Genomic DNA, 133,179 nt, shown 5'->3' with positions numbered 1-133,179 from the left:
AACAAACAATCCCCAAATTTCCGATAAAAAGAATGGACACAAATGTAAATTCTTAAATTATTATTTTGCAAGTAAATTAAATAAGAGAAATATAATTATGAAAAAAAAGATTCAATTTTTTTTGAGGATGTAATAAAATTTTCGGTAAAAAGAATGAATACAAATGTAAATTATTATTTTAAAATAAATTAAATAAGTGAAATATAAAAACTAAAATAAATAGGTTTTCTTTTTTATTTATTTTTGTTTTAGTTTTGAGGATGAAAATTTATTTGATCACTATTCACAATATCCGGTAAAAAGAAAGTAAATACAAATGTAACATCTGAAATTATTATTTTTCAAATAAATTAATCAAATAAATAAAATAAAATATATTAAAATTGGGTTTCCATTTTATTTTACTTTTTATTTTTAATTTTGAGAAAGAACATTTTTTATCAATATTCATAATTTTTAAAACTACAGTGAAACCTCTCAAACTAGGACACTCTGAAAACCGGATACCTCTCAAATGTGAACAGTTGTCTGGGGATCAAAACTAGCCACTCATAACTGGACACCTCCCAAATGTAGACAAGATTTGGGTGTCCACCTTTCGTGGGTGTCCCCCTTTCAGAGTTTTCATTATACTCACAAAAAAAAAATATTTCCCAAAACTAAAATTTACAAGTACAAAAACAGCATCCGGAAGAAAAATTTGAAACTATGCGAAATAATTTGAAAATTTAAATCACTCTTTTCACATCTTCATCAATATTTGATATAAAGCACTGGCATTAAAAGTCAAATCACTTGTAAATTGTCCCAAAAAATATGCCCAAAGATAATTTAATCGTAAAAACAAACTAAGTAATAGAATAACTTTGTGTTGGAGTAAAAGAAATATAATTTAATATTCGGTTTCGTGTTAGCCAAATTTATTTTTATATATCATATAAAATCTTTATGGATAATTGTCATACTAAAAAATAAACCGTTCATATATAAATTTTTAATTGACATTCATATTAATTTTTTATATGATTAATAACAACACGTATTATTAGTCACATAAACAAATTAATATGACAGTGTAAAAAAATTATAATTTGTTTTAGTTTGACAATTATTTATTTATTTATTTTCACTTTACGATCTACACACAAAAAAATTTCAAAGAAAATTTTTCCAATTAAAATTTTAATTGAGTTTTAAAAAATATTCAATTAAAAATTTAATTGATTCAACAAATTTTTTAATTGAAACAAAAATCAATCACAAAAATAATAGTATCAATTAATTTTTTAATTGGATCAATTAACTTTTGAATTGACCTTCAATTAATTTTTTAATTCATATTATCATTTCTGTGATTGAAGACATTTCAATTAAAAATTAATTGGATCAATTAATTTCGTGATTGAATCAGAAAAAACTTTTTTTGTGTGTATTCAAAATTCTATTTCAATTATCACAAAAGAAAATGATTTTTGCAAATTATTGCAAAAAATAATAACGACGATACGATTATAAATAAAAGTATACATACATAAATATAAATTATATTTATAATAGTAATAAAAATCAATGGACACAGACTAATAAATATTAAATTTACAATAGCATATACATACATAATAATTTCGTATATCTTATGTTTAGCATTTCTTGTAAAATATTAATTAAATATTTGGCATATAAGTATTTAAGTTATACCATACCGTCATAACATATATTTAATATCATTATTATTATATACATACATACATAATATAAAAATAATTATAATAATAAATGCATAATTATATACATATGAAAATAAAATTTACCAAAAATAATTAAAATCAATGAAAAAGGTGTGTGTGTGTGTTTTTTTTTTAATTCAGAGAAACTTTCAATTAATTTTCATATAAATCTTATGGTTGGACATATATGGTTCCGACCAGGTGTAATGTGGGTTTCTCGTCAACTGAGGTAAAATTAGTCGCCTCGAGGGTCCTCATCAAGGGAGCCACCGTGGTGCAATAGTTAGCATGCCCGCCGTGCATACACAAGGTCGTGGGTTCGATTCCTTCTTCGACCGAACACCAAAAAGTGGATCAGCGGTGGATTATCCCACCTCAGTAATGCTGGTGACATTTCTGAGGGTTTCAAAGCTTCACTAAGTGGTTTCACTGCAATGTGGAACGCCGTTTGGACTCGGCTATAAAAAGGAGGTCCCTTGTCATTGAGCTTAACATGGAATCGGGCAGCACTCAGTGATAAGAGAGAAGTTCACCAATGTGGTATCACAATGGACTGAATAGTCTAAGTGAGTCCGAAATATCGGGCTGCCACCTAACCTAACCTAAAGGGCTCATCTTTTGGAATAAAAACATAATTTCACTTTATTGATTGAAACTCGATGTGCAATTCGTAGAGATTCGGCAATTGATGAAAAATTGTATGAGCTTCGAATTCGGTAGTTGTGCAAAGTCGGCCGGGATCGGTAACAGCTTGGGGTAGGTAATCAGTTAGGAAGGTTTTAGTATTACTGACCACTATCATGCAAGTTACTCTACTATGTCTCTGTGGGGAACTGTAGCCCGCAGGTCTCTGTGGTAGAACAGTAAACGCCAAGGACTCTGCGGGGAACAGTAGGCTGGAAGGCCTCTGTGGTGGAACAGTACACCCAGAGAAGGAATATGATCACCTCAAACATGTTTTAAGAGCAAAATGTTATTTTTGGATGGTGACCATGTAACATGGTTTTCGCAACCATGTTATTTTCTCGGAAATCATGTATCTGATTTCGGCAAGCAGGTTATATTTGACGAGAAAATAAAATTTTAGTGACAAACATGTTACATGGTCACCATACAAAAATAACATTTTGCTCTTGAAACATGTTTGAGGTGATCATATTCCTTCTCTGCGTGTAGGCCCGAAGGTGTCAGTAGTGGAACAGTAGGCTCGGAGGTTTTAGGCATGAAGGTCTCTGTGGTGGAACAGTAGGCACGAAGGTTTCTGTGGTGGAACAGTAGGTCCGAATGTCTCTGTGGTGGAACAGTAGGTTCGAATGTCTCTGTGGTGGAACATTAGGCGTGAAGGTCTCTATAGGGAACAGTAGGTCCGAACGTCTCTGTGGTGGAACATTAACCGTGAAGTTCTCTGTGGTGGAACATCAGGTCCAAAGGTCTCAATGATCAAACAGTAGTCTTGAAGATCTCTGTAGTGGCACAATATGCGTGAAGGTCTCTGTGGTGGAACAGCAGCCCCGAAGGTCTCTGTAGTGGAACAGTCTCGGTGGTGGAACAGTAGGCGCGAATAAATTCCTCAGACGACGCCAAAAATTTATACGAATTATATATTTTTGGCGTCGGTAGTGGCACAGTATGCGTGAAGGTCTCTATGGGGAACAGCAGCCCGAAGGTCTGTGTACACTCAAAAAAACGTTTACTTTTATCCAAAGATTTTGACCTTCTCTTAAGGATTTTGGTATTGATTCCGAGCCAAAGATGCGGCTTCTTTAAAATAAAGAAATTTTTTAGCGACCTATCTGGCTTTAAATCTAGGACCAATAAAATTAAATTTCGGATACAGAGCTCATTTATCAAATTTTCATTCTCTTTTCGCGGTTTATTAATAAAAGTACTCACGTACAAACAAATGCCAGTTTAAAAATCCAAAATGTAACGGATACTTCAAAGTAAAAAATGTTTTCTTAATTCCAAAAAAAAACTTTAAACCAAAGACGATAAATCCTCAAAGTCATAGCCTGTATTTGAAGCGTTTTTATCTAAACTCTAAAGTTTCAATGTTTCAGTTAATTTAAGAACAATTTCTTTAAATCAAAAATGTGTTTGTGTCCTAAATTTAATGAAAAAATTGTTGAAGCAAAGATTATAAACTTTATTTTAATTAAAATTTTGTTATTTTAAAGAAATTTTTCCTTTTTATTTTGTAAATTTCGTAAATATTTGTTTCAGTGTAGTGGAACAGTCTCGGTGGTGGAACAGTCTCTGTGGTAGTAGGCGCGGATAAATTAATACATTCTGAAGCTTGTCTGGAACGTTTGACCTCAAATTCTTTCGAAAATTCGCAATTTTTCTAGAAAGGATTTGGCAGTTGTGCATTTGTCACTGCGCATATCGAAATATCTGTTTCAGCTCATACAATGTTTATTGGTCTGAGTGGTCCTTGGCCTGTAATGCGCTACAATTTTTTAATAACAGAGATTTGTTTATTCGAGACATTTTTTATAAGTTTATGGTCTGCGGTTCGATTCTCCGTCTGGACGAATGGTAAAATTTAACAAGTATATACGGCCGTAAGTTCGGCCAGGCCGAAGCTTATGTACCCTCCATCATGGATTGCGTAGAAACTTCTTCTAAACACTGCCATCCAGAATCGAATAACATAAGTTGCGGTAACGCTTGCCGATGGCAAGGTATCTTAAAACCTCCTAACACCATCTTCTAAATTGTATTTAAGTCCATACGTGGTATATATTAAATCAAAAAGGATCGATCCAATACGTATATAGTTCAGTTTGACAAAGTAGACATACAATTTTTACAAAATTTTCTACAGAAATAAAATTTTAACAAAATTTTCTATAGAAATAAACTTTTGACAAAATTTTCTATAGAAATAAAATCTTGGTAGATTATTTTTGGCTCGAGTGGCAACCATGATTATGAACCGAATAAAATTTGAACAAAATTTTCTATAGAAATAAAATTTTGACAAAATTTTCTATAGAAATAAAATTTTGACAAAATTTTCTATAGAAATAAAATTTTTACAATGATGAAAATTTTATTATGAACCGAATAAAATTTTAACAAAATTTTCTCTAGAAATAAAATTTTGGTAGATTATTTTTGGCTCTAGTGGCAACCATGATTATGAACCGATATGGACCAATTTTTGTGTGATTGGACCAATTTTGGTATGGTTGTTAGCGACCATATACTAACACCACGTTCCTAATTTTAACTGGATCGGATGAATTTTGCTCCTCCAAGAGGCTCCGGAGGTCAAATCTGGAGAACGTTTTATATGGGGGCTATATATAATTATGGACCGATATGGACCAATTCTGCCACGGTTGCTAAAGATCATATACTAACACCATGTTCCAAATTACAACCGGATTGGATGAAATTTGCTTCTCTTGGAGACTTCGCAAGCCAAATCTGGGTATAGGTTTATATGGGGGCTATATATAATTATGAACCGATGTGGACCAATTTTTGCATGGTTATTAGAGACCATATACCAATATCATGTACCAAATTTCAGGCGGATCGGATGAAATTTGCTTCTCTTTGAGGCTCCGCAAGCCAAATCTGGGGATCGGTTTATATGGGGGCTATATATAATTATGGACCGATGTGGAACAATTTTTGCGTGGTTGTTAGAGACCATATACCAACCTCATGTACCAAATTTCAGCCGGATCGGATGAAATTTGCTTCTCTTTGAGGCTCCGCAAGCCAAATCTGGGGATCGGTTTATATGGGGGCTATATATAATTATGGACCGATGTGGACCAATTTATGCATGGTTGTTAGAGACCATATAATAACACCATGTACCAAATTTCAGCCGGGTCGAATGAAATATGCTTCTCTTAGAGGCTCCACAAGCCAAATCTGGGGATCGGTTTATATGGGGGCTATACGTAAAAGTGGACCGATATGGCCCACTTTCAATACCATCCGACCTACATCGATAACAACTACTTGTGCCATGTTTCAAGTCGATAGCTTGTTTGTAATGGATGTCCATAGGGATAGACCAATCAATCATTAAATTGCTTAATACCCTTAAAAAATTTCCTTATAGATCTTGTTTCTTGGGTGTAATTTATATAATAATAATATTATAATTATTAAAGAATTAAAGAATTAAAACATTTAATTAAAATTAAATGACTTAATTAAAGAGGAAAACGATATCCTAAATGAGAAGTAAATCCTAAAAATTTCAAAATTTAAATTTAAAGTTTTCCTCTTAATTGCTTTATTTTCCGAAATATATAAAGGCTTATATAAAACAATAATCTACTGCGTGTGTATACGCCCCTAACATCTCTTGGCTCAATTGTGATGTTGCTTTTAGGCTCTAGTTTGCGGATCTGGCAGCTTTGCATAATAAATCCGAAATTTTGACAAAGCATACTTGTTTGGCAAAGTTGAATTTTCTTGGCTACACGAGTTTGATTGTACTTCCTTTTTTCACAATCCATCAAAGTGATAGCATCGGTTTTTCAAAGCGCAATTAAAAATAAAAGTAGCAAAATTTTGATCACGTTTTTGTGACTTAGTTAAAGATTAAATTACATTTCTTCGACGTACATTAAGAAGTCTAAATAAAGCCAGCTATTTTTAAAGAATTTCGTGAGAAATTAAATCCTTCGAGTTACACCACTGTCTTGCGCAATTATATCGCAAAATATCTATTTGACTTCGTTCAGGTAAATAACTTTTCTAAAAATTATTCCTGTTTTACATGGAACGATAACTAAGTGAAATTACTTCGACAGACTCATCAATTTCATCTGACTTCGAATAAACTTCTGTGTGAGGCGGGGGGCCCAGAAAACCACGCTCCTATTTACCACGTGTCCCGAGGCAATTCAGTTTGAGGCACGCTTATCTGGAAACTAGGGGAGCGTGGATAAGCTACAAGACTCCAATCGGTCGCCGGATTTCCATAAGTTTTATGAAAAGTGCGAGTCCAGCCCAAAGAAAAATTAGGGGAAATATTCAACCGACCATTTCCAGTTAGACGGTCTATATATTGAATGATGACCATGTGGATGAATAATTAATCCAAAATGTTTGCAAGAACCAATTAGTTTTCATAAACTAAGTCGTATTACGAGAAATATCATAAAAAGTTCACTGGGTGTAACTTAAAAAAATTTCTCCATATCTAAAATTTCACCATTTTTATAATTTCTCCATATTTAAGAATCCTAGAACCCTCCTACTTTCTCATATATTTTATTCACATCGTATATAAGTAATTCGAAGAATCCATCAAAGTAGGGGAAAAAGTAAAGAAAACAAAAAATTGTCGAAATAATGAGAGAATTAAGAAGAAGAACAATATTACAATAAATGAAGATCAACACTCGCTTTTGGTTGTAAATTCAGTCTTCGATTTTCTATACATAAGACAGTGTCATTCGCGCAAAAAAAAAAAATATGAAAAAGTAAAAACAATCAGAATTTGCGTAATAAATCTCGTATTGAATCTCAATTGAAAAAAAAGTAAAAATGTTAACAAAAGTGAGTGGTGATTTTCCTAGTAGTATTAAAATTTTATACAAAAGTTAAAAATTAAAGAAAAAATATGTAAAATTTAACTTTTCTAAGATATGTAACATGCATACAAACACAGAAAAAGAATTAAAAGTAGAAAAAAAATTAGAATAGTGTAAAATTGTTTAAAAATTGAAACCAAAACCAAATAGTTATTCAGGTTACATTAGTTGTATCACTAATGAGAAATCTTAAAAAGTAGAATAGGTGAACAAAAGTGGTAAATGAATTACAGCTATTGAAAAAAAAATTGTCATTATACTAATAACTCCACAGAAAAGAATCCAGCATCAACTTAACACCCCCGAACGGTTCCCGCTGTTGCAGAGGCCTCTTCATCAAAGTGGAATGCTTCGGTAAATCGAGTGATTTTTTTTTATTCTCCTTTTCTTTGTTGATAAATGACTGTGATAAGAGATCCACCTACGCATTAGTATAAAGAGCGGAGAAATTAAGAGTACTAAATTTGCTCACTCTCTGTCTCTCATCAATTTCTTAGAGTAAGGGGAAATATAATTTCGATTTTTATTTATCGATTTTGTTCACTGTTCTATATTCGACTTTAATTTCTTTCTTTGTTATGAATATGCATGTAAACGGCATAGTGCATTTTTTTCTACAGCATAGGCTCTTTGAATTAAAACCACTGTTAAAAAGTTATAGGATAGTTAAAGAGAATTATCCAAATTACAAATTCCTATTTTTCTTAATTTGATCATTTTAATTTTATCTGCAATAACTAATTTTGAAACTTTATATGATAACTTATATATAAGGATTTTTTATATATTCTTTTTTTTAATGTCTTGAATAAATTAAATTAACAATGAATTACTAAATTCTAATTAAGAGTTTTCCTAAGGGTAGATGATAATGCGGAAGTAGTCTAGCGTGTTTTGGTTAGATTTGGGGTTCTTTGAAACAATGTAGCCACAGGAACCATGGTAGGGAGGGCACGGAGGCAAGGCACTCCAAATAACATCAAGGAGTCGCCGATCTACTAGGTTACCCGATTTTTCAAATAGCTTTTCCTAAATTTCACCTTTTTTAATTCATTTTTTGGGGCATTTCGATAATTCTTTTCCTGGTAACAATTACTACTCTAATTCATTAATTTTTTTATTTTATCCCGTTTTCTGTTTTTTTTTTATAAAAAGGGAGTCTTTATATTTATTATTGAAACGTCGAACTGACAATTTTGAGAATAGGACGCGAATCCCGCAACCGACTGCCCAAGCTAGCCTTCTGATGACTCCCGTAGTCCTATTCCCATTATTGATTTTGAAGGATAACTTGGTTTCCTAGAAGTGATATTTCTTTGGGAAATATTCAGAAATGCTGTATGGTGTTCGTTACAATAATTGGCGCCCAACGTGGGGCCTGGAAAGTTCACATATTACTTTTCAGGTCTTAATATTTTTGTTAGTTTTGAGCTTGGTAAGACGTGACCGATTTTATGACCAAAATATTGTAATAGTCTCTTAGATTTCTTCGGATTTTTAGCTGCTTGAGGTCGTTAAAAGTCGAGTAGGCTAACCATTTAATTTAATGGACTCTTTGCAATCATATTGGATATATTATTTGGTTAAGTTTTAACCATCTTATGTTTTACATAGGTTAGAATGTTGGCTATGTTATTAATTCCTCATAGATTTTCCTGGATTACAGAGTTTTTGCAGCTAGTAATTCTCTGTCCGTTAGATTTTTGACGAATTCAAAAATAACGATTAAACTGCTATAAAAATCAATTAAAAATATATTTTTGCCCATGCAAAATTCCATAACCCATTTTTTGTATACATATTGGCTATTTTGTGAGGGTAATTACTACTTCCAAATTTCATCGTATTTTAGGAAACTCTAAAATTTAATGTGTTATTAAAAAAAATTTCATACATTTGAAAATTTTGCCTTTCTGTATTTTCAGGAGAGGTAAAGATTTTTGGTCTCAGTTTTTTTTTCGTTTCTGATATTCGATTTATCATTTAAACTTTACTTATTTTGGTTATTGTTGTAAGTCAAATATTTATAATGTCACTTAGTAGAACACCACCTCCAGCCAATATGGATGCGAGGACTGGTCCCGACTCTGATGTATCTAATTGTTTGATTTGCAATGAATCCTTGAATGGACAGCAAGAGTGTTTGATTATACAGGAGTGTTCTCATATTTTCCATAGAAAATGTATTGAGGCCTCCTTAGCTACTTCTTCTGAGTCCCCCAAATGCAAGAGGGCTTGTCAACTTTCTGATTTGCGTAAATACTTATTTTTGACCGATTCTAACACTAATGAGGCTATTGCTGGAGCTTCTTCCTTTCAAGTGAGTTCAAACGTAGGGGTTCACCGACAATCTGGTCGAGGTAAACCCAGAGGAGTCAAGGGGTATCACTATAATACTCGAAGTAGAGGTAATAATTTTGATCATAATATGTCATTGATGAGCCCAAATCGTGACAATCCCAATACCCCGTTGAGAAATGTTTCGCAGGAACATGGTCAGGATGATGGTTTCGCTCGTGATCCTGTGGATTATGCTCAAATCAATCGCATGATAGAAAATAGTATGACTCGATTTCTTGCCGCTTTAAATATAGCCCCTTCGGCTAATCAGAATATACGATCTGAAGTTGCAGGAAACACTAATTCAATTCCAAATATTGGGAATGATGTACAAGGAAGGAGTTCGCCTTGTCGAGCGATGCCATCGCGAAACTCTAATGACTTTTCTAACATATCGGCTATGTCATTTAGTACTGATAAAGTGAGTTCAATTATACATAGTTGGCACCTTACTTTTGATGGTTCTCCAAATGGGCTACATGTTGAGGAATTTTTATATAGACTGCAGGCTCTCACTATCGATAATTTTAATGGGGATTTCGGTCTTATCTGCAAACATATGCAAATCTTACTTTCGGGAAAAGCGAGAAACTGGTACTGGCGGTATAGGAAACAGGTACCTTCGGTGGAATGGGATGCTTTCTGTTCTGCTATTCGGTCGCAATACCGAGATTTTAAGACCTCGTTTGACATTAAGGAGGAGCTAAGAAGTAGGAAGCAGAAACAGGGAGAGACATTTGATGTTTTCTATGAAGCCGTATCATCGATAGTTGACCGCTTAAGTACACCAATACCGGAACAGGAATTGGTGGAAATATTAATAAGAAATCTTCGTCCTGAGATTCGTCAGGAGCTTCTTTATCTTCCCATTGAATCTATTTCAGAATTGCGTAGGTTGGTTCAAAAAAGGGAAAGCTTCCTCAGTGATGAACACGTCAGACGAAATCTTATTGTAAGGGGTACGAACTCAACTGGGCCTCGAAGGCAATTGGCAGAAATTGAAGTTGAGGAAGGTCAACCCGAAAATGACACACCTTCTGATCCTTTTATTGATGCGATTGTGACCGCTTCTAAGAATTTTCATTGTTGGAATTGTGGTGAAATTAATCACCACTGGGAAGACTGCCTGAAGGAGCGCAAAGTCTTTTGCTATGGCTGCGGAGCAAAAGATATTTATAAACCTAACTGCAGCTATTGTCTTTCAAGGAAATTTGTATCAAAAAACTCCAAAGCGAGTGTTCCAAAACCGGAACATCTATAAAAATGTTTGACCCCAATTGCAAATCCATACCGAGGGATGAATCTGTAGATTCTGGCGAGAAAACTGCAGATTTTACAAAGTATCATGATTTGCCAATGAAAATACTTACCCGGACGCGACTAGACACGGATGTGCGAAGTACCAGAAATTCACCCAATGATAAGACACTTTATCCAATATTACCATACCATGTGCGATGGGAGCGGTATATTAAGAGAAGAAATGAGATTTTTAATTTGGCATCAATTTCAGTGACCTCTAAAGTGAAGCGATCAACTTTAAGGCTTCGAAAATATTGGAAAGCTCGTAGGCTTTGTAAACGATTTTTAATTTCGGCTATCATAACTAATCCTAGTGATCGAAGGTACTACGCTCGCGTGTCATTTTTGGAATTCGAAGAATTTGGCTTGCTAGATACCGGTGCTAGCATAAGCTGCATTGGTTCGGATCTAGCCAAATACGATTTTGGAAAATTTCCAAACTATACAAAGTGTAAAGGGGTTGCTAAGACCGCCGATGGTAGTCCTTTGCAGGTCAATGGGTGGATTGATGTACACATGAATTTCAAAGGGGAAACATTACCCATTAAACTATTTATTATTCCCTCAATTTCCCAGAAGCTAATTTTAGGAATTGATTTCTTTCAAAAATTTAATTTGCTGGGAGATGTGGTTGGAACTATTGATATGATTGCCACTAGTGATATAAATCAACTGTCGGAATTTTCACAGTTGAGTCCTAACCCTACATCTCCTATACCTAACGAACAGAATAGTGACGATGACGTAGATTCATTTTATCCACTTACTAAGGACCAGAAGGATAAATTGCAGGCTATTATAAATCTATTTCCAAGCTTCGAAAAGCAGGGTTTGGGACGGACCCCATTGATTAAACATAAAATTGATGTGGGCGATTCATTACCTGTTAAACAACGTTTTTATCCTGTGTCTCCGGCGGTGGAGAAAGTCATGTTTACGGAAATAGATAGAATGTTGGCTCTTGGGGTCATAGAACCGTCGTCATCAGCTTGGAGCTCTCCAATGAGGCTGGTCATTAAGCCTGGCAAAGCGCGATTGTGCCTTGATGCGAGGAAATTGAATCAGGCAACCAAAAAGGATGCCTATCCACTTCCCTCAATCGAAGGTATCTTCGCGAGACTCCCTAGGGCAAATCTAATATCAAAATTAGATTTGAAAGATGCATACTGGCAGGTGGCTCTCGAGGATGATTCAAAACCCCTCACGGCTTTCACTGTTCCCGGACGCCCGCTATACCAATTCGTCGTAATGCCTTTCGGACTATTCAATGCCCCACAAACAATGTGTAGGCTTGTCGACGAAATAATACCATCTGATTTAAGGCATTGTGTATTCGGGTATTTAGACGATTTGGTTATAGTATCCGAGAACTTTGAAAGCCATGTGGACGTTTTGATCAGAATCGCATCGGAATTTCGTAGAGCCAACCTAACACTTAATATAGGTAAAAGTAAGTTTGCGGTCACTAGGGTGAATTACCTGGGATATGTGATTGGGGATGGGGGTATCACCACAGACCCCGAGAAAATTAGTTCAATTCTCAACTGGCCAGTCCCAAAAAATTTGAAGCAAGTTAGAGGATTTCTCGGGCTGGCCGGATGGTATCGACGATTTATTGGGAATTTTTCATCGGAGGTGTTCCCAATCACTGAGGTACTATCCACTAAAAAGAAATTCGTTTGGACTGCCGAGGCCCAAGCTGCATTTGACAGGATTAAAAGTTTATTGACAACGGCTCCAATTTTAATAAACCCTGACTTTTCAAAGAAATTTTTTGTTCACTGCGATGCCAGTGATTACGGAATAGGCGCTGTTCTGGTACAACTGGACAGTGACAACCAAGAACGTCCGATCGCATTCATGAGCAAAAAGCTGAATTCCGCTCAGCGGAATTACAGCGTAACTGAGCGTGAATGCTTGGCGGCGATAGAAGCCATTAAACGCTTCAGGTGCTACATCGAAATGCAGGAGTTCGAGGTTGTCACTGACCACTCCAGCTTGGTTTGGCTGATGAAACAGTCAAATCTAAGTGGGCGATTGGCCAGATGGGTTTTCCAGCTGCAATCATATAAATTCACAGTGAGCCACAGAAAAGGGAAGGACAATGTGGTACCAGACGCCCTATCCCGTATTCCTGAGCAGCAGTTCGATAGTGTAGAGTTAGTGGAACCCGAAGTTGATCTCGATTCTTCACATTTTGGAGATCCTGACTATGAGGAATTAAAGAAGAGCGTGGAGGAAAATTCTGAGAAATTTCCTGACATACGGGTTATCGACAAATACGTTTATATAAGGACAGACCACTATTCTGGGGACCCTTGTCAAGAAACGGTGGCGTGGAAACTTTGGATACCCGAAAAACTTCGAAATTCTGTAATATCCAGAGCGCATTGTTCACCTACATCCGCACACGGTGGCACCGCTAAAACTTTAGAAATTATTAGGAGAAATTTCTATTGGCCCGGTATAGTGCGAGTTATGTAACTATAATTTACTTTCCGAAATAAAACAATTATAGATTCTGTTCATAAACTTTATTTTTATATTCAACAACTGAACAGTTCTATGTATGACAATTGATTGACTGAAATATTTAACATAGGTTACATTTATATAAATTGTTCTGATGAAATCAACATTTACCGTTATTTCGAATACTTAAAATTAAAGAGATAGTTAAAGAGATTAAGAGAGTGATTAAGTAGAGAGAATTAGTTCGAAAGAGAGTATCGATTAAATAGAATTTACAAAGATTAAAACTAAAGGAGAAATGAATGAATAAAAGAAAAGGAGAAGGAGAGAATGTAAATATAAAATAATTTAGTTAACATTGATGTTAAGATAATATGTTATATTATCGTTACTTCTCCCCCGTTAAATTTAAGCAGTGGGGTTGTCATTTTTATTCATTTTGTTTTATTAAATTAAAACCAAAAGAGAGAAAAACAAAGAAATTCAAAAATTTTTTTTCTGTCCTATTCATTCTCTCGATCTTTACAATATGTATATACAAGACATATTTGTAATTCTTAAAATTAATAGTACATTAAATAATGATATATAATTGTAACATAATTCAATTTATTTCGGAAATATTTACATGGCCATTATATTTTGTGTTCCTTTTTATATTAACACCGTGAATATTATGTAATTTGCTAAATCTAAATTTGGGTTCTTCCTTATGCCTAACTGATTTATAATTCTTTATATAGCCTTCTTCCCTACTTTCGGAATACGATTCCCTACACAAATTTAGTTTTGTAATGTTTTTTTCCTTATTTTCTTGGATTCTTCTATGAATTTCCTTCTTATCGCAATTCCCAAATTCAACATTAAATGGTTTCTCCCTGGTAACTGAATGGAAGCTGTTATTGTAATACTCTATAGCCTTACTCATTTTTTCCTTTATTGTAAGAGATTTCTGTTCTATATATAATATTCTTATTTTCTCAGTTAAAGTGTTATGGAGCCTCTCAATATCAGCATTACCAGTGTGAGTATTTGACTTTACTAAGTGTAATTCAATACCTTCTTCCCTAAGGTAATCCTTTATATTAACACTTTTAAATTCATTGTCAGTTATCAGTTTTTCAAAAGTCCCTTTCTGAGATTTATAAAGTCTTAATTTCTCTATAATAGTTTGGTTATTTCTATCCTCCAAATAGAATGCCGTAGCAAATTTTGAAAATCGGTCAATAAAGGTCAAAAAGTTCGATTTAGAATTTGTGTATATATCCATGTGGATTATTTGTCGTATATCGGTTGGAGTTTCTGTTAAAATGAATTTAACTTTTATTGGTCTACGATCAAATTTAGATCTTTGGCAAACATCACAATTATTAATATATTTTTGAATCAAAGTCTTTAAATTTGGGAAGTGTATCAATCGCTTAAGCCCTTCGTAGTTCTCACTTATCCCTGTATGCCCGGTCTCATTACGATGATACTGGTGGATATACCTGTACACTTCATCCTCAGAAGACATGTCTTGAGCCCAATAAGAGCAGCGGAAAAATTTAATTTGTGAATGATCCTCAAATATATCTCTTATCTTTTCCTGAAGGATGAAGTAACGGCTATCCTCTACCTCCGAGTATATACCTACCTTTCCCTTTTTCACATTATCAGTAAGGATTTTTTCCAGCCCATTTCCTAAGTCATCCGAAGAAATATAAATTCTCGTGTTTCCATTTACAATCTCAATATCCTTCGTCTTTACCTCTGTCAAAATTATCTGTACCTTAAAACGATTCACCACTGTATCCAAGATACCAATGAAATCCTTTGGCCCTTCGGTCTGAGAATGTACTATAGCCAATTCGTCAACACTATTATTATATAGTGAGCTATTGGATCGGTGTAGAAGATTAATTTCTCCTGTTTCGCAATTTATTCTACTTAAAAAATCGGCAACATTATTCCGGCTACCCTTTATATAGTCTACAGTAAGGTTAAATTCGCTAAGTTTTATTAACCATCTATATAATCGAGGATTCAGTTCTCTGCCCTGTGATTTGATAAATAACCACTTAAGTGGCTGATGATCCGAAAGGACATCAAATTTAAATCCGTATAAGTACGGCCGAAAATAACTTGTAGCCCACACAATTGCCAAAAGTTCTTTTTCAGTAGCCGAGTAGTTTCTTTCGTGGCTGTTCAAAGTCCTACTGGCATAGCAAATAGGATGACCATTCTGCTGTAGAACAGCACCGATTGCCTCGGAGCTCGCATCTGTTGCCAATTGAAAAGGTTTCCCAAAATCCGGATACTTAAGTACCGGAGCTTGAGTAAGAATATTCTTGAGCTTTTCAAAAGCATTTATATAATTTGAATTATTAATGTCCAAACGAGCACCCTTTCTAAGATATATTATCATAGGATAAGCAATTCTAGAAAAATCCTTTATAAACTTCCTATAAAATCCTGCCATGCTCAAAAATGATTTTATACCCTTTACGGTAGAAGGAAGTTTCAACTGCAATATGGTGTTAATCTTAGACGGATTCGGCTTTACACCCTCTGTTGTTAAAAGGTGGCCTAGATATAGCGTCTCCTTTGCAAAAAATGTACATTTGTTAATTTGAATTTTAAGATTTGCCTCTCTAAGTTTTACAAAAATTTTCTTTATATTAACTACATGTTCCTGAAAACTAGTCGAAAATATCAAAATATCGTCCAAGTAAACTACGCAAATCTTATTTATAAATTCTCGAAGCACATAATTAATTAATCGTTGGAATGTTGCCGGGGCGTTCTTTAAGCCGAAAGGCATTCTAACAAATTCATAATGACCATATGGCGTAGAAAAAGCCGTTTTACATCTATCCCCTGGCCTCACTAAGATCTGGTGGAAACCCTTCGCTAGGTCGATTGTTGAGAAATATTGAGCACGTCCAAGTCTGTCAAGGATAGCCTCAATATTAGGAATAGGAAATTTATCATCCACTGTGATTTCATTTAATTTCCGATAATCTACCACAATCCGAAATTTCTTTTCCCCGGAGAAGTCGGTCTTTTTCGGAACGATCCACAACGGACTATTATATGGAGAATTGCTTTCCGTTATGATGCCGTGTTTAAGCATATCCTCTATCTGGTCATAAACCTCCTGTTCGTAAATATGTGGGTATCTATACATCTTGCAGTATATTGGCCTATCACTGACAGTCTTTATCTCGTGTTGTATAATATCTGTATTTCCTAAGGTCTGTCCCTCAATATATATCAAGTCCTTAAACGAATTTAGTAGTCGTTCCAATGCCGAGGATTCCTCCTTATTCAAACTCGAAAATAAATGTCTCATAATCTTCTCATCTATATTTAAATGTTCCAGCTGGTATACTTCATCCCCGGTGAAAGGACAAAATTGTATAAATGGTATACTTCTTCCATTAATTGTCAGAGTTTCATTTTCCATATTAATAACAGCACCCAAAGGTCGTAAAATATTCTGTCCTAGAATAGCATCAAAATTCCTTCCTGCAAAATTTGTCAACTTCCAGGACATTGTTGCATCCTCCCCAAACTCTATAGGTAACTCCGTTATAATCTCATGTGTAATTTTGGTCCTTCCATTTAAAGAGGAAAAATATATATGGTCCTTGAGAGGTATTCTTTCGTATGTTCCTAGCTTACCATCGTTTAACACTGAAGTCGTCGACCCAGTATCTATTAAAGATCTGATGTGATTATTGCCAATGGTGAGGTTAACTATTGGAAGTGTCTTTTTGAGGCTATTGTATGAAAATTTACATTTTCTTCTACCCCCTCTGGACAATGAACCATTGCATCAATATGGTCAATCTCCATCGCAGTACTGCTAGTCTGCCTAAAATTACCATGATTATTCCGAAATTGTTCTGAATTTCTAGGGCCCTGAAATTTATCAAATGAGACTCCTGTCTGGCCGAGTTCATTGGCATTAAAAATACGATTTTGTCCCGATGCCATGCCTAGATTTGTGTATGAATGATTATGGGGAATTCCGTTTCCCGGAAAATTTCCGCGAACATTTCCATTGTCACGGCTAATATTATTATTCTGAGCCCCAATCGAATGTCGAACATTACCTACAGGTTTGTTGCCATTATATTTTCTGTTAAAACCCAAATCTTTCCTTTGCGTATGGTTACCATATGTTTTGTCATTGTCTCTTATCAATCCCTGCTGTTCAAGCAAACTAAAAGCATCCCGTAATTTATTAATATTTTTATTAATGACTACGGAAGCTAAATTAACGTCAATATTATTTATAAAAGTTCTCAAAATTATCTTTTCTGCATTTTCTGGACTAAATTCAATTGGCCGTTCGAAATCATATTCATATTTCTCATTAATTTTACATAGTATTGATAATAAGTGAGTATAATAGCTTACAATATCGTAATTTTTTGCTCCAAAAGCTTCCTGGTATAGATGATGATATGATTCTTTCACGCCAAAATTACTTATTAACGCCTTTTTCGTTTCATTCCAATCTGGGTTTGGCCCAAGTGTTCTCAAAACATGTAGCGCATCGCCTTGAATTTTGTTTAATATGACTCGATTATATATGTAATTACAAAATCCTTGATCTGTTTTCACTAAATCCAGCACTGTATCGACTTCACGCAGAAATGAAGTTAGGGCAAACGAATCGTCCCCTTTAAATTCATGTATTCTTTGTGCATCCTTAAGTACCTCATTGAGGGAGATCGCAAATGAAGACTCCATTGTTCTTTTTCTCTCTTCTTTCAATTTTCTTTTTTTTTTAATTTGTATAAGAGATGTATTAGAACAAAGTTTCAGAAGAGTATATGATAGATAAATTTTTTAACTCTATTTCATCCTTTTATTTTTCTCTTTTTTGTTTGTTCACTTTGCCATTTTTATCGGCATATATTTATCTCCGCTATTTTTTTTAATTTTTTTATTGCGTCTATATTCTTTATGACCAAGTTTCAAAAATAATGATGTAATAAGGGAACGATACTTCACAACCAATTCATAGTTTCTTGTTTTTACTTCAATTTTAATTAGAACTTTGTAGGTAAGAAAAATTCAAATTTGGATTTTTTAACGTTTTAATTTGTCAATTTAAGTTCCACTTTTCTTTCTTGATCGTATTTCACATTGAACTTTTTTACAATAAAATTCTTTGCAGCCAAAAAGTGATTTGTTTACTTTTTTTAACACTAAAAAACGATTTTTCATAAACTTAAGTTTACTTTTTCTAGGTTCGATGTGTAGACTGCGCCAGTTATGTAACTATAATTTACTTTCCGAAATAAAACAATTATAGATTCTGTTCATAAACTTTATTTTTATATTCAACAACTGAACAGTTCTATGTATGACAATTGATTGACTGAAATATTTAACATAGGTTACATTTATATAAATTGTTCTGATGAAATCAACATTTACCGTTATTTCGAATACTTAAAATTAAAGAGATAGTTAAAGAGATTAAGAGAGTGATTAAGTAGAGAGAATTAGTTCGAAAGAGAGTATCGATTAAATAGAATTTACAAAGATTAAAACTAAAGGAGAAATGAATGAATAAAAGAAAAGGAGAAGGAGAGAATGTAAATATAAAATAATTTAGTTAACATTGATGTTAAGATAATATGTTATATTATCGTTACTTGCGCGATGTCAGGGATTTTATTCGTTTATGTGACACATGCAAGTTAATTAAAGCTCCCAACTTTATCATGAGACCACCAATGGGACGTCATGTGGCTTCTACACGCCCATTCCAAAGACTGTTTATCGATCTTCTTGGACCTTATCCGCGAAGTAAAAGCGGATATATAGGTCTTTTAATTGTGTTGGATCATTTAACAAAGTTCCATTGGCTTTGCCCATTACGGAAATTCACGTCCATTGCTATTCAGGAGTTTTTGGAGAAGCAAATATTTCACATTTATGGTGTGCCAGAAGTGATATTAAGTGATAATGGCAGTCAGTTTAAGGCACAGGAATTCAATGCTTTTCTCACAACGTATGGAGTGACACATATGTATACCGCTTACTATTCGCCTCAATCGAACGCCTCAGAGAGGGTAAATCGATCTTTGATATCCGGAATACGGGCATATTTAAAGAAAGATCACACTCTCTGGGACAAACATTTGAGTGCTATCAGCTGTGCATTACGAAATTCCCTACACCAGGCTATAGAGATGTCCCCATATAAGGCGGTGTTTGGATTTAACATGATAACACACGGGTCATCGTATAAATTATTAAATTCATTAGGGCTGCTAAATGAGCCAGCAATACAACTGTCAAGAGAAGATCATCTTCAAACATTGAGGCAAGATTTAAAACGACACATTAAGGATGCCTACGAAAAGAATAGAGACCAATATAATCTTCGTACAAGACTTGTTTCATTTCGGGTTGGCCAAGAGGTGTTTAGACGGAATTTCGCTCAAAGTTCCGCAGAGAAGAAATTTAATGCTAAATTGGCCCCCGCTTTTCTTAAAGCGAAAGTTCGAGAAAAAGTTGGCAACCATTATTATATCTTGGAGGAACCAGATGGTCGTATTATTGGCACCTTTCATGCCAAGGATATGAGGCCATGAACATCCTTTCTCCAACTAATTCTAGTACGCAACGCTATAGAATTATTTGGTTTTGTAATGGATGTCCATAGGGATAGACCAATCAATCATTAAATTGCTTAATACCCTTAAAAAATTTCCTTATAGATCTTGTTTCTTGGGTGTAATTTATATAATAATAATATTATAATTATTAAAGAATTAAAGAATTAAAACATTTAATTAAAATTAAATGACTTAATTAAAGAGGAAAACGATATCCTAAATGAGAAGTAAATCCTAAAAATTTCAAAATTTAAATTTAAAGTTTTCCTCTTAATTGCTTTATTTTCCGAAATATATAAAGGCTTATATAAAACAATAATCTACTGCGTGTGTATACGCCCCTAACATCTCTTGGCTCAATTGTGATGTTGCTTTTAGGCTCTAGTTTGCGGATCTGGCAGCTTTGCATAATAAATCCGAAATTTTGACAAAGCATACTTGTTTGGCAAAGTTGAATTTTCTTGGCTACACGAGTTTGATTGTACTTCCTTTTTTCACAATCCATCAAAGTGATAGCATCGGTTTTTCAAAGCGCAATTAAAAATAAAAGTAGCAAAATTTTGATCACGTTTTTGTGACTTAGTTAAAGATTAAATTACATTTCTTCGACGTACATTAAGAAGTCTAAATAAAGCCAGCTATTTTTAAAGAATTTCGTGAGAAATTAAATCCTTCGAGTTACACCACTGTCTTGCGCAATTATATCGCAAAATATCTATTTGACTTCGTTCAGGTAAATAACTTTTCTAAAAATTATTCCTGTTTTACATGGAACGATAACTAAGTGAAATTACTTCGACAGACTCATCAATTTCATCTGACTTCGAATAAACTTCTGTGTGAGGCGGGGGGCCCAGAAAACCACGCTCCTATTTACCACGTGTCCCGAGGCAATTCAGTTTGAGGCACGCTTATCTGGAAACTAGGGGAGCGTGGATAAGCTACAAGACTCCAATCGGTCGCCGGATTTCCATAAGTTTTATGAAAAGTGCGAGTCCAGCCCAAAGAAAAATTAGGGGAAATATTCAACCGACCATTTCCAGTTAGACGGTCTATATATTGAATGATGACCATGTGGATGAATAATTAATCCAAAATGTTTGCAAGAACCAATTAGTTTTCATAAACTAAGTCGTATTACGAGAAATATCATAAAAAGTTCACTGGGTGTAACTTAAAAAAATTTCTCCATATCTAAAATTTCACCATTTTTATAATTTCTCCATATTTAAGAATCCTAGAACCCTCCTACTTTCTCATATATTTTATTCACATCGTATATAAGTAATTCGAAGAATCCATCAAAGTAGGGGAAAAAGTAAAGAAAACAAAAAATTGTCGAAATAATGAGAGAATTAAGAAGAAGAACAATATTACAATAAATGAAGATCAACACTCGCTTTTGGTTGTAAATTCAGTCTTCGATTTTCTATACATAAGACAGTGTCATTCGCGCAAAAAAAAAAAATATGAAAAAGTAAAAACAATCAGAATTTGCGTAATAAATCTCGTATTGAATCTCAATTGAAAAAAAAAGTAAAAATGTTAACAAAAGTGAGTGGTGATTTTCCTAGTAGTATTAAAATTTTATACAAAAGTTAAAAATTAAAGAAAAAATATGTAAAATTTAACTTTTCTAAGATATGTAACATGCATACAAACACAGAAAAAGAATTAAAAGTAGAAAAAAATTAGAATAGTGTAAAATTGTTTAAAAATTGAAACCAAAACCAAATAGTTATTCAGGTTACATTAGTTGTATCACTAATGAGAAATCTTAAAAAGTAGAATAGGTGAACAAAAGTGGTAAATGAATTACAGCTATTGAAAAAAAAATTGTCATTATACTAATAACTCCACAGAAAAGAATCCAGCATCAACTTAACACCCCCGAACGGTTCCCGCTGTTGCAGAGGCCTCTTCATCAAAGTGGAATGCTTCGGTAAGTCGAGTGATTTTTTTTTATTCTCCTTTTCTTTGTTGATAAATGACTGTGATAAGAGATCCACCTACGCATTAGTATAAAGAGCGGAGAAATTAAGAGTACTAAATTTGCTCACTCTCTGTCTCTCATCAATTTCTTAGAGTAAGGGGAAATATAATTTCGATTTTTATTTATCGATTTTGTTCACTGTTCTATATTCGACTTTAATTTCTTTCTTTGTTATGAATATGCATGTAAACGGCATAGTGCATTTTTTTCTACAGCATAGGCTCTTTGAATTAAAACCACTGTTAAAAAGTTATAGGATAGTTAAAGAGAATTATCCAAATTACAAATTCCTATTTTTCTTAATTTGATCATTTTAATTTTATCTGCAATAACTAATTTTGAAACTTTATATGATAACTTATATATAAGGATTTTTTATATATTCTTTTTTTTAATGTCTTGAATAAATTAAATTAACAATGAATTACTAAATTCTAATTAAGAGTTTTCCTAAGGGTAGATGATAATGCGGAAGTAGTCTAGCGTGTTTTGGTTAGATTTGGGGTTCTTTGAAACAATGTAGCCACAGGAACCATGGTAGGGAGGGCACGGAGGCAAGGCACTCCAAATAACATCAAGGAGTCGCCGATCTACTAGGTTACCCGATTTTTCAAATAGCTTTTCCTAAATTTCACCTTTTTTAATTCATTTTTTGGGGCATTTCGATAATTCTTTTCCTGGTAACAATTACTACTCTAATTCATTAATTTTTTATTTTATCCCGTTTTCTGTTTTTTTTTTTTTATAAAAAGGGAGTCTTTATATTTATTATTGAAACGTCGAACTGACAATTTTGAGAATAGGACGCGAATCCCGCAACCGACTGCCCAAGCTAGCCTTCTGATGACTCCCGTAGTCCTATTCCCATTATTGATTTTGAAGGATAACTTGGTTTCCTAGAAGTGATATTTCTTTGGGAAATATTCAGAAATGCTGTATGGTGTTCGTTACATGTTTCGTTCGGAAATTAGCGTGATTTCAACAGACGGACGGACGGACATGCTTAGATCGACTCAGAATTTCACCACGACCCAGAATATATATACTTTATGGGGTCTTAGAGCAATATTTCGATGTGTTACAAACGGAATGACAAAGTTAATATACCCCCATCCTATGATGGAGGGCATAAAAAATAACGAAAAGATAATAAACAACATGGACCTGGACAAATAGCCAGAAAATTTTTGAGTTACTCTTTATTAAAGTATTTTTACATACTGTAAAATAGTCCTAAAAACCAACAAAAAAATGGTATGCGATGGTAAATGATAGTTGTTTTTCAAAATGTTAATTTGGAAAGAATTATTTTTTGTTTGCATGCATTTCATTGGAAATTTAATTTAATATAAATTTTTATACCCTGCTCCACACTGTGGAACAGGGTATTATAAGTTAGTGCATATGTTTGCAACAGCCAGAAGGAGACGAGATAGACACATGGTGTCTTTGGCAAAAATGCTCAGGGTGGGCTCTTGAGTCGATATAGCGATGTCCGTCTGTCCATCTGTCCGTGAACACATTTTTGTAATCAAAGTCTAGGTCGCAGTTTTAGTCCAATCGACTTCAAATTTGGCACAAGTATGTGTTTTGGCTCAGAATAGATCCCTATTGATTTTGGAAGAAATCGGTTCAGATTTAGATATAGCTCCCATATATATATTTCGCCCGATATGGACTTATATGGTCCCAGAAGCCAGAGTTTTACACTAATTTGCTTAAAATTTTGCACAAGAAGAACAATTAGTACTATAGTCAAGTGTGCCAAATTTTATTGAAATCGGTTCAGATTTAGATATAGCTCCCATATATATCTTTCGCCCGATATGGACTAATACGGTCCCAGAAGCCAGAGTTGAAATTTTGCACAGGGAGTAGAATTAGTATTGTAGCTATGCGTGCCAAATTTGGTTGAAATCAGTTCAGATTTAGATATAGCTCCCATATATAGCTTTCGGCAGATTTACACTCATATGACCACAGAGGCCAATTTTTTGCTCCGATTTAGTTGAAATTTTGCACAGGGAGTAGAATTAGCATTATAGCTATGCGTGCCAAATTTGGTTGAAATCGGTTCAGATTTAGATATATCTCCCATATATAGCTTTTGCCCGATTTACACTCATTTGACCACAGAGGCCAATTTTTAACTTCGATTTAGTTGAAATTTTGCACAGGGAGTATAATTAGCATTGTTGCTATGCGTGCCAAATTTGGTTGAAATCGGTTCAGATTTAGATATAGCTCCCATATGTATGTTTTTCTGATTGGTCTGAAGGGTCAAAATGACAACATTTTCCTTGTAAAATCGCCACTGCTTTGTCGAAAAGTTGTAAAAATGACTCTAATTTTCCTAAACTTCTAATACATATATATCGAGCGATAAATCATAAATAAACTTTTGCGAAGTTTCCACAAAACTGCTTCAGATTTAAAAGTTTCCCATATTTTTTTTTTTACTAACATTGTGTTCCACCCTAGTGCATTAGCCGACTTAAATTATGAGTCTATAGATTTTGTAAAAGTCTATCAAATTCTGTCCAGATCGAGAGATATTAAAATGTATGTATTTGGGACAAACCTTTTATATATAGCACCCAACACAATTGACGGATGTGGTGGTATTGTATCGAAAATTTAGATCTACAAAATGGTGCAGGGTATAATATAGTCGGCCCCGCCCGACTTTAGACTTTCCTTACTTGTTTACCACTGGGTATCTTCACAGTGAGCACACATTGTAGCTTTTACCCCTTACGAAAATGTTGCTAGCTAGGCCAATGTTTAATTGACAATTGTGACAAATAAAAATTCAAAATAAAATTATTTTATACCAAAAATTTTGAAATTTTCAATTTGCTTTCAATTTATGACACAAAAGTATCGAAATAAATAGTCCTCATAATTGATGGTAAGAATTACTTCAATTATTCTTACGAACCGTAACACATTTCCTCATATTTCGAAGCATAAATCGATACGTTTTTCCAGATTTTCTCTATTTTAAATTCAATTTGATTGACAATCAAAGTTTCAACATGCCGACTGACATGTTTTTGTAATACTAAAACTACCTTACTAAATCTGTCTTGATACAAACTAAAATATAAAAATTGACATATGTCAATTTCCCAATAAAAATAAATCAAACTATTATGGGAGCTTGCAGTGCAAAATATGTAGGAAATATTGTCGATACAATGGTGGAGGACTTTGTTTGGATCGAATCCGATTTTACCATTACAAAGATAGAGCACGATTCTATAAAACATCGCCTCATAGGTATGGAGTCATTCGTAAGCATAATCCATAATATTACAGTCATATTTTTGTCCTACTTTTTAGCCGGATTCGCTCAAGTCTATGCCACACAACCTTTTGACACTGTTAAAGTTAAGTTGCAAACATTTCCGAATACTTACAGATGTATGTGGGAATGTATGACCATAACCTATGGGAATTATGGTCTACGTCATGGACTCTATGCTGGATCTTTGCCAGCTGTGGCTACAGTTATTCTCGAAAATTCTATACTTTTTGGGACATTTAGCCATTGCCGATCAATTATAGTGGATATCAAGGGATACACAGATGTTAGAGAACTATCGGTATTGGATAATGCCTATGCTGGTAGTATGTCTGCGGTTTTATCATCACTGGTCTTATGTCCCACCGAAGTTCTAAAATGCAAATTTCAAGCTATTCAGGATGTAGGTGAGCGTAAATGTGGACCATATTCTATTAAAATTAAATTTTTTCGTCTTGTAATTTCAAGATGAAGCGATATGTGGAGAAGGGAAGTACAACGTCTGTGCTAACACCATTACAGTTGACGACGAGGATTTTAAAAAATGAAGGCAAGTATGGAATTATCGAAGGATATGCTATGATAATTGTGTCATTGCTATGTAGTCCTTCGAAATATTTGCTTTATACTGTACAAAGAGGCATTTTTGTTAACGGCGCGCAGTGGTTCCAAATATAATTCTGCATCTTTTGAATGGATAAAAACATTTTATGTGTAATTTTCTCTTAAGTTTACAAGTTTGTGGGTCCCTGATTTGCTTCAAATTGTCCACGAAGAGCCCATTTGATAGTATCGTCAAGTGTGCCAAACTTAGTTGAAATCGGTTCAGATTTAGGTATATCCCCCATAGGTTAGGTTAGGTTAGGTTAAAGTGGCAGCCCGATTAAGATTCAGGCTCACTTAGACTATTCAGTCCATTGTGATACCACATTAACTAAAAGTACCTATTACATATGGGCACTTCTAGTTTTAACCGATGAACTTCTCGATTATTTTCTTCTGTTGAACCAACCACATTGTTCCAAAAACATTAGCAGACTGCTTAAGTTAACGTTTTCCAGGTCCGCCAGTAATCTGAAGCTATATGCCCCTAAAATTTGCTTACGCCTTACACAAAATGCAGGACACTCACACAAGAGGTGTTTTATTGATTCCTTTTCCTCCGCATCATGACAGCTCATACAATAGTCATTATACTTCGCACCAATAGTTTTTGCAAAATCGCCTATCAGGCAGCGACCCGTTATAGCAGATATCAGGAGTGATATCTGGCGTCTCGAGAACACTAGCATATCTAGTATGCGGTTTAAGTTTAAATGGGACCATATTTGCTTGGTGTCGTTACAACCCTTACAATTCTCCCATCGAACATTAGCCATCATGACAGCCTTCTCACGCAGTAAGAGCTTGCAGGTAGCCAGAGGTACACCAACAGATTCTAGTTACCCTGGAATATGTAAGGTAGTTCCTAGCCTTGGTAGCTCATCTGCTTCGCAGTTCCCCGGTATGTTCTTGTGGCCAGGCACCCATATTAGGTGAATATTGTGCTGCTCAGCCATTTCATTGAGAGATTTGCGGCAGTCGATGGCCGTTTTCGAGTTGAGGAACACAGAGTCCAAGGATTTTATTGCAGGTTGACTGTCTGAGTATATATTAATGCCAATATTGCTTGGAGCATTACTTCTCAGCCAATTCACCACTTCTCTTATTGCTAATATTTCAGCCTGAAAAACAATACAGTGATCAGGTAATCTTTTCCACTACGTTAGGCACATCTGGCATTATTTTGAGGACCGAACTGTGACCGTAACTTTTTTCCGACCACAGCGATAGCTCGCGCAACCGCACAGCCGTTGTTGCAGCTGACTGTTTGGCCAAAATGTAGTATGACATTAAGGGAGTTTGTTCCTGTCTTGCTGAATGCACCGGAGATACACAAGCACGCCATACGCTGAACTTTCTCTAAACTGTTTGGCTGGTGAAGTGCCGGCCACCTTTTTGCCTTTTTGCACGAGTATAAAGCTACCGTTGCTTTCCTCACACTTTCTTCAATATTACGCTTAAAGTTCAGCTTCCTGTCCAAAATAAGGCCAAGGTATTTTGCACACTCCCTAAAGGGAATTTCAATACCCCCTAAGGAAATGGGCCTAATCGTGGGAGTTTTGCGATCTTTGCAGTACATGACTAGTTCTGTCTTTGCAGGATTTACCCCAAGACCATTATCTTTCGCCCATTTCTCAGTCATCCGGATCAGTCATCTCTGTATAATATCTCTAACTGTTGATGGGAATTTTCCCCTGACTGCTAGCGCCACATCATCTGCGTATGCCACCACTTGTATCCTTTCCTTTTCTATGGAAACCAGAAGGTCGTTTATAGCAACATTCCAAAGAAGAGGTGATAGAGCTCCTCCTTGAGGAGTGCCTCTGTTCACATACCTTTGTATGGTTGCTTGTCCTAGTGTGGCTGAAATGCGTCTCTTCCTTAGAAGTTCGTCTAACAGCCTAAGTATACCTGGATCAACATTCAGAGTTGTCAGTTCATTTAATATCGAGCTCGGATGGACGTTATTGAACGCCCCTTCGATGTCTATAAATGCCACGATTGTGTATTCTTTGACAGATAGTGAGCTTTCAATAAAGCTGACTAGTTCATGTAATGCGGTCTCAGTAGACCTGCCTTTCGAGTATGAATGTTGTCGTTTCGAGAGCAAACTTGAATCGACGCTAGTTCTAAGATAAATATCTATCATCCTCTCCAGAGTCTTAAGTAGGAATGATGATAAGCTGATTGGTCGGAAATCCTTCGCATTCGAGTGAGAGGCTTTTCCCGCTTTAGGTATGAAAACGACTTTTAATTCTCTCCACTTTCGTGGAATATACGCTAAGTTGATACATCCTATATATATCGCCGCCGACCAGGGGATAATTCTGTCAGCCACCGCTTGTAACTCCGCCGGAGTAATTCCATCAGGTCCGGGGGATTTGAATGATCCAAAGCTATTTAACGCCCATTTTATTCTAGATGCTGATACAATTTCCTCGATAGGAAACGACCGCTGAGCCACTTTGGCACCGCCAGTGCATGGTTCAACCGTCTGATTTCCGGGAAAATGTGTGTCCAATAGTATCTCCAGCGTCTGCTCACTGGACGTTGTCCAATTGCCCTCCGATGTTTTAATGAAACCTGGAGCGGAGCTAGTGGATGCTAGCACCTTCCGTAGTCTGGAAGCCTCGGACGTATTCTCAATGCTGCTGCAGTAATCATTCCAAGAGTTATGCTGAGCCTCTTGTAAGCGTCCCAATCCACAGGAGCTCTGGTTGATTTTGCTTTCCTGCACGATTTCCTCATATTACCTAACTCCGTAGACCACCATGGTGGTCGATTTTCCCCCTTGGCTTCCCTTTAGGGCATGCAGCTTTCAATGAAATGTTGAAGGCCTTAGTAATCCTCTCCACTGCGTGTTCGATAACTTGCACAGTGCTCATATTTGTCTCTGGTATTTCCGGTATCATCATATTGAACGATTCCCTATACCTATTCCAGTCAGCTTTCCTAACATTTGGCGGAAATATGGTCTTGGTGGTATGAACATCAAATTTGAAACTGATGTAGCGATGATCTGAGAAGCTGTGTTCACTTAAAACATGCCACTCAGATATCATTTCATTCAGTTCTTGCGAGGCCAAGGTGATGTCCAAAACCTCTTGCCTGTTTTTAGTGACAAAGGTTGGGACATCTCCCTTGTTGCAAACTACCAGATTAGTACGCAAAATAAACTCTATTAGCGACTCTCCCCTTGCATTAGTATCACTACTTCCCCATATACTATGATGCGCATTCGCATCCCATAATGAGTTTCGTCTTTGTTTTCAGTGACTCCTCAACTAAGGTCTTAATGGCACATGGAGGCATCTCCCTGTCATGTCCCATATACACGCAAAGAAAAAAACGTTTGGAAAACGTGTACCGAAAACGTTTTTCTTTTGTTAGAGTTTTTTGAATTGCTTCGAAAATTTTAAACTTTTATCACCAAAAAAATTTGTTTATTACAAAATTTTTATTTTTTCAATAAAAAAGGTTATTTTTGAAACAACAACACAGTCCATTTCGTTTATATCAAACACTGTTCTTTTCTGACTTTAGGTCTTTAATACGACACATTTTACAGTTCAAACTTTAATATACTACAATGTAATGTTGAACATTTTTTCGGAATCTTCCCAACATATCTGGAATATATGTAAAAAAAAAACACAAAAAAAAACGTTGGTCGAAGCAGGGATCGAACCCACGACGCTTGGCATGCTAGTCGGACATATATCTGGAATATATGTAAAAAAAAAACACAAAAAAAACGTTGGTCGAAGCAGGGATCGAACCCACGACGCTTGGCATGCTAGTCGGACGTAGCAACCACTGCACCACGGTGCCAAACTAAATGTTTGTTTCTGTTAAATAAACTTTGTTTATTCGGTTCGTGGGCGCCGCAAGCTATGCTATATAAATATAACTTATATGGATATTTATCTATTGATGACCATAACAGGTACATAGCTCAGTGGTTAGTGTGTTGGCTTACAAAGTGCATGGTCCGCGGTTCGATTCTCCGTCCAGGCGAAAGGTAAAAAAAATTTAAAAATTTATAAAATCGTATAATTTCTTCTACATTGTTGGTATTACAGGAAAAGGTGTTAAGAACTAAAAAACATCGTGTATGTGAGAAAGATGTGAGGGAAAATGCAATTAGCACGAAAACAATGTTTTTTTTTTGAATTTGTCCTTATGAAATTGTTTTTACATCCTGGAAAAGAATAAACTTTTATCAGAAAAAGTATATACTTTTCTCCCAAATACACTTCCTTACAGCAAAAAGCAAATGAGAAACGAACTTTGTTTGTCTAAAATTTCGATTGGGAGGAAAGAATTATTTTTTTGCGTGTAGACCGAAGATACCCAATATTTGAATTTGGCTATTTCTAAATTGGCAACGACGGTGTCTGCATTGCACATTGAAGGAAGCAGAAACAAGTTAAGCTCGTTTTTAGCAATTATACAGGCTCGAATTACATCATTACCAGTATACTGCAATAGTTTGAACCTCGGAGTACTTAATTCACATATTTTGTTTCTATAAACATATGGTTCTTGAATAAGAACTATGTCTTTCATCAGGAGAACTTTTAAGGCAGCACATGCAGCCTTACAATAATGAAGATTTATCTGGAGGATCCCCCATATAAGCGTACTTTTGCAGAAATATACTATTTCACCACAGTTAGTGAGGTTTCGTTGATAGGTATGGATATAAAGTCGATAAGGTATGTGCAAGGACATACTACTAATGTAATCGGAAACACGAATATTTAAAGTTTTTGGGTCAATTGTTTTTGCGAATTGCAGATATGAATTTAAACTTTTATCACGTTTGAAATAATTACGATTTTTATGATTTTTATTTTTAATGAGTTCTACAGGAAATATTGCTTTAAGAAATACTGTAGTTAGTTAGTGGACATACAAGGCTTTCTGGCAAAAAGAAAAAAGTGTCTTCGAAACTAAAGGAAAAAATGTTCATCAATTTAATTTAGCCATTTTATTTCCATTCAGTTAAATTTTTGTGTGAAATAATAAAATTTACTTGTTTCAGTAAAAAAACTCCTAAACTGAAAGCAGTTAGGAATAGTTCATTAACTAGAATAGGGTATGGAATTTTAATACTGTTTTTTCGCTGGGTATAAGAATTTACTACTGAACAAGAAAATTTTATTCACTGATAACAAAGCATTCGTAAAAATAAACAAAAACCGAACTAAAACCAAGTTTCCTCAAATTTAGTAAGATTTCTTATAAAATTATATTCTGACTTCCTTTATTATAGAAAATTTATCATACATACGAATAACACTTGGCATAGAAAAATATTTTAGTTCATTCGTACTAAGAAGTATTCAATCCTTTCAAAACTTAAGGAAACACATTTGTTAGAATATAGGAAAATTTCCTACATTTCTTTTATCTACCTGTAATCGATACCTGTGTTTCATGTAATCGATTATGTTAGCGCGTGGGTTGTTTTTTTAGTTGGAATCGCGTTGTTATGGTATACGGAGAGATTGTTAAAAAATAATATAGTAAAATAATATTATAAAAAACAAATAAAATATATAAAATATTTGTTATTTTAAATTAGTGAGAAAAATGTTTGTTTTTTGAAAATTGGTTTATAAAAAAGAAAACACCAGCAGAATAACAACCCCTTCATTCGACTTCATTTTGGAATCTTCAATTATCAGGTAATATTCAGTGACGCTAACCCTTTGTGAAAAAAATGGTTTCGGATTTTTTGTTTATATTTGTAGGTATTGAAATTGTAAAAGGTGGACAAAATTGCTAGGCAGCAAATTATTCAAAGTGAAAGGTACTACAAGAAGAAAAAATGTGTTTTAATATTTCATGGCCAGTCGATGATGTTGATTCTAAATAAATATATTTAATATATTAATAAAACATGTCTTTTATTGAAGAAAAATTGCTTATATAAATACATAAAATTGTATTTAAAAACGAAGGTAAACAGATCTAAATTTGAAAGGTTTACCACAAATATGTAAGATTTGTCCAAATGAATGAAAAAAGTTCAATAAAATCATTCCATATATGAATTCAATTCAGTTAAATTTTTTCATTCTGTAGTATAGTGGTACATAAATATAGGAAAATGTTAACTAATATACGGAATGCATTCTACCTAATTTCTACGAAAATCACATCATTCAAACAAATAAAAATGTCTTTGGCGCTATACGAAGTTCAACTTTCTTCGCAATGAGTTCATATTAACTTAAAGAAGGGGTCACTTTTTTCTGGGTGTAGAAACAAAATTTTGACAAAATTTTCTACAGAAATAAAATTTTGACAAAATTGTCTATAGAAATAAAATCTTGACAATATTTTGTATAGTAATAAAATTTTGACAAAATTTTCTATAGAAATAAAATTTTGACAAAATGTTCTATAGTAATAAAATTTTGAGAAAATTTTCTATTGAAATAAAATTTTGGTACATTATTTTTGGGGATCGGCTATGTATAACTATAGACCGATATGGACCAATTTTGGCGTGGTTGTTAGTGGCCATATACTAGCGCAATGTACCAAATTTCACCACGTACCAAATGTCAACCGGATCGGATGAGCTTCGGAGGTCAAATCTGGGGATCGCTTTAAATTGTGGTTATATATAATTAAGACCGGTATGGACCGATATTTCTGCATGGTTGTTAGAGACCATATACTAACACCACGTACCAAATTTCAACCGGATCGGGTGAATTTTGCTCTTCTAAGGGTCTCCGGAGGTCAAATCTGGGGATCGGTTTATATGGGGGCTACATATAATTATGGACCGATATGGACCAATTCCTGCATGGTTGTTAGAGACCATATACTAACACCACGTACCAAATTTCAACCGAATCGGACGAATTTTGCTCCTCCATGACACTCCGGTCAAATCTGGGGATCGGTTTATATGATGGCTATATATAATTATGGACCGATGTGGACAAATTTTTGCGTAGTTGTTAGAGACTATATAATTACACTATGTACTAAATTTCAGCCGGATCGGATGAAATTTGCTTCTCTTAGGGACTCTGCAAGATAAATCTGGGGATCGGTTTATATGGGGGCTATATAATTAATTATGGATCGATTTTGACCAATTTTGACTTGTTCAAGTCGATAGCTTGTTTCGTTCGGAAGTTAGCGCGATATCAACAGACGGACGGACGGACATGCTTAGATCGACTCAGAATTTCACCACGACCCAGAATATAACATATACACTTTATGGGGTCTTAGAGCAATATTTCGATGTGTTACAAACGGAATGACAAAGTTAATATAGCCCCCATCCTATGGTGGAGGGTATAAAAAATAAAGACAGAAACAATTCAGTTACCTTTTTCGAAAACTAAAAAAATGGACAAAATTCGGTATTTTTAAAATTCCAAATTCCGGAGTCTACAACGTTTAATCTCAAGCACTCAGGTACACAAGTTCGAAGACTATATCGGTCTAGGTTTTGATATAGCCCCCATATAAACCAACCTCACGATTTGGGGTCTTGGGCTTCTATAATCCGTAGTTTTTATCAAATTTGCCTGAAATTTGAAATCTTCAAGACCATAAAAATGTTTGCCGAAAATGGCGAGTATAGGTCCATGGTTTGATATAGCTCTCATATAGACCGATCTCCAGATTTTACTTCTTGGGCTTCTAGAAACCGTAGTTTTTATCTAATTTGTCTGAAATTAGAAATCTAGAAGTATTTTAGTACCATAAAGAGGTGCATCGAAAATGGTGATTATCGGTCCAATTCTTGATATAGCCCCCACACAGAAAAAAATATCACCAAAATATTTCCAATTAAAAAGTTAATTGAAGTTGAATATTTTTTCAATTAATAAATTAATTGATACAATTAACTTTTTAATCAAGATAGAACATAAAGTTAATTAAGTCAATGATTGAAAATTTTAAAATCTTTAATTAAAAAATTAATTGATACAATTAACTTTTTAATCAAATTCGGAAGACTAAGTCAGTTAAAAAAAGTGATGAACATTTCTTAATCCAAATAAAAACTCGAAGCCAATTCAGAAAGTAATTGAAAATAGTTACCTTTTTAAATAAAAAATTAATTAGGGTTTGCATTCAAAATCAATTAAATTTTTAATTGAATCAATTAAAAAATTAATTGAAAATTGCCAATGACATCAATTAATATTTTAATCAAGAATTTTTTCTATGCCCAATTAAAACTGTGATTGATACTATCATTTTCGTGATTGAAGACATTTCAATAAAAAAATTAATTGGATCAATTAATTTCGTGATTGAATCAGAAAATTTTTTTTTGTGTGCATATAGACCGATCTCCTGATTTTACTTCTTGGGCTTCTAGTTTTTATCTAATTTGCCTGAAATTAAAAATCTGGAGGTTTTTTTTGGACTATAAATATGTGTGCCGAAAATGGCGTGTATCTGTCCATGTTTTCATATAGCCCACTTATAAACAGGCCCTCAGATTTGGGGTCTAGATTCTAGAACCTCCATATAAACCCATTTCACTTATTGAGGGCATCATTTAAATAATACGGAGTAAAAATCTACAGATTTCAGATCATACTTGTTCTTTTTCTGTTTGGCATTTTATTTCATTGGAATATTATTTTGTGGATCATTGTATACGCTCGTCTGAGGCCTTATTTCATTTATTGTCTGGCACTTTTTTCATTAGCAGGTTGTTATTTTTATCTATTTTATTTTACAGGTATCCGGGGGTTCTATCGAGGTTTACTCTCCACATACTTTCGTGATATTCCGGGATATTTTTTGTATTTTGGTAGTTATGAAATTGCTCAAAAATACTTAGCAAAGTAATTTTTTTATTTCATTGAGTATGTTCTGCGTCTGATGTAGTAAAGTCTCACCGACATTTCGAGTGCTCACGAAGATGATAAAGAATTTTCCAAAAAGAAACATTATTTTGGTTTTCAAATAAAATTATTAATTTTTAAAATGCTTATTTCTCAATAAAGAGGAAGATATGGCATTAATAATGGAAAGCAATATCAGCCAAACGGCCACCACGACCACGCTTTAAAAGGATATGGACCCTTTTTTTGAAGTTTAAGATAACCTAATCCGAAAAGGGTCGGCGTGTGTCATATATAGCCTCATGTATTCTAACTTTGTGCTCTTGAATCTATAGGCGTAGATCTTATCTTTAACATGGCACCAAAGGAAGAAATCGTAAGGTGATACATTAAAGGGTGATACGGTCAAAATTTGGTCAATATAAACTTGGCGTATTTCTTTCAATTTTGCATTTAAAAAACCTGAACACCCCTCATTTTGAAGGTGTGTGTGTAGAATGTTGCTCCTATTTTGATTTTGGAATTCACTCTTCAGTTGTCAAAATGCCGTCGAAGCAAGAAGAGCAGCGTATCAAAATTTTGCTCGAGCATCGCGAAAATCCGAGCTACTCGCACGCAAAGCTGGCAAAATCGCTAAAAGTTGCCAAATCAACCGTTACAAATGTAATTAAAGTGTTTGGGAAACGTTTGTCGACAGCCAGGAAGTCTGGATCGGGGGGGAAATCGAAAACCGGAAGCCGCTGAGACGACAAAGGGAGTTGCCGGTAGTTTCAAGCGAAACCCTAACCTCTCTCTCCGAGATGCCTCAAATAAGCTGGGTGTATCGTCTACAACCGTGCATCGAGCCAAAAAACGAGCCGGACTATCGACTTACAAGAAGGTAGTGACTCCAAATCGCGATGATAAACAAAATACGACGGCCAAAGCGCGATCCCGGAGGCTGTACACGACGATGCTGACGAAGTTTGACTGCGTGGTAATGGACGACGAAACCTACGTCAAAGCCGACTACAAGCAGCTTCCGGGACAGGAGTTTTATACGGCAAAATGAAGGGGAAAGGTGGCAGATATTTTCAAGCACATAAAACTGTCAAAGTTCGCAAAGAAATATCTGGTTTGGCAAGCCATCTGTGCCTGTGGCTTGAAAAGCAGCATTTTCATAGCTTCCAGGACGGTCAACCAAGAAATTTACGTGAAAGAGTGTTTGAATAAACGTCTGCTGCCTTTCCTGAAGAAACACGGTTGTTCCGTACTGTTTTGGCCGGATTTGGCATCTTGCCATTACGGTAAAAAGGCCATGGAGTGGTACGCCGCCAACAATGTGCTGGTGGTTCCCAAGGACAAGAACCCTCCCAACACGCCAGAGCTCCGCCCAATTGAGAAATCCTGGGCTATTGTCAAGCGGAACCTAAAGAAGACCAAAAAAACTGCTAAGGACGAGCAGCAGTTCAAGGCAAACTGGCTTTCTGCGGCGAAGAAGGTGGACAAGGTGGCTGTACAAAATCTGATGGCAGGTGTCAAGCGTGAGGCCCGGCAATTCGGATTTGAAAAAGCGAAAGCCTAACTGAATATTTTTCCTGAATTTTATACTAATTGAACTTGAAAAACAAATTTAATTTGATTTTTTAAAAACGATTTCACCGATTTACACGCGTTTTCCCTTGACCGTATCACCCTTTATTCCGGACGGAATGTCAGTATTTGTAAAGAATCTTACAGTGTGTCGGATCGACACGACTTGTCGGCGATGACTAAATAATCGGTAAATGTGTATCGATTATGCCTTCGGACTTAACTTGTAATGTGCACAATATATGGGATATGTTCGACACGAGCACTGTCGTCCGGAATAACTGATAGTCTGTAAAGCGCATAATGGTTTCTGCTTGTCACTTGATAAAGAATGACAGCTTCAAAAGTGGCACGTGCCAAATTACCGGGTGATTCAAAATAACACCTCTTGTTGGAAAATCCTTTATCAACCATCGATGTGAAAACAAAAACATTTGGAATTTACAATAAAATTTTTGTGCATTTTTACATGAGGCACGGAACATAGTCCATGTTTAGATTTTTTTGTTTAATAACTCTTTAGAAAAATATTCCAAATTTCAGAAATTATACTTCTACGAGCTATTTGGATTCTTGGAAAACTCTTCTATCCGGTTCTATTGCTGGTGTTGTGCAATGTATTGTAACGTTTCCTGCTGATGTTATCAAATCACGTGTTCAAATCCTAAATCTAAAAGAAAGCCTGAGAGTTATTGCCTTTGAAATTTTGAAAAAGGATGGTATTGGAGCTTTCTACAGTGGTCTATTGCCATCCATACTGCGAACCATTCCAGCAACCGGGACTTTATTTTTAGTATATGAAAATGTTTTCAGATCCTTATAAGATGTAAAACGTTTAATTAAATTAAGATGTAGTTTAAATAAATTAAATATTTTTTATTAAACTAATGTAACTTTCGTCGATGATTGTGAAATTATATAAGAAATTCGTCAGCATTGTCGACCCCTGATTTTTGGATGTGCCCAGGTACCAAACTGTGATATTTACACTCAAAAAAAAAACAAAAGTTAACCCTCTAGGGCACTAAAGACAATTTATATATATTTTACTTGATTATTATGTTTTGAGAAAGTTGCCATGACTTTAAGAATTGCAATTTTGAACTTAAATTTTTTTCTGCAAACTACAAAATTGAAAAAGTTAAAGTTTTGTGTTTGTCTCATGTTATATGTTAGCGAATAAGAAAACTTTAAAAGTGCAATAGAAAATAACCTGACTAAAGATTAAATGTAAGTGCATTTCCCTTTACTAACCAGTTGATATAATGATGTAAAATTAAAATTAATAATTGTTATATTATAAAAATTGCCAGATTCATTAAAGATACCATCCCTGAAGAAGCTGGAATCACCCAGCAACTAATCTATTCGCATAAAAATACCTGACCTTAAAAGCCCAAAAGCAAAAACAGATGTGAAAATAATTAATTATTCCTAATAAATTTTCTTGAATTTATAAAAAAATACTTATGTTTGCGATATCGGCGTGAAGTAAGCGTTTTTAATACTGTTTAGTTACAATTTTCTAAAAATTATTTAAATTTTCTAAAATTAACCAACATTTTTTCAGTGTAACTTTTTGAGCATCATGAAGGAGAGTATTAAGGTATTATCGTGCTAAAATGACCATTTTTTCACGGTTACTTTTCTTAATAATTCATTTAAAACAAGTATATACGGCCGTAAGTTCGGCCAGGCCGAAGCTTATGTACCCTCCATCATGGATTGCGTAGAAACTTCATCTAAATACTGCCATCCACAATCGAATTACTTAAGTTGCGGTAACGCTTGCCGATGGCAAGGTATCTTAAAACCTCCTAACACCATCTTCTAAATTGTATGTAAGTCCATACGTGGTATATATTAAATCAAAAAAGATCGATCCAATACGTATATAATTCAATTTGACAAAGTAGACATAAAATTTTGACAAAATTTTTTACAGAAATAAAATTTTAACAAAATTTTCTATAGAAATAAAATTTTCACAAAATTTTCTATAGAAATAAAAATGTTGACAAAATTTTCTATAGAAAGAAAATGTTGACAAAAATTTCTACAGAAATAAAATTTTAACAAAATTTTCTATAGAAATAAACTTTTGACAAAATATTCTGTAGAAATAAAATCTTGGTAGATTATTTTTGGCTCGAGTGGCAACCATGATTATGAACCGAATAAAATTTGAACAAAATTTTCTATAGAAATAAAATTTTGACAAAATTTTCTATAGAAATAAAATTTTGACTATGATGAAAATTTTATTATGAACCGAATAAAATTTTAACAAAATTTTCTCTAGAAATAAAATTTTGACAAAATTTTCTATAGAAATAAAATTTTGACACAATTTTCTATAGAAATATAATTTTGACAAAATTTTCTATAGAAATAAAATTTTGGTAGATTATTTTTGGCTCTAGTGGCAACCATGATTATGAATCGATATGGACCAATTTTTGTGTGATTGGACCAATTTCTGCATGGTTGTTAGAGATCATATACTAACACCACGTTCCAAATTTCAACCGGATCGGGTGAATTTTGCTCTTCCAAGGGGCTCCGGAGGTCAAATCTGGGGATCGGTTTATATGGGGACTACATATAATTATGGACCGATGTGGACCAATTTTTGCGTAGTTATTTGGGACAATATACTTACACCATGTACCAAATTTCAGCCGGATCGGATGAAATTTGTTTCTCTTAGAGACTCTGCAAGCCAAATCTGGGGATCGGTTTATATGGGGGCTATATATAATTATGGACCGATTTGGACCAATTTTTGCATGATTGTTAGAGACCATATACTAACACCATGTACCAAATTTTAACCGGATCGGATGAATTTTGCTCCTCCAAGAGGACTCCGCAAGCCAAATCTGAGCGTCGGTTTCTATGGGGGCTATACGTAAAAGTGATCCGATATGGCCCATTTACAATACCAAAGGTCAAATCTGGGGATCGGTTTATATGGGGGCTACATATAATTATAGACCGATATGGACCAATTCCTGCATGGTTGTTAGAGACCATATACTAACACCACGTACCAAATTTCAACCGAATCGGATGAATTTTGCTCATCCATGAGGCTCCGGAGGTCAAATCTGGGGATCGGTTTATATGGGGGCTATATATAATTATGGACCGATGTGGACCAATTTTTGCGTAGTTGTTAGAGACCATATACTTACACCATGTACCAAATTTCAGCCGAATCGGATGAATTTGCTTCTCTTAGAGACTCTGCAAGCCAAATCTGGGGATCAGTTTATATGGGGGCTATACGTAAACGTGGTCCGATAAGGCCCATTTGCAATACTATACGACCTACATCAATAACAACTACTTGTGCCAAGTTTCAAGTCGATAGCTTGTTTCGTTCGGAAGTTAGTGTGATTTCAACAGACGGACGAACGGACATGCTTAGATCGACTCAGAATTTCACCACGACCCAGAATATATATACTTTATGGGGTCTTAGAACAATATTTCGATGTGTTACAAACGGAATGACAAAGTTAATATACCCCCATCCTATGATGGAGGGTATAAAAAGTAGTATGTATCTTTCAATCGTTGCTTTGGACCATTACCCAACAATTTATAATAAAATTTGCAAAAAAATTTTTATAATTTCGTTCTGCTTTTACAGATTTGATTTCGATTTTAGCAGCTAAACTCGAACTTAATACTAACCTTCAGTCGAAAAGTATTTACATTTTTTGTGATATCCACGTTTGTAATACAGTTAAATTAATATTTTCTAAAATTAACCAAAATAATCCTACCTGGTGGGTTTACAGCTTTTTAGTGTAAGCATCCTAATCATTGGATCACTTTGGATTTGGGGCTTAATGCTTAATTTTTTTATATTTCTTGTGTTCTATATTTAAAATATAAATGTCTATTCTAAGTATATCTTTAAAAATATTTTTCACAGTGTGGGTCGTTTTCCAATTTCTCATTTCCCCCATTATATTCTTATAAACAAATACTAATATATCAAGCCTTTTTTAAGATATAGATTTTTAAGTAATTATGTTAGAAAAATGAAAAAATTTCAAATTTGGAATTTGGAATTTCAACAACCGCATACATTGGCATAACATTCCGATATATCGGCGAAAGGTCAAACTCCCTAATCTCTAACCAACTCCCTAACGAACAACGATGTCTTTTATAATAGTAGCACCTAAAATTATGCTTCAAAAAGTGTAGCAACACACAAACGTAATTTAATTCAAATGCCGCCTGCACACCTAGAAAATATTAATGAAAATCTTGTGCTGGACTATACACTATGTATTAACCTTTAGTAGAAAATGGATGTATTTCTATAATATATTCAATAATATCCCAGCAAAAAAAGCGTCGCCAAAAAGGTATTGAAAATGTTCTTTTTGGATCCGGAAGTGGTGCAAAATTGCAGAAGTGATGCATTTAACATGGGCTTCCCATTAGAGGTGTGCACGTGACACGAAATCGTCGTGACTCACGAAAATTTTCGTGACTCATGCGTGAGTCGTGAGTCACGCTGATAGAAACGGCGTGAGTGTGCGTGAGCGTGATTAACAAAAAAAAGGTCGTGCGTGAGCGTGAGTCACGAAAATAATTTCTTCGTGAGTGTGCGTGAATAATGAATTTCGGAAAAATTCGCTCACGAAAATAATCCCGCCCAGGGACATAAAACGCTTACGAGTTGAATTTATTTACAATTTTAATGACACCTGAGATGGTAAAAGTTAAATAACGCACTCGATTTTAATCATGCTCATGTTTTCAAACATGTCCCTAAGGTAAATTACTCATAAAATTATTCGTGAGTCACGACATTTTTCGTGATTACGATATTTTTCGTGAGTCACGGTACTTTTCGTAAGTCACGACATTTTCGTGCGTGAGTGTGCGTGAGTACATCTCTACTTGCCATAGGACGGAAGTCCTCCATTTCAACAGCCGGTGCACTGAATTTGCATCACTTCTTTAGGTGTGATCCGAATTCAATGTTTTGGATGTAAATTAAAAAATTCTGTGATATTTTGTCAAATAAATAATTTTTATATTTTTTATAATTTTTAATGTATTCTAACGCTTGTCTGAAACGTTTGGCCTCAAATATTTTCAAAAATGCAAAATTTTTTCAGATTAGATTTAACATTTTTTTCGACAAAATTTAAATAATTTGTACCATTTTATGAAATCTTAAACTATTTTTAACCAAATTGAAACAAAAAACTTAAAATTACCCATTAAAAATATGAAGAAAACATGTTATAATAAATTGAATGAAAAGAACTTCCTGTGTAGTTAAAATAAAGAACATCATTTGGAGTACATCTTCTGGAAGTGCTTTTAAAGTTGTGGCGTTGCAAGAACTTCCAAATTTTTTGCTGGGATGGATCTCAAACGGTTTATATGAACCGTTTTAATTATATATCGGTTTATATAGGGGCAATATTTAACTATGGATTGATAGGGATCTTCTTTTGTGTTGTTGTAAGAATATGAATGCTAATGTCAGGTACAGGTTAGGGTGTTCAAAACTTACACAAGTTAGTGAGAAATTTAATTAAAAAAACGAAAGTCGAAGTTTGTTTAGAGACGTACTGAAGAATTGAAACAGCATGTTTTTACTAATTAGTATAAAAGTTATTCATTATATACATTATATATTATAAACATTATATCGATGCCTTCATTCCAAAGTACGCTAAGTCTAAAAAGTGAATTTTACAGGAAACAAGTTCAAAGTTTTTTTTTTTTTTTTTTGAATTTCTCAAAAACCGTATAAGATAGAAATTCCCTTTTTTGGTCTTAAAATCATATTTATTACAGATATTTTTTTAGTATGTACGAACTCAAACTAGTGATAACAGAACATGGCTAAAAATGACTAACACCACTTTAGACCAAACAAAGTTTTTGTATTTAGCCTGTGACTAAAGTTTTAAAAAATGTCCAATCCAAAAAGGGCGAAAAACTTTGTTTGGTCTAAAGTGGTGTTAGTCATTTTTAGCCATGTTCTGTTATCACTAGTTTGAGTTCGTACATACTAAAAAATATCTGTAATAAATATGATTTTAAGACCAAAAAAGGGAATTTCTATCTTATACGGTTTTTGAGAAATTCAAAAAAAAAAAAAAAAACTTTGGACTTGTTTCCTGTAAAATTCACTTTTTAGACTTAGCGTACTTTGGAATGAAGGCATCGATATAATGTTTATAATATATAATGTATATATAATGAATAACTTTTATACTAATTAGTAAAAACATGCTGTTTCAATTCTTCAGTACGTCTCTAAACAAACTTCGACTTTCGTTTTTATACCCACCACCATAGAATGGTGACGGGGTATAATAAGTTTGTCATTCCGTTTGTAACGCATCGAAATATCGATTTCCGACTATATAAAGTATATATATTCTTGATCAGGGAGAAATTCTAAGACGATATAAGCATGTCCGTCTGTCCGTCTGTCTGTCTGTCTGTCTGGCTGTCTGTTGTAATCACGCTACAGCATTCAATAATGGAGCTATCGTCCTGAAATTTGGCACAGAATCGTCTTTTGTCTGCGCGCAGGTCAAGTTCGAAGATGGGCTATATCGGGCCATGTTTTGGTATAGCCCCCATATAAACCGACCTCCCGATTTGGGGTCTTGGGCTTATAGAAATCGTAGTTTTTATCCAATTTGCCTGAAATTTGAAATCTGGAGGTATTTTATGACCATAAAGAGGTGTGCCAAAAATGTTGAGTATCGGTCCACGTTTTGGTATAGCCCCCATATAGACCGATCTCCCGATTTTACTTCCTGGGGCTTATAGAAACCGCAGTTTTTATTCAATTTACCTGAACTTGGAAATCTAGAAGTATTGTAGAACCACAAATACGTGTGCCAAAAATTGTGAGTATCGGTCCATATTTTGGTATAGCCCCCCATATAGACCGATCTCCCGATTTTACTTCTTGGGCTTATAGAAACCGCAGTTCTTATTCAATTTATCTGAAATTGGAAATCTAGAGGTATTGTAGGACCACAAATATGTGTGCCAAAAATTGTGAGTATCGGTCCATATTTTGGTATAGCCCCCATATAGACCGATCTCCCGATTTTACTTCTTGGGCTTATAGAAACCGCAGTTTTTATTCAATTTACCTGAAATTGGAAATCTAGAGGTATTGTAGGACCACAAATACGTGTGCCAAAAATTGTGAGTATCGGTCCATATTTTGGTATAGCCCATATATAGACCGATCTCCCGATTTGGGGTCTTGGGCTTATAGAAACCGTAGTTTTTATCCAATTTGTCTGAAATTGGAAATCTAGAGGTATTTTAGGACCATAAAGAGGTGTGCCGAAAATGGTGAGTATCGGTCCATATTTTGGTATAGCCCCCATATAGACCGATTTCCCAATTTTACTTATTGGGCTTCTAGAATCCGAAGTTTTTATCCTATTTGCCTGAAATTGGAAATCTAGAGGTATTTTCGGGTCACAAAGAGGTGTGCCGAAAATGGTGAGTATCGGTCCATATTTTAGTATAGCGCCCATAAGAACGATCTCCCTATTTAACTCCTTGGGTTTCTAGAAACCGTAGTTTTTATCTAATATGCCTGAAATTGTAAATATTCTGGTATTTTAGGCTCACAAAAACGTGTATCGGATTAAGTTTTTATCGGTCCATTTGGTAATGCCTCCATATAGACCGACTTCACTTTTTGAGGGTGTAGAAGGCGCACTGATCATGAAAATTGCTTGAAACTCAATGTAAAATTTCCAGATTTTACTTCTACAGATTTAAGATTTCAAATCAAGACGTTATTTTATAATTTTCTTGCACACTTACAAGAGATGTTAATGATTCCTCTAAACCTCAAACAAAAATGGTTCTTATAAATCCAGAATCTGATATAGTCCTCATAGGTGAAATCTTTAAATTTATCTTCGGGAAGTGTCCTCAAGTCCTCAAGCCCTCCTGGAATTTCAAAGGAAACCCTAATATTTGGTTCATGGTGGTGGGTATTTAAGATTCGGCCCGGCCGAACTTACTGCTGTATATACTTGTTTTAATTTACTCTTCTGTTCTGTTGTTACGTTTTTTGCTAATAAAATTAAATTAAACCAAATTTGCTTGATGTACTACAATTTTTTAATGCTGTAGATTGTTATTGCTCAGAATATTTAAAGAATTTCGACAAAAAATTCCGGGATTCAATATTGTGAAATCCCGAATCCCGGGATTTGAAAATATCAATCCCGAATGACAGCCCTAGTTTCAAGTAGTGAAAAAACCAGCCTAATCTTTTTTGGCGGTATACAAATTCTGCATTTATTTGTTAACATCGGATAATTTTAGGAACACCCTCGTCTGCATTGAAAATTTTCCATTTGATATGTTTGCTCCAAACAATGATAAGCGATCTGCAGTTTATCGCCTCATCCCGAACAAAGAAATATTTGAATTCAACACACATACATATTCATTACTGGGGCATTTTGGTTTCGTAGATAGACGATAAGCATTTTCAGAACAATTCAATTTTAATAATGAAATCGATGGACGACTTAAAAAGCGTAGACGTCAAATGGATATTTCTAATAAACTTATTTCAAGTGCAAATCTTATTCACTAATTGTGCTCAGGCTCTTCTTTGTGTCAACGCTCTTGTATTTAGCCCAAGCACATCTGTTTGACGATAACGCTCAGAAGCAAAGAAAAAACTACAAAAAAAAAAACGTGCTCTCATGACGCAATTTTACTGATAACACACGAAACTAATGCCGTAGCAGCTATCAACTAAAGAGCGATAGAGAGAGAGAGAGACTATCCTAAACAGTGAGCACTCTCTTTTGACAACAAAAGAATATATGAAATATATGAAGAACTCTTTTGAGGTTGCGGGTCTCTTGTCATGCATTTCGTTGATTAGTTGTTTGCAAAAAGTGTTCTGAGGGGGTACTGTGCTGGCTAAAGTGCTCCTAATGTAATTGATGAAGTTTTTGTTATAAACGCTTTTGTTGTTGTTCTTATTTTTGTTGATATATCTGGTTACGGTGTCGTAGCTTAAGTAGAGTAGACAATTTTTTATTTCTTGTGAAAATTATATTTTGAAAGAGGAACAAATCAAACCATGATAGGTAAATTTTGAATATTTCATATCCATGACTCTTTTTGTAGATCTTAATTTTGTATTTTTTGTTTATCGATTTTACAGATCAAAATGGTCCCGTTTCCCCCGATAGGAAATTGCTGCAAGGAGTTATAGATTTTACTGCTGGTTCATTGGGTAAGTCCATTGAATTTCTATAGTTTCCTGACATTGACATTCGAAACTATCTCGGTCATAGTCGGCGTTGTCAACTATGTTGTAATCAATCACAAGTGCTTCAAATAGTCACTTCCTATCAGGCAATACATTGGAATAGTATTAATATTAATAGTTTCTAATGACGCAGTGTATAGAAAATCACATGCGTTTCTGTCTATATAAATAAAAAACGTCCAGAACGAGGGAAAAATAATAGCATAATTCATATCATCATGTAATGAGCTATAGATTCGGTTATATCTGTATAAACGACTCCTGTGCACCCTATAATGATTGGGCGTGAAGATATGTCTAGAAGATATATTGGTTGTAAACACCATTGGTTATCATAGCTGTCCGTCCGTGGTCCAATCCAATCTTCATGAAATTGGCATAGAAAAGATTTGTTAGAAGAAAGATTTTCATGTTATTTTTTGGCATATTGAAAGAAGAATGAGTGTAAAAATTACACTACTCGAAATTGTTTAGAGGTTCAAACTTATATAGTGGTTAAGACCAAAACATTTGTAGGTCGAAAACCTATGTTGTTATCACATATCTTATTCTCATAATTTATTATTATATATAAATAAATAAATTGTTTACAGTATGTTATACTCTAACGAACTCTAAATAAATTGGGGGAAAATTTCTTTAAAAGAACAACTTTTTCAAACTTTTCATTGTGTCGCAAATCCGATTTAAACACGAAATAAACTGATACAATTAAATTTTTAAATGAAATTGCTACAATCCCATAAATGATAGTATCAATTGTAGATTTTATTAAACATGAACAATATAATCAATTGTAGACAATAGTATCAATTGTAGATTTTATTAAACATGAACAATATAAAAAATTACTGATTTTTTAAGCATTTCATTTAAGTCGATATAACCATGTTTCATGGTTTCAAAGCTTCTCTAAGTGGTTTCACTGCAATGTGGAACGCCGTTCGGACTCGGCTATAAAAAGGAGGTCCCTTGTCATTGAGCTTAACATGGAATCGGGCAGCACTCAGGGATAAGAGAGAAGTTTACCAATGTGGTATCACAATGGACTGAATAGTCTAAGTGAGCCTGATACATCGGGCTGCCACCTAACCTAACCTAACCATGTCCGTCTGTTGTAATCACGCTATTCTTCCAATAATGGCGTTATCGTACTGCAATTTGGCACAGATTCGTTTTTTTTTTTTTGCAGGCAGGTCAAGTTCGAACAGAGAGAATAAAAATTGGTTGTGATAACCGAATTAATAGCCAACCTCCTTTTGGCAGTTGCAGCAACTATCTGCTGGCAATTGTGATACCCGACAAATTCGTTCGACTCAATCGAATTGTGGGAAATCCAACTAATACTATATATGGAGTTGGTTGTATTAGACGAGGGCTTCTTAAACTTTTTTGTTACGTGACCCATTTTCGTAATACGAAATTTTTAGTGACCCCCAACAAAGCATAATTTAATTTTGAAAATTCACGTTCTAATGATTTTATATATATGCAGATGAACATATTTACTATAAATTTCTTATTACAAAAAATTAATATTAAAATTCAGAAACCAAACGAAAAATGCGTAGGAATGTCCATGTAAAAATTAATATTTATTCAAAATTCAGAAGCAAAAACAAAAAAAGTATATAATTAATGAGATGGGTGTGCTTGCATTAATTTACAGAGTATATCCAATCACGGGATTATTTCAGATAGCGCAGGTCTCAGGGCTGTTTCGACATTAGTAAGGCAAGAACGATTTTTTGATTTAATTGCAACAAGCGTTGAAAACGCTGATTCGCACAAGTATGTGGTAGCAAATGGCAGTAGCATTTCGATCGCTAAGTCGGAGAGTATTGGAAATTCGCCTTTAACCTTGATGCAAAAAGTATTTAAATTTGTTTGAGCAAATTCTAGCTTTAAATTTGTATCGCTCGCGAATTCCTCTTGAGCTTTTAATGGAATATGTGTGATGTTTTAAATTGATTCATTGGGTGGTTTTTGCACCCAATCAAAATCTGGCTAAAAATATTTCTTGAATTGTTCTTCCAAAGATTCCAAATGATCAATTATAATCGTCTTGATAAAATTGCAATCCAAATAATTTTCAGTAACAAAATCATTCGTGTATGAAAACATTTCAAATCTGTCATTTGTGATTAAACTTTTCCATATTTTTTTTTTCACACGTGCTTGGATTTTATTGCCCAAATTAAAAATATTTGTATACGTCCCCTGAAGAGACAAATTTAGTTCGTTCAGTTGCTCGAATATATCTGACAAATAATAAAGTTGATGATCCTAACTGCATCTTGTAAAACCGAGTTTAGATCCAAAGATACCTTCTTGGCCACCAATGCTTCGCGATGAGTCATGCAATGTCTAAAAGTAATAAAATCCTGTTTCTTGCGACCCCTCATAATTTTTTCACGACCCTTTGGGGGTCGCGACCCCTAGTTTAAGAAACATTTTATTAGACAATGAAATTGGTCGTTGCCTCTTGTTCATTTAGTTGTAGCACCTTAACCGATTTGAAAATTAATTTTTCCTCAAAATATTGTACTTTATTTATATGTTTAAGTTATAGAAAGGTACATAAAATCACTTTATACCTAAATACAATGTATTGGATAACAATTCAAAACACTGATCACCTTTAAACGTATACCCGCCAGCATGGATGGCAGAATTGACAGGCAATCCTTAGTAGGCAATGTTAGTACAGTAGTATTTATAATTGGAATACGAAAAATGGACCAACACAGTCCATCTAAAAATACAACAAATTAAATCAGAAAATTAAAATGGAGTTTTAAAAAATAAATAAGAATCTAGATAGAAGACAGACGTGGAGATGGATTTTTCCATTGGAGCTCTTTAAAGTCGTTACATCGTTTAAGCTTTTGCCTTTAACACGATAAAATTGTTCCACATCTAAAACACAATCTGCATTTGATCCTAAACAAGTAAAGATGCGCACTGTTTATCTGACTGGTAGCATTGAGTATCCTGAAGCCTGAGCGAGTTGTTCGTGAAAATATTTGACGATTTGCCTAATATTTGAAATCTAGATGTATTTTAGGACTACAAATAGGTGTGCCGAAAATGGTGTCTATCGGTCCATATTTTCAATCCAATTTTCCTGAAATTAAAAATCTAAAGGTATTTTAGAACCATAAATAGGTGTGGCGAAAATGGTGAGTATCGGTACATGTTTTGATATAGCCCCCATATAAGCCGATCCCCGATATGGGGTCTTGGGCTTCTAAAAATCTTATTTTCTGTCCGATTTGCCTAAAATTTGAAATCTAAATGTATTTTAGGACTACAAATAGGTATGCCAAAAATGGTGCCTATCAGTCGATGTTTTGGTATAGCCCATATATAGATTTTACTTCTTGGGTTTCTAGAAGCAGTATATTCATTCCAGTTTCCCTGAAATTTGAAATCTAGACGTATTTTAGCACCACAAAAAGGTGTGCCGAATATGGTGTGTATCGGTCTATGATTTGCTATAGCCCCCATATAGCCCGATCTCTCGATTTTACTTCTTGAGCGTCTAGAAACCGTAGTTTTTATCCAATTTGGCTGAAATTTGAATCCTAGAGGGTTTTAGAGCCACAAATAGGTTTTCAGAAAATGCTTCACATCGGTCAATGTTTTGGTATGGCCTCCATATAGACCGATCTTCCGATTTTACTTCTTGAGCTTCTAGAAACCGTAGTTTTTATCCAATTTACATGAAATTTGAAATCTAGAGGTTTAAATAGGTGTTCCGAATAAATGTGTATCGGTATAAATTTTGATATATCGCCCTTAAAAACCCGTCGTCCGATTTATGGTCTAGATTTTGTAGGTTTTTCAAAACCACAATTAGGTGTGCTGAATTTTGTGTATTGGTACATGTGTTTGACATAGCACGCATATAGACTGATTTCCCAATTGAACTCCTTGGGTTTATATAAACTGTAGTTTTTATCCGATTTGCCTGAAATTATAACGGATTTAGTTGTTATCGCTCCATTTGGTAAGGCTTCCATATAGACCAATTTCACTTTCACTGAGGGTATAGAAGGCGCACTGATCATGAAAATTGCTTGAAACTGAAAGTAAAATTTCCGGATTTTACTTCTTTCATTTTAATAATGGGGGTAAAAATCTATAGATTTTAGATTTCAAATCAGGACGTTATTTAATCATTTCTATATAGTTGCGAAGAGTTTTCAAAGGTAACTAATTATATTTGATTCATGGTGGTGGGTATTTAAGATTCGGCCTGGCCGAACTTACTGCTTGTTTTAATTTTCCCATAGCTCTTAAAAAATCATCCTTTATTTTGATATAGATATGTGATGCAGTGGGTTAGGGAGGACATAAGGAGAGATCGTGAACTTAATTTCGAAGAATTCAGCTATCGGCATGTCCATTGAAAGAGGCCATTTTGATAGAATTTGTTATAAAGTAGCCCTAATAATAGACCATAGCAACACTGTCACCTTACCTAACTAAAAACTAAAAAAATGCAAAATAACATTGAATTGTAATAATTTGCACTATTTGTAAAAGGCGCATTGATTACAAATATTTCCAATTCGAATTTCTAATATGAATACAAACGAATGCTAAAGACATAAAATCGACTATAAAAATAGTCTTAAAATAAAATGGGTCATTTTAGTCCAAACACGACAATACATATACATAGTATATTTTTATATATATTGGTTGAAACTTATGTGAAACATGTATAGGATTTTCTGGTTTTATGTCCTAAATAAGAAATACTTTGAGGTTTCGTAGTAAAAATTTAATATAGTAGTGCAGGCAGCAAGGTCCTAGAAATTTTTCTCGACTCCGGCGAAAGCAAAATTTGAGAAACACCTCATATTTGTTTAAATAAAGAAAATAAATATTTGCACAAATTAGATTCCATTAAAATCTTACATCGAACAAGAAAAACGAAGTCGTGGAATATGAGCCAGATACATCGGGCTGCCACCTAACCTAACCTACTCCCCATATACACTCAAAAAAATATTTACGTGATATTAAAGATTATGCAACCTAAATTTACAAAATATTAAGGGAAAACTTCTTTAAAATAAAGACATTTTAATTTAAACAAAGTTTATAATCTTTACTTCAAACATGGTTTCATTAAATTTAGGGCACAAAGTTTGTAAATTTGCGTCCCTCTATTAAAGTCGCATGTCTTTGACCTAAGGAAAATTTTCCTTAAAATAAAGAAACACATGTTTGATTTAAAGAAATTGTCCTTAAATTAACTGAAATATTGAAACCTTAAATTTAAGATAAAGACGCTTCAAATATAGGCTAAGATTTGTTTTGAGGATTTAGCATCTTTGGTTTAAAGTTTTTTTTTTTTTTTTGGAATTAAGAAACATTTTTTACTTTGAGGTGTCCGCTATAATTTTGATTTTTAAACTGGCATTTGTTTGTACGTGAATAGCTTTATTAATATATCGTAAATGAAAATTCGATAAATGAGATCTGAATCCTAATTTAAATTTTATTGATTCTAGATTTAAAGCCAGATAGGTCGCTAAAAATGTCTTTATTTTAAAGAAGCCGCATCTTTGGCTCGGAATCAATACCAAAATCCTTAAGAGAAGGTCAAAATCTTTGGATCCAAGTAAACTTTTTTATAGTGTAGGTAGTCTCGCGGCTAACTAATAAAAACTATTAATTTCAATGGGATGTAAAAATATTTAATTTCAAACACATGTTGTATTTATTTTATAAATAATTTGATTTATAATTTGATTTAATACTATGTTCCCACCGACTCGTTTTCCTCATTCGTTTTTCCAAAACATTTCACCGTTCACACCGGGTTGAGATATTTTAGTTTGACAGTTACCATGGAAACTAGAAATTCACATTTACTCGAAATTCACATATATGCAACGTATGTCCAAATAATTACCGCGAGCGCAAAGGGAAACAAATTTATGTTATTTTCACATGTCCATGTTCTTAAAAGCCTTTGTTTATTCCTTTTTTTCTATGAAACTTATTTTAATATTTTTACATACATATATTTTAAATAGGGTATGTTATTCGGGTTATATTCCATTCACATTCTTTCACATTCACATTCTAAAATTGACGTGTTTTGGAGAAAAACTTGTGTTTTGAACTTGTTTTTTAGTATGGCGAAAACGACTCGTTTTGAAGTGCTTATAAAGGGAAAACATGCGTGGTGAGAACGCCGTATAAGATCGATAGTTCAAACTTTCATATAAGATTCTTATTATACCCTGCGCCAAACTGGGGAACAGGGTATTATAAGTTAGTGCATATGTTTGCAACACCCAGAAGGAGACGAGATAGACACATGGTGTCTTTGGCAAAAATGCTCAGGATGGGCTCCTGAGTCGATATAGCCATGTCCGTCTGTCCGTGAACACATTTTTGTAATCAAAGTCTTTTTCGGTAAACGTTTTCCAAACGTTTTTTTTTGCGTGTATATATAACAGGTTGGCTGATAAGTCCCCGGTCTAACAAAGAAAAACACATTTTATTGTCAAAACTCGTTTTTATTATTCAACATAGTTCCCTTCAAGAGCGATACAACGACTATAACGACCTTCCAATTTGTTGATACCATTTTGGTAGTACTCTTTCGGTTTTGCCTCAAAATAGGCCTCAGTACGGCTATCACCGGCCAAAATTTTTTCCTGCGAGCATCCTTTTGAGGTCTGAGAACAAGAAAAAGTCGCTGGGGGCCTGGGGGCCTCAATGGCTTGTGGAACGGTGCGTTGTCTTGGTGGAACAACACTTTTTTCTTCTTCATATGGGGCAGTTTTGCCGCGATTTCAACCTTCAAACGACACATAATAGTCACTGTTGATGGTTTTTCCCTTCTCAAGATAATGGATAAAAATTATTCCATGCGCATCCCAAAAAACAGAGGCCATTACTTTGCCAGCGGACTTTTGAGTCCGTTCACGTTTCGGAGACGGTTCACCGGTCGCTGTCCACTCAGCCGACTGTCGATTGGACTCAGGAGTATAGTGATGGAGCCATGTTTCATCCATTGTCATATATCGACGGAAAAACTCGGGTGTATTACGAGTTAACAGCTGCAAACACCGTTCAGAATCATCAACACGTTGTTGTTTTTGGTCAAATGTGAGCTCGCGCGGCACCATTTTGCACAGAGCTTCCGCATATCCAAATATTGATGAATGATATGACCAACACGTTCCTTTGATATCTTTAAGGCCTCTGCTATCTCGATCAACTTCATTTCACGGTCATTCAAAATCATTTTGTGTTTTTTCGTCGGTAACCACCTCTTTCGGGCGTCCACTGCGTTCAGCGTCCTCCGTGCTCATTTCACCACGCTTGAATTTTGCATACCAATCAATTATTGTTGATTTCCCTGGGGCAGAGTCCGGAAACTCATTATCAAGCCAAGTTTTTGCTTCCACCGTATTTTTTCCCTTCAGAAAACAGTATTTTATCAAAACACGAAATTCCTTTTTTCCATTTTTTTCACAATAACAAAAGTTGCTTCACAAAAGACGCTCTATCTCACAAACTAATTGACTTACAGACGTCAAATTTTGACACGAATCATTTGAAGGTTGGTACTATAAAAAAATAATATGCATTTAATACTAGCGACGCCATCTCCGATTTAATTGAAATTTTGCACAGGGAGTAGAATTAGCATTGTAGGTATGCGTGCCAAATTTGGTTGAAATCGGTTCAGATTTAGATATAGCTCCCATGTATATGTTTTTCTGATTTCGATTTCGTTTAAATCGGCCTTTTAAAAGCTTCGAATTGCTTAAATAAATTTAAATAAAATTTTCAAGCTATCATTCCAAATGACATTGAAATTGTCTTCCGTATTGTAAACGTGTGTATTTGTGTCCATGTTAATTTGTGCATTTTTCTAGATATAGAAAAATAAAAATCCTTATCACTATAACTACTTGAATATTTACAATAATCATTATATTGTTGACATTATCTCTATTTAATTGCATATACAGGTGGTGCTGCGCAAGTTTACGTCTCCCAGCCCTTGGACACGGTAAAAGTGAAGCAACAATCATTTCCGCAATTATACAAAAATATGATCGATTGTTTTGTGAAAACCTATCGTACAGATGGCATTTTCCGTGGCCTATACGCAGGATCAATACCAGCCGTTATTGCCAATGTTGCTGAGAATTCAGTACTATTTGCTGCCTATGGTGGTTGCCAAAAGGTTGTAGCCTATGGCATGAACATTGAGGAAGTTAAAGATATGCCCGTTGTGGGACATGCTTTCGCTGGTTTCCTGGCAGCCTTCTTTTCAACATTTACCCTATGTCCTACAGAATTGGTTAAATGCAAACTTCAGGCTCTGAGAGAGGTAAGGACAACATGACAAGTCAATAACTGATAAAACATTTGCATTAAAGTAATTTGTTTTCCAAATTTACTCGAATTGTAGATGCAGCAACACAATCCCACAAATGCTAAGAATAATTTACCCATAACACCATGGAAATTAACAAAACATATTATGGCAACTGAAGGTAAGTAATGCGAATGTTTTCACTTACTATGATAACACTAGATTAGAAAAGATTTATAAAAAAAGTAATAATTACTTAGTATATTTTAGTAAAGTACTAAAAAAATCTAAAGATTAGATAGGAAAATGTGAGTGCTAGAGAAACGCAAAAATTGGATTAATTTTTGATTTTGTAGGTGTGTCTTGACCATTAGCTGAACAATGCTGATAAGTGTTTGCACTAAATTCTACATATGACTATGACCATTTCGATCGATTCTTTATGATGAGCTTATATGTGTTCAACAATCTGTGATTATTTGTTGAAGGAATATTTTATTTACAAGTTTAGGTCATATCGGACTATTGATCTCGCGTATGCTTCTATACACAGAAATATATATGAATGTGGTTTGTGCAAAGAGAGTTACCAGTATGAGTGGTCTAATATGACCAATGTGGCTATCATATAGCAAACCTTAGGACTAAAGGGTTATTTCATTTAGCAAGCTAAAACTCGATAAGTAGTTGAATGTCCAATGGGGGTTTTAATGCAAATACGCCGACGTAAATGCCGAATGGCAGAAAAAGAAGAAAATAGCATGATAGGCCGAAACCCTTTGTTTTTAGTACATATCTCAGGAGTTGTCGATAAGTTCTCTACACAAATGGAAGTGAACCATGAAGACTACGCGAGTCGTAGCCGTAGGGCAGTGACTACCTGAGTCATTGCCCTACATTCACTAACCTAACCTACACAGAAAAATATCACCAAAATATTCCCAATTAAAATGTTGATTGAAGTTGAAAACTTTTTCAATTAAAAAATTGACACTATTAATCTTTTAATCAAACTAGAAACATTAAGTCAATGATTGAAAATTTTTTAAATTCGTTTTGTTTCGTTATTGTTGGTTTATTCTTCAATCATTTTGTTGTTTTTGATTTCAGCTTAAAGTCATGCATTGACTAAACTACAAGAGTAGCTTAACCAACAGAGGAAAAGAATGTTTGTTAAATTTATTGGGACAAAGGCCTATAGACTGCAAGATGGTTGGATGGACGCACGTTGCGGAATTACCACATTCCTCATAAGCATCCTCTATTCCAATTATCAGAATAAATTCAGGCAGTTCACTAAACCGAAAGTGAACGACACTTGAACCTTCCGAAAAAAGGTTTATGATAGCCGGCTTTTGCCGAAATAAATTTGTACAAACATATCTCTCTTCCTTTGCCACTGTCAAATCATCGAGATTTGAGTGCAGTTGGCTGGGTTTATTTTGATTTCAAATTGTCAATTAAATTAATCACACTCGGAAGCATAAGACAGTTAAAAAATTATGGATATATATTTTAAATTCTTAATTTAAAATTTTTTGAAACTATAAATTTTTGGAATCAAACTAAAAAGGATTAAAAATAGTTATAGAAAGTAATTGAAATATTCTATAGCGATTAGGAATAGTTTCGTTTTTAATTAAAAAATTAATTGAATTTTCTAATCAACATAAATTAAAAATTTAATTGAATCAATTGAAATTTGCTAAATCAATTAATTTTTTAATCGTTTTTTAATCTTTTTTTTTTTTTTTGTTTTGATGCTCAATTAAAACTGTGATTGATACTATCATTTTCGTCATTGAAGACATTTCAATTAAAAAATTAATTGGATCAATTAATTTTGGCATTGAATCTGAAGAAAAATTGTTTGTGTATATTGAGTGATCGAACAATCACTAGACAAGAATCAGTGGGCTACCTTATACAAATATTCCGAACGTAAATCCAATAAGTGGGTGAGAGTTATCCTGTTTTCATCTAGCGATAAAAAATATGACTATTAAATTGTTATATATCATGAAAATAGATGTAGACAAAGCGAATCCACCATAGTGCAATGTTCTAAGTTTTGTTTAATTCCCGAAAACGAAAATGTTTGGTGAACTTTCTGAGTTTATTAAGGCGTTTCATACATAGTGTGAAATGCTGTTTGGACTTGGACATAAAAAGGAAGTCTCTTATCATTGACACTAACATAGAGTCGGTCCTTACTCATTCATAAGTGAGAAAGAGGGAAAAAGCTTAATTTGAGAACCATCCATTACACTTTTCTTCCCTAAGAATCTGAAGAGACTTATAAGTTTTCTCCCAAAACAACAACATACGCGGCAAGAACTCTCATTACCCGGTAATCTTGTAGGTAAGCCTATTTAAAAAGTAATAACCACTTATTTATTGACACCGCTACGAATTACGTTTACATACACATGCCCTAGGAGGAGGAAAGTACTTCTCCCCAGGCATACCTTCGGCCATTAAATAAGTACTGCATTGAAAGCATATAATCGCCTAATGTGTAATCACTTATTTGTAGATATACCAAATCTTGCGAAAATATTGACTTCTCTCTCCGATTACAATTGATCAAAATATGGAGAGTAATGCTGTAATATTAACGCTTCTTGAATAAGAACGAATATTGTAGAAATAAACAAAACATGTAACATATTCATCTAAATAAGATTAAATTAATTTCACACTTAAAATAGAAATAAATGTGTGATAAAGGATATACTTAAAACATAATAGATAATGTCATAAATAGGGTTTTTTCGAGAACGGGATCGCGGGAATTCCCGGGAATTCGCTATTTTTTGCTCACGCTTTCCCGGGAATGAAGTGCTGGAATTCCCGGGAAATTTTCTTTACTACATTTTATATATAATAGAGGGTTTTATATGGCACATGACAGTTGAAATGTAGGTAAAGTGAATTTTGGAAGTGTAATGTGAATGACTACGGTACCAAGCAGTAGTAGTTGCCTTATGGTTCTAGCCCACATTCTAACGGGATCCCAATTGTTAAAAAGAAGATTGCGCTTCCCAATTTATGATTGTCATATTTCTGTAAACCGACATTCTGATAGACTGAGTTAACCTTTATAAAAAAAGAGACATTTTAACTTATGTGACACACGTTTGCAATTGCATAATTTCATAATTATTACAAGGATGTTTTTATGAAATATGAAAATTCCAACCTTTATTAAGGTAGTTTCTTTAATTATACCTCATTCACATTAGGCGCGAAATCTATTAAAAGTGAATTTTAAATTCCTTATTTATAAGGCAAATGACAGCTGAAATCTAGTGAAAGTGGATTGAAGTATTACGTGATAGCGAATCTGAAATAATTTTCTTTCATTTCCAAACAGTGGTGGTATTCCGAAAACTATACCGAAAGAAAGCATAGTAAAAATTTTGTGTATTACAAAATATTTTATATTTTAGTATGATTTATGGCCAGAGATTGAAGCCGCCAAGTCGCACCGCCGACCATTTTTGGCCAGTCGACGCCACCGCCGAATATGCCCACAATCAATCAATTTCACGCTGCTATAATAACTTTGCAAAAAATTAGCTCAGAAAATTTGAATGCAATGTCAATTTGATTTTAAGATTGGTTGTAAAACTAATCTCATTACCATTCGAATAACTTCAAATTGATTTTATAATGGATTATTGTCTGCCGCCGAATGGACAAATTTATATCGACTTAGCCGTCAAGCCGACGCCGGGACGACGACGGGACGACGGGATCCCGGGAAATTCGAAAAAATTCCCGCTTTCACGAGAATGGAAAAAGTCTGGGAAAAAGAAAAGAAAACTTATGGCGATTTCGATTGGGAAAAAAGGTGCAACATTCTCGAAATTGATTGCCAAATATAAAGGACACTGTCATAGATTTTGGATCCTGTATCCCTCACAATATTGTGAATTAACAATAACTTTGGAATGACACTATTATTTGAGCGAAAATACAATGAGGGAAAAAGTAGTGTAACACCAGAGCAACATATTTTTTGCTAAACGAAAACGCCCTTAAACTCAATTATTATGAAATATTTGTGTAGAATATTCCTAAATGGAAAAATCTTCAGAATTAGATATTCTTTTTGAGTTTTTTTAAGCAAATGCCCAATTATGTCAATAATTATACCTAATGATACCATAATTTATTCTATTTTATTAAATCATTAACAGCCAACTGCATTACATATTGAGATTAACAAATCAAAAATTACCGATATATATTTATTATTGTCATTATAACTCAACACAATGTAATGCAACGTGTAATGATAGTAATGCAAATTGTGATGAGATATGGTTACCTAGTTTTTGCTGGGTACTTATAACAACGACAGGTTCCTGAAACTGCATAACATGTACTTGTTGGCTGGGATGAAGGGTCACTCACAGATAGTGAATTAACTGCTTGTTCATGAAAACCAATATCGTCCCCAGGCGAATCATTCGTCTAGAATGAAACTACAATAACTTTAGATATATTTGCTATAAAACCTCAAATTTGCCATGAACTCATCCTTTATGATTTACTATCGAATACCGAAACAATTGCGATTCTACAGACACTACTTCTAGAGATATCAACGAGTGATTTTTGACGTTTCATTCGTCTCGAGGCGAACGAAAATTCCACGAACGGGCAATAAGTTTGCTTTAGTACACAATGGACGAGCGTTTAATAATAGTAGGAATTGTAACTTCAAGTGTTTATAAAGGGATACATGAGATTACATAGCGATCTTCTAACTAAAATTGAATTAAATTAAGGACCTGGAGGCCCAACAAACATTTAAAGGTTTGTTACTAAAGAAAATTTATATCACTTCATCTTTGGATTGTTGCTATAATCAGGATTTTTGATATAGCTAACATCATATACAGATTACATATTCCAAGAGACAGAATAATTTGTTGGTATGGCTTGAGAACTTGCGAATTTCTGCGGTATGCCAGTATTACGACAAGCCAATTGAAATTCAGCAAAAGTAGCGAATGTGGGAGTGGGACATGAAACAAAATTTCTTGTAAAATTGTTTTGTAGCAAAGACTAGTGGTAATTTATTTCTGTTATAATATTGAAATGTAAGCAAATGGGGTACTTACCAATGGGTGGTTGGTATTTTTTTCTGTTAGTAGATTTTTTTTTTCATAAATCTCTTATCAAACACTGTTTTCTTTTATAGGTGTCCCTGGATTCTTTCGTGGTCTCACATCGACTTTCGTGCGAGAAATGCCAGGATATTTCTTTTTCTTTGGCGGCTACGAGGGTACAAGAGAATTACTAAAGAAGTAAGTATTTTTTCTTTTTATTTCTTTTTCGCCCAAACTAAAAGCTTTTGTCCTCCTCCCTCCCATAGACCTGGCCAGACCAAAGAAGAGATAGGTGCTTTGAAAACTATGTTTGCTGGGGCGGTCGGTGGTGTTACTTTATGGGTTAGTATATTCCCGGCTGACGTAATAAAATCTCGTATACAAGTCAACAATCTAAAACGATCAATGACATCTGTGGGCTTGGAAATTGCACGAAAGGAAGGAGTTTTGGCCCTCTACAATGGCTTACTGCCCTCGGTGTTGCGTACCATACCAGCTACTGCCACACTATTCTTAGTTTACGAATATACCAAAAAGACGCTAAATGAACTTCTGTGATCTTAAATGAAACAAAGCATTTCTATATAGTCACTAGGTTTATTTGTAATATTTTATACTTACTATAAATTTATAGCGGAAGATAAACGTCTTTTAACAAAATGAATACGATCCTTATGTGTTTCTAATTCACGCCATTCGTGCCAATATATCTGTGTAAATTTGTGGAAAATAAAACTGTGTTCGTTGCAACGTCGTAGATTTGAAAACTTACCACAACTGGTTTGTAACCAAGAATTTTTAATTGTTTCAATTTCATATCAAAAAGTCCTGTATGACGTTCCTTGTCCCTTACAACATTATTCCAGCCAGCTATAATAAAGGCCACAGTATCGATATCATTACTCAATTTGTCACCCAACAGAAGCTCCCTGGTCAGGACAATGCCTTGAAATTAAAAAAAAATAAAAATAAAATGCTTCTTCAGGAAGATATCTATCTATTCTCCATACTCACCACTATAGTCCGCAGGGCAGCTATCAGAAATAGGTACTGAGCTATGTGTTAAACGATTATAGCAAATAACCACATCTGCCCTTTCATAATTTGGTAAAATATGCTTCAACTGACAATGGGGTAAGAAGCTAGCAGTAATCTCCTTCATCTGCACCAAAATATTATCAGTGGCATTTAGTTTGTACTTTGGATTGCGATCGGGAATATAATGTGTCAACATTTTGCCCATACTTTTCCTATATTTATCCGCCAATTGAGATCCCCCATATGCCTCATTTTGTAAGTTCACTTTGACAAATGTATCCAAATTAAATATTTCACGGCAAACTGCTAAATTTGATCCCACAGCATGTTTGAGGAACCTCCTATCTAAGGCAGATGATAGCATTTCCTTATCGTAATATCCTCGTAGAGTTAAAAAATGCAAACAATTGGTAAAACATTTTGGATGTCTCATTATTTCGTCGATGCGACCATGTAAAGTTTCGACTATTTTCTGACATAGAGCCTCTTCGATTTTAGTGGGTGTGCTAATGTTAAACAAGGCCATGACTAATGAGATACGTTCCAAATCTTTAAGTCTAGTTGTGTCTATTTCATGGTAGAATTTATTTATAATTTTCTCAATAAGTTCATCGTGACAACATTGAAGTTCACATCCGAGTAGAGCAACATGTAGGCAGGTAAGTAAATTCATTTCGTTAAATTTTTCAGAGTTAATTTTATCCAAGAGTTTCATCATTATATCAACTTGAGGTAGCTTGGAACTGTAACGTAATACCTAGAATGGAGGAAAGTAATTTTCATTTTATTATAAATTCAATATTAAAATTTATCAATCGATTAATGAATAAAATGTCTTGCTATACTGAATTTATTTGTTTGTTGAATGTATTAGTCAGAATTAAAATTCTACGCCGATATGAAAATGATGGGTATTTTGGGCCTCGAAGATATATGGCGAAATACGGTTCATATTGGTGCATATTTTGCTATATCATCCATATACACAGAAAAAATATCACCAATATATTTCCAATTAAAAGGTTAATAGAAGTTGAATTTGTTTTTCAATTAATAAATTAATTGATACAATTAACTTTTTAATCAAGATAGTTAATTAAGTCAATGATTGACAATTTTAAAATTTTTAATTAAAAAATTAATTTATACAATTAACTTTTTAATCGAATAAAAGTGATGAACATTTGTTAAAATTTTTAATTAAAAATTTATTTCAAACAATCAATTGTAAATCAAACTAAAAACACTAAGTCAATTCCAAAAGCAATTGAAAATAGTTACCTTTTTTAATTAAAAAATTAATTGAGTTTCAACATCAATTAAATTTTTAATTGAATCAATTAAACAATTAATTGAAATTTGCTAATGAAATCAATTAATTTTTTAATCAAATATTTTTTATGCCCAATTAAAACTGTGATTAATATTATCATTTTCGTGATTCAAGACATTTCAATTAAAAAATTAATTGAATTAATTAAATTCTTGATTGAATCAGAAAAAATTGTTTGTGTGTGTTTAGCAATCTCCCTAATTAATTCTTGAGCGCAAAAGGTTTGCTGAAGATTCGTTTGGTATTTGTGATTATTATAAGTTCTAATAGGTATCTGATTTACCTGGGTTCTTTTATATAATCCGATCTCTTAATTTTACTTCCCAAAACTAGAAAATGTCACCCGAGCTGCATCAAGCATTTGGCAAACAAAGGGACATCAAAGGCTATATAAAGTGATGTGGTATTGATGGCGATGTAATCAAAAGTGTATGCTCCTAAAACACTATTACACCTTACACAAAATGCAAGACTCTCACACAAGAGTTGTTTGATTCACTTTCCTCGGCACAGAAAAATGTTTCCAAAGTCTTAGTTTAGTTTAAAAAAATATTTAATTAAAAATTTAATTGGTTCAATAAATTCTTTAATTGAAACAAAAATCAATCACATATATTAATAGTATCAATTAAATTTTTAATTGGATCAATTAATTTTTTAATTGATACTATCATTTCTGTGATTGAAGTCATTTCAATTAAAAAATTAATTGCATCAATTTCGTGATTGCATCTGATTTGTTGTGTGTGCATCATGACAGCTCATGCAGTTGTCATTATACTTCACGCCAATAGTTTTTGCAAGCTCGCCTATAAGGCAGAGACCCGTTATATCAGATATCAAGAGTAATATTTGACAACACTAGTGTGCGGTCTAAGTTTAAATGGGGCCGTATTTGCTTGGTGTCGTTAAAAACCTTACAATTCTCCCACCAAACATTCGTCTTCATATGTTAACAGCCTTCTCACGCAGTATGAGCTTACAGGTAGCCAGAGACATACTAACAGATTCCAGTTCCCCTGGAATATGTAAGGTAGTTCCTAAACTTGCTAACTCATCCTATGGGAAGCCTTCCATATTAGGTGAATATTATACTACCCAGCCATCTCGGTGAGAGATTTGCGGCAGTCGATGGCCGTTTTCGAAGTAAGGAACACAGAGTCCAAGGATTTTATTGCAGGTTGATTGCCTGAGTATATTTTATTTCAACATTTCAATAATACCTCTCAACACCTCTTTTATTCCTGCTAGAGCCACATCATCTGGAGTTTTCGGACCCTTATGTTACAAAGAAGATTATTCCTATACGGAAGAATGATGCTGTAGTTAGTTATAGGCCTATTTCTATTATGCCCATTTTATCGAAAATGGTGGAATATCTCATGAAGTCTCAGATGATGGACACTATTATCGAGAACTCCTTGCTCCATGATTCACAGACTGGCTTTAGAAGGAATCGCGGCGCAGCATCTCTTTTGATCGGGCTTACTGATAATATTAGAAAAGTAGTGAGTGACCGTGGTAATTGTGTTCTAGTGTCGTTAGATCTTGAAAAAGCGTTTGATAGGGTAGATCACGCAATTCTTTTATGTAAACTTATGACTTTCTTTGGATTTTCATCTTCTGCGTGTTTGTTAGTTAAGTCTTACCTTGGAAATATATTTCAATATGTTTGTAGTGGTGGTCGTTGCTCGAGTATGTTGCGTGTAGTTAGTGGTGTTACACAGGGGTCTGTGCTTGGGCCGCTTTTATTCATTATGTTCATTAATGATCTGTTTGATTTAGTAGCTAGTCCGAATTGTTTACCATTTGCGTTTGCTGATGATATACAACTTCTTTTTAAAAGTCAGTCTGATTTCCCTGATGTCCTGCAAAGTGTTATTGACGATACGTCAAGAATTTTATGTGACTGGATGTGTACAAATGGTCTTTCTGTTAATATTGACAAAACTAAGGCGATTCGGTTCACTAATCATGGGAATGTGCCAATCGCCTTTGTTGATCGCGTTAAGTGTCTTGGTGTTGTCTTGGATTCTGACTTATCATTTCAACCTCATATCAGTGCAATATGTTCTAGGGTTAATTTTCTTTTAAGTAAGTTGTACAATGTTGAATTACATATGCCGTTTGTGATTAGGAAGAGAGTAGCTCATTCCCTGTTGATGCCTGTCATTTTGTATTGTTTAGAGGTGTTTTCTGGGACGTTAGGATTTGTCTTCAAGAGAATTCAGCTGATTTTTAATGGAATAATTAGATTTGTTTATGCTCGCAATGTTCGTCAGCATGTGACACCATATGTCATTGACTTTTTGGGATGTGAATTTTGCAAATTTGTAGATATTCGTGTTTTGTTGCATTTCCATACGGTATATAGGACACAGACGCCTAAGTACGTTGTGGAATTGTTTACCTTCTGCAGGTCGGTTCGTAACCCACAAATATTTATACCTAGGTTAACGACTTCATTAGAAAAGTCTTATTTTGCCCGCGTTGCTCGCATTTTCAATGCATTACCTATTTCCCTCAAGATATTTAATTGTTCCTCAACTACATTTCGTAAAAGACTACATGTTCATTTTTCTAATTCATGAGTCAAATGTGTGATAAGCACTAAGTCTTATATAATATATGTCAGATAATAATTTTAATTTTATTTTTATTATTTTTTTTTCTTTTTTTTTGTTATGTTAAATGTTAATTTAATTTTTATGCTGCATGTATTATATCATCCCTAACGTTGTGTTAGCAGATGTTGACTAGTTACTGAGTAGCTGTAAATTCTTTAATTAATTTGTTTAATTTTTATTTATTTATTTATATATATATTTTTTTTATTTAGTTTTTAGTTTTTTTTTATTTAGTTTGTATTATGTTATATCATTTTTTTTATTTATTTTATTGAGTCTCTTTACTAGCTTTTTATGTTAGTATTGCTGTCTTACTCACATATTCATGTTTTTTTTTTACTTTTTTATTTTTTTATTGTTCTTATTTTTTAATTTTTTAAATTGATAATTTAATTTATATTTTTTAATAGTTTTTTTCTTAATTTTCATAATTTTGTTTGTTAGTTGTTTTAATTATTGTGTATTTGTTTGTTTCAAATTCTGTTTAGTCACTTATTGATACTATTTTTGTTATGCATTTCTAGTTTTTAAGCGCATAATTTTTATAATTTGTAATTATAGCTATGTTTGTGTAGTTTTGGAATCCGTATATGGCTTTGCGGCTTGGATTCGCCAAGAAAATAAATAAATAAATAAAGAGGCTTTTTACTGCCCTTGTTAGACCCATTCTAGAGTATGGTTCTATCGTGTGGGATCCTCAGTATGAAGTTTACATTGATAGGATAGAATCGGTTCAGAAGCAGTTCTTGTTGTTCGCTTTGAGACATCTTCATTGGAACAGTGATTTTGTTCTTCCTTGATACACTTCTACATTGAGGCTGATTAATTTGCCAACTCTTAGGAGCCGACGGACGATGTTGAGCTCCATGACGATATATAGGTTAGTTAGTGGGGATATTCCATGCTCGGAATTGATATCTAGGATTAGGATAAATGTTTCTTTTAGGGCATCTAGAAATTACCGGTTTCTTTACATTGATTTTCAACGTTCGATTTATGCTTCTGTGGAGCCTATTCGTAGGATGTGCACTATATTTAATTCAATCTATCATCTTGTTGACACTAACCTTAGTATTGATATGATGAATTAGTTTTATTGAATAACCTAATATTTGATCTTGTGTTTTAATATATCCGGCTGATGAGTTCTCTGTAGCTGGTCAAATCCCTCTGCCTCCACCCCGCCATGGTCCGGATCATGGTGTGTACGTTGTCCCTACGTCATGGGGACGAGGCCCTCACGGTCGGAAGGGGCGGGAAAGTGGGCGATGGGACCGTTCGTTAAAAAAAGAGGTGATAGAATTCCTACTTTGGGAGTGCCTCTGTTCACATACCTTTATATGTTTGCTTGGCCTAGTGTGACTGAAATAGGTGTCTCCGTTAGAAGTCTTACAGCCTATGTATACCTGGATCAACATTTAGAGTGGTCAGTCTATTTAATGTCGCTGTTGAATGCATCTAATATAACATATATATAAAAGTCACAATTGTGTATTCATTGACAGATTGTGAGCTTTCAATAAAGCTGACTAGTTCATGCAATGCGGTCTCTTTAGAATTTCAATTAAAAAAAAATAATTGGGTTAATTAATTTTGTGATTGAATGTATTCCTCACCCTTTGTAAAAGAATATAAACCCTCTTGAAACCCCCATTTGTTGTTCGGTTCAAAGTTTGATGGAACCTGTAAATATCACATTGCCTACTACGCCTATAGTAATATTTCTGTGCCAATTTTCATTTCGGAAAGCAATCTAGGCATTTGGTACCCTTGTCAACAAAATTTGGAATATGTTTTTTCGCTTTTTTCATTTATTTCGCTGCAAGCCATAAAAATTTTTATAACAGTATTCAGAGGAAGAAGGCCGAAAGTACATAAGTTATTCGTCTGCATCATTTGTGTTGCAGTCGAGGAAATATTGCTCAAGCGTTTTGACTTGGGTGTAAAATAATTTTAAAAAATAATGTATTTGACAATATGTAAGTGAAAATTCCATTGCCAATTTGTAAGTTCTCATGAAAATTCCCACCATATTCCTACCAATGGCGATGACGTATGACCTAAAAGCTCGCTCTATATTCGGTAGTCGGACTAGGCCAAACATGCAGTTTTCGGTATCTATAGCTGGTAAACATTTTAGCCCGTTTGATGTGAAAAACATTTTTAATAACTCACCTTAAGTATGGCAACAAAAGTTATGTCATCTACTCTATCCAATTCACACATCAGACGCTCGTATATATAAGTAAGTAAATCGGCATTCCTGATGGGTGTCTGGGTTTTAAAAAATCCCATGGACATTACACCCAATTCCTCCAGTGTCATGTCCTTGACGCATTTGGCTAAATTTGCTTCAAAGTCGAACATATCGAAGACAGATCGACGCATTACATTGCACATAAACATTGTCTGCACCAATTGATTGGGTTGCATTTTAATAACCTTTCGCCCCAATTTACGCAATGCTTCCCATACGAAATCACAGACCCTGGCCAAGTTGAGGTTATACCATGCATCGCACACTAAAAGCAAATCATCGGTTTTCCATTTTTCGATACGTCGACAGCACTCAATGTCCAAAACATTCCACAAATGGACAAAGTTTGGGGATCGTACACTCTCTTCTTGGGGCAGATGGGAAATTGCTCTCAAAGATTCTTTAAGCTGGTCATCGGTTAGCAAATGTATATGATCACAGAATTGTTGTACAAATTCTGTAAACTCTCGATTGGATATTAATGTATTGGTCTTACAACAATAATCACATATACTTTTGAAATGTCCAAACACTTCACTGGTGGTGGCAATGTCCGGCAAGCATTTAACCACCTCACTGAGGTCTGATGAGTACGGTTTCGCTTGAAAGTCAACTTTTATGGGAAATATTTGATAATCTCTAAGTGATTCTTCAAGAACTTTGTGAGCATGGGAATTTTCTCGGTCCATGTAGATTTTGGCCAGTATGGTACAACTCAGGTGCAGTCTTCTTGTGAGGCATGTTCCCGTCCCGTAAGTGAAGCATTGTTTTGCTCGTTTTGTTATTAAACTTGTTAACACCCGTTGTAATGACATGTTTCCGGCATATATAAGGATTTTAATACATGTTTAGTTAAATTTGTGGATTATAGTTTTGTTTCCCTATAGCTGTAAAATTCGCACAGAAATGGTTGGCAACGCGTTAGCAGCTGAGCAACCAAAACATTGATCAGCTGTCGGCATAGAATTGCAATTGTTCTACAGGTAGTGTAACGGAAACATAAGATTAGGTTTTAGTAGTAAAAATAAGCTTTTTGGTATTTTTTTTAGTACTACTAAAACCACAGATGCACACGGCAGTATATATTATAACTTGATGGGGGAATACCCCAAAGCAAATTTTCGCAAAGTTTGTATTCCTTAATTTGGATTATTTAAGAAAAGTAATCATGAAAAATGACGATTTTAGCGTCTAAAGGTGGGTACTATGTTCGGTTTTCGAGTTGAAAATCACTTTATTTTCGCGATTACTTTTCCTGAAATAATCAAAATTATAAATTAAAACCAAAATATTCCTGTAAAGTCTTGTCGAAATCTAGGGGAACAAGAAACTTCGCATCAATTGAGTTAATTTGTCTGCTTCATATTGAACTGTTTTAATAAAGTAACCGCGAAAATTTCAACTCGAAAAGCGAACATAGTACTTACCTTAAACTAGGGTTTTCATATGGATAATTTTTAAAAGAGAACTTTCGCTTTAAGAAAAGAACATTTTAACTAAAAAAGAGTTTACAATAAAAAAATTCTTTATTAAATAATTAATTATTTTACTGGTGTTAAAATTAAAATAAAAATAGTTTCTAACGATAGAAACAACAAAATAAATATATAATAAAACAATAAAAAACAAAAAGAATCACATTTTCTTAAAAAATAAACAAAATAAATTGACGACAACGTATTGTCGTATTTACGTCGTACGTTCAATTACATCTATTTCTAATTTTTACGCCGTACGTCGAAATGTCGCATTTGTGTTCCGGCCTTTAATTTGTCAACAGATTTAACCCAGTAAACAATTAGTGGCGAACAATTGTGGCGAATTCCTACTAAATAAATAAAATTCCACCAATCTAGGATTTTTTTTGAAATAGAGTACATAAAGAGCACTGTTGGACATAAAACTACGGCACCAAAAAAAGAGAGTGAACAAAAAGATACGAACACTAAAAGAGAACATGTTCTCTTTAAAAGAGATGTAATGGACAGCCTATTCTAAACCCGAACTTAATACCCACCTTTAAGGTGGGTACTATGTTCGAATTTTTCACCAAAACACAAAACTAAATGTGCAAAAATATATATGAAGACAATTACATTTATATCAAGTCTTGTCAAATTATGGATGGAAAAGAAAAAGTAACCATGTAAACGATGTTTTAGCAAACATTTTTGTTGTTATGAATAGAAAAGAACTTGTGAGTAGCCCAACCAACTGTTGTCTACAGCTATAAACGTTGCATTATCGAAAAAACCAGTATTTTTTGGTACCATTTGTTAGCACAAAACCCGTGTATGTCTATCTCTATTTCTCTGGGTGCATAATACCTGAATTTAAGCTTTTTTGATGCTTAGTTTAAACTAAAATGAACTAATGGAATTTCAAAATAAAATTTTCGTTTTTTACAATATTGATTCGGGGTTCCTTGATTTGTGCTGTATGGAAAATTGTAGGTAAACAATTTCCGATTATGGGAGAAATAAATTTCTTTAAATTGGCAATAATCCTTTTGGCACAACTTGCTAGCTCCAGTGTAGAATTTACGGTTTTTTCGTCAAACGATTTTGGCCATCATCAAAAGTCACATGCTGTTAAACCCTTTCTGCACAATGTAGTTGGTTCTTCGCCAATAATGTGGTATACTAACTCCTTTCTGCATACAAAGTAAGCGGAAGGGTTCCTACACTCACTGGAATGCCACGAAGTAATCTATAAAAAACCATTTAAACATTCTGAGAGTACCGTAATTCAACGGTGAAAAACTAAAAACAAAACAAATTTGTCAGTCTTTCTCTAAGTTTGGTGGTGCTCGAATCCTGTTTGTTTAATAAATCGTCGAGTTTCATATATTTGGTAAGAACGCCAATTATTAAGAAATGATAGTAGTAACGAATAATTATTTTTCTAGTTTTTAGATTCCATTCCAGTGACCGACGTTTCCCTATCGGTGGAAAAGCAACTTCAGAAAAAGAGCCTCTTTAAAATGATTTATGTGGAGCGGAACGCCTCAAAATATTAAAAATATGGAACTGATTATAAATTTAAGCAAACATTTTTATACTATTAAATAAATAAAAACTGTATTAAAAACGAATTATTTTTCTGAGCGTTGGAAGTTATTTAAACATTTGACACTATCTAATTACAATGTAATCGTTTAGGAACCATTGCACAATGGTTTCGATCTACTACCACAACTCAAATAACTAAACAACTAGTTCTTATACGTTGAATCAGTAATCGAAAGGGGGTCAATTCATACTCTCGTATGACATGTGCATGTTAAATTCGCCACTCAAACTCATTGAACGTAATCAGAAGTAGAACTACTACACTTGATGTGTGGCTACATTCTGGAACAAAACTGGATCCTTCCCGCTGGTACAAGGAACTAGTTTTGATCCAGAATGTAGTCACACATCGAGTAAAGTGTAGTAGTTCTACTTCTAATTACGTTCAATGGGCTTGAGTGGCGAATTTAACATGGACATGTCCTACGCGAGTATGAATTGCCCCCGTTTCGATTACTGATTCACCGTATCAGAACTAGTTGTTTAGTTATTTGAGTTGTGATAGTAGAACGAAACCATTGAGCAATGGTCCCTAAACGATTACTTTGTAATCAGATACGGTCAAATATTTAAATAACTTCAAAGACTCGGAAAAATAGTTCAATTTTAATAAAATTGCAATTTATTTAATAAAAATAATTAGTAGAAAAGATAATAAAAAATTAATTCAGTACAAGAGTTAAGCTTAAATTATTAAGAATTTTATACATTTTAAAATTAAGTGTAAAACTAAAATTTGACAAATTCGAGTGATTTTTACTTATTTAACATAAATAATTAGTACAAAAGTGAAAACTTAAAACAAAAATAATTCAATACAAACAATTTGACTTAAACTAATAAAAAATTCACATTTTTTACATTGAATTTAAAACTAAAATTTTACGAATTTGAAGTATTTTTTGAGATGTTCCGATCAACACAAATCTTTTTAAAATGTCGCTTTTTCTGCAGTTGGATTGCTTTCCGCAGTTGCGTTTCTGGTGATTGCGAAATATCGGACACTGGAATGGAATCTGCAAAATGAAATAGGTATACATGAGTACAAAATTATAACAAGACTTTTTTAGAGTTCTTACCCAAAAGAGCTGTGTAAAAATTACTCAAATATTTGAGTGATTTTTTTCCATGATTTCCATCAATATTATAATTAATAATTACATCCGTTCCAATTACATTTTTCAATGACTTTGCAATTCCTTCACGCACTATAATATTTTTCATCACTGTCATCTGTATCGAAAATTATAAGATTGTTTAAGCTGTACTTAAAAATTAGTTTTTAGAATAAAAACTTACATATAAATCCTTATTTTCAGTATTTATCTCATTATTGAGAGCAATAAGTGCTTTTTCAGTGTCCAACGGAAATTTGTTCTGCAGCGGAACTTCCTGTGCCTGTTGGCGTTGTAACGTCTTAATTAGCACTTTTTGCTCAGCGAGCATTTCAATCGTAATTTTGATTTGCGCTGAAAAAGAAAAAAAAAAAATATTATTACAAATAAGTATGGTGTGAAAATAAGCCATATTACCCTGAAGAGCATTGCAGTGGTTTTCCATTTGATCTGAAACAAAATATTAAAAACAGTATTTTAAAAATTTTATTATTTTTATATATCATTTATTATATCATTAGTACTAGCAAAACAATTAGTATTTCAAATCAAATTTTGTTAAGTTAATTGTAACACAAGCCTACCTTTAAGATCATTTATTTTCTTTTCTAGTCCTTTACAATTGCATTTTGATCCCGAAGCACCTGAAAATTATCGTTACAAAGTTAGCATAAATAAATATATATTTTTTTTTATTTAAATTTTATTTAAAATTACTTACAATTTTCAATGTTCTCGATATTATCAGCGAACCGTTTCAGTTTTTTATTTGATGAATTGAAAGCTTGTTCCATTTTTAAATTTTTCTTACCGAATATATGAAATTCAGAGACTTCCACAAAAAAAAAACACAAATAATTTCACAAAATCGATCCTATCGCCACCAAATTTAGAGAAAGACTGACAAATTTGTTTTGTTTTCAATATTTCGTCCATCTACATACCGTTGAATAACGGTAAACTCAGAATGAAGCAAACACACGTGGTAAAAGATAAAGCAAGCTTAAATGGTTTTTTATAGATTACTTCGTGATATTCCAGTGTGTATTGGAACCCTTCCGATTACTTTGTATGCTGAAAGGAGTTAGTATGCAAAATTATTGGTGAAGAACCAACTACATGGTGCAGAATGATACTTCCAACACCACAGGGTTGTACCAGCGGGAAACATTCTCTCTCACACACACACCCACTTTCACATATATCGATAGACCGCACTGTAAACATGTTGCGATACATTGCATTATTGTTGCAAATAGTTTACCTGGTGATTTGCAAAACAAAGAACCGAACTGCTAGTGTTGCGATTAATTTGTCCATTGTGGTTGTATATGAAATTAAGGGAAAGACGATATTGGCCCTGCCCTGCCGATATACAGAATAAATTGGAAACATTTAAATTGCCGTAAAATAGGAGTACTTTAAAATGTTTGAGAATGTAAGTACAGCCTCTGTATATAACATCATTTGGTATAGAATTTATTTAATTTTATGAGGATATGTTTGGTTGGTGTGCTAACGAATATAAACCACAAAGAATAACAAAAAATAATGAAGGCAGAGAAAATGTGAGAGATTTCACCAAGAAAAGAGACAAGAACAAAATTCGAGGCTCCAAAAAAAAAAAGAGATAGGAGAGTAGGAAAGAGAGAGGTGTATTTCGAATTTTCATCTGGGTCATTTATTACAAACCGATATTGTCATAGTTGTTATAGTGACTATATTTGCAATCAGAGAATGAAGCCGCCACCTACTATTTTTGGGGTACATACCGACCTTATAGTGTATACTAGCTTGCGGAATTTAACCCTAGCGAAAATTTCGTTAGCTAAATAGGAGGGCTGTCACCTGGGATAAATCCCGTCCCGAAATCCCGGGATTTTCGCAACGGGATTAATCCCGAATCCCGGGATTTTTTAAGAAGTTCCTTAAAACAAAGAAAGGATGTGAGATCGATAATATGCATCATTACAGGACACAACACTCTGGGAAAACACATGTAAAGGATCTGTCCAGCGAATGATGATATTTGTAGGTGGTGTCTGGACCCCGAGGCTACGGAAAATTCATTTCACTTCCTGTGCCAGTGTCCAGCACTATCTTTCAGAAGAAACAAGATACTGGGCTCTTATTTCTTTCAGAATATGACCGACTTGCGAGAATGCAGCCTGAGGAGTATTCTCGCTTTCATCAAGGCATCGGGGTGGAGGACCTAGGCGCATCTGAAGGACACATTATCGGAGCGAGACAGACACGAAGAGGAAGATGGAAAGAAGTTTGAGGAACCGCAATGGACCAACTATGGTCTAAGTGGACACAAATCCACTAGTTCGGATTCGTGTCATCCTCCATAGCCTAACCTAAACTACTTAAAATGATGAAGTACAAAAAAGGATTAATGCAAGTGTACGAATATATTCCTAATCTAATCAAAATCCTTAAAATGTTTTGCTGAGTAAGATAGCGATATGAAATTGGGTTTTAATTAATTTTGCCATAATTTTCTGTTTTTCTATACATTGTTCAGTTGGACAAAGTGTTCGTTAAGTATGATAGAATTTGTAATTGGTTTTTAGTTAACTCTTAGGTTCTTATATTTTTTTGTTAATAAAATTTAATTAAACTAAATTGGTTTAATGTACAACAATTTTTTGGCGCTGTAGATTGTTATTACATAAAATATTTAAAGAATCCCGAAAAAATCCCAGGATCCCGGGATTCTATATTTTGAAATCCCGAATCCCGGGATTTTTAAAAATCGATCCCGAATGACAGCCCTTCTAAATAGCAATGCATTTCTTATGAGAAGGAAATTTTTCGCAGAAGGTGCCTACCGGCCTTAAGCAGAGCTGCCTTGGAAAATAAATCAGAAAAGCAATGCTTAATCATGGTCATCTGTGGTCTTGACATTTGCAAGTCTGCGCCGATATGGCTTTCAAACAGAGAATGAAGCCATTTTTTCGGCGGCGGCTAACGCTCAATTTCTGGAAATGATTAGCGAGATGAGCCGTCTAAATCGACTGTGGTTAAAATCGAGGTCGCGACTCGGTTTTAATAAACAAAAGTAATTTCTATTAATAGACTTGACATTTATGTCTCTCATTGGTAGAGCACAAGGCTCAATTTCTTTTTGAAAAACGACAATTTCCGTACAAATCAGTCAAATTGCATTACAAAAAAGGTGTGGATGTACAGAAATTATATATTCTTCAAATATTTGGTGTTTCATCAAAAGAACAAATGAAAGAAAATAAATTAAAAACAAGTATATACGGCCGTAAGTTCGGCCAGGCCGAATCTTATGTACCCTCCACCATGGATTGCGTAGGAACTTCTACTAAAGGCTGTCATCCACAATCGAATTACTTGGGTTGCGATAACACTTGCCGATGGCAAGGTATCGTAAAACTTTTTCACACTGTCTTCTAAATTGTAAGTTAGCCCATACGGGGTATATCCCTGCCAACATTTTCAAACATTTAGGATGATTGTTTGCAAACATGAGTAAAAACTTACTCTTTTAGAAGATTTAAAAATGTTCAATCGGAAAAATTACTCTTAGTTTAGTAATTTTTAAACCTTCAAAATGATTGTTTAATATTTTATACACTAAATACTATTTTTTTATTTTTTTGTTACCCTTCTTAAGTATTGTTTACATTTGATCATTTTAGTGTGCAATTTGTAACTTTTTTTAAAAGCATTTCAATTAATCGAAAATGACGCATTTGAGGGGAGTTACTTATAACTTTCTTTGCTGTTTGTTTCAAATATTTTATATACATGTTAGCCTAAGTAGGCTTGTTGAAATGAAATGAAATGAATATGTCATAAAAAAATTATTCTAGTTTCGAAAAGCTTGGTAAGTAACTGTGTTTTAAAATGTTATCTAAAAACGCGATCAGGCTAAAAAGCAAGCGCGAAGCAAGTTGATTTATAAATAACTGCTTTATGTCTGAAGAAAAATCTGAAAAACACGGACAACAATTAGTGAATAGTGAAATCAGTGAAGAATACGGTTTTTATAGTGAAGATGTAGAAAAGGAAGGAGTCGCGGAAAATTTAGAATGGGAGGGGTACGAGAGTGATGCGATTTTTGACGCGAAAAGTCCTGATCTTGGATCTTCCGCAATCGTTTTGAACATTAAAGTTATTCATAAATGACTCATTTACGAGCAAAAATGTTGGCAGGGATATTAAACAAAAAAAGGCAGATTAAATACGTATATAATATAGTTTGACAAAATTTTCTATAGAAATGAAAACTTGACAAAATTTTCTATAGAAATAAAATTTTGACAAAATTTTCTATAGAAATAAAAACTTGACAAAATTGTCTATAGAAATAAAATGTTGACAAAATTTTCTATGGAAGTAAAATGTTGACAAAATTTTTTACAAAATTTTCTATAAAAATAAAATTTTGACAAAACTTTCTATGGAAATAAAATTTTGACAAACATTTCTATAGAAATAAACGTTTGACAAAACTTTCTATAGAAATGAAATTTTGACACAACTTTCTATAGTAATAAAATTTGACAAAATTTTCTATGGAAATAGAGTTTTGGTAGATTATTTTTGGCGATATGGACCAATTTTTGTGTAATAAGTCATCGGCTATATATAACTAAAGACCGATATTGACCAATTTTTACATGGCTGTTAGAGGCCATATATTGACAAAATGTACCAAATTTCAACCGCATCGGTTGACTTTTGCTATATATAATTATGGACCGATATGGACCAATTTTTGCATGGTTGTTAGATACCATATACTAACACCATGTACCAAATTTCAACTGGATCGGATGAATTTCGCTCCTCCAAGAGGCTCCTGAGGTCAAATCTGGGGATCGGTTTATATGGGAGCTATATATAATTATGAACCGATATGGACCAATTTTTGCATGGTTGTTAGAGACTAAATACTAACACCACGTACTAAATTTCAATTGGATCGGATGAATTTTGCTCCTCCAAGAGGCTCCGGAGTTCAAATCTGGGGATCGGTTTATATGGGAGCTATATATAATTATGAACCGATATGGACCAATTTTTGCATGGTTGTTAGAGGCCGTATACTAACATCAGGTACCAATTTTGCCCCTCCAAGAGGCTCCGGAGGTCAAATCTGGGGATCGGTTTATATGGGGGCTATATATAATTATGGACCGAAATGGACCAATTTTTGCATGGTTGTTAGAGACCGTATACTAACATCAGGTACCACATTTCAACCGGATCGGATGAATTTTTCCCCTCCAAGAGGCTCCGGAGATCAAATCTGGGGATCGGTTTATATGGGGGCTATATATAATTATGGACCGACATGGACCAATTTTTGCATGGGTGTTAGAGACCGTATACTAAGACCACGTACTAAATTTCAACCGGATCGGATGAATTTTACTCCTCCAAGAGGCTCCGGAGGTCAAATATGGGGATCGGTTCATATGGGAGCTATATATAATTATGGACCGATATGGTCCAATTTTTGCATGGTTGTTAGAGGCCGTATACTAACATCAGGTACCAAATTTCAACCGGAGCGGATGAATTTTGCTGCTCCGGGAGGCTCCCCAAGCCAAATTTGGGGATCGGTTTATATGGGGGCTATACGTAAACGTGGTCCGATATGGCCGATTTTCAATACCATCCGACCTACATCAATAACAACTATTTGTGCCAAGTTTCAAGTCGATAGCTTGTTTCGTTCGGAAGTTAGCGTGATTTCCACAGACGGACGGACAGACGGACGGACATGCTTACATCGACTCAGAATTTCACCACGACCCAGAATATATATACTTTATGGGGTCTTAGAGCAATATTTCGATGTGTTACAAACGGAATGACAAAGTTAATATACCCCCATCCTATGGTGGAGGGTATAACAAATTAAAAAATCACTCATTTGCAGAGGAAAAAGTGCCATCTACAGTGTGCAGACAAACTACAGCACTGGTCTATGACCAGAGAATGAAGCCGCCGAGTCGCGCCGCTGATTTCAGTCGCCGCCGACCATTTTTTGCCAGTCGACGCCGCCGCCGAATATGTCAACTAATCTCGACTCAAATTAAGCCGCCAATTAATCAAAAATATCGATTTAAATCAGAAAAATATAATAATAATTGTAGTATTTTTGCCAAAATGTTGAACCTTCCACCCACAATTAATCAATTTCAAACTGCTATAATATTTTTGCAAATATTTAGCTCAGAAAATTTTAACTAAATGTAAATTTGATTGTAAGATTGGTTATACAACTAATCTCATTACCATTCGAATAACTTCAAATTGATTTCATAATGGATGATTGTGCCCCGCCGAATGGACAAATTTATATCGGCTTAGCCGTCAAGCCGCCGCCGCCAGAGGTAAAACTTTAATGTCAGCCGCCGCCGACAAAAATGGGTCGGCTTCATTCTCTGTCTATGACATTAGTATATTTACGTTATTGTCAACATGTTGCCGGCCAATATCAAATTATTGTATGCAGATTTTTATGAGATGTTAGTACAAATACTCTCAATATACAGCCAGTTTTGTTGCTATGAGAAACACTGAGATAAATTCTATTAAACACGTACTTTTTATGTGGTTAGGGAATAATAACACAGACCAAGAAGATATAAAGACATCGTTTGATAATTCACAATGATTTTGTTTATTTGCATTGCGCAGTCATTCCACTGTCAAGTGACTCAATTTCTTTTTGGAAAACGAGATTAGCCGTACAAATCGGTCAATTTGCATTTATTTTACAATATTTGGTGTTACATCAAGAGAACAAAGGAAAGAAAACAAAAATAAAGAAAAATTAAAAAGTCACTCATTTGCAGACGAAAAAGTGCCATCTACGATGTGCAGACAAACTTAAAATTCACTTAAAATGTCTATACCTTCTTTAGACTATGAGAATAATCTTGATCAGATGATACAGTGACTACCAGAATAACTTTGTCATTTCGTTTTTAACACATTACTTTACTTTAGACCAATGTATTATTCTCAATCGTGGTGAAAAACTGAGTCGATCTAGCGATGTATGTACGTCTGTGGAAATTATTCTAACGAATCAAGCTATCGGCTTGAAACTCGGCACATATAGTTGGTACTGATGTATGTTGGATGGTATTGCAAATGGATTTAGGTATAACTCCATAAAAGCCGAGATCCCCAGATATGCTTTATGGAGTTTCTTGGAAAAGCAACCGACCCGGTTGAAATTTGGTACGTCATGTTAATCTATGCCCTCTAACAAACATGCAAAAATTAGTCCATATCTGTATACATATATATATATATATATATATATATATATATATATATATATATATATATATATATATATATATATATATATATATATATATATATATATATATATATATATATATATATATATATATATATATATATATATATATATATATATATATATATATATATATATATATATATATATATATATATATATATATATATATATATATATATATAAAGGGTGATTCTTTTGAGGTTAGGATTTTCATGCATTAGTATTTGACAGATCACGTGGTATTTCAGACATGGTGTCAAAGAGAAAGATGCTCAGTATGCTTTGACATTTCATCATGAATAGACTTACGATCTGCCACAACGTCGAATTTTCAGTGAATGGGCCCTAGAAAAGTTGGCAGAAAATCCGCTTTTTTATCGACAAATTTTGTTCAGCGATGAGGCTCATTTCTGGTTGAATGGCTACGTAAATAAGCAAAATTGCCGCATTTGGAGTGAAGCGCAACCAGAAGCCGTTCAAGAACTGCCCATGCATCCCGAAAAATGCACTGTTTGGTGTGGTTTGTACGCTGGTGGAATCATTGGACCGTATTTTTTCAAAGATGCTGTTGGACGCAACGTTACGGTGAATGGCGATCGCTATCGTTCGATGCTAACAAACTTTTTGTTGCCAAAAATGGAAGAACTGAACTTGGTTGACATGTGGTTTCAACAAGATGGCGCTACATGCCACACAGCTCGCGATTCTATGGCCATTTTGAGGGAAAACTTCGGAGAACAATTCATATCAAGAAATGGACCGGTAAGTTGGCCACCAAGATCATGCGATTTGACGCCTTTAGACTATTTTTTGTGAGGCTACGTCAAGTCTAAAGTCTACAGAAATAAGCCAGCAACTATTCCAGCTTTGGAAGACAACATTTCCGAAGAAATTCGGGCTATTCCGGCCGAAATGCTCGAAAAAGTTGCCCAAAATTGGACTTTCCGAATGGACCACCTAAGACGCAGCCGCGGTCAACATTTAAATGAAATTATCTTCAAAAAGTAAATGTCATGGACCAATCTAACGTTTCAAATAAAGAACCGATGAGATTTTGCAAATTTTATGCGTTTTTTTTTAAAAAAAAGTTATCAAGCTCGTAACAAATCACCCTTTATATATATATATATATATATATATATATATATATATATATATATATATATATATATATATATATATATATATATATATATATATATATATATATATATATATATATATATATATATATATATATATATATATATATATATATATATATATATATATATATATATAAATATTGCCTCCATATAAACCTATCTCCATATTTGCTTTACGGAGCCTTCCGGAAGTACAAATTTCAAAAATTGAAATTATGTACGCGATCTTTATATATCCCTTCTAAAAACCATGCAAAAAATGGTTCATATCGGTCTTTAATTATATATAGTCCCCGTATAAACCATTCCTCTAATTTGATCTTCAGAGCCTCTTGAAGGAGCAAATTTAATCCGATCCGGTTTGGAGGGCTCAAAATCACTCGTTATGGAATTACAGAAATATGGCTACTCTACATTACAACCATAGACCAAGAAAATATAGAGATACCTTCCTTGGTCTGTGATTACAACTTCATCAAAGATAATTGAGTATAACAAGATTAAGCATTGTGCTCTTATAAAGAGAAAACAAATGTCAAGGTGTAGAGGGCTATGAGAAAAAAAATTGTTATATTTGTCAATTTTTTCCAAAGCAGCTCTGCCCAGGAATAAATTTAAACGGCAATATTCACATAAAACCATAATGAATATTCGCTTTAATGTACACATACGTTTTATTTTAATTTTCTACAATCGTTTTAGTATTGCTTTTGTGGGATTTTATTCAGAAATTTATGAAAAACACAAATATTATATTTTCCGACGCAAACGGCAGTACATTTGAGAGACACGTCGACGCAATCTTCATGATATTTTGTTGGCAGAGTCCTCTGGTGCTTCAGTTTTGCTATGACAAGACTGCATCTTCTTCTCAATTATCTTTGACTTCATTCATTTCGTTATAAGGCCGGTACTAAATTCGGGTGTCATAAATAAAAATCAAACAAGTTCAAGGTCGCTTTTCTTTTCGTGAATTTTAAAGATTAATTGGTTCAATATCTCTTTTAATTGTTTTTTTATTCAAATAACATTTTAATAAAAAAGAAACATTCTTAACATTTTTTCTGTGTAATATATCACACGTCTCACTAATATTTTCCCTTTTCGGAGATGTCTGCTATTCAGAAAGTCAACTGAATTGATCAATGTCAGTGAAAATAATTTTGAAGTATGGTAAGCGATATGGTAACACTATGAATGTAAGAAAGTAGGAAATACAAGAGGAAGAAAATGGCTCTTCTGCAAAGAAAGCAAATGTCAACCGCATAGATGTCGCTCTATGACCGCAGCGTTTTGGTATCACCGGCCGAAGCGCTGCTTTGATAAATTTGCTGTAAAAGCATCGGCAGTTATAATTTAAAATTGTCTGCCAAACATTTAATAAAATGAAGACATTCATAAAAAAGAACTTTTGTTATTACAAAGTAGGTTCTAAATCTTTTTTTTTTTAAGTTTCGTAAAGCCGGCAGGGATCAGCAATGGATGACGCCAACGCAAACTGTATGATATTTAAGAGAAACGCCCACAAAAATTGCATGACTTTAGAGAATTTTTACATACGCAGTCATGACTGGCGCATTTTCACTTCACAGTTTCGTTCTCTTCTATTTTCAACTCTCTGTAAATTATATGGCGGATGTAGGCACATCTCATATAAAAAACAACGCATATATGAACGTTTAGTAAACACAACATATCTTCTTTTTATTGTGAATTCTCTGTGTGCTTTCTCTGTGTTTTCTTATATCCGTTTCAAGTCCATTTTGCCCAAATATATGCATCAGTTTTCCACCTTTCCAATTAGAGCGTAATGTAGTGCTGCCATATTTTCTATTAGGTCGAAAGAGGGAAACTCAATATTTGCCTAAAAGTATGCAGTAGTTTTCAAATACATATCAATCATAGTGTTCTTTTGTCTCTTTCCTTTGCTCTGACTTTGTAGCTCTGCTTAGCGAGAATTGGTTGCTTGTAAACATGTTGCAGCATCATTGTTGATTTTCCGTATGTTCATCTCTTCGCTTTTCCTCGTTGGCAAACAGTATGTTTCAGGTGCCCGAGCGGTTAGTACTATGAATTTCAGTGATGCGCTTAGAGTTTACGTAGTGTCGTATATTATATAGTATATCAAATTTGAAACAACAGAGAACATCGTTGATATTTAGTGAAATTGGAAACAAAATAATTGCCGTAAAATAGGAGTATTTTAAAATGCCGGACAATGTAAGTACAATGCTTATAATAATATGTAGTGGTTGGTAGATTTATTGAAAGTATTTCGATGGTCTGCTGGCGAATGCAAAACACAAAACATAACAGACAATAACAAAGTGTTATACACTAACAGTACGTCAAGTACAAGAGAGCAAGAATAATCAAAGAAATAACGATGAGCAAAAATGAGAGCATTCGACTTTCGAGAACATACCTAAGGGAACATTCGATTTACGGGGGAGTAAACCAAAACCGAACATTCACATTATGAACGAATGTTTGTTATATTTACTACGCCTGCAATAAAGAGAGGAAATAATTGATAATCAAACAGTTCATTGTAGTAATCATATTTTTAATTGAAGATCTGTCCAATTAGCTCCTAAGACCATCAAAGTAAAAATTAACATTTATTAAAATTTTGAACATTCGGACGAACATCAGTTTCTAATTTTTGTCAACATTTTATAATAAAATACATTTGTTCTATTGATATAGAAAATTATAACATATCCTAAAAACTATGTTCGAAATCATATGGCAATGCTGGTTTGAATCAATTTAAATCATTAGGAGCAAATAGAATCTAATCAATGAGAGACAGACTTGTGCTTTGAAGTCAGAGTTGCCAGGTTAGAGGTTTCCCCACCAACTTAAGGATTTTTGCACTTTTAGAGTCATTTTTAGGAGTACTTTTGTTTGTTTTTGTACCTAAAGGTCAGTATTAAGTTGACATTATAACGCTAAAATAGCCATTTTTCAATTTTCTTTAATAATTAATTTGAAAGAAAATATACTTTTTGTTGCTTTGGATCATTCCCCATCAAGCTATAATAAAATTTGCCAAATAAGTTATACATTATTCTGCTTTTATATTTTTATTTTATTTTTTATATAAGGGGCTGAACTCGAAATCCTTTATATACATTTTATTAATTAATTTGATTTCAAACCTGATTTTTAAATTGATATACATCAAACATCTGCAACGAATACACAAACAGTTACTTCAAGCACGCGCCCCATAATTTAAGTTATAACTTCATAGTGCACTTCTCAAACGAGTAAAATATAAACCTTGCGAATGGTAAGACAGAACAAATAGAAGCCAATAAAGCAAACACCAAAAAATGTCCTGTTGTATTCGAATGTAATCGGAATTCCAATCTATAAATGTATCGATACAAATTTTTTTCTCAAAATTAGGAAAACTATTTTTTACTAGTTACATACCTAAAATATTTTAGGAGGTTTTGAAAAAATCTAAAATAATTTGGTTAGGTTCAAAAATGTCAAGATGTAGAGGGCTATGAGAAGAAATTGATTTTCTTTTTCAATGTCTACTCTGCGCAAATCGAAATCTTGGTTTTATTGCAGGCCGCAATTTTTAAATTTTTAATGGATTCCTACCGAATAACCTATTTCTTTTTATAGAAACTTCTGAAACATTTTTAGGAATTTTAATGTAATTTAGGAAAGCTTCCCAATTTGCGGAAAAGAGCCAGAAAAATACTGGCCGAAAATATCTTCTTTTTAAATTTTCAAGTATTCTTATTCATCATTAATCCAGATATTAAGTTAATCAAAATTAGAATTCTATGGTTTGTAGGTTAGGTTAGGTTAGGTGGCAACCCGATGTATCAGGCTCACATAGACTATTCAGTCCATTGTGATATGTATGTATGTTTTCAGTCTTCGCATTACTGTTTATCTTCAGCTTAAAATCTAAGCTGAGGATTTGGTATAAGATAAAATAAACGATTGGGAACATTTCTATGGAAACTTCACATTCAAATCCCCAATTTTATTTTATTTTATTCGTTTAGTGTTACCACCCCACAAGAGAAAGAGGGTGGAATTTTTGGCCCATCAACATCTACAATTTTAGATGTGACTGTAGGTATAGGCATAGTGGCAGCCCGATATTTCAGGAAAAAAGTGAACCCTATATTTCACTAAAAGCAATTTAACTTTTTTTAGTTCATGGATTTATTATGTGTGGGGAATGTTTAATTTACTCTAATAATTTTTTGCGAACATTAGTTAAATGATATAAAAACCGGGAAAAAAAGTTATACACAATAGAAGCCTAAAGATTTGCTAAATTACTTATAACAAAATAGTTGAGTATTTTTTAAATTTTACTCAATGATGCCAATTTGATGCTTTTAGCACCAAATTTAGTGCTTTTTGATTTCAAAAGCACCAAATTGCCTTTTTGGTGCCTTTTCAAAAAAAGCACCAACTTGGTGCTTTTTGCCATTTTCATTTAGTGATTTTGGTGTTTTTTTTATTTTTTTATTTTGAACAGTATTAAGTTTAATTGGTACAAAAATTAGGATTAGACTTTCAGGAGCTTAAGAAACTCAACTTTATTGCCAAATATAGAATTTGATTGTTATGAAAGTGGTATTGATTATTTTTAATTAATATTGTATTGAGAGTCTAGCGACGAGTGCTGAATTTGGAACTTAATAAAGATGTCATTAAAAACGTTTGTATTAAATTCACAAAAGCACGCACAACTGAAATAAGCAATAGACTCCTTCCATATATTAATATTTTGAAAGTCGAAAGACATTACTGATCAAACTGAATTGGATGAAAGCATTAAAACTGATCAAGGGATATACTTGAATAGCGGTTCATAACTTCATAAAATTACAAATTCAATACACAAACGTTCTATAATACATCTTCGGAAGTTTTTTTTTTTAGTAGAGCATTTAATTTTAGATTTCGGTTGGAAGTGGTATGTTAGAATTTATAATATATTTTTGGAGCGTTTTGGCCTTGGGGAGTTGGCAACACTGATTATACTACAAATGGGCCTATCTTGAACTTCGTATGGCATTAAAGACATTCTTCCAGTTTTGAACTCCAATTTTTTCTACAAACGACAAAATTTTCTTTAATAAGTGAAAAAAGTATGTCCAATTAATGAATGAATTTACCGAAAAATATTTACTTATTTTTGTGATATCGGCGTGATGTCAGCGTTTGTAATACTGTTTAGTTACAATTTTCTAAAAATAATCTAAATTAACCAAAATGTTTCTTCCTGGTGGGTTCATTGTTTTTTTCAGTGGATTGTGAGAAGTGAATGTAAATAAACGACCCTTTTCCAATTGATTGTTCTAATTTTCATCAGATCTGATTATTTCGCTTTGTGATGCAACTAATGCTATGCTTTCTTTCATGAAAGTGTATTTTCGAGAGAAATGTTTTATTAATTAATTACCATATTAATAATAATTTTGATCATTTTTGAACTTGTATCCTTAGATATAAGTAAAACTGGGTGATTTTAATGACATGAACTAAGAATAAGAACAAAGTTTTATACAATTACTAAATTCGAAATTCGTTTATTTTCTAAATTAAATTGTGTTCAAATTCTTTTCCTTCGAAATATGACAATGTTTTAAACTGCTGCAAAAAAAAATATTTAAAATGCAATTAATAAAAATTATCTAAAACAAATATACATTATTTTTATTTACAAGAACATTCCGATTGGGGATTTTTTGGGGATAAACTCTAGAATTTTTTTGGCTTGGCTATCGAAAAAATCTGGCAACCGTGAATACACATGCTGACACAGAGCAGAGAGAGAAATTCATTCGTTTATGTCTTCCATAATGCAACGCTTACTCTCCGCATGGCCCTACCAGATCGTGAAGCGGTAGACGACGAAAGCCCATACTGGGTCTCGTATGAAGTTGTTGGTATAACAAATAACATATGGTGGTTGATTTTGGATTAGGGTACTTTGAGATATACCAACAACAAAGTTTGAGTTTTTGTGGGTAGTTGGTTGTATACATGACAAAGCAAATGTTGATGGCAACATATTGCAGGTCAACATAAAATTCTTTTTTTGTGCGGTATTTTGTTGTTGTTGAAGGCGTCTTCAATCACATATGTATATGCAACTCTGATGATTTCTTTTATGCTATACACTGAAAGAAAATCTAGTATATACATATAATCATTTATTAGAAAACGCTCCTCAACATCTTATTTCGGCGAGTATGTTATGTTTGGCGTGAAAATAAAATTTTTGCGAAAGAAAGATTCAATGTTCCTCGTGGAAAAGTAGTATTATGCTCATGAAACCTTTTTGGGGTGATAATTTTCCTTCCATGAGTGCATATATAATATGAGATATACTTATATAAAACCAGATGTAATTCTATACATGACACGATCTAGCATCAGATCTAACTACTACTACACTAAAAACAGTGAACCCTATATTTTACTAAAGCCGATTTAATTCCATATTAGTTCATAGAATTATAACCGAACGACCTTCCACATTGCAGTGAAACCTCTTAGAGAAGCTTTGAATCACTCAGAAATGTCACCAGCATTACTGAGATGGGATAATCCACGGCTGATAAACTTTTTGGTGTTTGGTCGAAACTGGGTTTGAACCCACGATCCTGTGTATGCAAGGCGGGCATGCTAATAAATTGCACCACGGTGGCTCCCTAGCGTTTGTAATACTGTTTAGTTGAAATTTTCTAAAAATAATCTAAATTTTATAAAATTAACAAAAAATTTTCTTCCTCGTATGTTCAATGTTTTTTTCAGTGTCCAGGGCACTAATTGATTTCCCTTTTAGTTCATAAAAATTATTATCTTTTAGTTAAAATTTCTCCAATATGAGAAATTTCCTTCATTTTAATAATTTCTTGTGTACGCTAATTAAATAAATAATTTCTTGTGTACGCTAAAATAATTTCTTGTGTACACTGATTAAATTAACTGAAAGGGGAATATTATACAAAAACACATCATAAAGAGTTACTAAGATCGTATTTCCCACAAAATAGTTCATAATTTGTAAATTTTATATGTTGCAATTTTGTATTCCAATTTTTTCCTTCAAACTAATAAATTTTCTTTAACAAGTGAAAAAATTAATTAAGTTTAATATTTTTTTTTTAATTTCTTGAAAAATACTTATTTTTATGATATCGGCGTTTGTTATACAGTTTAGCTAGCATTTTTCAAAATAACCTACATTCCCCTTTCTGGTGTGTTCACTTTAGAGTGTACGACATGATTTATATAATTATGATTTGTAGCCAATGAATTATTCCTTTACTTTTGTTTTTTTGGTAAAATGCTTCATTACATTATTCTTATTTTACAATCTCAAAAAATGGAGTACAATTCGGGATTCGGTTATTTTCTCCCTAAACAGTTTACTTTTCTCAGTGTGTAAAAATAATGCAGGTATCAGGCTCACTTAGACTATTCAGTCCATTGTGATACCACATTGGTGAACTTCTCTCTTATCACTGAGTGCTGTGTTAAGATCAATGACAAAGGACCTCTTTTTTATAGCCGAGTCCGAATGGCGTTCCACATTGCATTGAAACCATTTAGAGAAGCTTTGAAACACTCAGAAATGTCACCAGCATTACTGAGGTGGGATAATCCACCGCTGAAAAACTGTTTGGTGTTCGGTCGAAGCAGGAATCGAACTCTCGACCTTGTGTATGCAAGGCGGGCATGCTAACCATTGCTCCACGGTGACTCACAAAGAGCATCTGTTTATCAGTAATATATCTACGTTCTAAATCAAGTATAAGGGCTGTTTTCTTTTAGCACTGGATACCCTAAGCCGTGAAGGACTAAAAGAAAACAGAGTATTCGTTTATCCAGGACATCTCCAAAAATATGCAACACTGCCATCAGCTGTTCAAAAACAATCACAGAAAAGAAGTTAAATCTTGCATTTTTAATGTATGAAATGCTCCAATTAGTAATAAATATTTACTGCTGCGATTATTTATGACACTATACCACTTTGAATTTCATATTTTTCGATAAATTAGTCACAATAAAGTGCTATTGTGAATCGATGAAGCGTCACTTTCTCAAAACACAATCTGGCAACATCGGCGCGACTTGCACTGGTGAGATGTTCTGGATAGAACACCAGTGCAACGATGTTCTGGATAGCCCATACAAATGTTGTATCCAGTGCAAAAAGAAAACAGCCCTATAATTAAATATATGCATAGGTCGATATTTATGAATTTAAATATGGCAACTATATCGTGTTTATAGTTGTTTCCCAACTATAAACACATATATATCTGTTTTCCTTACACTAAAAACTGTACGTCTTTGGGGTATTGATTCGATTCTCTTGCTCTTTTTACAGAATACGTCAACCAAATAGTTTTTGACTTATAAAAATATGTATATCTCTTTCATCCCACGAACGCCTATTCAGACTTCGCTCATTTTGTCTCTGTTGCACTTACGGAATTTTGCAGAATTGAAGAACGAGTATTTATTTTTGGGGACTAGTAAACATGTTGCGGAAACATTTTCTTCATTTGCCAGTTTTTATCTCTTCATGTTTCCCCGTCAAATATGTTTAGTAGATAGTGAAAAGAGTAGGATGCCAGGAAGTGCTTCATCTTTTAAAATTGCACAGAAAGAAATCCGTGATAAACTTATCTTTATGACAAAAAAATATTTAGATTTAGTTTGTCTCAAAAATTGTATTAACTAAATGCAAGTAAAAATTCAATGACGTATAAATAGTTCAATGCAAACTTAAGCAGAAAATTTTTCATACACTTCTCAAAAATACTAGGAGTGGTTAAAATGGTAACGACATGGCGCCTAAGATTTTTTCTTTATTTTTAGTTCAGTTTTTCTTTTCGAGAGGATGTATTTTGAAATAAATAAATAAATCAAATGGTACTTAAAAATCCAAAAGCTCACAAAATTGTCGTTAATTTAACTAATCTTAAAAAAATATGAAATATAATTTAGTTTAATTTTCGCACGTGATATTTCATTTCTCCTAAACATAGTTTATTTTTTTCTCTGTATATTGGCCATACCATACCAATAGAAACAAGTTACATATTCACCCTTATTCCTGAAGTCGCCCTTGCTCTCGCCTTCGCTTTTTGTCGTCTGTCGCGTTTAAGTCGCCTCGTCATTCATTTGTTATTCCTGTAGAAAGGCAACGGCGTTGATCAATCAAATCCCAATAAAAAAACAATTAAAAAAATAATTGATATTTGTTACGTTTCCAATTAAAATATTAATTGATTCAATCAATTTGTTAATCAATTCGGAAATAATTTTCAATTACAAACGTGATTGAAAAATTTTCCGTTTCCAATTACACATGTGATTGATCCAATCACCTGTGTGATTGAATTTGAATAATTTTGAACAATGGAAAGAGCGAAAAGAGAACAAGGGTATTTATTCAACAATATATGATGGGGGATCAGTTTGTGGAAGTAACTCGTACACACAAAAAAAAAATTTTCTGATTCAATCACGAAATTAATTGATGCAATTAATTTTTAATTGAAATGTTTTCAATCACAGAAATGATAGTATCAATTAAAAAAAATTAATTGAAGGTCAATTAAAAAGTTCATTGATCCAATTAAAAAATTAATTGGTACTACTATTTTAGTGATTGATTTTTGTTTCAATTAAAAAAATTTGTTGAATCAATTAAATTTTTAATTGAATATTTTTTAAAACTCAATTACAATTTTAATTGGAAAAATTTTTGTGAAATTTTTTTGTGTGTAATGAACGGTTGGGTTTTTGTTTTTCGCGTAAATTGAAAAACATGATTGGCGACATTCTGTCTACTGCATTCAAAATGTGTGCATAAATATTTTAAACGCAACAACAAATAAATAAATAAATAAAATGTGCAACAACAAATGGCCACGTGGTAAAGGTTTGAAAAAATATACGACAGACGCATTTGAAATTACCTGTGTTTGTGTTTTGTGGTATTGTAAAAATGAAAAACAATCTACGTTTATTGAAGGTAAGAAATTGTGAAATAAGAATACCATTTTCCTTGAAGCCTGTTTACATTAAACGGACTAAAATAATATATTTTTTATTAATTTCTTTTAGTGACCAATTTTATTTCGTGAAATTGACCAATCAATCCCATCAACTCCATCATTTTATCAAAGATATAAGAATATGTTTGCAATCAAAAGTTGATTACCGTATTGATCTTTTAAAATTATACTTTTTTTCACTCCTAGTTTTCTTAAAACCAAGAGCGATATGGGTTTGTTGGAAGATTCACCTTGAAGTTGCGAAGTAGCGTTGGCATTAAATTGCATTTTTGTTTTACCTGCCTTTTTCATATAAACTAATGAGTTGAATTATGTAATGGTAAAAAAGTTCTTTCTTTTGGATTTTAAAATATGAAAAATAGCCGATAATAATAAAAATATGTATTTTCCATATATATTTTTGCAGAATTTGCAAAGTATCATAAATATAATACCAAATATTACATTGCTTTCCCATTATTTCTGTCTTTGATTGGTTAAAATTTTAATAGATTTCAATGTGTGGAAATTTTGGAAAGGAATTGTTACTAAAATTAAATTACCGAGCTCCTTCCCTGTAGGAATGTCTCGAACTCACTCAAAATCAAACTAACTTTTTACTAACTAATTTGAGGCGACTTTAAGCTAACTCATTATTTATGCAGTCTTGAGTCAGTTGAATTTTTCCCAAACTCAGCAATGAGTTGCCTTTTTACTCACTCTAAGCTGATGCATATTTAAGTGAAGTAAAGTCATGGAAACAATTCAAATAAACAAACAAAAAATATGTATTGACTTCTATAACTGTCAATTTGGATTTGGCTTTTTATACCCTCCATCATAGGATGGGGGTATATTAACTTTGTCATTCCGTTTGTAACACATCGAAATATTGCTCTAAGACCCTATAAAGTATATATATTCTGGGTTGTGGTGAAATTCTGAGTCGATCTAAGCATGTCCGTCCGTCCGTCTGTTGAAATCACGCTAACTTCCGAACGAAACAAGCTATCGACTTGAAACTTGGCACAAGTAGTTGTTATCGATGTAGGTCGGATGGTATTGAAAATGGGCCATATCGGTCCACTTTTACGTATAGCCCCCATATAAGGGGACCCTCAGATTTGGCTTGTGGAGCCTCTAACAGAAGCATATTTCATCCGATCCGGCTGAAATTTGGTACATGGTGTTGGTATATGGTCTCTAACAACCGTGCAAAAATTGGTTCACATCGGTCCATAATTATATATAGCCCCCATATAAACCGATCCCCAGATTTGGCTTGCGGAGCCTAAAAGAGAAGCAAATTTCATCCGATCCGGCTGAAGTTTGGTACATGGTGTTGGTATATGGTCTCTAACAACCGTGCAAAAATTGGTTCACATCGGTCCATAATTATATATAGCCCCCATATAAACCGATCCCCAGATTTGGCTTGTGGAGCCTCTAAGAGAAGCATATTTCATTCGATCCGGCTGAAATTTGGTACATGGTGTTGGTATATGGTCTCTAACAATCGTGCAAAAATTGGTCCACATCGGTCCATAATTATATATAGCCCCCATATAAACCGATTCCCAGATTTGGCTTGCGGAGCCTCAAAGAGAAGCAAATTTCATCCGATCCGGCTGAAATTTGGTACATGATGTTGGTATATGGTCTCTAACAACCATGCCAAAATTGGTCCACATCGGTCCATAATTATATATAGACCCCATATAAACCGATCTCCAGATTTGGCTTGCGAAGCCTCAAAGAGAAGCAAATTGCATCCGATCCGGCTGAAATTTGGTACATGGTATTGGTATATGGTCTCTAACAACCGTGCAAAAATTGGTCCACATCGGTCCATAATTTTATATAGCGCCCATATAAACCGATCCCCAGATTTGGGTTGCGGAGCCTCAAAGAGAAGCAAATTTCATCCGATCCGCCTGAAATTTGGTACATGATATTGGTATATGGTCTCTAACAACCATGCAAAAATTGGTCCATATCGGTCCATAATTATATATAGCCCCCATATAAAACGTTCTCCAGATTTGACCTCCGGAGCCTCTTGGCGGAGCAAAATTCATCCGATCCGGTTCAAATTAGGAACGTGGTGTTAGTATATGGTTGCTAACAACCATACCAAAATTGGTCCAATCACACAAAAATTGGTCCATATCGGTTCATAATCATGGTTGCCACTAGAGCCAAAAATAATCTACCAAAATTTTATTTCTATAGAAAATTTTGTCAAAATTTTATTTCTAGAGAAAATTTTGTTAAAATTTTAGTTGGTTCATAATAAAATTTTCATCATTGTCAAAATTTTATTTCTATAGAAAATTTTGTCAAAATTTTATTTCTATAGAAAATTTTGTTCAAATTTTATTCGGTTCATAATCATGGTTGCCACTCGAGCCAAAAATAATCTACCAAGATTTTATTTCTATAGAAAATTTTGTTAAAATTTTATTTCTTTAGAAATTTTTGTCAAAATTTTCTTCCTATAGAAAATTTTGTCAAAATTTTTATTTCTATAGAAAATTTTGTGAAAATTTTATTTCTGTAGAAAATTTTGTCAAAATTTTATGTCTACTTTGTCAAACTGAATTATATACGTATTGGATCGATATTTTTTGATTTAATATATACCACGTATGGACTTACATACAATTTAGAAGATGGTGTTAGGAGGTTTTAAGATACCTTGCCATCGGCAAGCGTTACCGCAACTTAAGTAATTCGATTCTGGATGGCAGTGTTTAGAAGAAGTTTCTACGCAATCCATGATGGAGGGTACATAAGCTTCGGCCTGGCCGAACTTACGGCCGTATATACTTGTTATATTTTTTTTTTTTCAATTTAGCTTTTATTTTCAGAGAACTTTTGTAATTTTTTGTCACGGTTAGCGGTAAGTAGCATAGAAATGCATAATTCAATCGCAATTTAATAATTAAACTTTCCTTATTTCCACTAGAACCCATCATTATCAGTGAGGGAATAAATGGAAACTTCGAATAAAAGTGTTAAATGGCTGTTTGAGAACGAAGATATTGGGAAATACACTTAAGCCTTTTGGACTTCCCTGACGAATGCCACTATTATTGTTTAATTAATTCAAAATAAAATGAATCAAAAATAATAAAACAAAAACAAAATATTTTATTATCCACAAAGAGCTCACCATAAACTAATCATTTATGAGCTAACTCATAGTATGCTCCTATACTATTGAAGACATATCAATTAAAAAAATGATTGAATCCGCGATTTTCGTGATTGAAATAAAAACAAGTATATACGGCCGTAAGTTCGGCCAGGCCGAAGCTTATGTACCCTCCATCATGGATTGTGTAGAAACTTCTTCTAAACACTGCCATCCAGAATCGAATTACTTAAGTTGCGGTAACGCTTGCCGATGGCAAGGTATCTTAAAACCTCCTAACACCATCTTCTAAATTGTATGTAAATCCATACGTGGTATATATTAAATCAAAAAACATCGATCCAATACGTATATAATTCAGTTTTACAAAGTATACATAAAATTTTTACAAAATTTTCTAAAGAAATACAATTTAAAAAAATCTTGGTAGATTATTTTTGGCTCGAGTGGCAACCATGATTATGAACCGAATAAAATTTGAACAAAATTTTCTATAGAAATAAAATTTTGACAAAATTTTCTATAGAAATAAAATTTTGACAATGATGAAAATTTTATTATGAACCGAATAAAATTTCAACAAAATTTTCTCTAGAAATAAAATTTTGGTAGATTATTTTTGGCTCTAGTGGCAACCATGATTATGAACCGATATGGACCAATTTTTGTGTGATTGGACCAATTTTGGTATGGTTGTTAGCGACCATATACTAACACCACGTTCCTAATTTGAACCGGATCGGATGAATTTTGCTCCTCCCAAAGGCTCCGGAGGTCAAATCTGGAGAACGTTTTATATGGAGGCTATATATAATTATGGACCGATATGGACCAATTCTGCCACGGTTGTTAAAGATCCTATACTAACACCATGTTCCAAATTACAACCGGATTGGATGAAATTTGCTTCTCTTGGAGACTTCGCAAGCCAAATCTGGGGATCGGTTTATATGGGGGCTATATATAATTATGAACCGATGTGGATCAATTTTTGCATGGTTGTTAGAGACCATATACCAATATCATGTACCAAATTTCAGGCGGATCGGATGAAATTTACTTCTCTTTGAGGCTCCGCAACCCAAATCTGGGGATCGGTTTATATGGGCGCCATATATAATTATGGACCGATGTGGACCAATTTGTGCATGGTTGTTAGAGACCATATACCAACACCATGTACCAAATTTCAGCCGGATCGGATGAAATATGCTTCTCTTAGAGGCTCCACAAGCCAAATCTGGGGATCGGTTTATATGGGGGCCATAAGCGTAGGAAGGCCTCTGGGGAGGGGGCTTAGACCCCCCCAGAAAAAATTTAGCCCCCCCAGAATTTGAAAACCTATTTACGATTTTACATTTTTATAAAAATTAAACAAGTATATACAACCGCACAAAGTTCCGCTAAAGACTTTCATGCACAATCGAATTACTTGGGTTGTGGTAGCAGTTGCCGATGGCAATGTTTAAAGTCTGATATTTATGAAATAGAGCTGTGATTGAACTTATGGTTTAGTTGAATAACTAACAACCTGTTTCTGTATGTCGAACGAGTTCAATCGATCGACTGAAATGCATAGAAACAGCTGTTTTTTGGTTATAAATTCAGCTGGTTGTTTCCATTTTAGTCGATCCACAGAGCTCATTCGACATACAGAAACAGGCTGTAAAGCTCCTTTATTATATTGTTTAGTCTGGTTTAGTCATCTTAATTAAAAATAGTAATTGGTATTAAAACTATTCTTTCATAAATTAATATCTTAATAATGCTGCAAAAAAGAGTCGCCAAAAAAGAAGTGAAAATGTTCTTATTGGGTCCGGAAGTGGTGCAAAATTGGCGGAGAAGCGATAAATGTAATAGGAACTCGTCATAGAACGAATGTCCACCGTTTCAACAGCCGTTGCAATAAATTTGCATCACTTCTTACGGTGTGATCCGAATTCAGAGTTTTGAATGTGAATTAAAAAATTGTGTGATATTTTCCCAAATAAATAATTTTTATTTATTCATTTTTTATTTGATTTTTGGTCGACCTTTTGTTAGAATTATATAAATATTTATAAAGACATCGAGCTTCAAGAAACATTAATTTATAATAATTTTTATATTTTTTTTAATGCATTCTAACGCTTGTTTGAATATTTTCAAAAATGATCGATTTTTCTATAATGGATTTAGCATTTTTGTGGCAAAATTTGAATAATTTTTACCATTTTATTTATTCTTACCCTTTTTTTAAACTATTTGAAAAAAAGAAAACAAAAATTACGCATTAAAATATGAAAAAAACTGAAGTAAAAAACTTCCTGTGTAGTTAATATAATTAACTTCTTTGTGAGGACATTTTTGGAAGTGCTTTTAAAGTTGCGCCTTTAAAACAAATCCCAATTTTTTTTCTGGCAAAAGTGTGGAACTACTTTTAGTTGCTTTATTATATATTATTTTGATGTCTATTTTTGTATTCTTTTTTATGAAATTAAACAATAATTGAACCTATAAGTTCAGTCTATAAATTTTTAGCTAGGGGGGCTATAGCCCCCCCTAGGAAAATTGTCTTGCTACGCTAATGATGGGGGCTATATATAATTAAGGACCGATATGGACCAATTTTTGCACGGTTGTTAGAGACCCTATATCAACACCATGTACCAAATTTCAGCCGGATCGGATGAAATTTGCTTCTCTTTGAGGCTCCGCAACCCAAATCTGGGGATCGGTTTATATGGGCGCCATATATAATTATCGACCGATGTGGACCAATTTGTGCATGGTTGTTAGAGACCATATACCAACACCATATACCAAATTTCAGCCGGATCGGATGAAATATGCTTCTGTTAGAGGCTCCACAAGCCAAATCTGAGGGTCCCTTTATATGGGGGCTATACGTAAAAGTGAACCGATATGGCCCATTTTCAATACCATCCGACCTACATCGATAACAACTACTTGTGCCAAGTTTCAAGTCGATAGCTTGTTTTGTTCGGAAGTTAGCGTGATTTCAACAGACGGACGGACGGACGGACATGCTTAGATCGACTCAGAATTTCACCACGACCCAGAATATATATACTTTATGGGGTCTTAGAGCAATATTTCGATGTGTTACAAACGGAATGACAAAGTTAATGTACCCCCATCCTATGATGGAGGGTATAAAAATGTTTTTGTGTGTACTACCCACCTTAATGTAGTATACCAAAATTGTATAAATATTTCCAATCATAAATTGATAACCTTTTCAATTAACAAATTCATTGTCTTTATAATCAAACTCGGAAGACTACTAATTCAGTTAAGAATGTAATTGAAACTAGTTACGTTTTTAATTAAAATATTAATTGAGATCTGCAATCAACATCAATTAAATTTTTAATTGAATCAATTAAAAAATTAATTGACATTTGCTAATGAAATCATTTAATTTTTTTATCAAGTATTTTTTTAGCTTTGCCTCCTAATTGTTATAAAATTAAATGGTCAACTTACCGTCTTTTATTCGCGATTGATATGTTTCATCTAATTCTCTCTTTTAAAGGCAGTTCGCTTTGCAGACATTAGCGAGTGTTTCTTTTATAAACTGGCAAACATGTTGCAGTTACATTGTTTATTTGGCTTTCGTATTTTATTGCCTTGTTATTCCCTACGTTCGTTGAGTGTGTTTCCAAAAGCCAAAAAGTAGTGTGTTTTGTTCTATAAATGTATTCGTATCTCAATTGGGCATTGCTGCTGTATGAAATCTTAAAGTAAACAAATGGTCAACAAAACTCCCTAAATTGTTGATGAATAGTCAAATAGACAATAAACTATTAAAAATAGGTGCATAATATTAAAGTGCCAGCCAATGTAAGTACTACGTTCATTAGTATGATTAAAATTTTTCAATGCGGTTGCTGGCGAAAGTTAAACACAAAACATAGCAGACAATAACAAAGTGTTATACACACAGGTAACAGCGCTCGTAGAAATTGTGAGAGATCTCTTTGAGAAAAAAAAGAGAGTTGAGAAATTTAATGAAAATAATTTTTGAAGCGTAACAGAGATAGAAATAGAATTTGAAGGGTTCTGGAGATTCTTGTGGGAACAATAGTTGTTTTTGTTATTATGGTATATTTGAAAAAAGAAACTAGTGTTGCCAAATACACTGACAGTAGTTTAATGATTAACCAACCGTAATAGGTTTTTGTAGGAAAGAAACTGTGAAACCATTTGATATCGGGTTGTTATGAAGTCTTTAAAAAAGAGTATGTCCAGAGATAAATTAATAAAATACGTTTTTAAATTATACGAATATGGATTGGAATATATCGATAGCCACTTCGGTACAATTAATACCTTAAAATTATGGTTCATCCCAGTCTTGTACTACACTGAAGAAAGTTCTAAATTTTTGGTGTGCTCAAAATGAATCCTTTTTTTTTGTAATAAATGGCGTTATTTATCTGTATTTCGCATTGTAAAAGTTCTATTAGATTCCACTAGATTGCGTTAGAATGAAATTCCGTACTTAAAAGTTTTTCAGTCAGTTTTGTGATTGGTTGAATATGAATAAGAATATGTTTGATTATGTCCCATTGTTATGATCGTGTCGCTTAGTAAACGATGGCAAACGTTTTATTCCCACTGCATTACCGAACGAGACAACTTGGCGCCGCAAATCCGAAGAGTATAAAAGCAATCGTTTTGTTTGTTCTCTTGTACATTGAAATGTTTGTTTTTGAATTGATGGGCGTACAAAACGATTCACGAAATTTGAAAGGTTTGTGACTTTGAAGGATATGTACGTCAATCGTTTCGTTTGTTTTCGCACTCTGGTTTTGAATGCGCATCGGATAATGAATAAAAATAAAGTATCAAACCTGTAGATGGCGCTTGATTGAAGGTACGGATGCCAGATTTTGAAGAGGCAAAAATAGCACATTCAGCACATACGAAAAAAAAGAGCACACTTTTTAAAATAAAATAAAAACATTTAATTCCAAATAATTCATTTAAACATAAAAAAGGTTCATAACATATACATAAAATAAACCACTTTCAACTCAAGCTAATTTTCTTACAATACTTTGTAAGTCTTTTTTTGTTTTTACTTACTTTTGATTTATTTATCAGTTTTTATTCAGTAATACTAAGCCTACATGGCCTAAATACATTTATATTACAAAGTTTTTTATAATCTGAATAGAAGTGGATGTAGTAAATTTAAATACAACTATAAATTATATTTTAAAAAAATTAACTAAAAGTATAATCTAATAATTTAATCATGATCGGCTCCCCAGCCATATGTACTGAAAGAAAGATATAAAAACAATAAATCCCATTAGCAATCATGTACCAGCAAGACTACGAATTAGAAAAGTATCTGAAAACTTTAATACAAAACCCATTATTCGAGTGTGAGAAAATGCGCAGTTCAGCAGGTAAGGCATTCCAACATCTGGCCACACGAACAAAAAATGACCTTTCAAAAACAGATTTGTGAATAAGGGGTATAATAATCTGGGTATTCCTACTGGAACGTGAAAAGCTAAACCAATTGAAAAGAGGGACGGGTACACCTTTAACAATCTTGTAGAAAAGAAAAATGCTCTTCCAATCAAGAAATTGCTCAAAATTAACTCCTAAGAAGTCCTTTGTAAACCCCGATATATGTTCCCTCGAGCGCAGGTTTTAGACAAATCGAACAACAGAGTTAAGTAAACGCTTCAATCCACTTTTTTAAAAAAATTTTATTGGACAAAGTTTGTTTACATTTAGAACAGAGCACAAAGTGAAGAAGCAACATCGGCGTGCTCTTCTTCGACTCTGATATATAAAGTAAAACACCATTTAATTAGAAAATAACGGCGTAGGAAAATCTCGTAGTGTGACATTTACTTATGATCAGTTTACTTTTACCATTTATTGAATCGCGTTGGAGTAATATTTGTTGTGATGCATACAAAGAGCACAACAAGAGTACTTAACTAAAAATAGAGCACTTTTGCGTACTCTTTTGGCCTATCTTGTTTTAAGAGCACATTTTGTGAAGAAGAGCACATGTGCTCTTTAAAAGAGCACGTCTGGTATCCCTAGTCAGAGGACAATCGTCAACAATCCACTACAAAATATTGGGTAGTCAAAAAAATAGGATTTTATCTCCAAGTAAATTTTTTACTGTATGTTTATCCAAGGGCCACATATAATATTAAATAAATTCGGAGAAGCTGTTCAAAAATGAGTGAGAATAATGAAGGGATTCACTATATTTTCGAAAAAAAAAGAAATAGAAGAAACAATATACAAAGGCTAGATACAAAAAGAAGTTGTATGTTTTGCGTACAACATGAATTGTCTGTGAAAAAATTATTGGAACGAGTTCACATCTGTGATTATATATTGAAACGAAATGAAATCGAAATATTTCCGACGTTAACGGTAACAGGAGATGAAACGTGGATAAAATACGACAGTGATGAACGAAAAGATCATGGTACACGACAGGCATGACGCCTTGAAGGCTGAGAGTTCGGTGAAATTTGAATCAAATTTGCTGCTCCAGACAGGCCGAACACTTTACTGTCAACAACTGCTGAAAAATGAACAGTCGGAAATGAAATAGATTGCTCTTAATTTTAAATGAGTAGACAAAAATATTTTTGCCGCCAAACATAAAATGGTTGTCGAAATAAAATACATTATGTGCGAGAAAATAATATGGTTACGACCAAAATATTACATGTTCACCGTCCAAAAATAACATTTTGCTCTAGGAGATGATAATATTCCTTATTTACGTGCAAGGAATATTAAGAAGTTTTGATTCATCTATCATACATAACTGACCATCGGAATATGGAATAAAAATATGGAAAAAGGTGGTCAACCGTTTGGTACATATTTAGTTCAATAATGACAAAACTTTTACGACTACCAAATACTAATATTACCTTCCCACTAGGCACAAAATCTCGATCATCTGACAAAAAATTGAGATTTCGTTCATTTGTGGATTTTTTTGTTTACAAACAGAAAAAAGTCAATATTGGACATTTTTTTTAATGTACACTGATTATAAATCCTCTACCATAAGGTAAGTACTATGTTCGCTTTTCGCGTTGAAATTTTCGTGGTTACTTTATTAAAACAGTTCAATATAAAGCAGACAAATTAACTCAATTGATGCGTAGTTTCTTGTTCCTCTAGATTTCGGCAAGACTTTACAGGAATAAGTTTGTTTTCATTTATAATTTTGGTTATTTAAGGAAAAGTAATCGCGAAAATAAAGTGGTTTTCAACTCGAAAACCGAACATAGTACCTACCCATAGCTGATATTTAACCATTGCAAATATGCTGAAATCAATTTTCTGTCATTTTTTTATACAAACGACACAACAAACTTGTAGCGACATCTGGCGAAACGAATTCCATGGCATTCCACCGGTAGCGACGTCTGGCGTCCGCGTAGACAACAACAAATGTGTTTTTTTCTGAAAGATCATTGGATTTCGTTCTGTCGAGAATAAAAGAATGAATAACTGACGTCATCATGCAAATCGCGTGAACGAAAAATGCGATTAACCTTCCCAATTAACCTTCCCAATAGCTCTTTGTCTCTTTCTATACCAAGTATTCACCAACCAAATATTTTTCGATTTTTGTTTTAATTAAGCCAAACATGTTGATTTATTTTACCTCTCAAATTGTTAAGAGTCTCATAAACATGTTGAGGATACATTGTTTATTTGGTCTTTGCTGTCTTCGGTGGATGTCATTCTGTGTTTCAGTTACCTGAGCATAGAGTAGTTTGTCTCGTGCTGTTGCCGTAAATTGGTTGCTATATTAAATACTAGCCGATGTGTAAATTCCCGAGAGTAAACAAAGAGACAACTTAGGTCGTATATTGCTTGATGCATGGCAATATAAACAAATTGCCATAACATAGAATTGCCCGATAATGTAAGTACAACCATAATATAAATTGTATGAAGCGTTGACTTAACATTAACTTGGCGAACGCAAAACACAAAGCATAACAGGAAATTATAAAGTGTTATACACAAACAACTGTTAAGCAACAGGGTGCGCGAACATTCTAAATAAAATGAAGAAGAGATGAAATGAGAGGAAATGTCTGTAAATGAAGAGAGTTGACTAATGCAATCGATTAATAATATAATTGTGGTGGTTGGGATTTTATTTAGCGCAAGAGAGAGAGAGAGAGAGAACGAGCAACCAGAGTTACCCCAATTGATTCGTATGGTTATATAGTTGCTATAGAGTTTGTTATTGTTGGAAAGAGAGAAAGTGAAAAGAGGCAGAAAGGAAAAGTAACTGTTAATAATAAAATTCATTGAAATAATTATATGTTTAATCGTTTTTTTTTTGTAGTCATCGTTGCGAAATGTTAATAGAGACTAGAGTGACTGTAGCTATTGTAAACGTAAGAAATATAAATATCGTCAGAAAAATTGGTTTATATATTGAGATATAATTAGATCTAAGCAGATCTACTAAAGATTTAGATCTGATCAATTGTAAAATTAGCCTATACACACAGAGAGGGTATGATCACCTCAGACATGTTTGAAGTGCATTATGCGCATATACGTTCCCCGGGAACATGTAACAAGTTTTTCGCAACCATTTTATTTTTCTCGAAAATTGTGTATTCAATGTGGTAAACATGTTATGTTTGCGAGAAAATGCTATTGTTGGGAAAAAATGTTCCATGTTCATAGTAAAAAAGTAAAATGCTCTTGAAGCATGGTTGAGTTGATCATTTTGCGTTTCTGGGTGTATTTAACCCCCAGAAAAAGAACAAACTTTTTTTAAAACCGATTTAACATTTAGTTTATGAAAATTAGTTGATTTTTAGTTCAATTTGGCCAAATGTGAGATTTTTTTTTATTTTATTTATTTTTTGCCTAAAAATAAGAACAAATGTTTTATACTAATGAAGTTTTCAATTTGATTAAATATGTAATTAGTTCATATTTTCCTAAAATAGGTGAAGTATGCTGAAACGGTGTTCATAAGTTTCTTAAATGAGTAAATTTTACTTAAATTGTGTCCGTCTAGAAATTCATATATCACTAAAGACATTTTTCTTCCAAAATATGAAATTTTATTAAGCAATAGAAAAAAAAAATATTTTTAATAAATTTTCTTCAAAATGACAACAATTATTAACTTCTTTGTATCATGTTGCAATTACTAAAATATTTTAGTTAAAATTTTCTAATATAAAACTACATTTTCATTCATGGTGGGTTCACTTTTTTCTGGTTGAATGTTTCGATTTCAGCTAGACCTACAAAACAAAAAAAAAATAAAGCCACCATGAAAGAAAATGTAGGTTTATTTTAGAAAATTTTAACTAAAATAGTTTTTTAATTGCAACATGTTACAAATAAGTTAATACTAAAGGGTGATTTGTTAAGAGCTTGATAACTTTTTTTTTTTTAAAACGCATAAAATTTGCAAAATCTCATCGGTTCTTTATTTGAAACGTTAGATTGGTCCATGACATTTACTTTTTGAAGATAATTTCATTTAAATGTTGACCGCGGCTGCGTCTTAGGTGGTCCATTCGGAAAGTCCAATTTTGGGCAACTTTTTCGAGCATTTCGGCCGGAATAGCCCGAATTTCTTCGGAAATGTTGTCTTCCAAAGCTGGAATAGTTGCTGGCTTATTTCTGTAGACTTTAGACTTGACGTAGCCCCACAAAAAATAGTCTAAAGGCGTCAAATCGCATGATCTTGGTGGCCAACTTACCGGTCCATTTCTTGAGATGAATTGTTCTCCGAAGTTTTCCCTCAAAATGGCCATAGAATCGCGAGCTGTGTGGCATGTAGCGCCATCTTGTTGAAACCACATGTCAACCAAGTTCAGTTTCTTCCATTTTTGGCAACAAAAAGTTTGTTAGCATCGAACGATAGCGATCGCCATTCACCGTAAACGTTGCGTCCAACAGCATCTTTGAAAAAATACGGTCCAATGATTCCACCAGCGTACAAACCACACCAAACAGTGCATTTTTCGGGATGCATGGGCAGTTCTTGAACGGCTTCTGGTTGCTCTTCACTCCAAATGCGGCAATTTTGCTTATTTACGTAGCCATTCAACCAGAAATGAGCCTCATCGCTGAACAAAATTTGTCGATAAAAAAGCGCGAAACACATTTCGAACCGAACACTGATTTTGGTAATAAAATTCAATGATTTGCAAGCGTTGCTCGTTAGTAAGTCTATTCATGATGAAATGTCAAAGCATACTGAGCATCTTTCTCTTTGACACCATGTCTGAAATCCCACGTGATCTGTCAAATACTAATGCATGAAAATCCTAACCTCAAAAGAATCACCCTTTATTTGTCACATTGAGGAAATTTTATTATAGATAATTTTTTTGTGTTGTTCACACAAAAAAAAAATATTTATTCATATGTATTCAATCACGAAATTGATTGATCCAATTAATTTTTAATTGAAATGTCTTCAATCACAGAAATGATAGTATCAACTAAAAAATTAATTGAAAGTGAATTAATAAATTTATTTGTGCAATTAAAAAAATTAGTTGATACTATTAATTTCTGTGATTAATTTTTGTTTCAATTAAAAAACTTGTTGAAATAATTAAATTTTTAATTCAATACTTTTTAAAACTCAATTAAGACTTTAATTGGAAAACTTTTCGTGACATTTTTTTCTGTGTTTAAGAAAATGTCATATATTACAAAAATTTGATTCAAAATACCCCACTTATTAATTTATTCCTTCTATGTTGTAATTTTTATTGTAAGTTTTGATCCCAATTCCTGTTTATATTGTGGATGCGATCTGGAACTTAGTACACGCAAAGAAAAAAAAAACGTTTGGAAAACGTGTACCGAAAACGTTTTTCTTTTGTTAGAGTTTTTTGAATTGCTTCGAAAATTTTAAACTTTTATCACCAAAAAAATTCGTTTGTTACAAAATTTTTATTTTTTCAATAAAAAAAGTTATTTTTGAAATAACAACACAGTCCATTTCGTTTATATTAAACACTGTTCTTTTCTGACTTTAGGTCTTTAATAAGACACATTTTACAGTTCAAAATTTAATATAGTACAATGTAATGTTGAACATTTTTTCGGAATCTTCCGAATATATCTGGAATATATGTAAAAAAAAAACAAAAGCAAAAAAAAACTTTGGCCGAAGCAGGGATCGAACCCACGACCCTTGGCATGAGAGTCGGACGTAGCTACCACTGCTCCACGGTGCCAAACTAAATGTTTGTTTCTGTTAAATAAACTTTGTTTATTCGGTTCGTGGGCGCCGCAAGCTATGCTATATAAATATAACTTATATGGATATTTATCTATTGATGACCATAACAGGTACATAGCTCAGTGGTTAGTGTGTTGGCTTACAATGTGCATGGTCCGCGGTTCGATTCTCCGTCCAGCGGAGAGGTAAAAAAATTTTAAAAATTTATTATATCGTATAATTTCTTCTACATTGTTGGTATTACAGGAAAAGGTGTTAAGAACTAAAAATCCTCGTGGATGTGAGAAAGATGTGAGGGACAATGCAATTAGCAAGAAAATGATGTTTTTTTTTGAGCTAGTCTTTATGAAATTGTTTTTACATCCTGGAAAAGAATAAACGTTTATCACAAAAAGTATATACTTTTCTTCCAAATACACTTCCTTACAGCGAAAAGCAAATGAGAAACGAACTTTGTTTGTCTAAAATTTCATTTGGGAGGAAAGAATTATTTTTTTTGCGTGTACCTTGCCTTTTCATACCACAGAGTCTTCAAACGTACATGCTAAGAAAATGTTTTGTTGTAGGTAAAGATTTTGAAAATTTGAGTCCCTTCGCTAAAGTTACATGGCTTTAAACTAAGGCAAAATTTCCATAAAGTAAAGAAACACATTTTTGATTTAAAGAAATCGTCCTTAAATTAACTGAAACGTTGAATCTTTTGATTTAAGAAAAAACGTTTCAAATATAGACTAAGACTTATTTTTAGGATTTAGCATCATTGGCTTAATTTTTTTTTTTTGAATTAAGAAAATATTTTTTAGAAGTATCCGTCATAATTTGGATTTTTAAACTGGCATTCGTTTGTAAGTGACTAGCGAGCCACCGTGGTGCAATGGTTAGCATGCCCGCCTTGCATACACAAGGTCGTGGGTTCGATTCCTGCTTCGACCGAACACCAAAAAGTTTTTCAACGGTGGGTTATGTCATTGAGCTTCCATATTAAGCTCATTGTCATTGAGCTTCCATGCTTCCATGTTAAGCTCAATGACAAGGGTCCTCCTTTTCATAGCCGAGTCCGAACGGCGTTCCACATTGCAGTGAAACCACTTAGAGAAGTTTTGAGACCCTCAGAAATGTCACCAGCATTACTGAGGTGGGATAATCCCAGGGCTGTGGAGCCGGAGTCTTGGAATCGGAGTCTGAAGATTTTGCTGGAGTCGGAGTCGTAAATATTTTGCTCGACTCCGACTCCGGCTAAACCAAATTTTTTAAAACACTTCACATTTTTGTAACTAAGCAAGTTTTTACGCAAATTAGTATCCATTGTGTTATTCATTCGATCAATGTACAGCATGATTGTAAATGAAAATCAACTTCCAATTACGGCTATCTTTTGATGTTTCCTAGAATGTTAGACTATCAGATGGGGTGGATCGATCCATTTTAATACCCGAAATTATTTTTTTTTTTAATTTTATTTTAAGGCCATATACATATGTGGAATATTGACAGAAAATTTTTTCAAAGTTGTCTTTTATAGAAAATTTTGTCAAAATATTATTTCTATAAAAAGTTTTGTCAAAATTTTATTTCTATAGCAAATTTTGTCAAAATTTTATTTCTATAAAAAATTTATTCAAAATTTTATTACTATAGAAATATTTTTTTCTATAGAAAATTTTGTCAAAATTTTATTTCTATAGAAAATTGAGTCAAAATTTTGTTTCGATAGAATATTTTGACAAATTTTATTTCTATAGAAAATTTTGCAAAATTTTGTTTCCTACACATTTTTTTTTAAATTCTATCTCTATTGATAACTTTTTCAAACTTTTTTTTCTATAAAAATTTTTGCCAAATTTTATTTCTATAAAAATTTTATTCAAAATGTTATTTCTATATATTTGGTCAAAATTTGATTTCTATAGAAAATTTAGTCAAAATTTTGTTTCTGTAGAAAATTTTGCAAAATTTTATTTACTAGACAAAAATTTTTCCAAAATTGTATGCTCACTGATGCTCACTGCTAAGTCGAAAACTTGTAGAAATGACTCGAATTTTCAAATTTTTCAATAAATGAATCATAAATGCATTTTTGCGAAATTGTCTAAACAATTATAAATATTTCCCAAATATTGCCCGAGATTTTGTAGAAGTCTGATTTGAGATTTTATCAAAATGTAGATCTAAATACAAAGTTGTGCAGAGTATATTATAGTCGGCCCGCCCGACTTTAGACTTTCCTTGCATTTTTATTTTTTGTTAAAATTGTGTTACGTCCCATAACGTTAGATTTAAATCTAAAGTACATAGATTTTGTAGAAGTATATACAATTTTGTCTAAATCGATTCAGATTCAAATTCATGCATATGGGAATATAAACCTCGCAACAAATTTGAAGGATTTGAGATAGTATCAATAATTTTGGTCCACAAATACATATACTGTTGGTATCTTCTCATATTATGATGGGTATTTATATCATTATCTTATTTATTAAAAATTGCCCTAAATTTGAAATAAAGAGTTCAATTGGCATCTAATGTGAAACTAAGACCTTTTTTTCTCACATAAATAAATACGATACTTTATATCGATCCACTTACGGTACCCCCACAATAGAACTACAAATTCGTGGTATTAAAATGAGATTTATTTATATTACCCGGAGTCGACTCCGGAGTCGGAGTCGAGCTGATGAAAAATGCTGGAGTCGGAGTCGGAGTCGAGCAAAATTGGCTCGACTCCACAGCCCTGGATAATCCAACGCTGAAAAACTTTTTCGAAGCAGGAATCGAACCCACGACCTTGTGTATGCAAGGCGGGCATGCTAACCATTGCACCACGGTGGCTCGCTAGTCACTTACAAACGAATGCCAGTTTAAAAATCCAAATTATGACGGATACTTCGAAGTAAAAAATATTTTCTTTGATCCAAGTAAACTTTTTTTGAGTTAACGATCTGTCAACAATGAATGTTAATTTGGTTTATATACATTATCGGAAACATTTCTTCGAGTAAAAATTTGTAAAAAAATAGTCGTATGTCTCTGAACTAAGGCAAGTTTTCCATAAAGTAAAGAAACACATGTTTAATTTAAAGAAATCGAACTTAAATTAATTGGAATGTTAAATCTTCAATTTTAATACAGAAACGATTCAAATATAGGCTAAGACTTATTTTGAGGAATTAAGAAAACATTTTTTACTTTGAAGTATTGGTTATAATTTGGATTTTTTAACTGGCATTTGTTTGTATGTGAATAGCTTTATTAATATACCACGAAAAGAGAAAAATACTTGATAAATGGGAGTTGTATCCTAATTTTAATTTTATTGATACTATATTTAAAGCAGGATAGGTCGCTAAAAATGTCTTTAAAGAAGCCGCATCTTTGGCTCGGAATAAAATCCCTTAGGGAAGGTCAAATATAGGCCGCTGGTTTTTTAGATCTACAGAATTAAGGTTTGAAATCATATGGATGGCATTATTTAATCAGATTTTCTTGCGCGCGACATTAATGTATTACACCTTTTTTTGTTTCTATTTTTAGATGGACTGTATTGTTTTGGATGATGATAATGGGAGCGCTGTCGAACCAATGGATATTGAAAAAGATCCTCTGGAGACAAATGAAAATGAAATTAGAAAGAAGCCCACAAACACATTTGAAAAACGTTTAATAAAAGAAGTTCGCAAACATCGTGTACTTTACGATCATACCCATAAGAATTTTTCGGACATTAACAAAAAGCAAATTGTTTGGCAAGAAATTGCCAATAAGTTAAAGTCGGATGGTGAGTAGGTTTCAATGACGTACTAACGCAAAAGTTATTTCGATTCTAGATTTTATTTAAACTTTTTCAATTTTAGCTGACACTTGTAAAAATATATGGATTGAATTGCGTTACAAATACCAGTGCTATGTTCGCCGTTTACGCAAACACTATATCACCAATGCCGAAAAGTCGAAAAGACGACCCTCCATGAGTCTGGAATCAGAACTAATCTATCTATTTAGATTTATCGATAGTCGGAAATGTTGTTCTATACCCTTCGATATCCGTGAGCCCGAGAAGGAAATCGAATCATCTGCAGAGGCCACCGCAACACCAGCTGCCAATCAATCTATGAATGCGGATGACGATTTGATTATAGTTGAACAACCGGTTGAATTAATAGTTATTGATGAGGATGACGATTCCAAACATCCTGATAAAGAATTTAAAGTTACTAATGAAATGCGTGTATTAATAGCCCAAATTAAAAAATATCCTGAACTTTATGATAGCTCCAGAAAAGATTTTAACGACTATTCCCGTAAAAGTTATCTATGGAATGCTATAGCCATAGCGATTGGAGACAAAGGTTAGTAACAACTTCCTAAATAGGATTTCATATGAATGAATTTATTCCATTTTCCCGTTTCTGTCTCTTAATAACAGCTACCAAGTTAATGAAATGTTGGATATTAATAATAACCCGTTATGAATGGGAAATTTCGAGAAATCAGAAAACTACTGATGTGGCCAAATTTCAAACGGAATTACAAAAAGAATTGGAATTCTTTGAGCCCTACATTCTGGCCAAGTACATTAAGATTCTATTAAAAGTGTGATATACATTAACATTGCATTTTTATTACAGTCCTGACACAGTCTACAAACATTCATTTTATTTGAAGAAAACTTGGTGTGAACCCATTGATTATTTCAAAGAAATCTACAATTTGATAGTTCGCATGAAGAAACTTCCCGATGTTGTCTTTGTCACCGATTATTTGTTAAATAATGCAGAGAAAACTAAACAATATTTTACTTTGTGGGGTGATATTTCCAAAATGAAAGGTATGTGCTATAATGAATAATGAGAATTAAGTCAATAGGAGTAGCCAATATTGACTGTTTTCCTTTACCCTCAGGCAATGCACCCGGAGAATGTGAAGCAACTTGGTTGGTAATGCGTTATTTCTATTGGGAACTCATGAATATGCGCAAACAAAACTACCAATTAACAGACAAATGGTATTTCGAAACCATTATAACCGAACTTTATGAGCTATCAAAACATTCACCAGCTGCTAGATTGGCTACGGCGCAAAAGCAAACGATCGATATTCAAAACAAAGAAAATGGATCGGGAAAATCAAAATTCAATTATTTGAATAAGACTAATGGTAATAGCACAGCTCCTGCACAAAATTTAATCAGCACAACAACAACGACAACAAATTCACCGGCAAATCAAAAACAACAACAACAACAATCACAATTAAGGGCTACTCCAGGGCCTCTACCCAAAATAACTTCGGCAGTAAGTTTGGCACCACAGGGTCAGCCACCAACTGGTGGTAGTGGTTCCTTACAAATTAGACAAGTACCATGTCCAAATGTTGTAATTTCCCCACCCCAACCGCCAGCAGTATTAAACCAGAGCTTAATAACCCCCTCAGCATCACAAACAGCAACACCACAAACCATACAATTGCCCTTTGCCTTGCCCACTCAAACTCAATTATCGGCAGTCACAAGACCTGGTATTGGTACTGTGGCCCATAATACACAGCCGCTGAGTACACCGACCACCATGGCCACAATAAACAGAGTTGGCAATGCTACCAAAGTAGATTTGTCACCAATGGTCTGCATAAATACGGCAATATTATCGTCAAGTGGTGCAATAAATACCACCACATCATTGTCAACTGCATCAACTCCTCCCCAAACTAACACCGTACCAATAGTTGAAAAGCAAATAGCATCGACCACCATCACTTCTCATTCGATTGACCAAAAGGTGCCAGTGGCAACACCAGCTCTACCCAAAATAAGCGGAGCAGTTTCTCTCCTAAATCCCAATGAAATATTGATAGAGCTAATAGCCTCACAAAATGGTAATCATCTTGTAGTCCATGGTCCACCATTGAGTGAGAAATATCAGTTGTCCATGGAAACAGTTGCGAAATTTATACGCGAAGTTATGGCAATACCATTACTGCATAATAAATCTCATAATCAACCGAATCTTATTAATAGCTATTGGGATCATATCTCGAATAAATTCAAATTGCCTGGTAAGTGAATGGGCGGTGTGCCTGTAGCTCTCTTCAAGTATTTCGTATAAATTTTTTGATTTTTGTTTTTGATAACAGCTCACATATGTAAAGCCTGCTGGAATTTCTTAGTGGAGAATTTCAATCATTTCCCACAAATCGCACCACTTAAGGAGTTAATGAAACCTTTCGTTACATCACTGAATGTTTGGACAATATCGTATAACCTGTTTAATGGATTCGATAAAAATGCTGGTAAGTTGTTTCAACTTAATGTCATTGCAAAGACTTATAAAGAGAGTCATTAGCTGTTGAGATTCAGAGTTCGTTCTTTGAAAATTTTGGGATTCAAACTTTCTTGGATTCGATTCCAGACACAAAGAAGCATCAACACAGATACTGCTGGGATGGAGACATTCCTTAATTCAGGTTTGAAAGATTTCTCCATTGCATAGCACCGTTTTGATTCGCCTATAAGAACAACGCCAATTATATTTAAATAAAGTCGGGAGGTACTCATTAATTGCAAAGTTGTTTCCACTGTTCCGACGCTGTACACATGTCGCCGATTGTGGCCAATTCTTCAACGATTTGGTCGATCAGTCACCGTGGTGATTAGCATACCCGACTTGCATACAAAGGGGCATGAGTTCAATCCCAGTTTCTACCGAACGCCAAGAAGTTTTTCAGTGAGGTTTATACCCGCACAAAAACGTGGTATAAACTGTAGCAAGACTGTTAGCAAGTCTATTATAAATATTTCAGGGGAAATCTAACGATGGCGAATGTCCGATGGGAAAACTGCAAGGGTTGCGAATACCCCAAGTGCTCGTAAACATGGCACTATCTAAAGTTCTTCTTGTTATTCCATAATCAAAAATTGCTAATTGTTATTTAGTACTAAAGGTCCAATGTATGGTACACATCAATTGCATACAGTAATTCTATTATCAGATAGTCCGGAGAGAATTTTATAATTTCGGATCAGCACTAAATTTCAGCAAACTACTGTAAGATGACTAATTAAGTACTTGCTGTGGAGTAGAGTTAATTTTGCTCGACTCCGGCTCCGACTCCGACTCCAGCATTTCTTATAAGCCTCGACTCAGACTCCGGAGTCGACTCCAGGTGGTGTACCTAAATCTTATTTTAACAGTATTCCAATTGTATGTTTAAGGCTTCAAAAAAAGACCGATATTAGTATCGGTTTTGTTTCGCCGGAGTCGGAGTCGAGTAAACTTTCTACGACTCCGGCTCCGACTCCAGCAAAATCTTCAGACTCCGACTCCGACTCCACAGCCCTGCTTGCAACTGAACAAAACTGAGGAAAATGCTGCATCAGAGTTATATGTCATTTTCTACTTTAAGGTAAGTGTGTGATTAAAATGAAAACACGGAGAGTTTAGTTTTGCTTCTTTTCACTTTAATGCTCAAACAGGTTCTGAGTTACAAACAAAAGATAATAGCGAAACTAAGATAATGTGCAAAGTAAAAAAGAAGTACCGTAAGCGGTAAATTATTGATGCAGAGTTCAAATTACATTTCACGTTATGGTTATCGAATACATTTGGGTTTTTTAATACACTGATAAAAATTTCAAATTGAGTTAAGTTTATTGCAGCAGCTCTGACCAGACATCCTGCCCCCATTGAAAGCCATCTTTCAATACTCTTCGGTTGTGGGTAGAGGTGCTATCTTGTGGATTGATCTTCGAAAAATACCCTTTGTGGTTTTAAGGTCGACAACTCTGACTTTTCCATCACGGCCAGGAATTGATTTAACTATGCGAGCGAGAAGCCAATGTTGTGGGGGAATGTTGTCCTCATGAACGATAACAAGTCTTCCTTCTTCGATGCTGTCATAAGTCTTGTACCATTTAGACTTTTGTTGTAAAGTCAAAACATAATCACGAAGCCATTGCTGCCAAAATTGTTGCTTTAGATAAGTGACCATTTGCCATCTTTTCAGATAATTTACATTTGGGCAAGCTCCGATATTTTCGTCTGGTAACGCCAACAACGACGACCCAATTAAAAGATGTGCTGGTGAAATCGCTTCCCCATCATTGGGATCATCAGAACGGGGTGCCAGTGGTCGAGAATTTAAGATGGCTTCGACCTCAATTAAGACGGTTTGCAGCTCTTCATACGTAAGTCCGGCTTGTGACATGTTTTTGACCAATAGCGTTTTTGTGGACTTAACAGCGGATTCCCACAATCCGCCAAAGTGTGGGGATCGAGGAGGTATGAAGGAAAATTGGAATCCAGTGAGAGCGCTGAAGTTCTCGATTGACTTTATGTTGTCGTCATCAAAATAACGCTGCTTAAACTCCTTCAATTTAGCATTTGCGCCCACGAAGTTTGTTGCGTTGTCACAATATAAGCGAAGTGGTATGCCGCGTCTACCTATAAATCTTTTAAGACAAAGAATGAAGGTATTAGTCGATAAGTCGGAGACAAGTTCAATATGAACTGCCTTTGAAGAAAAGCATACAAATATGGCGACGTATGTTTTATAAGGGGGTTTTCCTCTTATACGATAAGACGTGTAGAAAGGGCCACAAAAATCCACACCAGAGACAAGAAAAGGGCGATGAGCCATAAAGCGATCGGAGGGAAGGTTACCCATAACTTGCTGCAACAGTCGAGGTTTGAACTTAAAGCAATGTACGCAACGACGAACTACTTTTCGAACTAAATCTCTACCATTAACAACCCATACATGTTGACGAAGTATCCCCAAAAGTGCCTTAGGGCCAGCATGTAAATGTTTTCTATGAAGATATTCAGCGTAAAGATTTGTGAAACGATGATTGTTTGGAAGAAGTGCCGGAAACTTGGTGTCATATGGTAATGCTGCATTTGCTAACCGACCGCCAACTCTGATAACTGGTATGGTTGTTTTCCAATTTTGCATTTCCTGTATAAAAGGTGACAGCTTTTGCAAATGCGGCTGAACATCCTTTCCCGCTCTAATCGAATTAATTTCGTCTATGTAGGATGTTCTCTGAATGTCATGTACAATCCTCCAAAAAGCTTGTTGTAATTCATTGGCAGATATAGTTGGCTGTCTATATGATGGATAGAAAGTACGAAAAATATAGGCAACGATTCGAAGAATTCTGATATACGAAGATTGTTGGCATATAAGTTTTTGAATTTCAGATTCGATGACGATTGTAGTTTTTAACGAAATTTTTCTCAACTCTTCATGAGGAAGTTCAACTGAAATATCTTTTATTGAGGGCCATTCACTCTCTTGTTTTTGCAAAAAATCAGGGCCAGTGAACCACACTGTTGAATTTAATTCATTAGCGAGACATCCACGAGATATAATATCTGCGGCATTTTGTTTTGACGGAACATGGTTCCAGGGAATTTTATTAGTTATGTTTTGAATCTCCGAAATGCGATTTGCGACAAAGCAGACGTATGACGAAGAATGATTCATAAGCCAATTTAAAACAATTTTAGAATCGGTCCAGAAATATATTCGATAAGTATAGTAGTCAAACTTATGTTTTATTTTATCCCAAGTTCTACTCAGCAATAATGCAGCCATCAACTCAAGTCGCGGAAGTGACTGTTGTTTAACCGGTGCTACTTTCGATTTGGCAATAAGAAGTTGAGTTTTAAAAGTGTTATTTTCTTGCACTCTAACATACAAACAGCATCCATAAGCTAACTGGGATGCATCAGCGAATCCATGTATATCAAACGAAGAATGTGTTGTGATGTGTAAGTATCGAGGTATTTCTATTTGGTTTATATGTGGCAGACTATTTTGTATTTGAAACCATCGCTCCATCAGCGTTTCAGTCAGAGGTGAATCCCAATCCATTTGTTTTTTCCACATTTCTTGAATTAGTATTTTACACGATACTATAATGGGACCTAATAAACCAAAGACATCGAAAATTTTTGATATTGCAGAAAGCACTGACCGCTTTGTTGGACATTGGATTGGTGGAATTTCAAATCTAAAACAAAATACATCTGTTCTTGGTTTCCAAGACATTCCAAGAGCCTTAGCAATGTGATTATCGTTTATTTTTAATTGTATTTCCTCGCTACCATGAGTGAGTACCGGACAATTAGAATTCCACTTCGATAGTTTCAAACCAGCCTTTTCTAAAATTTGTATAGTCTCAGCTTTCTTTTTCGATAAGCTAAAAATATCATCTGCCCCCGTGAGGATATCATCCACGTATAGATAATTTTTTAATACATTCGCTCCAATAGGAAACTCATCCTTATAGGCGTCAGCGATGAAATGTAAGCTTCTCACGGCGAGAAAAGGTGCAGCCGATGTGCCGTAAGTAACGGTGTTAAGCTGGTAAAGGTTTAGAGGCTCATGAGAATTCTTCCTCCACAAAATTAATTGAAAATTTCTATCTCTTTCATCAACCAAGAACTGGCGATACATTTTGCAAATGTCGGCTGACAATGCATACTTGTACATGCGAAATACTAAAAGTGTTATTACGAGATCTTGTTGTATAGTTGGCCCCACTTGTAGTGTTTCATTGAGCGATACGTTCGAAGATGTTCGTGCTGAGGCATCAAACACGACTCTAAGTTTCGTCGAAATACTTTGTGGACGCAATACGGGATGATGTGGGATGACATAATGTGGGTTCTCTAAAGTGGAATTATGTACAAGAGACATATGTCCTAATTCTAAATACTCGTTCATAAAATCAACATATTGGGTCTTTAATAGTGGATCTTTGGATAGACGTTTCTCTAAATATTGAAATCGCCGATATGCCATGTCAAACGAAGAACCAAGTTTCTCTACATTTTGCTTAAATGGTAATCGTACCTTTACTCTACCACTTTCATCGAAGATAGAATTTTCAACAAAAAATTCCTCACACAATTTTTCTTCATCCGTTAGTAGTATAGCATTTTGTTTGAATTCTTCCACTTCCCAAAAGGCTTTAAGCAAGGTGTCCAGACTATCATACATAGTTGTTATGTTGCATGTTCTTGTTCGAATGGGATTTTGTAAATCGATTTTGCCACCAACCACCCAACCTAATGCCGTGTTAACTAAGTATGGAAGTCCATCGCCAAGATATATTTTACCATCTAGAAGCAGATCGAAGAAAACATCTGCACTTATTAACAAATCGATGCGTTGTGGTAAGTAAAATTGTGGGTCAGCTAATTCAATTTCTTGTGGTATGTTCCAATGCTTTATGTTCATGTGCTCAGATGGTTGCAACGATGAGATAGATTTAGTAACGAAAAAATCCGACGTCCATTCGAAGTTCGATGTGCGTGATTTGATTGTGGTTGACACAAAGTGTTTCAACTGAGTTCGAATATCCGAAACCCCAGATATTTCTTGATTTGTTTTGGTTCGAGAGAGACGAAGACGATTTACTGATTCTTCAGTTATCAGATTTATTTCTGAACAAGAGTCCAAGAGAGCTCGTGCTGGCTGATATATGCCAAATTTATCTTTAATAAGTACTATTGCAGTTGGTAGTATATTTCGACGAAAGGCTCGGGTTATGAGCGAAGAGTGTGTTGTGAAATGAACCGATGAAGATGAGTGTGTCTTGGAAGATGAGGGTTGTTGGCCTGACTTTACTTCTTGTGCCAAAACTGGTGCTTGAAAAGGAGAGGAGTTCGCCGAAAGATGTCGCTGTGTAATTATATTCGAAGTCGTTTTGTTTTCAGAATTTGGTTGCGAAAATGGATTATGCAAAGTGGAATGGTGAGAGAAATTGCAACTTTTACAACGTGATTTTGATTGACATTTAGCGACTATGTGTCCCTTACGAAGGCAGTTTATACACAGGGCTGAGCTTTTAGCAAAGTCAAATCGACGGGATACTGGCAAAGCTAAGAATGATGGGCAACTTCCGACAAAATGATCTTTAGCTTGACAATATTCGCAGGGAGCACTTGACACCACTAAAGAAGTGCCAGAGCGACGGTCTCTTTGCTTTCCTTTTGCCTCGCGATCAATATTTGTCTGGACGTTGGAGTTACAACTTTCTAAAAATTGGCATCTTCGACTCAAAATTGAATAACAATCGTCCCAAGAAGGTAATTTTGAGAAATCTTGCTTTTCGTTGTAAACTGTTTTTGATTCCGTATCAATCTTCGATAGTACTATATGTATTAACATGGCATTTACGATATCCGATTCCTGGCCTAGTGTCAATAACGATCCACGAATTGCAGCAACAGTATCTACGATAGATCTCAGACCTACAGCGTTAGGTTTGGACATGGGTACGATAGTAAACAAATTATTGATTGTTTCTATGAATATCAGAGGCTTGTTGTCGTACCTTGCTTTTAAACGTTCTAGTGCTCTACTATAATTTTCTTCGACCACTTGGAATGGTTCAACAACAGCAAGTGCTTGACCCGATAAACAATTAAGCAAATAATTAAACTTGTCAATAATTGGAATGCTCCCATCATCATTTACGAGTGTATTGAATGTGTTAATAAACCGATAGTATTCTGAATATTTTCCGTCGAATTTAGGTAACTTTAATTGTGGCAGTCGATTGTGGTGAGAAATGCCCTGAGAAGTTGTATTCAAAAAACTAGATTCGAATTCACTTGAACGACGTATAGGGTTTAGCTTTTTCAAAATTGTAGTTTTGGCACCAATATATAATTCCTCAATGTCCCCTCTGCCATTGTCGCTTGTATTAAGCTTTTCAATCTGTGTTTGTATATGACTTATTTGTCTAAAATACGATTCTAGTATTTGTAAACGACATTCCAATATTGTAGGATCAATAGTAGCTCCATCTTTTTCAATTTTTGATTTTAGATTCGAAATATTACGTTTCATGGATGTTCGTTGTGCCTTTAATGCACTCGCATCGGAACCACTGGCTCCGCTCTCATCAATTTGCAATTCCTCATTAGTCATCTTGTTAATAAAGTAAACAAGTGTTTTTTAAACTGTTGTATTTTGTGGACGAAATAATTGAACAGTACATACGACTTCCAAACTGTATTGAGTTGTCTACGGCTCTCAGTACGCAGCTATGCAATAAACAGCTTTAAAACAACAACAATTATAGAAGGGAATTCTCTACACAATTCTAAAAGTTGGTTGATTTGAAAATGTATGGTGTTCGATGTTAGAACTCTATACGGCGAAGATCGAAGAATAGAAAGCTCAAATATTTGCTTTTGTGGGGCAAGTTGGCGAGGCGAAAAATGAGGCAAAGCAATTGCTGTCAAAAATGGACGAATCGAAAATGGAACGATGTATTATGTGAAAACGACAATGGACGATGAATCGGGTGTAGATTGACAAATGCCGATGATTAAGTGATGAAGACGATAATTAAATTAAATTATGGATGGATGTACTTACGATGATCTATTGCCAAAATGAATGCAAGAAACGAACGATAATATTTATGTCTGTTGGTTTGTGTGCTATTGCAATACTCCAGGGTAAACTTCAGTGATGACTTAAGATGAGTTCTAATAAAAGCAGCGACGACAGCAGCACTGTTATAATCCAATAAAGCGGAGAGGTCGGTTAGCAATGCAAGCAAGTACCAAAAGCAGCGATAATGAAGGAATCTCCAATAGGCACTAATGGTTCAATCGATAACGAAAAGCAGCAGTTAGCAGCAACAGCGATAGAATTTTTTCGGTTGAAGTTGTAAATTTTTGAGTAAATAAAATTCTTTTTGTTTTATTACACTCAGAGATTTATCTCCAAATAAGTTGATATGGACTTGACTGCAAAAGTCCTGTCACGGTCGCCAATTTAATGTGTGATTAAAATGAAAACACGGAGAGTTTAGTTTTGCTTCTTTTCACTTTAATGCTCAAACAGGTTCTGAGTTACAAACAAAAGATAATAGCGAAACTAAGATAATGTGCAAAGTAAAAAAGAAGTACCGTAAGCGGTAAATTATTGATGCAGAGTTCAAATTACATTTCACGTTATGGTTATCGAATACATTTGGGTTTTTTAATACACTGATAAAAATTTCAAATTGAGTTAAGTTTATTGCAGCAGCTCTGACCAGACAGTAAGTACATGTTCGCTTTTCGAGTTGAAATTTTCGTGGTTACTTTATTAAAAAATTCAATATAAAGCAGACAAATTTTGGCAAGACATTATAGGAATATGTTTGTTTTCATTTATAATTTTGATTATTTCAAAAAAAGTAATCGCGAAAATAAAGTGATTTTCAACTCGAAAACCGAACATAGTACTCACCTTTACGTAGCTTGTCGGCATTGTTGTCGTTGATTTGTGAAAAACGTTTAATAGGCAGTAGTAGCAGACGTGTCAATAAGTTGCGTTCTTTTACTATTGGCTTTTCAGCAGTATGCCTGCTATTCCAAAATAGCAGATTATTTGCTGTTTTAACAAAAAACAGCTAAAGTAGTTGTTCTTTGTCTGCTGAAAAACAGTAGGCATTGTTTGCAGTCTCTTTTCTATGAGGGTAGCCCTTTATTGATTTTTTAATAACCCCCATTTTCATGAAGCTCCGTTAGTGCTACGTTAGTTAACGAACCATATTAAACCGTACTATGGACAAATCTGTCATCTTGCCTATATATTCCAGATGCTAGTTAGAAACTTAACTGCTAAAAAATTTTCAGTAGAAGTTAACCGGAGAGAAGATATTTCTATTTTAATTTCTGTTAACTGGGAGTTAAATTCTAACGGAGCTACATGAAAATGGCGGCGAAGGAATTTCCCTTATGCGAGCTTTTTGTTAAATATTTGTATATTGAATTTCTCCGATATACTTGAAAAAGGAGAGATAAGCGATCGCTAAAAGAAAAATTGTTATATTCGCCCGAAACTGAAATTAAGGACTTCGTCTTCTTCCAGTCTGAAATAAAGAAGGCCCAGCGAAACTAGTCGTGTTCGGCTAGTGCAGAAATAACAACAAATCAATCAATTTAATTCTTTATTTTATTTTTTTTTTGTTTTAGTTACAAATGGATGGTTGAAATATATGAGTCGATTACCAGAAGTTGTGGAATGTATCGGTACCTATCCTATTCTCTTCAAAGATGTTAAGAAGAATTACAAAGATACTGCTACGTCATCAGACATGGAGGCTTTATGTGTATGGCGAACAATAGGACTACGGTTTCCCAATATAAGTAGGCAACATAATATGGAAATTAACATGAGATACAATTCTTAACGCATATATCTTGATCTCTTCCAGATGATATTAGTACAATTTGGACTGCCTTGAAAAATGTATTTTGTCAATACATGACTGATATTGAGATGGGCATTGAAAACAAATGGCACATAAATTGGTGGCGTGTCTTGGCGAAAATGAAATTTCTCGTCGAGGCTAAATACTCAAAAAATGAACCCTACTTCTATATCATTAGCAATAAGATGGCAGAAGAAATCGAACGGTGTGCCATGATTGAAATGAAAAATCGTTATGGGAAGGAGGGTAAGTTTTTGGGTCTAATACAAATAGCAAAAAAGAAATTGTTTCCTAATGAATATTGCAGATGCCGATAAGGTTGATCAGAAACCTAGTACATCGAAAAATTATTCATCAAATGTCCAATTTGATGCCATACCCAAGGAAACCATTGAAATGGTTACTTTATTGACAACAATTGAAAAATATCCACATGTTTATGAAAAAGCCGATTGTATACAAAAACTTGAAGCATGGAAAAATGTCGCTAAGGATCTCAATATGGATGGTAAGTAATCTTAAAATTCGACTAAAGGACTTTTCGCGATATTAAAAATGAATTGAGTCTTCATTATTTTCAAATGCAAATAATAGACCTTCCTTAATTTTCAAAGTCAACTCATAATCTTTAAAATCGATTTTAATGTACTCCTGGGTTCGTGATCCCAAACTCACAAATAGGGTCCAATGTAACCGGTGTTATACGCAAATGTTTATTCAGAGAGACTTATGAATATGAACATCAATAAGGGGTAAGAAAAAATGTGGGAGCGCACTCAAAAAATGTCATTATTCATAACAGCAAAAATGTTTTTGTTTGCTGAAAAATGGAAAGCAATAACTCCATTGAGATGGACTTTGCTGTGGCTGTTGTTGTTGTTGTTGTAGCCCATTGTGGCTGTAATTATCACCATGCGAATTTATGTGAGATAATATCAGGCTTTTGTTGATCGAAAATATGTACGACTACCGAAGACCTTATCGGATGTTTTTATGAACGAACTAAAATTTTTAAAATCCTTTTTAATAAATCTCAAAAAGCGTAGCAAGCTTAACAGAGTCTATATATTTTTTTTTTGACATCGACATGTGAGATTTAGTGGTCGAGGGCAAATATTATGCCAGTCACATTTACATAGAGGTTGACGCCCATATTCGAAAAAGTTAACGTAAATTTTAAACCTACTTTTATAAACTTCATTCGATAAAATGCAAGCAAATTGTTTTTGCGACTCTTTTGAGATTATGACAACAGCATTTCTCTTATCAAATAGACCTAAGTGAATCTATATTTTTATTCGGATCAACACAAAAAAACAGAAAAAAACAAGTATATACGGCCGTAAGTTCGGCCAGGTCGAATCTTATGTATCCTCCACCATGGATTGCATAGAAACTTGTACTAAAGACTGTCATCCACAATTACTTGGGTTGCGGTAACATTTGCCGATGGCAAGGTATCTTAAAACTTCTTAACACCGCGTTCTCAATTGTAAGTTTTTCCATACGGGGTATATATTAAACCAAACAACTATATACGGCCGTAAGTTCGGCCAGGCCGAATCTTATGTACCCTCCACCATGGATTGCGTAGAAACTTCTACGAAAGACTGTCATACACAATCGAATTACTTGAGTTGTGGTATCTTAAAACTTCTTAACATCGTTTTCTAAATTGTGAGTTAGACCATACGTGGTATATATTAGACAAAAAAGTTATGTATAGTTAAGTCTACAAATAATTACGAATCGATATGGACTTTTTGCACGGTACGTAGAGAGCCAGAATTGAAATATGGGGGTCGCTTATACGGGGGCTACAATTATGAACTTGATATGGACCAATTTTTGTGTGATTGGAAATCGATTTATCTGACGGATATATATAACTATAGACCGATATGGACCTAGTTACGCATGGTTGTTAACGACCATATACTAGCACAATGTACCAAATTTCAACTCACTCGGATGAAATTTGCTCCTCCTAGAGGCTCCAAAACCAAATCTCGGGATCGGTTTATATGGGGCTATATATGATTATGGACTGATATGGACCACTTTTGGCATGGTTGTTAAATATCATATACGATCACCACGTACTAAATTTCAAGCAGATCGGATGAATTTTGCTTCTCCAAAAGGCACCGGTCAAATCTGGGGATCGGTTTATATGGGAGCTATATATAATTATGGGCTGATAAGAACCAATTCCTGCATGGTTGTTGGATACCATATACTAACATCACGTACCAAATTTCAACCGAATGGGAAGAATTTTGCTCTTCCAAGGGGCTCTGGAGGTCAAGTCTGTGGATCGGTTTATATGGGGCCTATATATAATTTTGGACCGATACCGACCAATTTTTGCATGGGAGTTTGAGGCCATATATTAACACCACGTACCAAATTTCAACTGAATCAGATGAATTTTGGTCTTCCAAGAGGCTCCGGAGGTCAAATCTGGTGATCGGTTTATATGGGGGCTATATATAATTATGGACCGATGTGGACCAATTTATGCATGGTTGTTAGAGACCATATAATAACACCATGTACCAAATTTCAGCCGGATCGGATGAAATTTGCTTCTCTTAGAGGCCTCGCAAGCCAAATTTGGGGGTCCGTTTATATGGGGGCTATACGTAAAAGTGGACCGATATGGCCCATTTGCAATACCATCCGACCTACATCAATAACAACTACTTGTGCCAAGTTTCAAGTCGATAGCTTGTTTCGTTCGGAAGTTAGCGCGATTTCAACAGACGGACGGACATGCTCAGATCGACTCAGAATTTCACCACGACCCAGAATATATATACTTTATGGGGTCCTAGAGCAATATTTCGATGTGTTACAAACGGAATGATAAAGTTAATATACCCCCATCCAATTTGGAGGGTATAAAAAGGCCGATTAAATACGTAAATAATTCAGTTTGACAAAATTTTCTATAGAAATAAAATCTTGACAAAATTTTGTATAGTAATAAAATTGTGACAAAATTTTGTATAGTAATAAAATTTTGACAAAATTTTCTATAGTAATAAAATATTGACAAAATTTTCTAAACTAATAAAATTTTTACAAAATTTTCTATAGAAATAAAATTTTTCTAAATCATTTTTGGATAGACCGATATGGACCAATTTTGGCATGGTTGTTAGCGGCCATATACTAGCGCAATGTATCAAATTTTACCACGTACCAAATTTCAACCGGGTCGGATGAATTTTGCTCCTCCAATAGCTCCGAAGGTCAAATATGGGGATCGGTTTAAATGGGGGGGGGGTTATATATAATTAAGACCGGTATGAACCAATTTTTGCATGTTTGTTAGAGACCATATACTAGCAACATGTACCAAATTTCAGCCGGATCGGATAAAATTTGCTTCTCTTAGAGGCTCCGCAAGCCAAATCTGGGATCGGTTTTTATGGGGGCTATATATAATTATGGACCGATTTTTGCATGGTTGTGAGAGACCATATACTAACACCATGAACCAAATTTCAACCGGATCAGATGCCTCCAAGAGGCTTCACAAACCAAATCTGAGCGTCGGGGGCTATACGTAAAAGTGGTCCGATATGGCCCATTTTCAATACCATCCGACCTACATCAATAACAACTACTTGTGCCAAGTTTCAAGTCGATAGCTTGTTTCGTTCAGAAGTTAGCGTGATTTCAACAGACGGACGGACGGACATGCTTAGATCGACTCAGAATTTCACCACGACCCAGAATATATATACTTTAGAGCAATATTTCGATGTGGAGGGTATAAAAATAGCTGTCAGTGTATGATATGAACAGCAGTCGTTTTGCTATGAGGGGGTCACCTATTTGAATTTCTTTCGTGTCCAAGTTTCCTTTCGTTTGGTAGAAGATGGAACTTCGCAACAGCAGCATCAAGTTTGGTGCTTTAGCAAAGAATACTGTTTTCCTTTTTCAGCAGAAAAAAAAAACTACTGAAACAACTAATCTTTCCGCCTTTTCGTGAGGGGGTCTACCCTTAATAGTAATTAGGATACAACCTTGAACAGTGGAACTATGACAGATCAAGTACGAAGATAAGTTATCATATATTAACCCTTTCACTACCGAAATAAACTTAAAGTTAAAAACTAACAGCATGTAGAACAAAAATTGTAATTTTGAGAACCTACCCCAATTACTTCAAGAGCTATATGAGCTAGTTCTGAAAACTTGATTCTTGAATTGTCACCAAATGGGCTTACGAAGATAAGCGCTATTTAGCCTATAATATCTTTCAAAGTGTGAGAAAAAATACAAAAAAGAACCCGAAAAAGTATCAGCTATAGTTCTTGTATGAATGTCCATTTACTAGAAACATACTGTAGAAACATTGTCTCAAATTTTCCAATGTTTTGTTGTTAAAGAAGTTTATAAAAATGTATTTTAGTGCTCACCAATATAGAAAATATTTATAGTTTATTTAGATTAAAGCCTCTACTTTAAAATAACATCGAGATATAAATCGAAACTAAGTGGGAAAATAGAATTTTGTGTCTTTTTCCAATGTCCTTCTATGTGGACATCGGTAGTGAAAGGGTTAATATATATTTTTATCCTCGTGCCGAGGTGGTCAACATTTTGTTCCTTCCTAAGGAATTGCCTATAGGATTTAGGGGTTTCACCAATAACGTGGTAACTTGTCAGACTCTGTATGAATTGGGTTAAGAATGTCCCTCGGACGTTTTGACATTAAATAAATAAACCGCCTTAATTTTGAGCGTATAGATCTTCGTGCATTTTGAAGGTGTTCTCCGTAAACTGTGTTTCTTTGGCATTCTTTGTTCGTTTCCACTGTCATTTTCTCTCTTTTTTTATTAATAAGTCGAATGGTCCACCTAATTATATTGTCTCAAAATTTCTATCCAAGTAGACATTAAATGAAAATTATATTCACCTTTTTTCTCATTCTCTTTTTCAGTAAGCGATTGTATGTTGGAATTCCGTCGTGCTTGCCGAAGATATTGCGTCTTCAAAAGACAGGATTCCCTTAGCCGATGTCAGCTCAATCAAAAATATTACAAACGTTTTGATAATATTTTCCGCAACGTTAAGACTGCTAATCGCCGTAAGCTAAATATAAAAACTCCATCGGAATTAAATATTGCTGTGGACGATGATAATTCGGCCAATTCAACGACTGATTTCGTTTTCCCTGAACGTTATATAAGTGATATAAATATGTCGCATTGCCCTAGTGATTTGGCTGTAAAGAATTGGATATATGCCTTAGGCAATTTAACGCCCGCAATGAGTGATCTCGTTCACAATAAACTGAAAGCTATCCTGAAAAAGCAAGTCCCAACTACGAAATTAAAAATGAAGTAATATGTGACATGATATTGATATTTCACAAACTTTCGTTTTACCTTAGATTTTGTGTAGTATTGTATGTTTTAACTTTTAGCTATGGAATAATGTAAAGACGGCATTGTATTAAGTTAAACCTGTAATGTAAGCTTTTTGTTATCTTCATTCCTAGGTTTATACAATTTTAATTAAATAAATTAACTATGGAAGTAATGAAAGAAAAAAAAATGAAATAATGTCTTGATTCACATATATTTAGAAAAATAAATGACAATGACTAAAGGTCACCGCCATTTTCATGAAGCTCCGTTATTGCTCCGTTAACTAACGAACTTTAAAACAGTATTATGGACATAGCTGTCATCTTACCTATATATTCCATATATCAGTCAGGAACTTAACTGCCGAAAAATTTTCAGTTAAAGTTAACCGGAGAGAAGATACACTCAACAAAAGTGAATACTATATTTCACTAAACCCCATATAATTCTATATTTAGTTCATGGAATTATTACGTTTTAAGAAAGTTTTCATGACGTTAATAATTTTTTGGGTGCGTTTGTTAAATTAACTAAAATAGAGGAAAAAATTATACACAAATGAAGCATAAAGATTAACTAAATTCGGGTCTCCCACAAAATAGTTCAGAATTTCTTAAAATTTGTAAATTTTACCTATAATGCGCCCATCATGAACTTCGTTTGGTACTAAAGACATTTTTGCAATTTCTAACTCCAATTTTCCCCTTTCAAGCTTCGAAATTTTCTTTAACAAATGAATTATGCTTAATAAATTTTCTTGAATTTGTCAAAAATTATTTACTTAGTTTTGTGAAATCGGCGTGACATCTGCGTTTCTAATACAGTTTAGTTAAAATTTGTTAAAATTAATCTATTTTTTTCTAGAATTAACTACAATTTTCTCAACTGGTGGGTTCACTGGTTTTCAGTGTATTTGCAATTTACTTTCTGTTAACTGGGAGTTAAAGTCTAACGAAGCTACATGAAAATGGCCGATAATCTAATTTCCCTTTAAAATATATTCTTTTTTTCATTTTTGGAGACAAACAACAGTAGAATCTATTTGACCAGAGAGTGACTGCTTTCCATATTTAGCAGATTCTCTGCAGAAAATTTCTTTGGGTGTAAGGTTAGGCCGACTTTGGCATAATATATTAGGAATATGTGTCTGGCTATGTCATGTATTTTTTAAGACCAGGACGTCCCAAAAATACATTGCGCAGAACCATCCAAAATGAATTATTATGAATTAATAAAACACTAATAGTCCAATTCTAAATATTCCCTGGGGAATGCGTTCCCTGGGAATTCATGTTCCCCGGGAATGAAATCCTCCTATTGTAAACAGTAGCGGATGGGAGAAATAATTTCGAGTATTCGAAGTCATCTGTTTTGCTTCAGCTGTGTTATTTTGGCAAATATTTATTTTATTTTCTAAATATGCAAGAATTTTTAAAATATGTATAAATCTGTGACCATGAGATGAGGATTCGGTACTTGGATGCATCCCATACATGCATGACACGACTCTTTCAGTTTTTGCCTTTTATTTGATGTTTGAAATTACAGAGAAATGTTGCATTTTGGCAGCAACTCCCTTGAATTTTTTGGAGGAATTATTCCCATCGTTTTCCCCCTTTTATTGGCATTCGTAATACCAATTTTACTCCCAGGGAAGAGTTTCTCATTTTCGAAGTTGGTTTAGAGTAAGTGAAGAGAGAAAAGAGAAAAATTTCCTGGGGAGAGTTTGTTGACAATAAGGGAATAGGAAAAAATTAGTCAAAATTGGGCTGTAAATGATATCAAAATTATATGTATCGACAAAAGCAGATACAAGATCTTGTAGAAGCCCTGTGCTTACAAGAGAAACAATAGAGGAGAGAAATGCCTGGTATATGCAATTCCGGCAATTTTTTTTCAAATTAATGCCCAACTATGGTCCCAGCAAAAAAATTTGGAAGTACTTCTAATGGCACAACTTTAAAAGCACTTCCAAAAATGTCCTTCCAGAGATGTTCCTTATTTTAACTACTCAGGAAGTTCTTTTAATTCAATTTTTTATAACTCGCTTTTTTCAAACTTTTACAAGGTCAATTTTAAAATTTTTTGTTTCAAATAATTAAAAAACCGAATAAGGATTAATAAAATGGTATAAATTATTTAAATTTTGCCGAAAAAATTTCTAAATTCATTCTAGAAAAATTGAGAAATTTTGAAAATATTTGAGATCAAGGGTTTCAGACAAGCGTTAGATTGCATTAAAAATCATAAAATATTATAATAATTAATTATTTGTCAAAATACCACAAAATTTTTTAATTCACATCCAAAACACTGAATTCGGATCACATCTAAAGAAGCGATGCATATTCAGTGTAACGGCTGTTGAAATGGTGGACATCCGTCCTATGACAAGCCCATGTTAAATTCATCGCTTCTGCGCCAATTTTGCACCACTTCCGGATTCAAAAAGAAAATTTTGAGTACTTTTTTGGCGACGCTTTTTTTGCTGCGGTGCAATAGGTCATCACCTTGTTTTCGAAGGTTCGTGGGTTCAATCCCATTTTCGACCTAACACCAAACTGTTTTTCAGCGGTTGATTATCCACTCTCAGTAATGGCGATGACCTTACTGATGCTGATCTTACCAGTTATTTCACCGCTACACAGAAAAAAAAGTGTCTCGTAAATTTAAGAAGATTTTTACAATAATTTATTACAAGAATTTTCCAGAATTTTAGTTCATTTTTCGTATTTTCAACGAAAATTAACTACTCGAAAGGAAATTTTACAAATTCTAAGTAGCAATCGTTTAGTTCATGGCCTACAAAATACGATGGAAATTTCCTTAAAAAATTTCTTAACTGGTAGTTAAAAATTCGTTTGTCATGCTATAAAACTACTTGTGAAATGTAAAGTATTTTCTAAATAATAAGTGCAATTTACCATAAGATTTTTTTGTATGAGAAAATATTTTTTTACGAAAAATGAACTTGAAAGTGGATAGCAATTTCTTACTGACAATTCCTATAGTTAATAATTGTTGGTAAAAAATTTCCCAATGAAATATTTTTAGTTCACATGTAATTAAATTTATAGACATTTTCGTCAAAAATGGGTAGATATCATTTCATGAAGTTTTTGCTAATTTTAAGTTAAACGTTTCATCGTTCTTATACTGATATGCATTTAAGAGTATTGTTTTTAGAGTAAATTCTAGACAGATGCGATGAACTAATGCATAGTACAGAGATCTTTCTCGTCAAAGTGGAATATGTTTAATGTAAAGATGATGTTACTTGAAAATTTTTTGAGAGTGAGAGCATGCAATGCAATAATGAGAAATGGTAGCGAATGATGGGGATGTTGTGTATATCTGAGCGTGGGGTAGTTTTTGTTCTTTTAGTGGTTTGTGTGTGTGTTTATTGTTCGCGAATAGTTTATTTGTCTGGATGAGGTGTTGTTTTCAATGAAGGCACATGTGTTTTTGTTGTTGTAGGAATGTTTTGGTTTTGCTTGGTTTTGTTTGGCATGCTTCAGTTGTATAGTTGGCGTTGGCGTGGGCTGTTGCATCTTTTTAGCAAGTATGTAATAAGGGAATATAAAGGTATGGATTATTTTGGTTTTTTAGACATATATTGGTGTTTATTTATTAAAACTTTGATATGAAAGTTATTAATATTTTAGCGATGAGATGTACGATGGCGAAGTGATGATCGGTAGCTTAGAAAAAAGTTATTAAGAATGTTCAATATTTAGGAAAAAATTCTGAAATGGAAAGTATATTGAAATTGTTTTATCTAATTTAATTTTTATAATTCAATGTAAAAAATAAATATTCAATTTCAGAGTAACTCCAGATGAATTTGGAAAATTGTTTGTTACACCTCAACGTATAGTTTAATGATATATAGGTAAGAGTTCTTTTTCAATGTGGTTTTCTTTTAAAAATTAAAATTCTTTATGTATATTATTATTTGCTAATTATTATTATTATTTTCTTTTAACAAGTTTCGGGCAAATTTTTATATTTCTCCTCGGTGTATAATTAATAGAGAAGTGGTAAGTTTTCTTTTAAAAATTCTTCTCACTAGAATATTTACGTTTTAATGACATTTTTATTGTCAAAAATTATAGGTTTTCAATACCTTATTTTAGTATTACTTTCATCAAATATTTTTGGAAAATTTTTGGTACACCTCAGCATATAGTTTAATCATAAATTGGTAAGTATTCTTTTTAAAATGTGGTTTTCTTTTAAAAAGGATATTTTTTATATCATTATTTGCTAATTATTATTATTTTATTTTTTTGAAACTAGCTTAATGTTTTTCTTTGTTGTAAAAAAAATATTTAATTTCAGAGCAACTCCAAGATGGATTCGGGCATATTTTTATATTCCTCCTCAGCGTATAATTTAATAGAGAAATGGTAAGTTTTCTTTTAAAATTTGGCTTTCTTTTCACTAGAATATTTACATTTTTATGACCTTTTTATTATCAAAATTACATGTTTTTAATACCTTATTTTAGTATTACATTAATCAAATATTTTTGGAAATCAATATAATATTTTTATTGTAAAAAACAAATATTTAATTTCAGAATAACAATTTGGAAACATTTTTATGAATTGGTAAGCTTTCTTTAACATTCTTTTAAACAGAATATTTAGTTTTTTTATGCATATTATTTCTTTAATTAGATTTTTTGGAAACCAATTTAATGTTTTCTATTTAATGTAAAAAATAAATATTTAATTTCAGAGTATCCCCAAATGAATTTCAATAACTTTTTAACCTCAGCGTTTTTTTTTTCAACCGTCGAACGGAACGGACGTGTTTTTTAATAGCGGATAAAATCATCGTAATAAGTACCTACTACGAATTTCAAGTGTGGTGGGATATTAGGCCACCATGCAGAGAAATTCAAAGACATCCACTGGGTTGCTAACTTCAGGGCCCAGTGGACGAGTATCGACTGGAGTTATAGATTTGGGCAATGACCAAGAGTTAGGCCCAATTAGTCGACCTGTAGACGGGTCGACAGGTGGCGACAATTTGACAAGTCGGACCTTTTCCAAGGTAACGGCATCAAAAGGAGGTAATCCCTCACGAAAGAGATTCAAAGAACGCAGAAATGCTTTGTTTATCCTAAAGAAATTAGGATCAGTCGACCCAAGCACGTTGTCGGCTAAACAAAGCGATTCCTTAAAATGGGCTCAAGGAATTCTCGAGGCTGGAAAAAGGGAACGATCACCGGATGAGCTGCCATCCTCCAAAAGGGATCAACGATCGTTTGCCTCAGTTGCTAAAGACAGCCTTGTGATGGCTATCATTAATAAAGGAGCATTGGACGGTATGGTTCCAAAGCAAAAATGGGGGGAAATTGAGAATGCTTTGTCTGGCGTCTACTCACAGGTGCTGGAAAAGTTTCCCGGCCCAGATCCTCGACACCAAGAGGCTGGTTGGTATCAAGGACGATTTAAGCTAGTCGCATTTGAGGACCAGAGGTCTATAGAATGTTTTAAAGCTGCTCTGATACTAATTGGTGAAGTTTGGGAAGGAGCTGCTCTAGAGTTAGTCGAGAAGAAAGACATACCGGCTAGACCAAGAGCACATGCGTGGATACCTGCAAACCCTCCTGACCCTGAATCTATTTTAAATAGACTGGAACAATGCAATCCAGATCTTCCAACAGCTGATTGGAAGGTTGGCCGTTTGGATGAAGTGGATGGGCCAAGACGGCATGCAGTGTTTATATTGAACACTCAGTCTTTGCCACATCTAGCAAAGTCCCAGGGCCGTGTATGTTATGGCTTTCATTATATCCAAATGAAGGTGTATAAAAACGATCAGCTAAAGGATTCAGAAATGGACAAGCCTCTGTCTGAATCAGAAGTAAGCGGATCCTCTTGCGAAGTCGAGGGGGATACCAAGACATTTGAAGACATGGATAGATACCGTATGCGTGAGGAGGCTTCTACTGCCTCAGAACTCACCAAAGTTGAACCTATGGTTATTGCGAGAGTCACCGATATCTCTGAAGAGGACATTCTTGATGACTCGATTGAAGCGGCTGATGTGACGGTTGTTGAAAATCTCGATGGTCCTACGGATCCTCCAGATAAATATTCATCATTGTAAGGCTGCATGTGCTGCCTTAAAAGTTCTCCTGATGAAAGGGGACATAGATATAGTTCTTATTCAAGAACCATATGTTTATAAAAACAAAATATGTGAATTAAGTACTCCGGGGTTCAAACTATTGCAGTATAGTGGTAATGATGTAAATCGAGCCTGTATAATTGCTAAAAACGAGCTCAACTTGTTTCTGCTTCCTTCAATGTGCAATACAGACACTGTCGTTGCCAGTTTAGAAATAGCCAAATGCAAATATTGGGTATCTTCGGTCTACATGGGACATGACAGGGAGATGCCTCCATATGCCGTTAAGACCTTAGTGGAGGAGTCACGGAAAACAAAGACGAAACTCATTATGGGATGCGATGCGAATGCACATCATAGTATATGGGGAAGTAGTGATACTAATGCAAGGGGAGAGTCGCTAATAGAGTTTATTTTGCGTACTAATCTGGTAGTTTGCAACAAGGGAGATGTCCCAACCTTTGTCACTAAAAACAGGCAAGAGGTTTTGGACATCACCTTGGCCTCGCAAGAACTGAATGAAATGATATCTGAGTGGCATGTTTTAAGTGAACACAGCTTCTCAGATCATCGCTACATCAGTTTCAAATTTGATGTTCATACCACCAAGACCATATTTCCGCCAAATGCAAGGAAAGCTGACTGGAATAGGTATAGGGAATCGTTCAATATGATGATACCGGAAATACCAGAGACAAATATGAGAAATGTGCAAGATATCGAATACGCAGTGGAGCGGATTACTAAGGCCTTCAACATCTCACTGAAAGCTGCATGCCCTAGAGGAAAGCCAAGGGGGAAACATCGACCACCATGGTGGTCTACGGAATTAAGTAATATGAGGAAATCCTGCAGGAAGCTCTTTAACAAGGCAAAGTCCACCAGAGCTTCTGAGGACTGGGACGCTTACAAGAAGATTCTGAGAGGATACAAGCGAGAACTGAGAAAGGCTCAGCATAACTCTTGGAATGCTTACTGCAGCAGTATTGAGAATATGTCCGAGGCTTCCAGACTACGGAAGGTTCTAGCATCCACCAACTCCGCTCCAGGTTTCATTAAAACATCGGAGGGCAATTGGACAACGTCCAGTGAGGAGACGCTGGAGGTACTATTGGACACACATTTTCCTGGAAATCAGACGGTTGAACCATGTACTGGCGGTGCCACAGTTGCTCAGCGGTCGTTTCCTGTCGAGGAAATTGTATCGGAAACTAGAATAAGATGGGCGCTAAATAGCTTTGGACCATTCAAATCCCCTGGACCTGATGGAATTACTCCGGCGGAGTTACAAGCTGTAACTGACAAAATTATCCCCTGGTTGTCGGTGATATATAAAGGATGTATCAACTTATCATATATCCCAGGGAAGTGGAGGGAAACAAAAGTCGTCTTCATACCTAAAGCGGGAAAAGCCTCTCACTCGAGGGCGAAGGATTTCCGACCAATCAGCTTATCCTCATTCCTACTTAAGACTCTGGAGAGGATGATAGATATTTATCTTAGAACTAGCATCGATTCAAGTTTGTTCTCGAAACGACAGCATGCATACTCGAAGGGCAGGTCTACTGAGACCGCACTACATGAACTAGTCAGCTTTATTGAAAGCTCACTATCTGTCAAAGAATACACAATCGTGGCGTTTCTAGACATCGAAGGGGCGTTCAATAATGTCCATCCGAGCTCGATATTAAATGGACTGACAACTCTGAATGTTGATCCATGTATACTCAGGCTGTTAGACGAACTGCTAATGAAGAGACGTATTTCAGCCACACTGGGACAAGCAAACATACAAAAGTATGTGAACAGAGGCACTCCCCAAGGAGGAGTTCTATCACCTCTTCTTTGGAATGTTGCTATAAATAGCCTTCTGGTTACTCTAGAAAAAGAAAGGATAAAAGTGGTGGCATACGCAGATGATGTAGCTCTGGCAGTCAGGGGAAAATTCCCATCCACAATCAGAGATATTATTCAGAGGGCCCTCCGGATGACTGAAAAATGGGCGAAAGACAATGGTCTTGGGGTAAATCCCGCAAAGACAGAATTAGTCATGTACTGCAAAGATCGCAAAACTCCCACGGTTAGGCCTATTTCCTTAGGGGGTATTGAAATTCCCTTTGGTGATTGTGCAAAGTACCTTGGCGTTATTTTGGACAGGAAGCTGAACTTTAAGCTTAATATTGAAGAAAGGGCGAGGAAGGCAACTGTAGCTTTGTACTCGTGCAAAAAGGCAATAGGAAAAAAGTGGGGACTAAAACCAAAAATTGTGCATTGGCTATACACGGCAGTGGTTAGACCTATAATGCTATATGGTGTTGTAGTCTGGTGGCCGGCACTTCAGAAACCGACTGGTTTAGATAAAGTTCAGCGTATGGCGTGTTTGTGTATTTCAGGCGCATTCAGCAAGACAGGAACAAATTCCCTTAATGTCATGCTGCATCTATTGCCTTTAGACATTTTGGCCAAACAGTCAGCTGCAACAACGGCTGTGCGGTTGCGCGAACTATCGCTGTGGTCGGAAAAAGGTTACGGTCACAGTTCTGTCCTCAAAACAATGTCAGATGTGCCTAACGTAGTGGATTACACTTTGGCGAGTCCACTTTTCGACAAAAAGTTTGAGACTCTAATCCCCAACAGTGAGGCGTGGTGCACACAGACCCCGGGGAATAAAGAATATATAGATTTCTACACTGATGGCTCCAAATTGGATGGACAAGTGGGTTTCGGAGTATATTCTAATGATTTGGAACTTCAAATAGCGAAAAGATTACCTAATCACTGTAGTGTTTTTCAGGCTGAAATATTAGCAATAAAAGAGGTGGCGAATTGGCTGAGAAGTAAT

The 133,179-nt window shown here is 34.1% G+C and overlaps 5 protein-coding genes and 1 long non-coding RNA gene across 10 annotated transcripts; 4 read left to right on the top strand and 2 right to left on the bottom strand.

Moving 5' to 3' along the window:
* Positions 1–25,062: 25,062 nt before the first annotated feature.
* Positions 25,063–26,127, top strand: LOC142230946 (mitochondrial ornithine transporter 1-like). Its single transcript, XM_075301563.1, has 4 exons — positions 25,063–25,315; positions 25,379–25,743; positions 25,809–25,970; positions 26,071–26,127. Exons 1-4 carry the CDS (start codon positions 25,189–25,191, stop codon positions 26,125–26,127), a joined length of 711 nt encoding a protein of 236 aa, XP_075157678.1. The 5' UTR covers positions 25,063–25,188.
* Positions 26,128–34,686: 8,559 nt separating this feature from the next.
* On the top strand, positions 34,687–37,240 carry LOC142230261 (uncharacterized). The gene is made up of 2 exons (XR_012720628.1): positions 34,687–34,786; positions 36,902–37,240. It is a non-coding gene; the product is annotated as an uncharacterized LOC142230261 (long non-coding RNA).
* Positions 37,241–45,284: 8,044 nt separating this feature from the next.
* LOC142228335 (mitochondrial ornithine transporter 1) lies at positions 45,285–59,838 on the top strand. Its single transcript, XM_075298727.1, has 6 exons — positions 45,285–45,504; positions 45,582–45,653; positions 53,702–54,066; positions 54,148–54,232; positions 59,267–59,372; positions 59,441–59,838. Exons 1-6 carry the CDS (start codon positions 45,498–45,500, stop codon positions 59,730–59,732), a joined length of 927 nt encoding a protein of 308 aa, XP_075154842.1. The 5' UTR covers positions 45,285–45,497; the 3' UTR covers positions 59,733–59,838.
* LOC142228333 (FAST kinase domain-containing protein 5, mitochondrial) lies at positions 59,484–67,348 on the bottom strand. 2 transcript variants are annotated; one of them, XM_075298726.1, is made up of 5 exons: positions 66,348–67,348; positions 60,189–60,969; positions 59,947–60,119; positions 59,796–59,884; positions 59,484–59,733 (listed from the first exon to the last, which is right to left on the bottom strand). In XM_075298726.1, coding segments are annotated over exons 1-5 (1,941 nt in total). In that variant the 5' UTR covers positions 67,245–67,348; the 3' UTR covers positions 59,484–59,732. The 2 variants fall into 2 exon arrangements, with proteins under 2 accessions (XP_075154841.1, XP_075154840.1); XM_075298725.1 differs by having other exon boundaries at positions 59,484–59,884.
* Positions 67,349–70,348: 3,000 nt separating this feature from the next.
* Positions 70,349–71,635, bottom strand: LOC142228332 (uncharacterized). The gene is made up of 6 exons (XM_075298724.1): positions 71,337–71,635; positions 71,200–71,259; positions 71,033–71,065; positions 70,800–70,969; positions 70,580–70,733; positions 70,349–70,516 (listed from the first exon to the last, which is right to left on the bottom strand). Exons 1-6 carry the CDS (start codon positions 71,407–71,409, stop codon positions 70,383–70,385), a joined length of 624 nt encoding a protein of 207 aa, XP_075154839.1. The 5' UTR covers positions 71,410–71,635; the 3' UTR covers positions 70,349–70,382.
* A 298-nt stretch (positions 71,636–71,933) lies between these two features.
* On the top strand, positions 71,934–125,189 carry Hmr (Hybrid male rescue). 4 transcript variants are annotated; one of them, XM_075299007.1, is made up of 11 exons: positions 71,934–72,053; positions 107,115–107,358; positions 107,435–107,929; positions 108,007–108,151; positions 108,209–108,408; positions 108,483–109,634; positions 109,713–109,868; positions 118,568–118,741; positions 118,810–119,052; positions 119,114–119,314; positions 123,764–125,189. In XM_075299007.1, exons 1-11 carry the CDS (start codon positions 72,042–72,044, stop codon positions 124,168–124,170), a joined length of 3,429 nt encoding a protein of 1,142 aa, XP_075155122.1. In that variant the 5' UTR covers positions 71,934–72,041; the 3' UTR covers positions 124,171–125,189. The 4 variants fall into 4 exon arrangements, with proteins under 4 accessions (XP_075155122.1, XP_075155121.1, XP_075155123.1 ...); XM_075299006.1 differs by lacking the exon at positions 71,934–72,053 and adding an exon at positions 81,145–81,307; XM_075299008.1 differs by lacking the exon at positions 71,934–72,053 and adding an exon at positions 95,993–96,163.
* The last annotated feature ends 7,990 nt before the right edge of the window (positions 125,190–133,179 follow it).

Source organism: Haematobia irritans, chromosome 3 (genome assembly GCF_050003625.1).
Source record: "Haematobia irritans isolate KBUSLIRL chromosome 3, ASM5000362v1, whole genome shotgun sequence".
NCBI lineage: Eukaryota > Metazoa > Arthropoda > Insecta > Diptera > Muscidae > Haematobia > Haematobia irritans.
Note: the sequence above shows the minus strand (reverse complement) of the source record. Positions and strands in the feature narration are given on the sequence as shown.

What these genes read in the sequence shown, in the direction of transcription:
- LOC142228332 (XM_075298724.1), bottom strand. Translation starts at nt 71,409, where the DNA reads ATGGAACAAGCTTTCAATTCATCAAATAAAAAACTGAAACGGTTCGCT. An exon ending in CCACTGCAATGCTCTTCAGG is followed by an intron (nt 70,970 to 71,032) that starts GTAATATGGCTT and finishes TTTCTTTTTCAG; the next exon opens with CGCAAATCAAAATTACGATT. An exon ending in TTTTTACACAGCTCTTTTGG is followed by an intron (nt 70,517 to 70,579) that starts GTAAGAACTCTA and finishes TTCATTTTGCAG; the next exon opens with ATTCCATTCCAGTGTCCGAT.
- LOC142228333 (XM_075298725.1), bottom strand. Translation starts at nt 67,244, where the DNA reads ATGTCATTACAACGGGTGTTAACAAGTTTAATAACAAAACGAGCAAAA. An exon ending in CTTTTGTTGCCATACTTAAG is followed by an intron (nt 60,970 to 66,347) that starts GTGAGTTATTAA and finishes CCTCCATTCTAG; the next exon opens with GTATTACGTTACAGTTCCAA. An exon ending in TTGGTTACAAACCAGTTGTG is followed by an intron (nt 59,885 to 59,946) that starts GTAAGTTTTCAA and finishes AAATTTACACAG; the next exon opens with ATATATTGGCACGAATGGCG.
- Hmr (XM_075299007.1), top strand. An exon ending in CAATAAGTTAAAGTCGGATG is followed by an intron (nt 107,359 to 107,434) that starts GTGAGTAGGTTT and finishes TTTCAATTTTAG; the next exon opens with CTGACACTTGTAAAAATATA. An exon ending in TAAGGATCTCAATATGGATG is followed by an intron (nt 119,315 to 123,763) that starts GTAAGTAATCTT and finishes TCTCTTTTTCAG; the next exon opens with TAAGCGATTGTATGTTGGAA.
- LOC142230946 (XM_075301563.1), top strand. Translation starts at nt 25,189, where the DNA reads ATGGGAGCTTGCAGTGCAAAATATGTAGGAAATATTGTCGATACAATG. An exon ending in AATTTCAAGCTATTCAGGAT is followed by an intron (nt 25,744 to 25,808) that starts GTAGGTGAGCGT and finishes TGTAATTTCAAG; the next exon opens with ATGAAGCGATATGTGGAGAA. An exon ending in CGAAATATTTGCTTTATACT is followed by an intron (nt 25,971 to 26,070) that starts GTACAAAGAGGC and finishes TTTTCTCTTAAG; the next exon opens with TTTACAAGTTTGTGGGTCCC.
- LOC142228335 (XM_075298727.1), top strand. An exon ending in TTTTACTGCTGGTTCATTGG is followed by an intron (nt 45,654 to 53,701) that starts GTAAGTCCATTG and finishes TTGCATATACAG; the next exon opens with GTGGTGCTGCGCAAGTTTAC. An exon ending in AACTTCAGGCTCTGAGAGAG is followed by an intron (nt 54,067 to 54,147) that starts GTAAGGACAACA and finishes CTCGAATTGTAG; the next exon opens with ATGCAGCAACACAATCCCAC.